Source organism: Pseudochaenichthys georgianus, chromosome 14 (genome assembly GCF_902827115.2).
Source record: "Pseudochaenichthys georgianus chromosome 14, fPseGeo1.2, whole genome shotgun sequence".
NCBI lineage: Eukaryota > Metazoa > Chordata > Actinopteri > Perciformes > Channichthyidae > Pseudochaenichthys > Pseudochaenichthys georgianus.
In genome coordinates this window covers 17,893,237-18,018,302 of record NC_047516.1, presented here as the reverse complement: position 1 = coordinate 18,018,302, position 125,066 = coordinate 17,893,237, and the positions used below count along the sequence as shown (strand labels likewise).

General features: G+C 42.3%; 2 protein-coding genes across 7 annotated transcripts; one reads left to right on the top strand and one right to left on the bottom strand.

Annotated features, from left to right (window-relative positions):
* Positions 1–26,857: 26,857 nt before the first annotated feature.
* On the bottom strand, positions 26,858–90,266 carry LOC117458215 (ryanodine receptor 1-like). Of its 2 annotated transcripts, XM_034098548.1 has the most exons (106): positions 90,086–90,266; positions 86,263–86,382; positions 86,080–86,178; positions 85,564–85,584; positions 85,145–85,219; positions 84,979–85,057; positions 84,786–84,898; positions 84,600–84,699; positions 84,416–84,512; positions 83,940–84,014; positions 83,698–83,854; positions 83,442–83,606; positions 83,180–83,301; positions 82,896–83,082; positions 82,298–82,433; positions 81,832–81,927; positions 81,335–81,453; positions 81,053–81,186; positions 80,708–80,949; positions 80,399–80,591; positions 80,087–80,303; positions 79,728–79,832; positions 79,537–79,640; positions 79,370–79,453; positions 79,085–79,244; positions 78,804–78,951; positions 78,489–78,688; positions 78,235–78,409; positions 77,927–78,135; positions 77,464–77,822; positions 77,215–77,344; positions 76,812–76,972; positions 75,471–75,633; positions 75,291–75,377; positions 74,942–75,168; positions 74,185–74,623; positions 73,058–73,615; positions 72,771–72,971; positions 72,223–72,334; positions 71,959–72,102; positions 71,403–71,676; positions 71,187–71,301; positions 70,897–71,029; positions 70,720–70,814; positions 70,508–70,643; positions 70,205–70,391; positions 69,976–70,087; positions 69,759–69,879; positions 69,464–69,633; positions 69,145–69,365; positions 68,966–69,056; positions 68,737–68,877; positions 68,015–68,178; positions 67,827–67,905; positions 67,588–67,677; positions 67,368–67,508; positions 67,206–67,283; positions 67,060–67,135; positions 66,839–66,962; positions 66,269–66,384; positions 66,099–66,166; positions 65,884–66,005; positions 65,695–65,744; positions 65,164–65,224; positions 64,940–65,066; positions 64,703–64,814; positions 64,540–64,621; positions 64,316–64,446; positions 63,903–64,223; positions 63,554–63,794; positions 63,317–63,404; positions 63,136–63,228; positions 62,652–62,666; positions 59,700–59,870; positions 59,482–59,541; positions 59,261–59,395; positions 58,518–58,630; positions 58,311–58,407; positions 58,112–58,221; positions 57,958–58,009; positions 57,507–57,581; positions 53,526–53,625; positions 53,365–53,444; positions 53,216–53,292; positions 53,031–53,104; positions 44,210–44,290; positions 44,003–44,091; positions 43,647–43,775; positions 43,472–43,576; positions 40,044–40,125; positions 38,626–39,947; positions 38,086–38,156; positions 37,634–37,793; positions 37,431–37,517; positions 37,090–37,359; positions 36,852–36,982; positions 36,700–36,742; positions 36,478–36,611; positions 34,374–34,434; positions 34,115–34,261; positions 33,904–34,038; positions 33,658–33,814; positions 33,435–33,499; positions 33,164–33,264; positions 33,038–33,089; positions 26,858–28,110 (listed from the first exon to the last, which is right to left on the bottom strand). In XM_034098548.1, the coding sequence occupies exons 1-106, from the start codon at positions 90,131–90,133 to the stop codon at positions 28,015–28,017; spliced, it is 15,198 nt and encodes a 5,065-aa protein (XP_033954439.1). In that variant the 5' UTR covers positions 90,134–90,266; the 3' UTR covers positions 26,858–28,014. The 2 variants fall into 2 exon arrangements, with proteins under 2 accessions (XP_033954439.1, XP_033954441.1); XM_034098550.1 differs by lacking the exon at positions 62,652–62,666.
* A 12,319-nt stretch (positions 90,267–102,585) lies between these two features.
* Positions 102,586–114,029, top strand: nfrkb (nuclear factor related to kappaB binding protein). Of its 5 annotated transcripts, none has more exons than XM_034099809.1 (26): positions 102,586–102,608; positions 103,029–103,179; positions 103,292–103,493; positions 103,589–103,716; positions 103,791–103,962; positions 104,079–104,183; positions 104,270–104,343; positions 104,421–104,502; positions 104,589–104,784; positions 104,882–104,993; positions 105,076–105,202; positions 106,104–106,181; positions 106,265–106,341; positions 106,443–106,489; positions 106,784–106,844; positions 106,931–107,105; positions 107,706–107,812; positions 107,893–108,016; positions 108,359–108,438; positions 108,590–108,783; positions 109,382–109,652; positions 109,739–109,921; positions 110,520–111,233; positions 112,247–112,353; positions 112,746–112,881; positions 113,319–114,029. In XM_034099809.1, the coding sequence occupies exons 2-26, from the start codon at positions 103,054–103,056 to the stop codon at positions 113,457–113,459; spliced, it is 3,819 nt and encodes a 1,272-aa protein (XP_033955700.1). In that variant the 5' UTR covers positions 102,586–102,608; positions 103,029–103,053; the 3' UTR covers positions 113,460–114,029. The 5 variants fall into 5 exon arrangements, with proteins under 5 accessions (XP_033955700.1, XP_033955701.1, XP_033955703.1 ...); XM_034099810.2 differs by having other exon boundaries at positions 102,594–102,616; XM_034099812.1 differs by having other exon boundaries at positions 102,594–102,661; positions 108,593–108,783.
* The last annotated feature ends 11,037 nt before the right edge of the window (positions 114,030–125,066 follow it).

Sequence of the window (125,066 nt, the reverse complement as noted above, 5' to 3'; positions counted from 1 at the left end):
TATTTATCTGACTAGGTTGCTATGTGTTCAGTGTTATTTATTAATATATTGGACAATACTCGTCGTTACTCCTAACGTAGTTAATGTATTTATTTAACTGTCCTGCCCTTAATTCAAATGTGTAACTATTTTTAGTGTAAAAAACTGAAGTATTACACCCCCGCTTTGAATGATGTATATTTATATATATATATATTATATTATATTATATTAATCAAGAAGTACTACCCGAAGCACTTATAATGCTATTAACAGACTGGCTTACCGAAAGGCAGTTGAGTAGTACTTGAAATGTTTTGGCTCTATTAACCCAGATATATATTTCAATTATCCTGTGTTCTTATTTTTTATTTTCCTAGTCTAACGCACTTATTGTGAGTCGCTTCGGATTAAAGGCGCCAGTCAAATGGAATGTACTAATGCAAGAAGTACTACAAAATACCTCCACCAGATGGCGGCACCTCACCAGTTCCACCTCACTTGAGGGGAAAGATGCTTCTGAGAGCAACCAGCTTAAACTATGCGTATTTATCTGGTCTTTTCTCCCTTATTTATTAGTAGTTATTCACATAAAATTATTCCCCGTACAGTCTATCGAGCTTTTTTGGTGCGATGTTTATTTCAACAGATAATGCGACCTTAGAATGCGCTTCGACACAGCTTTTCAGCTATGTGACATCCTCATGGAGCCGAAACCCAGGTCAACAGAATCCTTTATCGTCACGTTTAGCTTCTTAGATTAATAACCCCACAGAACAAGAGAACGAGATTCCGTTCGTTTCAAAATGGCTTTTTGAAATTTGCGTATCTCCTCTTGGTATTTAATTACATATAATACACTCCAGCGTCCTATGAGGCTGAAGAAGTATTATTCAGTTTCGCCCTGGATGGATATCTTTTCAGGAAATCCACTGGACTCGCACCGACTGAAATTGCCGACTTGATTTCCCTAAAATCAACGGGGCCTTGCACCTTAACCTTACATTTCTCGTCGCTTCACGTGTAGCATCCTCAAGGTTCTCCACCTTTGCTTTATCATCATAGAGTAGTCCAAAGTTACCTACTTTATTCTATATGTACTGCATAATTATACCACAATTATAGTCCGTCGTTACCTATCTATGTTAATGTATGCAGTACACTATCTAATCAGATCAGTAGAACGTCGTTACCTACCTATACTAATATATGCATTGCATTATTTAATCATCTAGTCTATGACACTGAGAAATATTCCTGACAACTCTAAAAAATTTGAATATATCCAAATCACAGATTTCGAGTGTAACGGGTATCCGTGCTTACCTGTGTTTTTGTATAGAGCTCTGTTTTTAGTTGTCAGAAGTATTTCGAGGTGCCCCCCTGGACTGCTTCGTCCGCTGGCTCCTGATGTGACTCTCTGTGAACTCCCACTCGCTAACGTCGGGTCACCACTTGTTGCGAGGTGGGGGTTTTTACAACCCAACTCCTCACCGCGTGTTGTTTTGACGAGTCCTGCTTGAAATCATAACAGGGAAGGAATTAGAAGACACCAGGATACCAGTTAAACAATAATCCGTTTTAATTAAACAAAGTAGTATAATGCAATACGATATAATATAATACATTACTTATACAATTCAAATAATCATATAAGCAATGTGTGGAGTACTCCCGCCCTTATTCACGCCCTGCGGACATCCTATTCGTCTTGTCAGAGCATGAAGAGAGAGCTAACAACCAGAAAAACATTTCCCTAATACAAAAGAAGGGGTGGCGTTTCATTGGGGAGATACCAAAATGCTATCTCACAGGGCAATCAGCGTCTGGCAGCTTTGAAAGCCACAGGTGTTGGGAAGGCACCCCATTAAAACTCAAGGAAAATGTCCCTCCCATTTGTAAAGCCTATCGATGGTTTAACCCAGAAAACATTATCAGGGATAATCTTTACACTCCAAACAGAAATCACCCTTAATTCTGCATCTTCCTTCTTCACAAATAGCTTAAAACACTCTTTTGCTAAACAGGTAAACAGTCAAAGAAAAAACTATTGTGCTCATCTATTTCTAACAAAAAAGGGAACATTGTTTCAGAAATCTATAAAAAACCTCTCTATATTGGAGAGGAAAAATGTACCTTTTGTTCCTTCAACTATTAACACACAGGAATGTATAAACTCACACATATACTTATCCAAGATACATAGATTTCCTTAAAACCTGGCCTGCCAGAGATCTCAAACAGAATTTCCTCTCCCCACACCCTGTGCTGCATACCTCGACCTCCCCCACTGCAATAAAACTTATTTTTTACAGCCCTTTGTCTCTCGCCATTTTAGTCCTCACATTTATGAAAGGATCAAAACAGAGAAATCACTATAAAACACAAACACAGGTATTGCTTGAACAGTATTCACTTAACTGCTACTATTTGATAATTACCAGGGAACTCAACAGACCTCTTTTAGTGTCTGGAAAGTGCAACAAGACTTTCTGCCCTTTTACATGTATCACAGTTCTTTGGTACAATATCTCACATCAATTTCCACAAACCACAACCTCACACACTGGTACTGAATGTGCATCAAAGTGTTCCTATCCAGCCAAATATACCAAAAGATTTATGTAAACGACAGAAGAAGCGATCGAAATGTGTATTTCAGTCGAAGGCCACGCCTCCACATCTGTCAACCAGTTGATCGGGGAACCAGTTAAACCGGAACACCGGCTTTACAAGATGTTGGTGAGTAATATGAGTGCAATGTGTAACGTTAATGTCAGCTAGCTAACATTAGCTAACAAGGTACACTAACGTGTTTTGTTTCAGTAACTAGTTTTCTCCTTAAGAACTTCGTAGTCTGTGTATGCTGTGGATAACATTAGTGTTCACAAGAACAAGGTACACTCCCTTGTTTTGTTTTAGTTGCTCTTCAGATTGAAGCGGCCAGTTTTATATCGACTATACTGTATGTGTGATCTCCTTTTACATCTCGTTGTGTCATTTGAGTTTATTTGCTGTGTGTAGATTCAAGAGTTTTGGTTATCTTGTCAATTTGTTTGGTTATCCAGGCACAGCTGTGTGTGACTCCCTCGGGTACACTGGTATGTGTTTTCCTAATGTAGAGAGCGTTGATTAATTAATAAACTACACACTGAGTCTAGACCAAATCCTTTTTTATTGTTGATCAAATGTTTTTCAAAAATGTATTCATACACATTTAGAAAAATACAATGTACAATCACAACCAGTACAACACAAATTACAAAAAATACAGAAAAAACAAACAATAACAACAATCAGACAAGAGGACAAAACTATGGAAAAATAACCCCTCCCACCCCCAGATCCGGACCATCCTTGTATTATTGCTCATTCAATCTATTATAGCATGCTAACAAACATGGTACTTTCTTTATTTGTACAGATCTGCATGGGAGATGATGGCGCGATGCAGAGCGCTGTCTGTGATTGTGCACGGGGGATGTACAAATGCAGCCACGCTGCAGCATTGGCAATATGTGCCATGTGGCAGATCAGCTCCACAGATGTTGAGTGCCAGTGGAGGAAGCCTGGCACTTCCAAAGTAGTCCAGCCGGTGTCTCAACTTTACCAACAGTGAGAGGAGACATACAACCCACTGGCCAGAGACATCGCCACTCAGGATGTAGACTGGTTCAGGTCTGCACAGTGTGGCATGGCATGGCTTCACCTGAGCCAGAGCCGCGGCCTCAACATCAGGCCATTGTCACCGTGCCGGAGCTGGTGAAGGGGCATGGGGGTCGGGGGCTTGAGGCAATTCTTGCCTCAATGCGACTGAGCAGAGACCAGCAAGCTGCCATCCAGACAGCCACCGGAGGACAGCGGACAAAGTGGCAGTTACACAGGCGGGGCAGGTTGGCAGCCAGCAAGTTTGGTGCTGTGCTGCGGTCGGGACTTTCATCCACTCCATGCGCGTCCCTCATGAAGAGGGTGCTCGGGGGGGTACAACTTGGACGGAGTCATGGCTGTCAACTGGGGGGTTGTAAACTAGGCCGAAGGGGTGAAGGCTTTTGTGCAGGCCTTTGTGCAGGCCTATCGCGTGACAGTGTTCGAGTCTGGTCTCTTTGTGAGTGAGTCGGTGTTTTGGGAGCATCCCCCGATGGACTTGTGCAGCCATCTGCCCTGCTGGAGGTGAAGTGTCCACCATCATTATACATGATGGTGTATACATGATGGTGTATATAGGATATATATATATATTTGTATACATATCTGTAAATTGTATAATTTTATTTGATTTAAAAGTCTTTTTGATCTCTCTGTCTATAAACACAAACTGAGTAAGATTGACAATAAAGTTGACTTTGAAAAATATATATATTCTTTATGAAAATAGTTGACTGTTGGAGAAATGAATCCAAATTAAACGTTGGACTGAACTACAACTACGCCTTTAAATCTCTACGGACTGTTTTTCAGTGGGATGGCAAGTTCCTATCTTTAAACATGTATTAGTTTTTTCTCAGAACAGATTTGATTTTCTGAAGTTAATTTAACTTTGGTGACCATGTAAGGTCATTATTAAAAAGGTACAATCAATTTGTTTAGGGTTGACTAAAATAATGATAAACATTTCATTTGGATAATTTACTGACAGAATAAGAAACTCAATAATGCTCTACTCACCTGTTCCTTTTTATAAAGTGAAACAGTTGAAACGATAGATTTTAGTAAACTTAAAAACAACCTTCTCCAAAAGCTATCAAGGAATATACCGAATACTTATTTTAGAACTTTATTACATATTATTTGTATATAGTTTGAATGATCCATAATTGGTAGAAGCTTGTGTTTACACTGACCTGTCACTCATATATTAATGTCTTTGTAACTTCTTTAAACCACGACCTCACTCATTTCTTTCATTCATCACGGTTCAGTAAACTAAGTGATACATGAACCAGTTTAATCATTATAATAACGTAGGATTGCAACTCTTTGAAACTGTAGGTGGCTCTTAAAAGAGCCGTTGTGTTTGGGTGTGCTGGTCTCAGGTCAGTCTAAGCCCTCTCTCCGCGGATGCGGCGGGCCAGCTGGATGTCCTTGGGCATGATGGTGACTCTCTTTGCTTGGTTCATCTTACTGGGGGGCAGCTACATGGATGTCGGTGCAGTCCACAGTCATTGTGCAGTTGAAGGCAGAATGAATTTATTATTGACTCCAAATGAAGCACAACTTCATGTCATACAATACATTGACTTTATTTGTAATTGTGTACAAAAAATAAAGCATTGATTAGCAAGCAGGACCTGCAGGAACAGAGCATGGTGATGGATGGAGCTGGGAAAAGAGAAGAATAAATATGACAGATCCACTTTATTATCGGATATTAAAAATTCAATTTCAAAACAAGTTGCCGCTCCTACAGTTTTCTAGTGTGTAAAGATGATTTCACATGACCTATGCAAAATATCACACTCAATACATGTGTGTCTCTGGGGGGTGCATTGTGCCTTTGATGTATATAAATAATATACCATAACCAAATACTATTACGTACAGTGGAAATCAGGTTGCCAGGGCAGGTCAGTGTGCATGTTCCTCAGGGTCTCAGCAGTTACAGGTGAGGGAAAGCAAATAAAAGAGAAAAAGGTCAGTAACAACACTTTAAAGTAACAACACTTTGAATAATTATCTCTTCTAATAATTTTCTCTCAGTAATCACACAATTACTGTCTTTCCAACAAACAGATTGACTCACCCTTACTGTCATCACAATGAAACACGTCCAGAAGAATGTCATGCAAAGCTCCCTGCCTGCCTTCGACTCTCCCTGACTGCTTCCTTAGCACCCGGTGGATGGCGCAGTAGGCTACTCTTCAAATGTTTCACGAAATACTTACCATCATGACTACTCAAGATTACTGTTTAAAATGTTGGTTTACTTCATGTAATAAAATAATAACTTCATGGTAAGGCTACTAAAAGTGACAAGGCTAAGTAATGTAATGCTAACTAACGTGCTCGCTACTCGTCGCTACTAGCTAGGTAGCTAACTTGACTATATATGTTCCATGCACAACATGTATATTACCTGATATGTCTGATCCAGCGACTCCTGGTCCTTTCATCAGACGGGAATCGATAGAACGAGCAAGTGGTATGATCACTTATGTGATTACAACCTGGTACAAAGCACACAGGCATCTTGTAAAAGTGAATTTATTTTTAGCAATCTCTTATTTATTGGAGGGAATAAATCAGTTATGAGATCTTCTTCTTCTTCGCTTTAATTACGAGTCGCAACCACTTGGAGCATTATCGCCTGTGACATCACTTACGCGAGCCAGAATGGGATTTGGGATTTGGTATTTGTAGTCTTTGTAGTCGCGTATTTTTCATAGTCTTATATTTCAAAAGTTTTACGACAAAATGTGACTTTTTTGACATGGAACTTATTGTTTAAGATTGACAAACATCATATGTGTAGTTCGTGGCACAATTCAAACGGGATCAAAAGATACGTTTTCTCTCTCCATTGAATTCAATGTACATTTTTCGCTTCCGGGGTCCCATGGGCCGGAAGTAGATGGGCGTGACTTCGCCTCTCTATAGCAGCCCGCGCATATGATTAATCAGACAACGTCCGTTAAAAAACATTATAACACATAGGCTATAATGAGAGACGTTCTGCAGTAAGGAGGGGCGTTTCACCGACGACAGGTGTTCTTAATTGTATGTAGCTGACGGAGAATTTTTACTTTACACGACAATGTTCAACAGTGACGTGCACAGGTACCTCTGGAGCATGCTCTGGAGAGAGCGAGAGTTTTTTTTGTTTTCTATTGTGACCGAATCAACATGATAAGCCCACAATTAGTATTGTAGCGTCTCACTGCGATAAAAACAATCTGACAGCTGGAAGCAAAGGCAATCCCTCCGAGTCCGGCCTCATATGCAGGGCCGCCTTAATGCACGGGCTGACCTGGGCTGAAGCCCAGGGGCCTACGGACATTAGGGGCCTATCATGAGCCAATAAAAAAAAAAAAAAAAAAAAAGTTTTTTATTTCGGATGTTTTTAAAAAACATTTAAATAAACAAAGTCTTGGCTTTCAGAATATGAAACTTTTTCCAAAATCACACGATAAATACATTTTTGAAGCTTGTAAATGGAAGATGACAGCTCTCACTCGCCACTTACTCCCCCTCCCTCCGGCTGAAATTATGAACGTAAGAGTATAGTAATCATAGATAACCGTTACAGTTTGTTTTCATCTGGTTTCAAATAAACAAAGTCTTGGCTTTCAGGATATTAAACTTGTTTCGGCAAATTCAGATGATAAATACATTACATTACATTACATTACATTGCATTTAGCTGACGCTTTTATCCAAAGCGACTTACAATAAGTACATTCGACCAGGAAGACACAACCTTGAGGAAAACAGAATCATATAAGAACATCAGGTTTCAAAGAGCCAATCGTTTCAAGTGCTGCTCAACTGGCTAAGCCAGTCCTTTATTAGTATATAAGTGCTCTGTTAGCAGTTCTTTGTTAGTCATTCTATCGCTTGAAGTGGAGTCGAAAGAGATGAGTTTTCAGTCTGCGCCGGAAGGTGTGTAAGCTTTCTGCGGTCCTGATTTCAATGGGGAGCTCATTCCACCATTTTGGAGCCAGGATAGCAAACCCACGTGTTTTTGCTGATGGGAACTTGGGTCCCCCTCGCAGCGAGGGTGCAGCGAGCCGTTTGGCTGATGCAGAATGTAGAGCACGTGCTGGGGTGTACGGTTTAACCATGTCCTGGATGTAGGAAGGGCCAGATCCATTCGCAGCAAATACAGCTTTGAAGCTTGTAACTAGGGATGCACGATATTGGGTTTATGATACCGATACCGATAACTTTCTGCTTCTCAAGACCGATACCGATAATTAAAAAAAAAATTACGCCACTAATTATTTTAACATATTTGTATTTTTTTTCCTTGGCCGTCCCGTAGTTTCAGAGCGCATCGAGTTTAAAATACCATCTACAAGCTGATGCTGACAGCCCCGCTCCTGCCGCCCGCTTGTGGCAGACCACACTTCCACGCCAACACACTCTCACTCCCTAAGCGTCCAATAGCGACGTTTGGTCAGTGTCCGTGGCGTCCAATTGTGACGCTCCTAGGCTCCTTCAGCGCCATAAAGGGACGCAAATAGCTTTCAACTGATTGCAATGTATTCCCATCTGCGTCGGGATTTGACGCTCATGGAAGCACGGCATTCGTTTATGTCGGCTGCCCTTCCCATTGGATAACGGAGGATTGTACACCCGGAAGTAAGTATTCCTCTTACTGTCGATTGATTTTACAGTGATATCTGCACCAGTCATCGACTAAAAAACACCAGATTATCCTTGTTAATTACACAACATTGATTGGTTTAAATTGTGTGCAATGCTTTTGTATTTTTCCCCTTCGATTCGGAGAAACAAATATTTTTTCTGAGTAAAGGATGGCAGAAGACACTACACTACCCAGAATCCCCAGCTATCGTTTGGACTACACCATGTGCTCTGTTTGACAAACCCCGTTTTTTTCACCATTCATTCCGATGGCTGGCGTCTATGTCACATGATCTTCAAATTTCTCCCTGCAGAAAAAGAAAAGATGGCCGAACTTCGTTTTATTCTCGGTGGAAAATGCCTATTTTAAAGTTAGTTTGTCCATTAAAATGCGTTTTGATGTCATTTGATGCGAGAAATATGAGTTGTTATTTCAGATTATGTGTGCAGTGGATGTACATGATCTTTAGTTTGCTAGTTATTACGAAGATTACTTCAGGAAATCGCGACGTTTTCATTGTTACCAAGGTGGTTGCTAGGGACGCTGCTATCGATATTATTTCTCTTATGTTGTGTAACTGTTTAATGGTGTTATATTTATTGCTACCCCCTTCCCCGTCAATGTATAGTGTTGGTCCACAGCGCAAACATATTAGTTTAACAAAATCCACATCTAAAGATAGCCTACGTTATTTTCCCCTGTGCAATTCCAGTCTCACATCTCACAGCACATCGTCATTAACAAATACCGGAAACAGACCGAAAACATTTAAAAAAAATAATAATAATACTTTATTCCGAGTGTGCTTGCTTTTCTCTTTGAAAATCATCACATAACGGCATTGTAATACACGGTTCGGCTGCATTACATATTACATATCTGCCGTAGTTCTGTATTTATAGAGCCCTGATGAGAAGACCTCTAGACAAACATGAGGAACTGAAAACGTGACGTGGATCATAAATATATCAGCCATTAAACAACATCTTACATTTCTTTTCACACAATACGTCTCCTTGCAGTATCAACACTAATTCGGCTCACTTTTATATTTGATCCAATTGGTAGATAAGCTGTATTTACACCATAAAGGTGCACAGCTGATATAAAGGGACACCTGGTGGTTAAAGCATGTTATTGAATTTAATTATTTTTATTATTAGATATTAATACGATCCCTATAAAGTATATTCATTACTCGTTATTCTCTACTAATAGTTAAAGACTGTATATAATGTCTATTTTGCACATCCTTTTCAAGATTTCAAGATTTTCTAAGGTTTATTGACATATCATATAGGCCTACACAACTGTGGTGTAGTTCTGCACTGAATGAAAAACTTGGGTTGCAGGTTCCTCAATAGTGCATTACAAGACATCTATCAATATTTGTGCATACCTCCAGCAATGTTAACTATGTTGAAGCACTTATTTTAACTGATATTATACATCATGTATTATACTCTTATAAGATGTATGTAGATATTTCATCTCCGGCCTTGTCAGGTATTGAACAATCAATAAATAAAGAACACAGAATTGTTGAATATAAAACACAGAATTTGTGTGATTATACTAAATGATTTTCAAATAAACACCACTGCATATTTACAAATGTTACACATGCTGATGTAACGCAAATGTTCCAACTTGGGATCAATAAAGTATATCTTATCTTAAGCTGATCGATGGCTACTGCCATATTTGCAAAATGTGCCTCTGAACCTTGACAAGTGCATGTTTCAGGCTTATTAATGAATGTAATGTAATGTTATCACAGGGGTCACAAACATAAGACCAGCTGTTAAATAAAGCTCTTCTGACCTTAGCTGGCATGTGGGTATATATATTAATACTGCCCATAATGGGCACAAGCAATTTTCAACCATTTATTAATTAAATTTTTTAAATGTGAGTGTTTCCTGTCCCCTAAACCTCCAGGGATGTACACAGTTTAATACTGGCAACTTCTTATTATGGGAAATACGAAAACGTCTTTTAAAACTACAACTCCCAGTAGAGACGTGCCATAGAGAACATGTTGCGAAACAGAATAGCCAGCATGTGTAGTTCTGGGGACGGGGTGGGGGAGGGGGGACGCCCGTTCAAATCCAGTTTTGGACAGTCTGCCATGGTTCCATCCCATTTCGAGCACACTCTCCAATCACAGAGCTTGAGGACTATCACGGGGTTTGTCAAACAGAGCACATGGTGTAGTCCAAACGATAGCTGGGGATTCTGGGTAGTGTAGTGTCTTCTGCTATCCTTTACTCAGAAAAAATATTTGTTTCTCCGAATCGAAGGGGAAAAATACAAAAGCATTGCACACAATTTAAGCCAATCAATGTTGTGTAATTAACAAGGATAATCTGGTGTTTTTTAGTCGATGAGTAGTGCAGATATCACTGTAAAATCAATCGACAGTAAGAGGAATACTTACATCCGGGTGTACAATCCTCCGTTATCCAATGGGAATGGACGCTCACATTACCTTTAAGGGCAGCCGACACAAACGAATGCCGTGCTTCCATGAGCGTCAAATCCCGACGCAGATGGGAATACATTGCAATCAGTTGAAAGCTATTTGCGTCCCTTTATGACGCTGAAGGAGCCTAGGAGCGTCACAATTGGACGCCACGGACACTGACCAAACGTCGCTATTGGACGCTTAGGGAGTGAGAGTGTGTTGTCCACGCTCACCGGCAAGCACCGACTGGCCATCTGGAGGACCGGGAGGGTGTGTGTATGTGTGGCCAGAGCGAGCGAGAGAGACCTTACGTGCATTGTTGTTGTTAGCATCTGGTGCTAGCTAGCTGCGCTAACGGATATAAGGAGGTGTTTAAATGAAAACAGAGGAGCGACATTTCGCCACAACTGCGCTGTTCAACACTTCATTCTGCTTTCCACTCTTTAACTGAACAACCGCGGATGTCTTGAAAGACTCTTTCGCTAAAGATTTTGAAGATATCCGCGTTCTTGTGACACGTAAATACTACGCTTCATATGTTTTGGTGCGGACTGCGTTCACACCAGCAATGAACCGCCCAGAGTTCGCAAGCAAGCGCTCCGAGACCACCTATTTTAGCGGACCAGAGTCCGGTTGTTTAGTTCACTTAAGAGGTCTCGGATTGTGTTCACACCGACCCAAATGAACCGCACCAAGTGGCTAAACGCACCAGAGTTCGATTCAACCGGACTATACAAGGCAGGTGTGAACGCACCCTTACATTCACACAATACATCTCAAATTATGATTCAACACTTTAAAAGAGGCAGGACCATAAGGAACCAATAGTAATGTTTGAATTTGTCCCATCACTCTCTGGCGGCCAATTTGAAGACCCTGTTTGCCGCCTTTCCCACAAGGATCAGCTCAGCCATTTCTCTCCAAATGCATTTATTGTCTGGAGAAAAATGTATTCACAATAATAGGTGAGTAAACCTTAATTTCTAATAGTTTAATGTACTTAATTTGCTAATTAGGTAATGGAAACTTGTTAAAATGCAAATGTTGCCTGGAGATCTCTACAATTTAACCAAGATACATTTGATGTTAAAGCCAACCCAACGATTTCTGTGCAAAGATGGGATAAGAAAAAGAAAGACACATTGCAGGTTACCTGCAAGTGTTGTGCATGCATACAATAAAAGTATGGGAGGAGTGGATCTTCGAGACTTGCTGATTGCTCTCTACAGAACAAAGGTCAGGTCAAGGAAGTGGTATCACAAGATCGTGTTGCACATGATGGATTTCACTCTAGTGAATGCGTGGCTCTTGTACCGCAGGGACTGCAAGGACTGCGGCATCCCCAAGAAAGAAGTGTACACCATGCTGAAATTCAAAGCTGAAGTTGCAAGTTGCCTTTGCAACAAGAGGAACGTCTTGAAAAAGAGGGGGAGACCATCTCATAAATGTTGACAGAGACCTGGCTGAGAAGATTGCACAGAGGTTCTTCCTCATCAGTGCCATCAACACCTGTGCATCAAGACCACACTGACCATTGGCCTGTGTGGGGGGGTGGAGAAAAAGGGCCTGTGCAAATACCCTGGCTGTGAGGGTGAACATGCAGTGATCAAACACACCCCAAAAAGTACCCCCAAATAATTATTTATTTAAAATGTCTTTAGATTATGTGTATTTGGTCTATATAACAAAAACACACTCTAAACATTTTTTTCCTAAATGGCATCAGATAAGTTGTCTGCCGTACCAGAGGGTTACGTTTCAAGGCTTTTATTGTCATGTGTGCATAGCTACAGTGTAGTTATGACAATGAAAATCTTAGGTCACAGGCTCCTTCCAACAGTGCAACACAATACAACAAATAAAATCGTACAATAAAATAAAATATAATATACTACTATTAGACTTTCACTTTTCATCTTGGTACATTTGATCCAAAACTATCAATCAATCAATCAATCAATCAATCAATCAATCAATCAATCAATCAATCAATCAATCAATCAATCAATCAATCAATCAATCAATCAATCAATGTTTATTGTCCTTAGACCCTCACATCGTACATGGAAAAACTTCCGGAGAAAACCCACAGTTTTGTCCTCTCACAGGACGGACAGACGTGCAATAGATGCCGTGTGTAAATTGAAAAGATAATACATTTGCAACAAAGGTAATCCAAATGTTTGGAAATGCATGTGTGTATAATAGGAAGATGAATCCACGAGGATATCCATCCAGGACCGATGATCCAGGACCACAGCAACAGGCACAGCCACGACTCAAGATCCAGGGCTTGCGATCCAGGACTCAGGACCACAGCAACAGGACCATCCATGACTCCGGATCCCGGCGTATATAGACACCAAAAAGAAAGACATTTGGGGAAGCTGGGTTAATCGGAACATGAGAGTACACAGGTACAGACAGAGAGAAGGAAGAAGTAAGGTTTCCCCTGACAAACTAAGCCTATATCAGCAAAACTAGGGGCTGAATCTAATCAGCCCTAACTATAAGCTTTATCAAAAAGGGAGGTCTTAAGTGCACTCTTAAAAAACGGATAAGTTGTCTGCTGCCCGAACACAAACTGGAACAGCGGAACTGACGGACCATAGCGTGAGCTGATGGGACCGTGACCTCGGCCTCATTGGCAGGGAACAGATGGTTGGTAGCTGTGCATACACTGGAACGGTGTGAGTCCTGTTGCGGAAGTGGGCAGCGTGTTGTGGGCGTACTCCACCCACATCAGGTGCTTGCTCCAGGATGCCTGGTTCTGGGAGACCAGGCAGCGCAAACAGGTCTCTAGCTCCTGGTTAATGCGCTCTGACTGGCCATTCGACTGGGGGTGATATCCTGAGGAAAGGCTCACGGTGGCTCCAAGGAGATGGCAGAACTCCTTCCAGAAACGGGAAATGAACTGTGGGCCCCGGTCTGACACAATGTCCCTGGGAAAACCATGAATGCGAAAGACATGACGTAGCATGACCTCTGCCGTTTCCTTGGCAGAGGGAAGCTTGGATAGTACAATCAAATGTGCCATTTTACTAAATCTGATATCGGTAGTCCGGTGACAAAGTCCATCGAGATGTGGGACCATGGCCGATGAGGAACAGGAAGTGGCTGCAGCAACCCCATCTGTGCTTCAGTGGAGGTCTTGTTCCTGGCACAGACAGTGCAGGCCGCAACATATTCTGCCACCTGCTTCCTCATAGCCTGCCACCAGAAACGTTGCTTGATCATGAAGGTTGTGCGTTTCACTCCAGGATGACAGGTGAGCATAGACGTGTGAGCCCAGTGTATTACCTGTGATCGAACAGAAACAGGGACAAACAACCTATTTCATGGACAACCCCTAGGTGCCGGGGTCTCACCATTTGCCTGCTTCACCACTGATTCTATTGGCCATGAAACTGCACCAACCACACGGTTAGGTGGAAGGATGCTCTCGGGCTCTTTGGCAACAGGTTCAGGATCGTACAAACGTGACAATACATCAGGTTTAACATTCTGTGTGCCTGGTCTGTATGACAATACAAAATGAAACCGATTAAAAAACAATGACGATCTAGCCTGGCGTGAGTTCAGTATTTTGGAGTTCTTAATGTATTCCAGGTTTTTATGGTCAGTCCAAACTAGAAATGGTTGCTCAGCCCCCTCCAACCAATGACGCCATTCCTCCAAAGCTGTTTTAACTGCTAAAAGCTCCTTATTCCCCACATCATAGTTCCTTTCTGCAGTTGTCAACTTACGTGAAAGGAACGCACATGGGTGTAGCTTGTTGTCCTGGACAGATCTTTGGATTTGGTTGGCCGAGATGATGTACCCCAGGAAGGAGACGGTCTTGACGTGAAACTCACACTTCTCAGCCTTGCAGTAGAGTTGATTCTCCATCAGGCTTTGCAGTACCTGGCGGACATGATGGGTGTGAGTCTCCTCATCGGGTGAGAAGATCAATATGTCATCGAGATAAACGAATACAAACTTGTTGAGATAATCCCTCAGCACATCGTTGAGAAATGACTGAAAAACTGCCGGAGCATTGCATAATCCAAATGGCATGACTAGGTACTCGTAGTGACCACTGGGAGTGTTAAAACCGGTCTTCCACTCATCCCCCTCTCGTATCCTAATGAGATGGTAAGCGTTTCTCAAGTCCAGTTTGGTGAATAGTTTTGCAACCTGCAAAAGTTCAAAGGCTGAAGACATGAGAGGGAGTGGGATCTATTTTTAACTGTTATTTCATTAAGGGGACTATAGTCAATGCATGGACGGAGGGTACCATCTTTCTTATCGACAAAGAAAAACCCAGCGGCCGCTGGGGAGGAGGATGGTCTGATGAGTCCAGTCTTTAGAGAGGAGTCAATATAGGACTTCATAGCCTCCCTTTCCGGTGCAGAGAGAGAGTAAAGTCTCCTTTTAGGGATCTGAGAACCAGGCAACAGGTTAATGGGACAGTCATACGGTCGGTGGGGAGGTAGGGACATGGCCCTAGTTTTGTTAAATGCTTCCTTTAAGTCCTGGTAACACAAGGGCACTTTAGTCAGGTCGGGATCATCTGAAATGGAGTCAGGCTTATGAGTGTGTTTGTCTTGTTCCTTTTCAGGTTCTGTGAAGAACCTAGGAAGGTCTGAACAGGTCAGCCTACAGCCTGGGCCCCAGTCCTTAACCTTCCCTGATCGCCAGTCAATCATCGGATTATGTTTGATCAGCCATGGATAACCCAAAATCAAGGGGTGTAGTGCAGAGTCAAATAAATGGAATTTCATTTCCTCTATGTGTGTATTGTCAATGGTTATTTGGACAGGTTCAGATACATGGGTTATTTTAAATAATAACTTTCCATCTAAAGCACTGGCAGTAACAGGGGAAGTCAACGGAACAGTCTTGATGCATAGTCTCTTTGCCAAACTCCAGTCCATCAGACTTTCGTCGGCACCTGAATCGACTAATGTCCCCACAGTAATGTCTTGGTCACGCACTTGAATATTTACCATGGTCAATGAACGTGGAGGGAAATCAGTTGCAGAGAATTGGCTCACCAGCGCCCTCTGTCGTGCCGATGAGCCCCTCCTTTTACTGGGCAAGAAGACACCACGTGACCCTGATGCCCACAGTAGTAACAGCTTCCTTGTTGGACTCGGCGCTGTCTTTCTTCTGGAGAGACCTTGGCTCTGCCCAGCTGCATGGGTTCCTCCGGTGCAGCCGAGGGCGTTGGTTCCTTGGGCGAGGCTGAGGAAGGTGGACTGGAGCTCCATGGGTGTCGAAAGGCAGGTGAGTGCCCCATGTGGCTCGGAGGTCGTGCACTGGTTCTGATTCTCTCCTTCTGCCTTTCATGAAGCCTGTTATCAATGCGAATTGACATGGCAATGATGGAATATGTGGGTAGTTCATGGGGTGCCAACTGGTCCTTTATAGAGTCTTGTAGACCATTCATGAAGGCACTGGTTCTGATTCTCTCCTTCTGCCTTTCATGAAGCCTGTTATCAATGCGAATTGACATGGCAATGATGGAATCTGTGGGTAGTTCATGGGGTGCCAACTGGTCCTTTATAGAGTCTTGTAGACCATTCATGAAGGCATCAATTAAAGCAGGGGTGTTCCACCCACTGTCTGCTGCTAGGGTACGAAAATATATTGCATAGTCTGTCACTCTCTGTTGTCCCTGTTTGATCTGCATAATGACTCGTGAGGCTTCTCTGGAAGGTGATGAGTGATCAAACACACGGCTTAGGGTCTGGGTAAACATGTTCAGTGACTGACATATGGGCGAGTTTCTTGACCACTCGGCTGTAGCCCAAGCAGCGGCTCTACCAGACATGTGGGACAACATGAAAGCTACCTTAGCTTGGTCCGAAACAAAGGCAGCAGGGTTATGAGCAAAATGTAGTTCACACTGTACCAGAAAGGGTCGACAGTTACCAGAGTCCCCGGAAAACCTCTCCGGAGGAGCCAGACGAAGCGTCGATCCAGGTGGGGTGGTGTGATCCGAAACAACAGCAACAGACGGTGGACCTGCCATTGCTGGAGTAGGTGCAGAGGAACCGCCTTTGAGGTGTGAGAGAACTTGCTGCATTTGAAGTGCCAGGTGATTTACTTGGTTGGTTACAGCTGATTGGAATTCAACCTGACGATCCGTGAGACCAATCATTCCTTGGTTGATGGAAGACAGCTGTTCAGCAGGGAGGGTTAGCTTAGCTTCCTGCGCTAACACATCGGCCTTGAAGGAACCGGAGTCGGCTGAGTACATTTTTTGGCCAGTTCGTTCTGTTAGGAACCTTACAGACACTTGGAGTCAAACGCACGACTCAAAAGAAAGTTTGTTCAAAAAAGTCTTTACTTTGGAAAAGTATAAAGTTCAAACAAAAAATCACTCCTAAGAGGCCAAACGTAGCAAAGCAAATTACAAACTAAATAAACTTGACTATGGTCACAAAATACAATAATCTCTTGGCGAGACAAGCTGGCTCTCTAAATGGCACAAGGCACAAGACGAACTGGCACAGGACAAAGGGGTGTATTTATTAGGGCTGTCAGTCGATTAAAATATTTAATCGCGATTAATCGCATGATTGTCCATAGTTAATCGCGATTAATCGCAAATTAATCGCACATTTTTTATCTGTTCTAAATGTACCTTAGAGGAATATTTTTCAAGTTTTTAATACTCTTATCAACATATGAGTGGACAAATATGCTTTATGCTAATGTTTATTATCATTTGAACAATGACAAATATTCTCATGAATATTAAACACAACAACCTCTGAACATTACAAATATTCGCCTCAATTCAACCTGGAACCTCTCATACAATACTGTGTGTGTGTGTGTGTGTGTGTGTGTGTGTGTGTGTGTGTGTGTGTGTGTGTGTGTGTGTGTGTGTGTGTGATCGTTGGAGCTATGTGCAACTCAAGGCATATGCTCGAACGGGAGCTGCCTGGACGCTGCAATCATGTTGCTGCAATCATGAGTGTGCTGACTTCTCGTACAATGTCCCGCTGTCTGGCTTCCTGCATCAAGTCAAGTGCTCGGTGCAGTTGTGTGGATAGAGCGCTCAGCTAGCTAGCACCAGATGCTAACAACAACAATAGCCGCGTTCACACTGCGGTACGGTAATGCACGTAAGGTCTCTCTCTCGCTCGCTCGGGCCATACACACACACACCCTCCCGGTCCTCCCGATGGTCAGTCGGTGCCTGCCGGTGAGCGTGGAAGTGTGGTCTGCCACAAGCGGGCGGCAGGAGCGGGGCTGTCATCAGCATCAGCTTGTAGATGGTATTTTAAACTCGATGCGCTCTGAAACTACGGGGCGGCCGAGGAAAAAAAATACACATGCGTTAATCGCGTTAAAATAATTAGTGGCGTTAATTTTTTTTTGCGTTAACGCGTTATTAACGCGTTAACTTGACAGCCCTAGTATTTATACATGAGGTAAGGGGGAACAGGTGGAAACAATCAGGGGCGGGGCAGGCGCTGACGATGGCGGGAAAACACACAAAGGGAGCAAGTAAGGGGACCTGAAATGAGAGACCAGAGGTAAGTACAAAATAAAACAGGAAGTGCAATGACAGGACTAGACAGGTGAACAAAAAGACTTGACTAAACATAAATCTAACCTGGGCTATGAACTAAACGTGAAACAATAACATGAACCTGATTAACATGACATGAACAATTTAGCAGACATGACGGCATGTTACACACACCTTTTAGCCTTGAGGGACAGCAGGATGGGTGCATCAGGAACACATGTGTTTACATGTTATTGCAATTGGGGAAAACCCTCAATTAAAACATAGTATTAAAGGAACAAAGTTTATATTAGCCAGATTTGAGGAAGTGCTAAGTCACTACTATTACAGTTCACTGTTGACTGAGCTCAATCATCAGCATTACACATGTTTACTGCTGCAGATGACACAGTAGATGTGTGGTATATTGTTGGCAAGCTATCAAGATTGCATTCACCTTGCTAAAGTCACTGTAAAGTTTTTTTAATAGGAATGAAATAGGCTCAAATGGAGAAATTTGATAAAAGCCTGTGTCCACAATCAGAATCTAGCTAAAATGAACATTTGTTGTAAATCTTTTTTTATCTATTCATGAGCTGAAGACTCACAACATTATGAAAAAAAAGTATCTCATGTTGCAAAAATCTCCCAAATCTCATTTATATTATATTGGATATTTTACACGCTGCAGAAGGAAATAGCCACGCATTGATCAGGGAAATAGTTGGAGTAATTCTGCCCCATTTCTATTTGTTCAATAGTGGCTAGGTATTACACATTGCTCCTTTTAAACTATCTTTATCGCTGTTGGTGTATGCTCCTACTTGTCCCATGCCAGAGAAATTTGTGTTGGATGGCAGGTCAGTAGCTTTGGCGTCAAGATTTGGGGCCGAGCATGCGCCTAGCTAACCCATAGCAGAGGAGCACCTCCCATCAGCAGATAAATCTCCCTTAGCCTACTGCTCGTCGTTACCCTGCTGAATTTGCACCTCCTTTGTAGTTTATTGAAAGGGGAGAATTCCTTCCTGTTGGGATTAAGTGGTTTAAAATAACACATTTGTTTGAGTAAACAGTTCAGTTTAATTTATCAGCAACTGTTAAAAGAGAACAAGCCGACACCCTGAACTCACCTTTCTCCTCTGGGGCACACAGTTCACAGGCCTTGGAGCGACAGGTGGAGTTGGTGGATCTTTGTCATTGATATGCTCAGACACAAGATCTTGGAGAGAAATGTGTGGTAGTGGTGGCAACGCATGTCGCTTACAAGGACTAATAGTTGACGAAAGAGGTACGAGAGGTAAAATAATAATAATACTGTTAAGGAAAAATATGGGTTTCAGTTCTTTAAACTAAGCTATGCTAAGCTAAGCTAACCGTATGATTTCATCTGACTTTTGGCAAAATGGGTTTGGGTTAGCTAAATCTAAGAATTGGACATAATATATTTCTACTTGAACAAGGAAAAATAATTATAAGTGAAGCAGAGAAACAGATTGACTATTGACATTTTACTCAATATTAAATAGTGCTCTTTTGGAGAAATAATGCTGTGATGAACAATTCTAACTATAACCACTTAACACCCAGAGTGTATTGATAGTATAACACATGGTCAGTGATCTTGGTGCAGTGGGAGCATGATCGCCCAATTATTAAATCATGTCCACAGATAAGAGGCGGTCAGATGGTTGGTGGATCAAGGGGTCTGCATGTGGGACACGACCAATCAAAAATATCAGCTATCATCACACATACATCTGGATATAATCTATAAACATACAGTAAATAACACATGGGCACATTTTATTAAAGTGAATAAAATAATATGAAGACTTATTTCAAAAAAGTTGTAATATTGTTTACTATTTCCAGCTTTATCCTGAGATTGTTTTTATATGTTTATCACAAACAAATAGGAAATGCATTACTTTTTCTCTTATTACATTTTTTAAAAGGAGAGAGGAAAATGATTAAGATTTACTTCTCAAAAACTGTATTGAAAGGCATTGCACACTTTTAACAATATAACATGTTGAAATGTGTCATTAACAAAAAGCTCTAATGTGTACAGAAACTGAGCACATCATCCTTAACAACTATTCATCACACCTTATTAGATTCCAGTTAAACTTCTACAACATTCTTCCTCTAACAAGACTTCCATTCATTCATGCTTGATGGTTATAGTAATAATACATTACATTTATAAAGCGCTTTTCCTGGTGCTCAAAGCGCTTACAAACAAAATAACAACAAAAGTAAAAAGTGCTTAACTAGGTGGAATAAGGGCGAGGCGTTAGTGGATTAGGAGTTGAAGGCAAGAGTGAAAAGTTGAGTTTTGAGGGATTGTTTGAATGATGTGAGAGTATTGGCAGATCTGACGTGGCTGGGGAGGGAGTTCCAGAGTGAGGGGGAGGCTGCAGCGAAGGCCCTGTCACCCCAGGTCCGGATTCATGTCCTGATGGGCTGCAGGAGATTAGCTTCAGCGTCGTTGGATGAGGTCACAGAGGTAGGGGGGGGGCTTTGAAAGTGAAAAGTAAGATTTTTCAAGTCAATGCACTGTTTGATGGGGAGCCAGTGGAGGTCATGGAGGATAGGGGTGATATGGTCGGAGCGTTGGGTGGAGGTGAGCAAGCGGGCAGCTGAGTTTTGGACATATTGACGTTTTTTTTTTTATGAATGCAGGTGATCCAAAAATTATGCTGTTGCAGTAATCCAGTCGGGATGTTATAAAGGCATGGATTAGAGTTTCAACAGCGGTCGATGAGAGGGAGGGTCTGATGCGGGCGATGTTCTTTAAATGAAAGAAAGCGTTTTTTGTGACCTGGTTGACGTGAGAGAGGAAGGGTGGGGGTCGAGGATGATGCCAAGGTTACGGATGTGAGTGTAGGGGTTGACAATGGAGCCGTCAATTTTAAGTGAAACATTTTGGGTTGAGCGGGTAAGTGAGTTTGGGCCGATGATTATAAGTTCCGATTTGTCACTGTTAAGTTTTAGAAAATTGTTTTGCATCCATATTTTAATGTCAGTGAGGCAAGTGCTGAGCTGGGAGTGTGTGGTTGGAGAAATATATTTTGTTGAGAGGGAGAGCTGTGTGTCATCAGCATAACAGTGGAACTGGAGTTGGTGTTGACGGAGGATTTATCCAATTGGGAGGATGTAGATCAGGGGTGCCCAACCTTTTTTGAACCGAGAGCTACTTTTAAAGTTGCCAGTCTGCCGAGATCTACCAGTCCAAATAGAGAGGCGTAGCCATTACTGACAGCCTACTACCAGGTAAATACAAGGCAAGGCAAGTTTATTTATATAGCACTTTTCGACGCAGGGTAATTCAAAGTGCTTTACAAAAAAGAAATGAAAGACATTAAGCATTAAAAAAGAAAAGCTAATAAAATAAACATTAAGGAAAAATACATGGATAAAAGTTACAGTGCAGTCTAAAATATGAATAGTTCAATTAAACATTACAAGAAAAAGTACATGGATAAAAGTTACAGTGCTAATAAAATAAACATTAAGGAAAAATACATGGATAAAAGTACACACTTCTACTTGTATACAACTGACCTTTGTACGATTAATACTTAATAAAATACTGCAGATCCTTTATCTTACCTCTTTCTAATCTACACACATACAAGTATTAATTGAAGTTACACAACAGTGTTGTTGATACAGAGTTGGAGTTTATTCACACGTCACTACAGTGGGTAATGTTTTCAAGAAACATTGAACAGTGCTGCCACATATGACACAGGAAAAAAAGAAAATACTCTGAACCCTTTCTTTGCCATTATATAAAAATAGTGTTGCTACAAAAGTATAAATTAGGCTTACTAATAAGACAACTCAGATCTGAAGCTACACAGGAATCTGCTGCAACAGTGCAATAAAAAAGACAAAATTAATAGAATCAAACCCTTTTTTTGTTGCATTTTAGTAGATTATAAAAAGAAATGCCTTTAAAATAGGATGCAAGCAACACTAGTTTCTTAACCTGAATTGATAATAGACTATAATCAATTTAAGTTTGCATTCTTATACTATTTTCTACAATAATTATAATGAATAAGTTCAAACAAACTAAAACTTACAGCTGATTAATAACGGTATCTAACTTGAGTTTTTATCATATCAAAAACCTGTTGAAATGCTACTGTGCCGGCCAATCACAAAGCTTTGATGCGTTCAAGTGCATTATTCTGGCACAGGAAGATTATGTTACAGGACATTAACGATAAAACAGAATATTGTTGTTCTATTTTTAGACACATCTCACGATCGACTGGGAATCTCCCAGTCGATCGACTGGTTGGGCACCCCTGATGTAGATGATGAACAGAAGGGGACCAAGTACAGAACCCTGAGGGACGCCATGATTGACGGGGGCTGTGGGGGATTTTGAGTTGTTAATGGAGATGAATTGATGTCTGTCAGAGAGATAGGATTTAAACCAGGAGAGGGCAGTACCAGTTATGCCAATGGAAGACTGGAGGCGATTGATGAGGATGGAATGGTTGATCGTGTCAAATGCGGCTGTTAGGTCAAGGAGAATGAGAATTGAGAGGGAAACAGAGTCAGCAGAGAGGAGAATGTCGTTGGTGACCTTGAGTAGGGCAGATTCTGTGCTGTGGCGAGTACGGAAACCAGATTGAAAAGGTTCATGAAGGTTATTGCAGTCCAGATGGGATTTGAGTTGGGAGGCAACAGTTTGCTCCAGAATCTTTGACAGGAATGGGAGGTTAGAAATGGGCCGGTAGTTATTTAGGGAATCAGGGTTGAGACCAGGTTTTTTGAGTATGGGAGGGACAGCAGCGAGTTTCAGAGCAGGGGGGACGAGTCCAGTGGACAGAGAGGAGTTAATGAGTGTGGTGATCAGATGAGTGAGTTGGGGGAGGCAGGCCTTGACAAGGGTGGAGGGCATGGGGTCCAGGATGGAAGTTGAGGTACAGTGGGGCAAAAAAGTATTTAGTCAGCCACCAATTGTGCAAGTTCTCCCACTTAAAAAGATGAGAGAGGCCTGTAATTTTCATCCTAGGTATACCTCAACTATGAGAGACAAAATGAGAAAAAAAATCCAGAAAATCACATGTCTGATTTTTAAAGAATTTATTTGCAAATGATGGTGGAAAATAAGTATTTGGTCAATAACAAAAGTTCATCACAATACTTTGTTATATACCCTTTGTTGGCAATGACAGAGGTCAAACGTTTTCTGTAAGTCTTCACAAGGTTTTCACACACTGTTGCTGGTATTTTGGTCCATTCCTCCATGCAGATCTCCTCTAGAGCAGTGATGTTTTGGGGCTGTCGCTGGGCAACACAGACTTTCAACTCCCTCCAAAGATTTTCTATGGGGTTGAGATCTGGAGACTGGCTAGGCCACTCCAGGACCTTGAAATGCTTCTTACGAAGCCACTCCTTCGTTGCCCGGGCGGTGTGTTTGGGATCATTGTCATGCTGAAAGACCCAGCTATGTTTCATCTTCAATGCCCTTGCTGATGGAAGGAGGTTGTCACTCAAAATCTCACGATACATGGTCCCATTCATTCTTTCCTTTACACGGATCAGTCGTCTTGGTCCCTTTGCAGAAAAACAGCCCCAAAGCATGATGTTTCCACCCCCATGTTTCACAGTAGGTATGGTGTTCTTTGGATGCAACTCAGCATTCTTTCTCCTCCAAACACATCTAGTTGAGTGTTAATTTCGTTGACTAAAACTATGACGAAATATGTTCATCAACGACCTTTTTTCCCATGACGAAAACGAGACGATGACGAGACGGCACCGACGGCAGTAAACAATAACTGTAACGAAATCATCATGCAATATCGTTGACGAAAAGTGACGAGACGAAAATGTAGTTTACTAAATAAAAACTATGCCAAAATCTCTCTTTACTTTCGTTGACGAAAAATGAGGAGACTAAATATTATCAAAGATAACGTTACATCTCTGATAGTCAGTTTTTTTCCCAGCAGTTCCACTTCCGGTGCTGCGGTAGGGCAGCAGCTGTGTGTGTCTGTGCTGCGTGCGGCGGTAGATTTGAATTACACTGGGCAGCGGCAAAATATTAACTGTCAGGAAGACTCGGGTCTAACTCATGGTCTAACTAACCTTATTTAACAGAAAATAAAATGGCAACAACAGGGCTTGGGAGCAGTGGTCGCACTCACGTTAACCGAATACCCCCCCGTCAGCGCGAGTGATTGATAAATTGTGCACTCGACGGGTAATAATGGATTATGACGGAAATGTTACGATCCTGTCCGTCAAAATCACTGACAACAAAAAAGTTTAAAGCTACCACTGCTTGGGAGAAAGAAACGATGTGATATTTGGGCCCATTTTCGCTACAACGAGGCGGAGAAAAAAAGCGAATGCATTGTTTTATCAGAAGGGAAGCAATGTGGCCATAACACAGGTAAAAACACCACAAACCTGACTAGATACTCTCTGCAAAGCTGCTTTCTTAATCATTCAACCTGTGTTTTTCATCAAATAAGGACAAGATATAATCCTATGTATTTATATATACTAAAATGACAAATTATTGGTTTTGGCTAGACTAGTTTGACTGAAATGTTCTATATAATCTGATGACTAAAAAAGACTCAACAGTTTTCATTGACAAAAAGTAGACTAAAATAATTAGTTTTCTTTGACTAAAATAAGACTAAAATGCTCAGACTTTTAGTCGACTAATTCTTGACTAAAATGTTTACTGTTTTAGTCGACTAAAATAAGACTAAAATGCTCAGACTTTTAGTCGACTAAAACTTGACTAAATAAAAACAGGATGAAGGTGACTAAATATGACTAAAACTAAAAAGGAAATTTAACACAGGACTAAGACTAAAACTAAATAAAAAAATAGCTGACGAAATTAACACTAGTCTAGTTGAGTTTTTACCAAAAAGTTCTATTTTGGTTTCATCTGACCATATGACATTCTGCCAATCCTCTTCTGGATCATCTAAATGCTCTCTTGCAAACTTCAGACGGGCTGCCCTGGACATGTACTGGCTTAAGCAGGGGGACACGTCTGGCACTGCAGGATTTGAGTCCCTGGCGGCGTAGTGTGTTACTGATGGTAGCCTTTGTTACTTTGGTCCCAGCTCTCTGCAGGTCATTGACTAGGTCCCCCCGTGTGGTTCTGGGATTTTTGCTCACCGTTCTTGTCATTTTGACCTTACGGGGTGAGATCTTGCGTGGAGCCCCAGATCGAGGGAGATTATCAGTGGTCTTGTATGTCTTCCATTTTCTAATAATTGCTCCCACAGTTGATTTCTTCACACCAACTGCTTACCTATTGCAGATTCAGTCTTCCCAGCCTGGTGCAGGTCTACCATTTTGTTTCTGGTGTCCTTTGACAGCTCTTTGGTCTTGGCCATAGTGGAGTTTGGAGTGTGACTGTTTGAGGTTGTGGACAGGTGCCATTAATACAGTTAACAAGTGGAACAGAGGAGGCTCTTAAAGAAGAAGTTACAGGTCTGTGAGAGCCAGAAATCTTGTTTGTTTGTAGGTGACCAAATACTTATTTTACCGAGGAATTTACCAATTAATTCATTAAAAATCCTACAATGTGATTTCCTGGATTATTTCCCCCCATTCTGTCTCTCATACTTGAGGTGTACCTAGGATGAAAATTACAGGCCTCTCTCATCTTTTTAAGTGGGAGAACTTGCACAATTGGTGGCTGACTAAATACTTTTTTGCCCCGCACTGTATTCATGCCGGTGACTTGGGCAACTATGTCCAGTGAGGTAATTTGTCTGAAGGCTGTAAAAGGGTGCCTGGAAGGAGGAGAGTAGGCAGGTTCCGGAAAAGGATGGGTGGTGGACGAGACGGAGGAGTTGGCTATGTTGCTGTGTATTATTTCAATTTTGCTTTGGAGGAATGAGAGGAAGGATTCACACTTTGAGGTGGTGAAGGAGTTGGAGATATTATCCATGGGGTTGAGGAGCTTGTTAATAGTTGAAAAAAGGGTCTTTGGGTTATTGCTGCCAGATTGTATTACAGAGGAGTAGTGGAAGGAGCGTGCACTGTTGAGGGCATCTTTGTACTGTTGTTGATGCAGTCTATAAATCACCCTACTGGTGGTAGTTTTTGCATATAAAATGTCCCACAGCTGTAATGATGATTGTTCAGTGAAGAGATCGACTCACCGTTCATCCCCAAGACATTCATGTTGACAGTCGCTGTATCCCTGGCTCAGAGAGAAATGTTGGAGGACTGAATGGGCTCAATGTGAGTTTTTATGCTCAGCCTTAATTCCAGTTTATAAAGGATGTTCCACATGGACACAGTTCAACAGCTCGGGATGAAAATGGGCTGTGATGATGAGATGTTACAAAAAAACTGCACCAGTGTGTTCAGAGTTACTGTGTTAAATTACTCAACAGCATTACATTTTCTTTTGATATTTTCTCTTATTTAGTCATTTTGAATCAGTATCAATACAGTAAAAGTATAAATTACTGTGAACGTTACGCTATATATGCACAATGTTAATTAAAGGTGCACAATTCCAGCCAATCAGCCACACGGGACAGGAAACAGGCCATGGATGTACAAAGAAAAACACATTTAGTCAGACATTCTTTTTTTTATTATGGTTGTTGAAATGTCAACATTCCAACTCCAGAGTCTCTCACTTTTACCACAAACAGGTTTTGGTACATACTTGATTTGAGGGAAGTTTAAAATAATTTGTTTTGTTCAAACTGTTGTTATGGTTGTCAATGTAGCCTTACATTAGATAACCTTCTGTGGATTTTCATTTGACAATCAACATAACATATATTTCCTTCTGATCACCACATATTATGTAATTTAGTTGACCTATTTTCACTGAAAAATAACTGAATCCATTTTGTAAATGCTGCAAATTAGGAGCCACATTTTAAGGATTCTGATACTGGAAAGTACTATCTACATACATAATACGCACATTATTATGCTGATGAGTAAAAGATCAAATAAGTGTCAGATTACAATGAAGCTTATTCTTATACAGAATGTATTAATCATTGTAGACTTATAGTTGTCTTGAGAAACAATAAATAAAATAATTTAAAATCAAATAAAAGCTACAGTATCTAAAGAAATCTCAACAGAGAAAAAAAAAATTAATATGTTTAAGTGAAAGTAACAGTAATGAAAGAAAAAACTATTAACTACATATAAAGACAGAAAGGCAAAGTGTTAAGCTGCTAGCAACTACATGCTTTTATAAATGTGGTAGTTTTGGCACTTTGTCAAATTATCACAAAACACAGTCTTATCTTTTCCTCCTCAACAGCAAACACATTCAACTAACACTTAGTAAAACATTTTCACGCATTTTGATAAATGATGAAATAACATGATGAATCTTAAAAAAAACTTGGTGTGAATGCGTTTCACATATAAAAAGTATCTTAGCCATCTCAAGGACGCTGAAGTCATCAACGTTTGGAGTTACAGTATGTTGATGAAACTTATTTAGCATTTTCATGACAAAATCCATTTGATGTGAGTTTTGTCAGGAATGATGTACAACAGTACATAAGACACAAAATGAACCCCCCCATTTACTAGTGAAATATGCTAAACGTATGCAAATAGCTAGTAGATTTGCATCACTCACCAGCCAAAATAAAAGTACTCTATTGATTGGCTGGTAACATTTTAAGCATCCACTTTGCCAGTGACAAAACACACATGTATTTAGCAGTTGTTATTCTCCCTGCATTTGTGTCAAGTACTTGTAGGCTAGGAAAGTTGATCCTCATATTGCTTTCTGAAACAGTCTCCAGCAGGATAGAAGTCCCAGCAACGCTCCTGGTACATCTTCCACACGTACGACTCCTAAAAGAGCGTGAGACAATAAACAAAAAGAAAGCAAACTGTGTTATCAGCACAGGCTCAGGATAATGAAGGCTACTATTTGACCAACTATCAGACTTGTTTTAAGCACCACCGAAGACGTTATTGTGTTTATAACAGGAATTATATGCACCTACTGAACAACAATAATGCAGAGAACAGGATGCTGGATGCTTTTAGCAGGTGCTAATCAAAATACTGTTGCTGTAAGCTCAAACGATGGTAATGCACAGACACCAACCGTTACTGTGCAAACAAACAGGTAAACAGTCTATGTACACACACACATCCTGCTAGAAGTATACGTGGAGTTTGCAGAACACATACTCAAGTATTATACTTAAATACTTTTAAACACATTTCTACTTTACTTGAGTGTTTCCATATATTGCTTCTTTATAATTCTACTCCGCTAAATCCGAGGCAAATACAGTACTTTTTACTCCACTTCATTCATTTTAACACTCACAGTTACTAGGTATTTGGTACATATAAAAACACATGATTTACAAATATGGTATAATACAGTACTGTGATACTACTCTCCAGAGTATTTCACATATCTAGAATACTTAAAGGCTCTTACCTCTATAAAAACAGGATAATATTATAACCATAATAATAAAATACTGTGAAAAGGTCAATTCTGCATAACGAGTATTATTACTGTAAGTATTTGAAGTACATTTAGGTGATATAAGACTTCTGTACTCTATATTATTACCAAATGGGCCATTGTGCAGAACAAATACTTTTGTACTTTAAATACATTTTGATTCTAATACTTTTGTACTTTTACTTAAAGAGCAACTTGCAGGTTAGACACACCAGTGAATAAATGTGTAGGAAAATTATGTATACACTAGATTTTCCAAAAAATATACAAAGATATACACTACAGTGACATCTGGCGTCGTTTTTGTAAGACATTTTTACTTCCGTATAAAAAAAGGGTTAGGGTTAGACTACGACACACCCCACACCCCACCTCTGTAAACTAGTTGATCGGGAAACCAGTTAATCCGGTTAAAACGGTTAGGGAAACTGTGGACTCGATGTCCTGACAGCTGCTCAAACCAACTACAAACTACTACCGCGGATTGGGCAGAGAACGAGTCCGAGAATGTTGCTCCCCCATGTGACGTAATATGACGCGTTTGGCGTATGACGTTACAAAAAAGCAGTTTTTAGTAACAGAGCTCAAAACGGCTCCTTTCTCTCTGAATTCCTGCCCTTATGTGTTAGGATTTGTCTGTGTTTGTATTTTTCGTGTCCTTTTCTATCTTTGGGTTTCCTATTTTATTTTGTAAAGTGTTCACCCCCGTTTCCTGCCTGTTTGCTTTCTGTCGGTTTCCCTCTCTGATTACCCAATTGTGTTCACCTGGTACCTATGTGTTTTCTCCTCCCTCCTCACCTGTCTCGTGTTTATGTGATTAGTCCTGGGTGTATTTAAGTTCTGGGTTTTCTGTCTCTCTTTGTCGGGTTGTCTTGTGATTTGGCTTGTCCTCGGTGAGTGTTCTGTCTGTGTATATATAGCCTTGAAATAAAGGAATTATTTTGACTTTAATCTGCATTTGGGTCCTACTTGCTTCACACACCGTAACATTACAACCCGACCTGAAATATGGGCCCAGCAGATCCTTTTGAGCAGGAGTTATTGGACTTTACTTTTTCTTTGGCTACCTGCTCTTATCAATGGATAGGAGCGGTCAGGGTTCAGCAGCGAGATGCTGCTCTGGCAGAAGCAGTCCACCTTACACTGAGGAATCAAAGTTTGGTGAAATTCTTACCTGCCAGGCTTTTGGATTACCTCACAATTTGTTTTCCCGATCCTGACAGACCCAGGTCTCCCAACTCCTGTTTTGATACCACACGCATTGGAGTGGTCCGTCTGGCGTCAGCCCCTGCTTCTCACCCAGTGTTTGCTACTGTCCAGGAGCCATTCGCTGGTACTCGTCTGGCCTTTGGAGGTCCACAGAGCCTCCAAACGGCTCCTAAAGGAAGGGGTCGCAAGGCCAGGTTGGCAGCACGAGCCCAAAGAGCCAGGGTTCCAGAACCAGTTCAGCCCCCAGCAGCCATGGATCCGTGTTCCGGTTCCCTGCCCTGCAGCCATGGTTCCGGCTCCAGTGCCGGTCCCAGCAGCCACGGTCCCTGCTCCGGAACCGGACTTTACAGCCATGTTTCCGGCTCCAGAACCGGACCTTTCAGCCAGGATTCTGGCTTCAATTCCAGACCCAGTCCCGGTCCCAGCAGCCTTGGTGCCAGACCCAGATGTGGCCCCAGCTGCCACAGTCCCATCTCCAGTTCCCCCTCAAGTTCCCTCTCGAGTTCCCTCCTTTAGTCCCTCCTCGAGTCCCCTCTCTAGTCCCCTCTCAAGTTCCCTTCTCTAGTCCCTCCTCTAGTCCCCTCTGGAGTCCCCTCTCCAGTTCCCTCCTTTAGTCCCTCCACTGGTCCCTCCTTTAGTCCCTCCACTGGTCCCTCCTCTAGTCCCTCCTCGAGTCCCCTCTCTAGTTCGCCTCTCGAGTCCCCTCTCAAGTTCCCTTCTCTAGTCCCTCCTCTAGTCTCTCCTCTAGTCCCCTCTGGAGTCCCCTCTCCAGTTCCCTCCTTTAGTCCCTCCTCAAGTCCCCTCTCTAGTTCCCCTCTCGAGTCTCCTCTCGAGTTTCGTTCTCTAGTTCCTCCTCTGGTCCCTTCTCTAGTCCCCTCTCTAGTCCCTTCCCTAGTCCCTCCTCAGGTCACTTTCCTAGTCCCTTCTCTAGTCCCATCTAAAGTCCCTACTGAAGTGCTGTTGGAGGTCCCGCAGACTACTCTTCTGCCGGGGGTCCTGCCAACCCCAGGTCCTGTGCCGTTGGAGGTCCCGCAGACTACTCTTCTGCCGGGGGTCCTGCCAACCCCGTGTCCTGTGCCGTTGGAGGTCCCGCCGACTGCTCTCCTGCCGGGGGTCCTGCCAACCCTGTGTCCTGTCCCGTTGGAGGTCCCGCCGCCTACTCTCCTGCCGGGGGTCCTGCCAACTCTTAGTCCTGTGCCGTTGGAGGCCCCGCCGACTACTCTCCTGTCGGGGGTCCTGCCAACCCTTTGTCCTGTCCCGTTGGGGGTCCCGCCGTCTACTCTCCTGCCGGGGGTCCTGCCAGCTCCTTGTCCTGTCTCGTTGGAGGTCCCGCCGACTACTCTCCTGCCGGGGGTCCTGCCAACTCTTAGTCCTGTGCCGTTGGAGGCCCCGCCGACTACTCTCCTGCCGGGGGTCCTGCCAACCCTTTGTCCTGTCCCGTTGGGGGTCCCGCCGTCTGCTCTCCTGCCGGGGGTCCTGCCAACCCTTTGTCCTGTCCCATTGGGGGTCCCGCCGTCTGCTCTCCTGCCGGGGGTCCTGCCAACCCTTTGTCCTGTCCCGTTGGGGGTCCCGCCGACTACTCTCCTGCCGGGGGTCCTGCCAACCCTTTGTCCTGTCCCGTTGGGGGTCCCGCCGTCTACTCTCCTGCCGGGGGTCCTGCCAGCTCCTTGTCCTGTCTCGTTGGAGGTCCCGCCGACTACTCTCCTGCCGGGGGTCCTGCCAACCCTTTGTCCTGTGCCGTTGGAGGCCCCACCGACTCCTCTCCTGCCGGGGGTCCTGCCAACTCTTAGTCCTGTGCCGTTGGAGGCCCCGCCGACTACTCTCCTGCCGGGGGTCCTGCCAACCCTTTGTCCTGTCCCGTTGGGGGTCCCGCCGTCTGCTCTCCTGCCGGGGGTCCTGCCAACCCTTTGTCCTGTGCTGTTGGAAGCCCCGCCGACTGCTCTCCTGCCGGGGGTCCTGCCAATCCCGTGTCCTGGTCCTCTTCTGTGGGGGATCCTGCCGAGGCCTGTCCCACCAGCTCCGACACCGGGTCCTGCCCGGCCTCCGGCACTGTCCCGTCAGCGCCTTCCTGCGGAGCTGTCTGGTCTTCGCCCTCTAGCCCGGCCCCCTGAGTGCAGTGGTCCTCGCCCTCGGGCCCGGCCCCCTGACTCTTCCTGCCGCTGCCTTCGCCCCTCCATGGTCCCCACCTTGGACTCTGTCTTGCCCCCGGGCCGTCCGCCCGAGACCCCTTCCTGGTCCTCTGCCTTGCCCCCGGGCCGTCCGCCCGAATCCCCCTTTTTGGACTCTGCCTTACCCCCGGGCCGTCCGCCCGAGACCCCTTCCTGGTCCTCTGCCTTGCCCCCGGGCCGTCCGGTCGAGACCCCTTCCTGGTCCTCTGCCGTGCCCCTGAGCGGTCAGTTCAGACCCGTCCTCCTGACCCCCTCCTCCCACCCTGGTGGCTTAGTGATGTCTCTCTTTGTCGGGTTGTCTTGTGATTTGGCTTGTCCTCGGTGAGTGTTCTGTCTGTGTGTATATATAGCCTTGATCCTTGAGCCTTTAATCTGCATTTGGGTCCTACTTGCTTCACACACCGTAACATTATGTCTTGTAAAAAATATCAAATCCTGCATTAACTTTTTTGAATTGTAATTTTCAGGCAAGGTTAAGCATACATCTATTAAAAAAAAAAAACCTGCAAGTTGCTCTTTAAGTAACATTTTAAAATCAGGACTTTTACTGAAATCAGGAATATTTTAAGACCGTAGTATTTATACTTTCACCTCTAAGTACATGATCTAAGTCCTTCCTCCAACACTGTTAGTTCTTAATAGTTATTTGATAATTAAATGTTTGTCTGTATAAAATGTAGCCTTGTACTACAGGCTGATATTTTTAGATGATGAACATGATATACCCTAGCAGTATCCTGTATATGATGCTACTTTTAGGCAACAATGGTGTGTGCACAACAGTAAAGGGACCAATAATTGAGGGAAGTCTTCTCTAGTCTCCAATACCCGCTGCCCCTGGTTATCAGTCAGTTTTAATCTGACTAATACATCAAAACACCAAAAATAAAAAGGCAATACAACTATTCAGACTAACCTGACCAGTGTGCTCCGTCTCATCTTTGTTGATAAGGTACATTAAGAAGAACCTGAAAAGAACCCACATGTTAATATTTTCCTCATTGATACATCATATCACTGAACGCAGAGGAGGTACACTCACATGTAATTGGCCAGGTTGTGTTCATCCAAAGTGTGGGTCTCAAAGCCATGCGGTGTTGTATCAAAGTAGTCGCTTCCAATGCCACATATGAAACACTTAGTCTGCACAAAAATCCGTCATGAGGGTTAGAGCCACTTGGTGAATACAAGGGTCAAATGAATCAGAATACCTTTATTAATCCCACAGAGGGGACATTTATGTTGTTACAGCAGAAAAAGAGCCAAAGACAGCTTAATGTTGATTGAATGAACAATGAATGAAAGGGTCATACCTCCATGTCTTCCTTGACCTGCTCTTGTTGGTCTCTGAGTTCTCCGAAGGCATCAATGATCAAACCTAAAGTAATCATACGGGGAGTCATTGCAAGATATGTCAGGTTCCCAACATAACTTTGAATCCTTTTCCTATATCCAGTTACAAGCAAGTCTGAAAAGGCTCTTTACATTTTCCCCTTTCCTCTTAACCAATCACATGAAATGTAAGAGTGTCTTTACCCTGAATAATGGCCAGTAGAATGACAATGACGAAGAAGAAGAAAGTGATATCAAAGACCACGCGATAAAGCTCGTATTCATCTCCAGCAGGATCTTCTATCTCGTCACCGATGCCTCCGCCAGCACGCACGCCCACGTACATGTGGAACAGGTAACACTGCAAAGTTGAGTAAATACACATCGCTTAAGAAGTGGAGTTGTCACAAATGTACCAAAGTGCATTTTTTTGCATCATAAGCGGCTTACGGTCATCATATCATCGCATTTCATGTCTGGTTCGCCTTCATCTTCGCTCTTGTTGTAGAACTTGCGGAAGAAATTGAAGGCGATCACAGTGTAAAGGTACACCACCACGGCCAGCAAGCCCACTGTCATCATGAGCTAGTGCAGACAAGAAGGGAACGGAGTAAGTACAATAATACTGAATGAGTAATTTCAAGCTTTTGTCTGCACTTGCCTGTTTGCCGTTGTGTGTGACGGAGGACAGGATGGTGCGCAGAGTCTTCACGCCCATTGCAATATCCAGCAAGTGGCAGGCGTAGAAGAAGTTGTTGTAATGCCCAAGCAGAGACATGATGGTGTACCAACAGAGATACAGGAAGGTCTGCAAAGAGATAAGAGGGAAGGTTTTTTCAGTTGTCAAAGGTCAGCTCGCATTTAAATTGTAAGTATACCACAGTATATAGTGCAATATACATGAGTAAAGATTTACTTACACCGTCTGTGAAAATAACGCCAAATTTCCAGATCTGGTACTTGAAGTCAACGGTGGTCGTCCTACAGAGATATATTATTGGATGCTTTTTTATTTAAAATTATTGAAATGTAAGAAAAAAAGTCAAATTAGCTAAAGGGACACTAAATTAACCCTAAAAACATAATAGTGCTACTTTTTAAAAACGTTCACACAACTGGTGCTAAATAATTCAAATTTCATTAATCCAGTTGTATGTTTACACACACACACACACACACACACACACACACACACACACACACACACACACACACACACACACACACACACACACACACACACACACACACACACACACACACACACACACACACACACACACCTTTGAATTAAAACACATCATCAGTCTCTGGCCTGTGCTGCTTGTTTGTGCAACATGAAGGCGTGTTTGTTATTAGACAAGGAAACTTTGAGAAAAATGCACGGTAACTGTAGTTGAAGACAGCGCTCCCACGCTTTCACCCAAGGTCATTTTCTTATCTTCTCTTAACCTTCGCCTGCCAGCTGCACCTACCAATTATATTCTACACAGATATCTCTTTATTAGGCTACACTTTTTTTCATAATGGGCCTCTCCTGCATTTTATTTTCCCAGAAAACAATCAGGAGAGGACCTGTCACATGGAGAGATACCGCAGGTCCTTCCTGCAGCGGTTATACTTTACAACCAGCACTGCCCCTAGTAGACCCTCCTACACACACCACAACACAGACTATAACACCCCTTGCTGCTAAATACAAACCAACTTTGTGCAATGTGCTATATGTGCAATATATGTATGCCATTAATAACTGTAATTTATACCTGGCTGCTAAACCCTTGTTACTGTTACAAGGTATGTATTTTGTAAATTGTGTAACTTGCTGCTGTTAAATACCGTCAAACTATGTGCAATATGTGCTTTATGTGCAATATATACTTTATATACATATGCCATCTTTAATAACTGTAATATATAGAGGGCTGCTAAATCCTAAGAACTGCTACAGGATTTGAATTGTAGATTTGATTTGTTTTTGATTAAATTATGTAACTTTTTTAGTTTGAGTTTTTAGCATATTGTTTATTATATTATAACTTAGTACTTTTTTAACGCATGTAAGATATGCAACACTAATTTGTCTGTGGCTCTTTCCTGCTGTAACGCTGCAAATTTCCCCTCTGTGGGACTAATAAAGGTATTTCTCTGAGCACCCTTTGGGAAGTTCCTTCACTAACGGGACGTCTTCCTTCAAGATTCATAGCACATTTCATGCTGATCGTTCTTCCTTCATTTGTATACTTACTTTCTGATCACCTTCTTTTTTGATTAACAGGAACACACATAGATAAAGCAAGATTGATATTAAAATGTCTAGCTTATGCCTTAAAGGGGCCCTATTGTGCTTTTCAGGGTTTTCTCTTTGTCATATGTTTTTGTGCATGTAAAGGGTCTCAAAGTCTAACATCCCAATTTATTTCTCTTATAAATTTTTTAACTATACAAAACAATATAGTCAAATATATTTTGGGTAAGACTAAATGAGGAAATTAAAAAGCAGGTAATTATGCAGCCTATGGTTTGAGAAAAAGCAGGAGTGGTGCGGGTGACACTAGTATACATACTAGTGTCACCCGCACCACTCCTGCTACATGTATACATACATGTATTATTGTATTAATACATGTATCATGTATTATTGTATTAATACATGTATTGACATATGACTCGTTGAGAAGAAGAAAGTAAACAGCATGGTAAATAAAGTAAAGGAAAATCTTGAAGTCAGGGCCAGCAGGCATTATATTAGGAGTTATAAATAGTAGTTAAATTATTTTTGATGTTGTAAGTAAGTTGTTATGTATTGTACTCTGTTTGATCTACAGCAAACTTAACCTAAAGTCGATTTAGTTTTAAGTCAAACCTGTGGAATATTTGGGCAGTATATCGAAAGGCTTCTGGTCCAGTTGAAGATGAATTCAAACAACATGTTCCTTTTGTACATAGAGAACGATATGTATGTGATGAATATGGCAGACGAAGTGTTATTAAAAGAGGTCCTGAATTATTGAAACTATTTACCATGCGAACACAGAGTTGTCGGGTTCCTCCTGTTTCTTCTCATGTTGTTGACTCACATCCAGGGAGGCTAAATCGACACCCAAGAGCTCAGCTATTCTCTCTCTGCCATAAATGTCTCCGTACTTATCCAGAACCTGGACACAGACATTAGATTACACATCATGTAACAGTTGTTCGTTCAACACAGCCATTTAAAAACCATGGAAATCAAACACAACTCACCTTTCTTTTGACAAATTTATCCCAGTAGTTGTTTGGGAAAGAGCTGTGAAAAAAGGGACATTCATTTTTGTTGTTATTTTAAAAAGATGAATTGTGTGTGTACTAAATCTTGACAGTTTTTAGAGACAAATTATTTATATTCATCTACATACGGTGTGTTCAAGACCAGTCTGTCCCATTGGCCCTTAATGTCATCATCCTCAGGCTGCTCGGTGATGAAGAGGCCGTCAAACTCCAGTTTTCTAGCAAGTTCTTTCTCCCTTTTAAATATCACCAGTGGAATCTGGCAAAACAATCACAGCATGCACGTTTTTGGAGTCAAATTTGTGGTCAAAAGTCACATTTTACACACCGAATTAACTGTTTTTGTTTACTGTGCACCAATCATACCTTGAGGCAATTGTAGCCAATGATACAGATGAATGAGATGACTGTGTGCAGGGCAGCAATAAAGGTTAAAGTAGGCTGCATATAGCCAGTACTCTCCTCTAAATAGAAATATATTGGTACATCTTCCTCATCCTCTTCTTCCTCATTCATTCCCGATCCCTCAGCCTCTTCTCCTGAACTTTCAAAGAACCCAGAGCCCTCGAAGAACCCGCTTCCCTCCGACGCTCCAGATCCCTCCATCTCCTCACCGTCACGCGGGCTGTCAGACACCTGAAGAGAGTATTATTTAGTAATCAAGTCCAACATAATCATTTACAGTAAAGACAATATTATCTTTTTACCTTGTAGAACAGCAGAATGAAGTTCAGGGCAAATGCGAGGAACAGAGCCAAAAACCGCAGGTTGTAGAAGTTTCTGGAGAGGTAGTTCTACAAGAGACAGAGAGATTCAAATTATTTCAGTTGATTAGTGAGAAGGTAATTTCAGAGATTTTGAAATTATGCTAGCAAATAATTCTGCGAAAAAATACTAGCAAATGTGTCACCATAAATTTAATTCTTTGGTTTTCCAGCTCAGTCCAGATTTGAAAGCCTCCTTCCCTCTTCGGCCTCTTTTCTTTTTTCTTGGCAGATTTCTTTGGTGCTTCTGGCCGTGCTTCCTCCTTGCTCTGGGATTCTCTCTCTGCTTTCTCTGCTGCTTCAGCACTGACAACCAAAACACAGTGGAGTTATTATTTTATTTCTGGTTTTCGTCAACATACAAATCAAGGCTGTCACTGTGGCAGGTGTGTGACTCTGAATTTGCCATGAGTCTCAACGACCCCCACAAAGAAGCCCCTATTTTCTGTAATTTAACAAGTGTAATGAAAATAAACTTTACATGCCAAATACATTTTATATCCTAGCAAACAATCTAGCCTGTTATCTCGAACTATTGACGTGAGATTATATCTTCAGAGCAAACTAACGTAAATGAGAAACAACTCAAAACTCTTACTCAGCCTTTTCGGGTTCTGCTACAGGAACCGGTTCAGGGGGTTTCTGGCTGGCTTCAGCCTCTTGTGGTGCCTGTAAAAAACAAAACATTACATAGCCACTAACAATTTAGCCTTTCTATTTCACAGATAGAGTTATCTTTTAAACTTGACTTGAACCTTTTTTTTTATGAACATCCATAACATTAATCTGGCTGCAACTTACACATTATTTATCTAATATATCATATTCCAATCACTTGTATATAGACTCTTATTGCACTATTTTTTATTTGTTTGTATTACTTGCACTACTTTTTCTGTTTTTTTCAGTGTTATTGTGTTGCACTGTTGGTGGAGCCTGTGACTTAAGATTTTCATCGACATAACTACACTGTAGCTATGTACGCATGACAAATAAAAGCCTTGAACCTTGTGTCTTAATGTTAGGAAGATGTGTGTCAATAAGAGTAGAATACACTTGAAGCTGGATTGATGACTACCCAGTGAATGAGTTAATATTTACATATTTGTATTCAACTTAGTTGTCTTCTAAATCTTACCACTTTTCTCTTTGTTATGGGAGTTCCTTCAGGGGTTGGAGGTTCAACAGGTGATTCTACCCCCATGTCTCCAAGTCCACCTGGAACATCCACACCTGGTATCCTCCCACCCTCTTTGTCCTGGTTATCCTCCTCTTCCTCCTCTCCACTCCCCGCGTCCCCAGTGTCCGTAACGCCCCCAGTGTCTTGTTCCTCCCCTGTCCTCAGCTCCCCTGGTCCGTCTCCATGCACATCGTCCTGCGTGGGATCTGGCATGCTCGCCAGAATCTCCGTCACAGTGATATTTTTAGCTCCCTCGACTAAGCCACCTCCAAACAGTGTTTGCCAGATGATCATAAAGAAGCCTTTGCACACACTGTAAATGAAGTGTAGTATACTCATGAGGATGGTCCAGAAAAAGATGGACAGAGCAACCACAATCTCCTTGAAGGACATCTTTCTCACTCTGCGATATTGTCTGCGAAGGTTACGGAAGGTGAAGATGCTGAAGAAGCTTAGCATGCTGTTTATAAAATCTGCAAAGGCAGAGCTCGACTCAGGCTGCCCTTCATCACCGTTACTCTCCTCATCCCCTCCTCCATTTTCTCCCCCTCCTGGTCCTCCCTCAACTGCGACTTCGTCCATTTCGTCATCTTCTTCCCCCTTTCCCTCCTCTTCCTGCTCTGAAATCTGTGAAGCTATATTCATCTCAAAGATGGTGTCCTCGCAGAAGTTGACAAACATTTCCATCTTCTCTGATTCACCGCCCTCATTGACGACGTTAAAGATGAACTGTTGCTTGGACTCTCGGACCTGGGGCATCTCCCACTGTTTGCGGTTAACTTCAGTAATTTCAAAGTATATGCGCTCAATCTTTCTGCTGGCGCCCATTATTTCAATGCGGCCCAAGAAGGGGCGGAAGTAGTTCAGCACACTTTCCGCTTGTTCTAGGAAGTTCTGCAGCCTGATGTCATGGGGAACGTGCTCAGACAGGTTTGTGAGGAGCACCGCGATGTTGAATCCGATGTCCTTGGCAGGCTCCTGAAAGCGATTAGCAAACTCCTCATAGTGGATCATGTCATTTTCATCTGCTTCGGAGCAGGACAAAAGAAATTGGATCTCAGAAGAAGAGTACTGTTTCTGACTGTCCATGGCCTTGTGGAAGTCCTTCTTGGAAATCAGCCCTCGAGGGTCTGTGACATAATCCTTGAAAGCATCCGAAGCCACTATGTCTTTCAGTTTGAGGAACATGTCAAAGAACTTCAGGATCATCTCCACGTTGCTTGAGGACTCTACCAACATGTCTACCATCTGGCGGGCAATTGTACCATTCACCACGTTTCCTGAATAACACAGAGTGATAGTTCAAATATTGATTTGCAAAGGAAAAGACAAGGAGAGATGAAAACTGCTAAACATGAGTAAAAAAACAATTTTACCCTCCAACAGTGAAAGCAACATAACCACCATGTCTTTCTGGAGGTCAAGAAGCTCCTTCAGCAGACCAATCTGGCTTGAGTCCTGTGACCATAAAGAAATGCAAAAGGTCTTACAGTAATGACAGCAAACATTATATCATTTCAATGTACATGGACTTATAGAAATGTAATAGTCATTGGTAGGGAGAACACATTCAAAAGGTTCAGCAGCAGTCACACAGAATGTTTTGATTATATACTGTCGTAACTCAAATTCATGTGATGTTGTGAGATGTACATTCATGATACTGTGTTTTGCTTAAAGTCACATTCACAACAAATAAGGTGCTGCAAAAAGTAGTTCATCCACCATACCCTCATGCTGGGATAAAAAGTGTCAATGTGGTTTAGGAAAACTTAAATGTCAGACGGAAATATTCATGAAGGTAGATTTATTAGCTAAATCTTTTGTGACACAGACAGACATCATGGCATGTAAGAACCTTTCAGGAAAGTACGGTGGCCACCAGGTGCAAACGCGCTACAATGGCCCAAAACAATTCCAATATATGAGCAATGCACTGCAGCTGAAGAAACGATGCAAATAAGAACACAAATGTGCGAAATCACATGCTAATGAAGCGGGGACACTACAAAGTGAAACAAACAGCTGGGACCGGAGCCCTTGTTGACTGTTTTTGTATATTTCTATGTCATTTTTGGAAGTGCAGCACGTTTTCTCCTAATGGAAGTGTTCAAGGCCGTTGTCGTGCATTTGCACCTGCTGGCTACCGTAGAAGGTTACATCTGCAAAAATGTTGTCTAAAAAGGTCTGCAGGTTTGTATTGTAAATAAACATTATACCACCTGTTAATTCATTGTTTCTTTATCCAGAGAAATGCAAACTCAAAGTCTCAGGATATAATGTCCAATAGTATTCTCAACCTAAATATACCATGGATTGCTATGAACACACTTTCAGTTTAAATCCATGACATCCATGTATATAAACATATATATATATATATATGTTTAAATATGTATATGCAGTATAATATACTGTATATACTAATGTTATGTTATGGTTAAAATAGTGTCAAACCAAAGCCACAAGAAGCCACAAATCAACACAAGGCAAATAAAAAGCATATCGCTTCAGGTTAATCATTAGTAAAAGGGAACGGCAGCAGTACAGTAAACCGTGTTAAATGTGTGCACACAAAGTGGATTTCACATCAAAATGTATATTTCAACACCAAATAATCCCATATTAAAGTGTGTACTCCAGTGGAGGTTAAAAGTCAGTCCCTCTCACAGGAAGTTTGTAATCACCTGCTTCTTTCTAAAGATATTTGATTCAGCAAAAGTAATGTGTGTTGTTACTTACAATAATGATGGTTTTAAACTTCTCTCTGCTGTACATATAATGAATGCTTAACAAGGCAAAGCAATGTGTAGGAAGGAAAATATTACTCGGCGGAGAATTTATATTTAGTATGCTCTCCTTGTTGCCTAATGTGGATGGATGGATGAGTAGGTGTTACATATTTTATTTAAGTACCTACAAATAGTACCTACAGGGCTCCATGAACACCTTGCTGAACATTATCCCTTACAACCTCTGAAATGTCCAAATTGACCAATAATAATTGTGTATTAAATTAAGTCGTGCAATAAAATGCTAATAACATTAAAACAAAACAATCAAAAATAAATAAGTGTAACTAAAAAATACATTAAATTAAAAAAATAAATAAATACAGTTGAATACAAAAACATTGTTGCATTGATGACATTGATCAATGTCATAATAAAATGCACAAGTTAAAGTATTAAAAATGGTCTGTATTTGATATTTAAAAGCAGGTGGGTACAAAACAACCTGATAAGGGAAACCAACATTGAAAAGATTATAGACTAGTAAACACAATATCACATCAATAATAGATAAATAAAATAGATACATACTTTACCCTGCATTGACCATGTGGAAGACAGTTTAAATAATAGATAAATATTCAGTTGTTAGACAATTAAAACATTTCAAATGCTGTTGTGCACGACACATTTTCTTTAGTTTGACAATTAAACAACATTTGGACACTAATAGATCTACACACTAAAACATGCATTTATATCATCATACACATTTATCTTTTACAACCTGTTCTATGATTATTTAACTTTTTTAAACATTTAAAATGTTGCATATTTACTTGTTTATCATAGTATTTAAATATGATGACTGCAAGGTAGAACAGCTGATACTATCAGGTCAAGGAGGACAGCGCATGGGAAAGTAATTCTGTGTGAGTCGTGTGTTAGGAGAATGCTGATCTGAAAACTGATGAACAACGTCTTGAATGTACGATTAAAGGGTTATACATGCAGGATATTGTGCTAATATTAAAGGCCTTAGCCTCATTCGATGACAGCACTGTATAAAGTGGAAAAGTCTTGGGATTTCCCTTCAAGTATTTGGACCTTTTATTTGTAGAAATTGAGTAACATTATATAATATGAAATCAGTTTGATTCCTCACTTTTGGTCATGTTGGTTTGTCTAATATTTTAAAGATTAAGTGCATTGTATAATGTAAAAGTAAAAGAGTGGTTTGGAAAAAAATATATAATGTCTAATCCATTCAATGCATATATTCCTCTTATTTTTTCACTACAGACATTTTGACTTGTCATGGACGGAAAAGCACATTCAAAATGACTATGGACTATACAAGGGTCCCGGTAAGCCATGACAGTTTGACCGAGAGCCAGCATGCAAACACCAGGACCCTGAAACCAAAGCAGCCATCCGTCATTTTAAGATGTACACTTGTGATGTTCCTGCTGTGACAGATCAAAATGTCTTTTGTTAAAAAAAGTCATCCATTAAAATTAATTTCAACATATATAGGGATAAAAAAAAAAAAAAAAAACCTTTGAAACCAGCTTATACAGGCACAACTAAATGGTTGAAATAATCATTTAATCATTGTCATTTTGTATGCAGTGTATACAGGAACCTATTGAACGAAGGTTTACAAACATTTTACTATAGGTCCTGTAACCACTTAGTGTTTTTCATGCATATATAACGAGTCATATGGTTTAAAATGCTATACGCATATCGCCTCCAGAGAGACATTGCTGAAGTAATGTCTCTCTGGAGACTTCACTAGCATGATGCACAATAAGTTGACCCTGTCTTTTAAGACTCATGATAACATCACAGAGCTAGATTTAAAAATGGGCATCACTGCAACACTTGGAGCTACTGTAGTCCTAAGGAGCATAATCTTTTTCGGTGATTTCTGTCATTTTTACAGAAAACTAAGTGTCATGAGATCAAAGTTGTCAATTTTGATCAAATCCATGTAAATTGAGGCCGGGGAAGGAAGTACAGCAACTAATTCTCACTTGTAAAGTATAATATATTGAATATATGTGTACCTGTGCCAGCTTCATCATCATGTGGGCAAAGACATGAAGGAACCCGACAATAGCGTCCCACAGCCTGCTGTGGGCGAGCGACTGCTGGTTGCCGGTGCACGGGCCCTGGACAGAGAAACCATGTGTTACATGCATAAAAGCAGAGAGCAAATGTCAGATTTCTTTCAGATTTTACCTGAATATATTCAGTCAGGCTGTTGAAAATCTGTTTCGCCACCATAATAGCTTTGGAGAAATTCTTTTTGCCGGGATCATCAATGATGTCCTTGCCAGAGTAATACCAGTAGAAATCACTGATAGACTCCTGGATTATAACAAAATTAGAGGTAAGTCATTTTTTAGCATATCATACAAAGACTTTGAAACATTATTTCTTATAGGGACAAAGGTCTATCCATTTTTTGTAGTACTTAAAGTCTCTAGATCAGCCACACATTAATCAACACATACTAGTTTTAGTGACAACCTTTAAAACTTCGGATTTTACTCTTTACTTATTGCACTAACTTGAAGCTAAATGAAAAGTTGCACCTGGAGTCGGAGGAGGTAATCTACGGTACAGATGATGATGTTGATGGTGGTTGTGCTTCCTGTCTGTGTTCGCAGGTAGTTCTGGAAATCTGCAGCAAAGGACACAACATTTTGAAAGGCAGTAAGGCTTGACAATGTTGGCTGTAATGAAATGTTCAACTTGGTTTGAGTCTCATATTCCTCATTTGAAACATGACTCATCCTCACCGTTGTTGTGGCCCTCACAAAGCAACTGCAGGAACCGGAAAAGGTCACAGGTGAACTCATCGTCCGACATCACTTTCTCATCTAAAAGAAAATGAAAAGAATAAATGGTTAAATTACATCCTAAGATCACATTGAGATAAGACAACATACAAGGGTAACAGGTCTTACTGGTGGTTACTTAAACAGTTTGCCTGAGTAAAAGCAGTGTAAGGGTTAGTAAACTGAAGTGATTACTCAACTTACCATCAACTCTCAATGGAGTTTAGTATAGGACACAGCAGTGACCACCTTATACCACATTGTAATCCCCACCCCCAATAAATCAAAGAATGAGTTGTAATGAGATGTTGTAATAATAACATACAGGAGACATCAGCATCACATGCATACTGTAGAAACAAAGTGCAGTACAAATAATTAAGACAAAAACGAATGACACACACAATGCATTTAAAGCGATATCAAAGATTGGATGTCTTTATGTGATGTTGTATAAAGTTCTTTGAGTTTAGTGAAGGTTTATTTGAAGGCAATGTGGTTGTTTTGAAAGAAGCATAAATAGATATAACACCTTCAGTTCTCCGTCAGAAGGTGTCTCAAGGTAAGATGAAAGTGAAAAATGTCTAAATATAGCGTACACATTTATTTATAGTAGATCATACAATCTCACATCAACACATCTAAACTATCCCTTGAACAACATGTATAAACATACAGACATTAATATTGGTTGCTGTACAGAGAGACAGACAGTTTTTCATAAAACATTGCAGTGGTCAGGGGTAAATTGGTCTAGTTTGACTTGTAGGCAGCAAAATCAACCTGTACATTTATTGTTATACTGCATGTAAACATTTTTTAAATTGGGTTGATACTGACAAATCTAATCTAAATCAGTATCATCGTTTATATAAAATCACTGTACCATTTAGAAATATATCGTGAAGCTGTATTAGAGTTGAAAAGCCTCATCTTTTGTCAATAGCTTCCAATTTTTTTTTTTTTTAGCATTTCTTCCCAAAAATATTCCATATAATGTGATCATATGAGAGTTCCAACATTGTGTAACTCAAAAATATCCAACCTAAAAGGTATAGCGCCCAACCCTTATTGGCCTGTTGCCTTTTTTAAATCCCAGTCCACCACTAATGAACACACACGCACACACATACACACAACCATGCAACACACACCAGCTTAGCTCCAATACAGCAGGGTTAATTGTCAGAGAGGTTAGGGCATTGTCCATCAAAATGTTGAATGGAATCCAGCCCATTATGTCCAGGAATGGGACTGCTGAACCTCAGTCAGTTGTACAGTGTGAGTCTGAGAGTTCAGATAATGACTATTAGTCTTTTTCTATTAGCGGATAAAACCAGATTCAATTCTTTGTCTTTCAAAATGGACAAAAAATGTGAGTAGGGGCATGAGCTTTGAAAAGGAAAGATGGACAGACACATCCAATCCTCTCTTGTTGGACTCTCAGCGTTAGAAAAAGGGAGCAGGAGGGACAGAGGAGGGAGAGAAAGCGAAATAAGAGATGGACAGAAATGATGATTTCCCCCGATTTGGGTTCATGTCTGAGGGACATGAAAGGAGGGACAAGGGAGAGGTGGCAGTGATCGAGGGGAAGGGAGAGAGGATCAGTGTGTTGACAGTAGAGGACTAAGAGATGAGGAGGGCGAGATTAACAATGTTCCATGGCATGTTCATTCAGGGGAGTTCTCATTCATAACACTCCGTTTGATGTCTCACTATGGGATGCGCCTCATCGCGGAGCAAACAGAAGCATCAATCTCATTACGCCAATCCTGATTGGCTGGTGATCTTGACGTCAGCGTCAGGGGAAATCACCCCCTATAAGTAGCTTGCGCCACAACGCATGCGTCATTCAAACACCTCTTCTCGCTTCAGAGCACATCTCACAGTAGCCGGGCAAGCTTCACTGTCCACAGACTGAACCCAAATACCCATTTCGGTCGACGGGCGCTCGCCGGCTACTCCTTCTGCTTCGCAGGAAGACGGTAGTACTAACGCTGTTAGTATTTAAAATCGACCTCGCCCTTCTCTTACCCGAGAAAGTAAGGTAGGTCCGATTTTTTCAAGCTAGCAGCACACCTGTTGCTAGCTCGCTCCCTCTCTACCGACACCATGGTAGCGAGGAAGTTTTTTCTTTTCTCTTCTCCACGGAGGAAGAAAGGATTTAAGGAGCATACTGCCACACCAGTCAGTATTCTCCGGGAATAAAAGACCCACACTGTTCTTTTCTCCGGATTAAGGACAAGGTGGTTTTATCTTTTCTCCCGTCCCACCTGTCGAGAGCGGGCCCTCTCCACGCCACGAGGCGACCAAGATGGACGCCCCTCTCCCTCACACCAGAGGAGTCAGGGACTCGGTGGCTCGACTCGGTGGCTCGACTCTGCGGCTGCGGGTTGAAGATCTCGGGCACAGACACACACCAGGTCTGTTCGCCCTGCCTCGGGCTGGAACACGCCCGAGGTGCTATCGACAACCCCGGCTCATGCGGACATTGCGTCCGCTTCACTGTTAAGAGCCTCCGCCGACGTTTAGCTCGACAAGCTAGCATGTCGGAACAGGACCCCCCCCATGTCCACGGACCCGCCGACCGGCAGTCAGGACACGGGGGCGTCCGTCACAGAGAGTGAGCCCCTCTCCGTGTCGGTCTGGGGCTCACTATCTGCTATGGCTATAGAACCGGAATCCCGCGCCCTGGCAGGCCGGGACCCGGTGACGGCAAGACACGCGGGAACGGTTTCCCGCGGGAACCAAGCTGGGGCTCCCGGTTAGACCTCACCATGGTCTCACCCGCGGAGGATGTCCTCGGTCTTGACTACGAGGAGGACGAAGAGGAGGATGCCTTGGCATTCCTCCTGTCCGAATCGGATGAACAGGAAGAGGACACCTTCATGTCACCGGCTCAGGCTGCAAAGCCTGAGGCAAGTGCTGCTCTCCTGGGCGATAGCACACCAGCTTCGCCCGGTCTGAGCATGGACCTGCAGGCCGTGTGTAAACGCGCTGCGGCCAGACTCAACGTCCCGTGGCCCGAAATGGCCAAGGAGACCTCCAGGTCCCGCTACGAGGGAAAACATCTTCCCCAAGAAGCGGGGAAAAAGAGACAACTCCTTCCAGTCTTCCCGGAGATGTTGGATGAGGTGTCGGTCTCGTGGAGAGACCGGCCCTTCAGCAACAAGGTCCCAATCCAGGGTGCCTCCTCCCTAGACTGTGACGGAATGGAGAAGCTCGGCCTGCTCTGCATGCCGCCCATGGAACCGCTGGTAGCAGCTCACCTTCTACCAAAGGTGGGCCCGTCACCAAGCAGGAACCCCACGCTGCCAGCAAAGTCGGACCGTTTTCAGTTAGCAATGACTGAAAAGTCCTACAAAGCGGCAGCGTTGTCCGCCAGGGCCCTGAATGTGTCCTCGCTGTTAACCGCCTACCAAGCGGAGCTCTGCGAGGACCTGTCGGGTAACCCGGGGGCAGCCACTCTGGACGAGATGGCAGCGGTCACGGACATTTGTCTCCGTGTCCAACGCTGCACCGTCCAGGCCACAGGCAAGGCAATTGGGATCATGGTGGTGCAGGAAAGAGCGAGATGGCTCAACCTCACCACTCTCCCAGACCGGGAAAAGGAGGATGTGCTGGATATGCCCATCGTTCCCGAGGGAATCTTCGGCTCTGCTCTCGCCTCCATGCAAAGGAGGTGTGAGACGAAGAAGAGGGAGGACGAGGCACTCCACCTCTGCCTCCCTCGTAGGGTCCAACCGCTGCTCTCGCAGCAGCAGTCCACTGCCCAAGCTGCCTCGAACTCTGCTCGGTTTAAAACACCGAAGACGCAGAGGTCGCAGCTCACCCCGAGTCCCCAGCACAGGCTGGAGACAAGGGCAGGCTGGCCTAGAAATTCTCCGGTTCCGGCTGCAGCTCAGGCTCAGCCAACCCAGAATTTCGGCCAGCAGTCGACGAAGAAGAAGCGAGCGGCGAGACAGCCCCTCCTTCTCCCCTCCGTGAATGTGTTCCCGCCGCCTCGAGAGATGCCTAAACACCATCCTCAAGTCTGCACAAACACATGTCACACATTGGTTGATCATTCTGTCATAAAACATTTGCCGCTGATGCATCCAGGCTTCAGGCCGAGGGCGCAGCTCAAAAAAATGAAAAGAAAATCAATAAAGCCAATAAACAGCCCGCCAATTGTTCCCCTTCTGAGAGCAGCTACGGCATCTCTCAAAAGGTGGATTACTGACGGGTCTGTGAAGGCACCACCGCCAAGCGCATGCGCAATGCCGGTTGGGGCTTTAAGGGCACCACCGGCACGCGCATGTGCAGTGCCGGCTGGGGCTGTGAAGGCACCACCGCCACGCGCATGGGCAGTGTCGGTGGGTATTGTCGATAAGGGGCACCACTGTGTTCAGACACTAGAGGGCCCCATAACACAACAAATAGAGACTCAGAGAGGAGGAGATGTGACATCCTCACTGACTCTAAGTAGCACGCAGTGGGAGATGCTCACATCATCCGCTTGGGTTTTCAAGACAGTAACACAGGGCTACAGACTCCAGTTCGCTGTCACCCCTCCTCGCTTCTCGGGCATTCTGCACTCGCAGGCCCGAGGAGAGTCAGCCCTCATTTTGGAGAAAGAGATTCTCTCGCTCCTAGAAAAGAGGGCTATATCTATTGTACCCGCCGAGCAGAGTCAGGGCGGCTTCTATTCCAAGTACTTCCTCGTTCCCAAACGGGGAGGGAACGGAATTCGGCCAATACTTGATTTAAGGGCTCTGAACAAATATCTAAAAAGATATAAGTTCAGAATGCTCACACATCTCTGCTGCGGCTCGTGCGAAAAGATGACTGGTTTACATCAGTCGACCTGAAAGATGCGTATTTTCTAGGGCTGTCAGTCGATTAAAATATTTAATCGCGATTAATCGCATGATTGTCCATAGTTAATCGCGATTAATCGCAAATTAATCGCACATTTTTGATCTGTTCTAAATGTACCTTAGAGGAATATTTTTCAAGTTTTTAATACTCTTATCAATATATGAGTGGACAAATATGCTTTATGCTAATGTTTATTATCATTTGAACAATGACAAATATTCTCATGAATATTAAACACAACAACCTCTGAACATTACAAATATTCGCCTCAATTCAACCTGGAACCTCTCTCATACAATACAAATGGTGTGTGTGTGTGTGTGCGTGCGTGCGTGCGTGTGTGTGTGTGTGTGTATGTGTGTGTGTGTGTTGGATCGTTGGAGCTATGTGCAACTCAAGGCATATGCTCGAACGGGAGCTGCCTGGACGCTGCAATCATGAATGTGCTGACTTTTCGTACAATGTCCCACTGTCTGGCTTCCTGCATGAAGTCAAGTGCTCGGCGCAGTTGTGTGGATAGAGCGCTCCTCTGTTTTCATTTAAACAGCTCCTTATATCCGTTAGCGCAGCTAGCTAGCACCAGATGCTAACAACAACAATGCACGTAAGGTCTCTCTCTCGCTCGCTCGGGCCACACATACACACACCCTCCCGGTCCTCCCGATGGCCAGTCGGTGCCTGCCGGTGAGCGTGGAAGTGTGGTCTGCCACAAGCGGGCGCCAGGAGCGAGGCTGTCAGCAGATGGTATTTTAAACTCGATGCGCTCTGAAACTACGGGGCGGCCAAGGAAAAAAAATCCACATGCGTTAATCGCGTTAAAATAATTAGTGGCGTTATTTTTTTGCGTTAACGCGTTAACTTGACAGCCCTAGTATTTTCACATCCCAGTATATTACCCACACAGGAAATATCTGAGGTTCGCATTTCAGGGGATCTGTTATGAATACAGAGTACTCCCCTTTGGTCTGTCTCTCAGTCCAAGGGTGTTTGTACGGTGTATGGAAGCCGCGATAGCCCCGTTGAGACAACAGGGCATTCGCCTGGCGACCTACCTGGACGACTGGCTGCTTCTCGCACAGTCGGAGCAGGAGGCTGTTACGCAGACAAATGTCCTCGTAAAGCACCTACTCAACCTGGGTTTCGTAATAAATACAGAGAAGAGCATGTTGTGCCCCGCGCAGACTATACTCTTCCTGGGTTTACGCCTGAACTCGGTGCCCTTTACAGCTCGCTTGTCAGTGGAAAGAGTGAAAGCTTTCAGAGCTTGTCTCGTTCTTTTCCAGCTGCGCAAACATGTTCTCTTCAGATCATGCCTGCGGTTGCTGGGGCTCATGGCGTCAGCCATCCTGGTTGTACGACTGGGACGCTTACACATGAGGGAGTTTCAGCGCTGGGTGGCCGCCCTAAAACTAAACCCGCCATGGCGCGCGGAGAGTGATGGTTACTGTGAGATGCGTAATGGCACTGCGCCACTGGCTGCACCCGACTTTTCTAGTACGAGGTGTGCCCATGGGTGCTGTCCTTTCACGGAAAGTGGTCACCACGGACGCATGTCTGACAGGTTGGGGAGGTATTTATGAAGGTCGCCCGGTGAGGGGTCTCTGGAGCAGAGACCTCCAGCGGGCGCACATAAATTACCTGGAGCTTTTAGCGGTGTTTCTCACCCTAAGACGCTTTCTGCCTTTCCTCACGGGACATCACGTCCTCGTGAGGACAGACAATAGGACCACAATATCGTATATTAACCGCCAAGGGGGTTTGCGTTCTCTCCAGTTACACACACTGGCGCGCAAACTTATCCTATGGAGCGGTAGACGTCTCCTCTCTCTGAGAGCGACGCACGTACCGGGAGTGATGAACCTCGGGGCAGATCTACTGTCCAGAGGTGCACCACTTTACGCAGACTGGACTCTACATCCAAGGATTGTGAGCCAGCTGTGGGTGCGTTACGGCAGAGCCGTGGTGGATCTGTTCGCATCTAAAGACAACGCTCAGTGTCAGCTGTTCTTTTCGATGCGTGATCTAAATGCACCGTTAGGCGTGGATGCACTCGCGCACGATTGGCCCCCGGGCCTTCTGTACGCGTTTCCACCCCTGGCTCTGATACCTCCAACTCTGGCCAGAGTGAGAGAGCAACGCCACACACTTATTCTGATAGCTCCACACTGGCCAGCTATGTACTGGCTAGCGGAGATATATCAGCTGCTGTGCGGGTAGCCTTGGCAGCTCCCACTACGCAGGGACATACTGTCCCTGGGGCGATCTTTCATCCACACCCAGAGCACTTGGCTCTATGGGCCTGGCCCGTGAGCGGTACCATAATCGGGGGTGCTTTGTCATAATGACCAAGCCCCCTGTGTCCTGGGCTATCCCTTACAAGCCTATTACTAAGCAACGGCTCTCCCACTGTTTTGTGGAAGCAATTGCTGCCCGTACAAGTCAGAGCTCGCAGGCACCCTCGGGTTCGCGAGTTTTCTCTTGACTCAGGGTCTGGCTGCATCCTGGGCTCTGTCCAGGATGTCTCCCATTCAAGACATTGGTAATTGCAAGCGGCGAGCTGGTCCTCGCCGCTCACTTGTGTCCGCCTTTTAACAGTCTGGGCGTTCTACTCCCAGTTTGACTCAAGCAGTGCTGGGCACCTGGTTGAGTCGGAGTCCTACCTGTTAAAATTCTGATCGGTTGGCGATTTTCGAGATAAGCTCGTCTGGCAATACGGGAGCTACAATATCCCATAGTGAGACAGCGAACGGAGTGTTATGAATGAGAACTATAGGTTACTTACGTAAGCCCAGTTCTCAGAGTAACATGAAGTGAGATGTCTCACCAGACGGCCCTCCTTGCTATGGTGAAGCGAGAAGAGGTGCTTATTTTGAATGACGCATGCGTTGTGGCGCAGGCTATTTATAGGGGGTGATTTCCCCTGACGCTGACGTCAAGATCACCAGCCAATCAGGATTGGCGTAATGAGATTGATGCTTCTGTTTGCTCCGCGATGAGGCACATCCCATAGTGAGACATCTCACTTCATGTTACTCTCACAACTGGGGTTACGTAAGTAACCTATAGATTTCAAAACCTCCAGAATTAGAGCACAAAAGGTCGGAAAAACAATCAACAAATTATACAACTAGACATAGAACAAGTTCAATCCTTAAATCTCTCTAACCGTTATTTAAGTGTTAATATTTCATGTTAGAGGAAGATGAATTAATACTTTCTCAGAATGTTGATTTATTAATTCATGTCTTATGTTGATTAATGTATTATTTTGTTAATGAGGCACATAACGACAACATCACTTGCTTTTGGTTCTTGTTTTTTCTTCAGAAATTGTTCAGCAAAGTGTTACCGTATAATGTATAAATAAATGAATAACAATAGAGTCAATTCTGTGTATATGAAACAGGGTTTGCCTTCCGTATTTGAAAAGTTGTGATAAATATAATAACGTTATCATTTAGTTCTTAAATATTTTTAGGTTGTAAAATAGTTTTTATAGACTTTTCAGATCTACTTTGATTGTGTTTACCCTGTTGATGTGGTCTGCAGTGTACACATTTGAGTTGTAATTTATACAAAATGTTCCAATTTATTACAATTGTATTTTAGAAACATTTTATTTGTTCAAATCGATTTTATAACCCAACAGCAATCAATAAAGCATAAGCTCTTACAATCAAAAGCAAAACATCTGGTATCTGTGGCTCTCACAGGACTGATTATATATAAAAAAAATTATATATTTAATATATATATAATATATAATATTATATATAATATAATATTATAATTTATAATAGTTTAGAGCAGCCCAAATGATACAAAATGAAGCTTACTCTGGCTACCTTTTTACCCACTGTATATTCAAACTGTGGTGTAATGTCTGCTGGATCTAAGTGATGGATGAGTGTGAAAAACGTACTAGAGCCCTCCTCTGAGACCATGCCCAGCCCCTCTGCTTTGTTCTGCCTCTCAAAGGCGTTGAGATCCAGGACGCTGCAAAATGCATAAACATAAAATTAGATAGCACTCCCAACTCTTCAAATTAATGCACATAAAATACTATTCCTAGTTGAAAATGGTGTCATTTAAAAAAATAAACCTGACCTGCATGTCTGCATCAATGCCTGGATACTCAAAAAGAATCCAACATCCTTCTTGTCCCTCAAGTACTCCAACATTTTCTGAAAAAGAAAAAGATTATTAAAGAAAAATTCTAATTTAAAGAAAGACTTAACTGTTTTCAGAATACATACCCGTTGAACCTCACAGTTTCCACCATTAAGGATGGAGTTGCCTAACTTAAGGGTGGTGGTCACCATAGGGCCGGTCTCACCTACATGTACAAAACGTAAACTTAGCATAAACGTATTCACAGTGCAGGAAACTTCCAGACAAACAGTGTAAACAAGCCTACCTTTGCAAGCACTGATCATTTGCAGAACCATTTCTGCAGCGCCACGATTGTGAAGTCGTGACTGCTGGTACAGAAGCCTTTGTTTCTCCATTTCTTTTTCCTGTGGTGGATGCAAACACTATGAGCATTTGGTACGGTTTCACTTCACACAGAGAATTTGAATGGATAGAATAGACTCTTCAAGGTCAGATATTTGAGTAAATATGTAATAGTAGTTATAAATACACTAGGTTTGACACCAGCTTTTCTTAAACCCATGTCCAGGTTTGGACATGCAGTCCGTCCTAAGGGAATTAAACTGGCGATTTAGTCAATCGGGTTGCACCCCTTTTTACTCCACCTAACACTTATAAGTCTAATTCCGAACATACTAAGAGCTGGTGCGAGAGGCTCAAGGTGTTTAAATATTTATTAAAAAAAGTGTCCATTCTATCAATTCATATTCCCGATTTCAATTCACATTCATTCTCCTCTCTCTCAAGTCCCTAACTTTTCATCTAATCATTGTTTTATCAACTTACCGTCTTTCCACTTCAGATACCAGCTATACATAAAGTGATTTTAAAAGAAAATGCATCTATTAATTTGTAAGTTCTGTCGATTAACTATTAATAAATACATGTACATCTCATGCTTTTATTTTTGGTTTATCAAAAATATTTGGACAATTATTGCAGTTTCTTTTCTCTTCTATGTGCAACACTATTGTCTTTTTATATTTTTGTTTTACTGTCAGTACTGTTTTACTGTAAAAAGTCTGTCTCTTGCATACATTCTATCACCTCACTTTATTAGTCATGGAGTTGTTACTCTACTTCTTCACGTTTGCTAGCTAGAGCAAGCGTTAGACTACAGGAAACAACCTGATTGGCTTAGCATTTCAGCCATATAGTTTACCAAAGTGTATTAACTTTAGTGCAGAAGCTCTGCACTAAAGACACTTTGAGCAAGAGCTGTAATCCCTCTGTATCAGAGATATTTCTTTGGCATTTCATAGCAGAGGGTCTTTCTTAAGGAAATTGTTTAAAATATTAACGTAAAACACAAAAAACGTGTTTTGTTCTTCTGTTTTTTTATTTGAAGTTTGTTTTCTTTGAATTTCCTCTTGTTTTTCTTGTGTGAACTGCCTTTGTCTTTTCCCCCAGATAGGCCCCGCTCTAAAGTGTTTTACTCGATCCTCATCAGTCAGCAGTCACCTGTCCTTCAATTTCATCCCCCTTTCATTGTGTTAGGTTTCTGTAATGAAAGCTTTAGCGCAAGTTCAATAAGGAAGACCTAACAATGAGTCACCTACACATCACTCTATTGCTCTCTACCCCCTCATTAAATGTGAGGGCGTCACCCCTCAGCAGCCAATTGCTGCACATGTTAAATTCCTTAAATGCCTGCTCTTTCTTCCTGTCAGTTGTCATTTCAGGTGACCACCCGCAACCCTCCTCCACCCCTCTCGCCTCCCGTCTCCTCCAGGACAAAGCTAAAACCTTCCTCCTTCAGACCGGTCCCACCTACTCATCACCACCACCAGTGTCTAGACCCCGGGGATTTCATCGGAGCGGTTCTTTCCCTCCTGAATGATTATCCTGCAAACCGGGGTCTAATCTCCAAACACCATTCCATTCTCCTGTTGTATTATCATGGCAATCATTTCATTCATATGACGTGTAACAATAAATATGTATTCCTTACATCACGTCTCTCCGGTTTGTACTCCCATTGTCTTTTGTCAGTTCGTGTTTATTGCTACCTGTAATACTGGTAGGTCTACCATTTCACCAGAGATAAGACAAGGCGAACACAGAAAATGATACTGTGTCTCAATTTGGATTTTTCTCTTAATACCCTGCCAGGCCTACACTGTGAACACTTTTGTGAAATATGACCTTGTAGTGCTGTCTCAAATCGCACATGGCCGAAGTCCTTCCTCCAACCATGAGTCATGATTGCAGCTGTTAGTTAGCTTTCGTAGTAGCAAATCATTACAGACCGCTTAATGCATCCAAAAATGGAATGGTGGCTTCTTTAAGTGCCAGTATTAAGGCGTGTTTATTAAAAAAGTGGTGTTCACCAGACCAACTGCAACAAGGCTGGTCCCATCTGGATACACATAGCACACTGACATACTAGTACATTTAAAACAGCAAATGGTGGTACAGTGGAACGCAAATTGAAACGCAGCATTAATGAAGGAATAAGGGTGATAACGTGAGACAGGTGACAGCAGGGCAGAGAAGAATCAAGTGGAATTCATTGGGGCGGGGAAAACCATCACACAGATGTGGAAAAGAAAAAGGCAGGAACTAAAACAAGAAATGATACGTGAGGAGAAGGACTTTCAAAATAAAACAGGAAACAAACTACAAAAATAAACCCCAAGACCATGACAGCCCTGGCTCTGAATGGCCTTCGATCTTTACATCTGCTTATGCATTGCTCTTTATTTATTGTATTGAGCCGACTGTGTATGAAAGGTCATTTAAAAAAGAAAATGGCAATCAAACAAATATCTCTGAATTCAGAGGACAAATGAATATTCCTCTTTTCAGCAACATCACAATCAACTTGTAACATCCCACATTATGAACCTAAACCACCCCCCTCCCAAGTCCACCCCCCACCCAACCACCCACGTATGCCTGTCCGTGCTCTACCCACTATGTGTAATGCAGTTGGACCTCGAAATATAATACCTATTGAGTATCTGATGACATCTGGTGATAAACTATGCACTGTATGATGTGTGTGACTTTTAAGACTAGGAGTGTGAATATTTACCTTTCAACGTTGCGTGTTCTACACTGGCTTTCACTGTAGTCTGTCAGTATGCTATGTGAGTGGGGGAAGGGAACATTGATCAGTAGCATTCAGTTAGTGAATGAAAAGTGTTATGAAGGTGAGAGGGGTTACATGGAGCAATGGGGAAAGAGACAGAGAGAAAGACAAAGACAAGGCAGCTATATAAACTGGGAGGAATGACATCACTAGTGAGTTTGCGTTAGATCACATTCAAAATCACTCTCAGTAAAGATATGAATTTGAAAGGCCTCTATTTTAGCATGTCTAACTCCCCAGTTTGATATCAGCCCTCACACTTTTTTTAAATATACAAATATTTTTTTAGTGTTTTAAAGAAACAATATGCGTTGACAAAGCATGAAAATAGCTTATGGTCAAACAAACAGAAATCTGTTTTAATATTTCAGCTGCATTAGAGAGTGAAGTCAGCACCGGGTGTCTCAGAAGGTGTCTGCGACTCCTAAACTTGTCACAAGGAATGTAGCAGCTGGCGTTTCCTTCAAAGTTGAAAAGCCCTGCCAGTCCACTGAAATTCTATGAGCTGTAAAGTATAAAACTCGAGGAAGGGACAGTGTGTTAGGCCATGGGGGAACAGAAACATTTGAGCTTCTTTTTCTTACACATTGCTTCATTTTTAACAACGTTTTCCAAAGTGGTTTACATGTCTATCAAGTTGATAACTGATTTCGAAGTGAATTATTATTAGTGTGATGATTATTAGTGTGATTATCATTAGTTAACAGTTCATTTTGTTGATGTTAAAACATTAATTTAATCGTATTAGACCAATCCAGATTTGAGGCAAACCGGACCAATGGGTCTTCTGAAACCTTTAATCTTAAATGTACACATTTCCAGTGAGTGTTATGATTGTACGGTGTTGTCCCGAAAGTAGCCTGATTTCAAGAGATTAGGCTACAAATGGTATTTGATGCAGTAATAACAAATCTGGATTGGAGCTTCAAGTTTTGAGCTGAATAAAATCACAATGAATGAAGCAGAACTTACTAACAGAAGAGACGACGAGCAGACAGAACAGACAACATCAATAAAAGAGAGACAGACAGAGAGAGTTTGTGGAGTAATGTTCTGATGATGAGGTCACTCAATGCGTTGAGAGCTACCGCTCCTCTGTGTTCCTGGTCCCTTGCCCCCCTCGCCGCCCATTACCAGTTCTGTTTGTCGCACCTCAAATGGCAGCTCATCCTCCGCATTTTCCACCACTTCCTCTCCTCCTTCTTCTTCCTCACCAATATGGCAACTCTACATAGATGGAGACAAGAAAAACAATCTTAGAGCATAGTCAAATAGAGCTGCAACCAACAATGACTTTCATTATTGATTAATCTGTTAATTATTGTTTAGAATTCGGTCCATAAAATATCAGAAATAGAAAAAAAATGTCATTCTAGTTTCTCAAAGATCAAGGGCAGTATTTGTAAATGAAGTTAATGTCTTGTTTTGTTAGAGAACAAAGACAAAGGAAATCTCTTGAGAGGCTGAAAACAGTTATTTGTTCATGAATAATCTTATGGTTAATCGATTATCAAAATAGTCTGACATTGATTCACTCTTGAACAACTAAGTGATAAGTCAACTAATCGTTTTAGTTCTATGGTCAAAACCCTTTGTCACTCACCTTTGCCATAATATCTGCATATGCCATATACAGATGATCTGTATCAAGTTTACTGAAATGAAGACAAGAGAAGAGAGTTGGTCAACAACCTACCACCCTGTGTTTAAACCACATTCCAGCATTTCAGTTCAGTAAAAGCGATGATCTATCCAACCTCTTTTCTGTAAGAGCAGTACGACTGAAATGCAGAATAAGCTGGTGGAGGGGATCTGGCTTCGTTTCTCTTTCTTCCTCTTCATCTCCTTCTTCTTGCTTCATCGCTTTCTGGGATGCACAAGGAGAGGAAGAGCAAATAATGTCAGAGAAAAAAAAAAACACTATTCAAGATCAAACAGATGTTAGATAACACTCACAGATAAGTCATTTATCATCCTGTCTTCAAACGAGTAACCCTCCGAGTGAAGCCAGTTGCGTTTGTATCCCTCCAGGAACATGTTTGAAGCTCGGTGCCTGCAATGCAAAAAAACAAAACCATAAACAACTTGTATTTGCACTTTGAAACATCTGAAACAGTTTTTTTTTTTAACACCCTACTTGTGACCTTGATATGCTTCACTAACCTGGGAATGTTGTATAGAGGTGTCATCCTAAAGCAAGCGACCACCGCCCTGCGCCTCTGCTTAGACAACAGTTTGTGCCACACCATCTTCTTGGATTTAAACGGGTGCTCCGTCTGTCACAGAGGAGGGAGTCATTGGCAGAGTGGCCAAACAATTCCTATGGTTACTTTTAATGTACTGCAGGAAAAGTGTGAAGTCATTTTTGACCGATTTCCCTCTCAACACCAATTACTACAGTTTTCACATGTCATCATTTAAGATATGATTCCAGTGAAAAGTTATCATAATCAGAAATACTTTAATAATCCTATAGGGACATTTTCATGACAGCATAAAATGAAATGGAAGAAAAACAAAATATATATATAAACAAAATAAGTAATAATGTGCAATAAAAGATCAAATAACATGTATAAACACAATACATAAATAAAAATGTGCAATAAATATCAGATAAACTAAAAAGAATGAAATAATAATAATACATGGGATTTTTATAGCACTTTTCCTAATGCTCAAAGACGCTTTGTACGTACAATCTGAACAGAAACAGTACAAAGAAAACAAAAAACATAAACAATAGAAATAAATAAGAAGTCAAGTGCCATCATTTTGACAACAACCCTTTGCCATGTCTGACACTCCAAAGGGATGAGTTGAACAGCCTGCCATTCATCTACTCCAAATGATGGAGAGACTGTATGCATCTTCAGTAAAGACATGTATGGTTGAGAATAACTCACCACTTCAAGGTGGTAGAGGACGGCAGAAACCTCCTGCACTCTTTTGACAACTTTCATCGGAGCGTCAGCATCTTCAGCCTTCCCTGCCATCACCTTGTAGAGAGCCATCTGCCAGCGCATCGACGGGTTGTCCACCTTTCCCAAACAAAGGGATACAGAGCTTCCTGATATGTATTCTGCTTATGTATCACAAATGAGATTCCAACATTAAAGAGCTATACCTTGCCCTGAAGATGAAGGTTGTTCTGCAGGAACTCTCTAACTTCTTCATCAGTGTCTCTCTGAAAAGTAAAACGTTTATCAACCATTGTGCTCCTAAACAATGGGAGGTAAAACTGTTGAAAGTGGAATGGTTACTTTGCTAAGGCTACAACAGGGTTACAAGTCAGACAACAGAAGCTTACACTAATCAAGTTCATTTAAAGTAATATAAAACTACCAAGGAGTATCGGATCTTGGCCAAGTTGATAAGCTCCTGATCGGCGGGAGAGCACATGTTGAGGCCTATGGGGAGCATCTTTTTCAAGGCAGCCACAATAAGTGAAGTCTGCACTGAGTAACGGTCTCCACGTCTCTTCTTCTTGGTGCGCTCCGTATCTGAGCCTCCACCCTGAGAAAAGGGACGATAACCAGAAAGCATTCACAGCATCTGATAAAATGCCAGAGGTATGAAACGACAGTTACCACTGCTTTGAATCGAAAGACATTACACCATTGATTCATTGCCAGGCATTAAAGGGATATAAGCCCTCGCCAGTTTAACCTAGAAACGACTGCAACACCACAAGAGAAAATATGCTGCTGATTCCATGTACAGTATATGCTACTGTACATCACATACAGTATGATGTAAGACAATGACATTATTTTAAATCTATGACAAAGCTAGGTGATTGTTTTAACACAATGAACATCCTCCTACCTTTTAGTAATGACTATGCCGTTCTGCAAGCTCTTCAAGAGGAAAGTATGCAAACAGTAGATCTCCCCGCGTCGAAATACCCAGCTAAATTCACTTGGCTTTTAAAACATGTTACTGTCAACAGAAAACGTTGTATTTTTAATTCCCCAAATATTTAAGTAGTTGTTTCTCTGAGCTCAGACTGGTAAGTAGAGGGTTTTGTGAAAATGTGTGGGCAACGTGGGAAAATAGCTGGCTTTGGGAAAGGGAAAGGGTCTTATAAGAAACAAAATCAGTGAAATTACATTGAAACAACATGCAACAGAAAACAGATTTCATTCAAGTGACAATCCATTCAGCATTCCATGAACATGATAAATATCTAAAACAAACTCCTGGGTTTTTCTTTAGTTGTGAAATTAAATGTTGTAACAACAGCAGCCAAAGATTAAAATATTAGATGATGTTACAGTACACAATTCTTGAAATTAGAGTTAGACCTATTAGTGTTCAGGCTGTTAATAACACACACCTGCTTGCATCCTGAGCTCCTACTCTGTTTCTGTGACAGTCCTTCTGTTACCTGCTCTTTCTGGAGTCCTCCAAGATGTGCGAATGAATGTGAGAGCATACAATGTATAAATGCATTTTGTCAAATATGAATGTTTAATCTATTAAATGCATGTTCCGTGAATAAGTCACATGGCATTTCTATTCGAGCCATAGAATTGTAGGGGTCAAAACTCAGGTATTAGGAATTGATTTCCCCCAATTCTCAATATTTCTAACAAAAAGGCAATATTTTAAATACACTATGAACCGTGTTTATATCAGACCAGTTCAAATGTATTATTACTTGGTATTTCTCATCAGCAACCACACAGAAAAGTATAGATTGTAAAGTTAAAGGAGAAATTAAGAAGTAAAACTGACTTGGGGACTTAGCAACTGCATCAATGAGATATTGATACTCATATATTGCTGCTAGAAAGAACTAAAGCAGCTAATTATCCACAAAATCCCATGTTGGCTATTATGGTGTTGTTTATAGCGACTCGAGTATGTATTCCCTTAGCTAGCCGTGTATGAACAATGGCTAGAATTTAGTCCTTTGATTAATTGAAATCAAAATTCAGACTCATACATTAAGGCGAAAATGTAAAAGTGTACAGAAGAGCCCGGTTACAGGCTTTCTATCGGAAATATCTTAATTGGAGGTGTTTGTTGGGTTCTCGTCGTAAGACATGTCTTATCAAGTCATTCCCTGAGGCCCTATGCCCCCCTATCCAAGTTAAAACAAACACTATCAGTGCCAGATGTGCATCATCCACTGCTCCTGCTTTAATTCAGTGCCAGACACAAGTGTGTTATGGAAGACTAGTTTAGAGGAAACAGGGTGCAAAGCATTTTGGGGAATAATATAGAAAATAAGAGTGAATTAATGTATTGGTTAGGTTCATGGTGATTTGGAGCACATTCTAAAGAGGGAACCCAACAAATAGTTTCATGGAAAATCTGCTTCAGTGAAATTAAGCATCAAGTCATGTGTTAGTGTGGATACTAGGGAGTGTAAAAGGAAACTAAGCCATGATGTACCATGGCATTTCCAGGGAGGAGAGAAGAAAGAGCACAGAGAAGATTAACATCATCCCCTAGTGGCAAAAAGCTGCATTACAGAAGCTACAGGTCAACTATCCTTCAACGAAAAAGAAACAAAAGACATACTCGAAGATTCCACCTCAACTACGATCAGAAAAGAGCAAACTCAGTGACAGGATGATGGCACTGTGCTTTCACTGCCGCATCGGGCTCGGTGTAAAGCCCAGTGCCATGAGCCCAAATCTACAGCTGAGTACTTTCATCAAGCGCCTCTCGACTCCCCCCCTCACACACTGGCAAGACTGGGGATGGCCCACAGATGGGGCCTGCCCATTTGATCCGTTATGAGAATAATGTGTGATTCGTCCTATTGCACAATCATACATTTTTCTATAAAATACATCTTGTATATGATATATCAAGCAGACATAAATCAGTTGTGTGTGACATGGAGTGATCCATTCTAGGACTGTGTGTTGGCACACTGGGGTATAGCAAAACTAATGACAGTGTAAGTGGATCCAAACTCCATCTGTTGCTCCTTTGAAGAGACTTCTAGCAAGGATTTTCATATTCTATTAATATGTATACCTTTGTATTTATAGCAATGACAAATTCTCAACTGTTACACTCTGAATAGACTGCAAGGTATTCATGACTAAGCAGATACCACTGCGTGTACAGAGAAAGCATTTGAATTAGTTGTCTCAGATCATGTTTCCCTGTAGGGAATGTGGAGATCTCTGTGTGTGTCTGAGTGTACTTTTTGTGTGTGTGGATGCGCTATATGTGGATCAGATGTGCCAGTGTGCTGGAGAGGTTGATGAAAAGCTCCCCCAAAGTGAGGTGCCATGCGGTCAGCACAGCGGTCGTGCAGGAACAAAGTCTAACCTCTGAGTCCCCGCCCTGGAAACCCAGCCGCAACCCAAAAGAAGAGGACGAAGGACAGCCAAAGAGAGAATATTGTTAACACAACTGCTATTGTTCTAAAACAATAACAACTTAAAATCAACCTCCATAAGTTGTAGGAGGCTTTTCTTTGTTAACCAAGTTCAATAAAAAGGATATTAAAGAATATAACAAAAAAAAACAGCAGGGTTATTAACCACCTGGTTAAGATTTCTGTGCCTTTCTTTTTACGATTTATTTCTTTGATTATAGTCTGTGATACAATATTATTTGTTACAGCCATACTATGGGTTATAATAGTTTAATTAATGGCCATTACACCTGGCTGAAAATGGTTGTAACAAAATCTTAAAATTATGATAACAAGGGTAAAAAAAAACTACAGTTGTAAGGCAATATACCTGATTTAAGATCTGACACTATAGCAGCTTCCCAGCAGCGCTGGTTCTGCCTTTCTTTAACTCACCATGCTCATTTTGCTCTTGCTGTCAGCAGTGAGGAATGACATGTTATTGATCTCATTCATCACCACGAAGTTCTGTTCCTCTCGTTTGAAGTTCTACAATGGAGAGAGAAATGGAAATAATACAGTAACGGATGCAAGTTGCAGCATGTGGCTTAATTTAAAGGCAAGGGGACATACTCACATGAGACTTGGACCAGAAAATAAAGACCTCTCCAACCATTCGGAAGAGCTCCTCTGCATCTGGGTCTGGGCATGTCAGCCATCTTGCCCTGCAGAACAAATAACTTTAAGGCTCCCCAGAGTCGCAACAAGTGTGGCTTATGAACAATGATTGAACGGATATGTGCATTGTGTTTCTGTCACTAGCAGGCAGGATTCACCGTTCAAAATGTGTGATATGTTGCTGATTGTAATGTACCTGTTGTTGTCCACGTAGCGAATAAGCAGAGGGTAGAGCGCATACAAGTCTCTGCAGAGGACAGCAAACTCATCACGTATAGTGCCGTCTTCCTCATCTCCCTCTGATTTCCCCTCCATGCGCAAATGGTCTTCCTCAGCCACCACCTTTGAAGTGCGTTTTTTCAGCTTCTCCATTGTAGGGATGAAGTGGGACTTGAGCATTTCTGGCTTTGCTCTGCTGACAATGGGCTGTGAAAACACTAAAAGAGAAAGAAAATGGCGTTATCTAACTTGCCCCAAAACTCACTCAGGCGTACACTGTGATGTATACAGTGTTTTTACCTAATAGAGGATAACAAGAAACTCACCAGCCAACCTCTTCATCCAAGAGGCTTCATCAATACCCAAGTTGTTGACAACAATTTTCATGATGCTGCCAAGCAGCTGATTGAGATGTTCGGATGTGACATCTGTGCAGATCTGGCACTCCATCTCAGGGAAGTTCTCCAGTCCTCTCTCCCACCAGCGAGGCAGGTAGTTACACAGCATGGGCAGAGTGATTTCAATCACATGAGGCATCTCCGTGTACCGGGCCCCTGACTCTGCCAGTTCCCCGATCTCCTTGAGTAGAGCGTCCAGCTCAGGAATGTCTGGACATAGCTCATGGACCTCATTGGGAAGGCCCAAGACTTTGGTATTCACAAACAGGAAGATACATTAATTCACTTCAGAAACAAGACGTTGTCAGTAAATGATGCTGAGGGAAGGGCAAAGCACTCACTGGCTCTCTCCCTCGGTGTCTTTGTGGTGTAAACAGAGAAAGCATTGAATTCATTTAGATTGGGCTCGAGGTAGGCCACTGGCATCGCTGCTGCAAGGTGAGCCAAACACTCCCCTAGAGCTGGCCTCTGCCTGTAAATGCAAACACGACTGTTCAACAAAATGCTCCTGAGGACTCCTTCTAAATAACGTTACAGATTTCAATGTATGAAGATATGGAATTACCTCTCAACATGTGGATTCTTGACAGTCCCAAGAGAGTAGATACTACACATGATTCGATAGCATGACATCTGAAGATCATCCACTGTATGATAGAAACAGAGACATGTAAAGCAGTCAGGATACATACAACAGAGCAGAAATGTGCTTATGTGAAAGCACTCACGCATGACATCATCTCCAAACTGGTGCTGAGCGACGTGATCGAACAGGGAGGTGAGCACCGGCAGCAGGGCGATGGTTGTGTAGTTGATGTTCTGGGACACACCTTTCACTTGCTATAAAAGAGAATATATGAACATGGTCTTAGGATAGTTAAGGTATAATGAGTAGAAAATACTTTGCAGAAGTTGGGGGTAGGAATATATGCAAGACCATTTCAAACATGTTGCTCTCCTATTACCTGATTGCCTTTGGATACTTTGCCCAGTTTGAGATTCTCTACCATCTTCTCTATGTCATCAGCAGCACTCTCAAAGAATGACCGCAGCCCCGCTTTCACAATCTCCGGCCCGGACTTCATTACTGTCCTAATAAACGCAAATAACAAAGATTATAATGAAGAACAAAAACACTTTTATCCTAATGGCTTTATGTATTTTGTGAGGAAATAAAAAAATACTAAACCTTGCATCCAATGACCGAGCCAGAATGTGAAGACAGTTAACAATAGCCGAAGCGTCCGTTCCTGCACATGCAAATACACTTGTGCTGTTAACAAAACATTCAGATCATCACATACTGTCACGCCACTTGCTTTCACCTGAGTGATGGAAAAATACATTTCATTTTTATTTGTCCCGCTCATGGTATGCAAAAACAAATGTACAATAATTGCCAACAAAACATGACTCTACCAAAACACCATTGAACGAAAAGGAGCAGGGAGAAGAATACAATCTTATGTGATCTGCCCCTTTCCAAAAAAAACTAAATAAATACAAATAGATGGTCTGCCCTTCATAATATTTTTTTTTCACAGCCAAACATAACAGTATCTTAGGATACTAAGAGAAACACAAAATAAATACTTATTTCCCACTTGACGGTTAACGGAAAGAAACAAAACAACAAAGATTACATTTCAGCCACACATGAGAAACACAGAAAAGATTGAAAAGATTCAGAAAGATTGATGTTGAGAGACAAACATCTTACCAAAGAGAGAAACTCTGTGCCTCACCAGAGCGGACATTTTACAGAAGATACTATAAAGGGAAGGGAAGAAAAGGGAAATACAAGAAAAAAGAGATTTTGATGAAAGAGGGAAAGTTATATGAAATGAAAAAAGGACAAATCCTGTTTAGGTGACATCTGCAGTATATTCATATAAAAAAGAGAGATCACCTCGCAATCATCTCCTTCTCCTTGTTGGAAGAATGTCCACCACTACCCAGAACTTTAGCAGGCGTCGACAAGAAGTAGAGGCAGTGGTTTTTGAAATATTGGTTGATAAGAGGCATCAAGATCTGAAAATAGGGAGTTTTCACACTTAGTACAGAGATGAGGACAAGTTGGTCCTTAAAAACTGTGGCAACACGAGCTTTGCACAATACTCTCACCTTGGCAAAGAATTTGATTTCCTGCTCATGAGGAGACTTTTCCACTCGTCCACTGCTTACCACAGCCTCTGTGAAACACATTTGCAAAATACGATACAATATTATTAGTGTAACTATTGTGATACTATCAGATGTGACAGGGTATGCTCTTCATTCATGCTCCACAGTACCAAGATGAGCGATGAACTCCTGGGCAATTTCCATCCATTTCAGCAGCTTCTGCAGGAAACCGTAAGCGAATCTCTTCTCGATGGATGAGATGTCAGACTCCATATCTTTCAGGCCCCTGAAGTGAAACACAGTTTAACACTTTGTGCTTGAATTTAATGAAAGATTTCCCACATACAGTCAAAAATGTAGGATCATAAACAGAAGGATATACCGAAAACTTAGAATATCTTTTAATGATTTGTTGTTCTGTAAGTGTTTTTAAAATATAGTAAATAAAGCACTTTATAGAAAATATACTTTGGCAATTGTATGCCTTGAAACAGCTTCAAATGTGCACGGCTTCATGCATCCAGTCTTTCTGTGTTGTATCATCCACTTTTGACTTTCACTTTCATCTGTATTAATACTCTAATTAAATGTGTGTCATTTAAAGGGCCAGGTACTCTGGGGGTATTACCCGCTGTGGCCACACAATTAACATATTAAACAGAAAATATGTAAGCAGAGTTAATCAATTAGAATAGACACACAAATACAGTTCCCTGATAATTGTTCTTCTGCATTATTACCTTGTGCAAGCATAACCATTGAGCTGCAGGAACTTGAGCAGCTCATACGCCTTCTCTCTGTCCCGTGCCTTTTCTTTGGCCGTGAGAGTGTCATAGGGCACCAGCAGAGGATGTGTCCCACCGCCTACAACAAACAGAGGCACAATCTAAAGTCATCCAGAAAGCCAAATCTCTCAGTTTCTATACGTCTAGGTCCCCTTCTCCAGAAAAATATATCTTACCTTTGGACTGTATTTCCAACTTTTTCTTACGCCCCCAGGTGTTGTGGTAGTTTTCTGCCAGTTGCTCTGCCATAGACTGTGAACAAATATAAACTATGAATAAGGATTAGAAACTAAGATAACAGCACAGAAGGTTCAATATTTACCTGTAGGTCTCTTGAAAGAGCCATGTGTGTGACATCAATGGGCTGTGGACTGTAGCCCTGGCTTGGGTCATAGGTTGCCTATATCAAAAATACCTAGCATTACATACTGTACAATAAACAACAATGGCTGAGATATTAAGTATTTATACAACTGCTTCATACCTGAGCTGTCTGTGAGATCTTTCGAGATACTGTCTTCTTCTTATCCGACTCTTCGTCCTCTCTAGCTTTATCTAGGTTCCACTCCCACGCAAGCATGGCTTTGACCGACTCTTTGATTGGCCAACGGTAGATCTCTTTGTCCTGCCAGAAGAAAAAGTCAGTGTGATCATGACCAGGGACGCTTTATATGCGTTAACGCCGAACACGACTGTAAACCTACCTTTTCTGAGAAGGTTTTGTAGGGTCTGAGCATGGGATGAGTTTTTGCATTGTCATCCAGCACCTCACCGTATGACCAGTTATTCTGGATCTAAAACATAGAAACAAGTTTAAAATTGTGTTACAGCTGACATTTATGCTTACAAATATAATGCATTCTTAGCTGTTGAAACTAAACACAAGTGTTGATCCTGAAATAGCTGAAGAATAATAGGAAGTTATTAAACAATCCTGTTCTACCTTCTCAAAGGCCCATCTATCATGTGTATATTCAGCATATTTGTTGATAAAGGGATCCAGTCTTTCAGGGATGATGGTGCTGTGATTGGAGAGAGAATCAGTGAATTTAGCTTTTATCATTTTGAGACATATTATTATTATTTGAGATGTCGATGTCTTGGGAGTTATAAAAACACAAATCCTCTCACTTTGTGGTCTCTACTGGTTTAGGATCAAAGTTTCCCTCTGCATCTACTGATGCCTTTTTCTCCGTTTTGGAGGAGTAGCTGGCGTCCACATAGTCGGGAGGAATGGCTCCAGCAATGGCGCAAATGCACGGCATTGAAATCTTGAAAATCTCAGCATCAAATTTCTGAAATCAAAATGTAAATGAATGAATTAAAATATGCTCATAAGTTGACCCCCCACGCACACCACAACACAGACTATACACCCCTTGCTGCTAAATACCAACAAACTATGTGCAATATGTAAATGCTGTTAATAACTGTGTAATATATACCTGGCTGCTAAATCCTTAGAACTGTTACAAGGTGTGTATTTTGTAAATTGTGTAACTTGCTGCTGTTAAATACCAACCACATACGTGCAATATGTGCTAGATGTGCAATATATATAGATGCCGTTAATAACTGTGTAATATATACCTGGTTTCTAAATCCTAAGAAATGTAACAGGATGTGTATATATTTTAAATTATGTAACTTTTTATTTTTTATTATATATTTTTTATTATATCATAACTTAGTACTTTTTTTTAATGCATGTCACATATTTAACATATGTAACATAAAGCTGTCTGTGGCTCTTTTCCCTGCTGTAACTACGCAAATGTCCCCTCCGTGGGACTAATAAAGGTATTCTGATCAACTGAAAAAGAAACCCTCATATACAGTAGCTGTTGCTTCACCTTGTGTGCTAGCGATTCAAAGATGCCCCAGAACAGTTTGCGGGTCAGATGCAGCTCCTCTTCTGATGCCAGTCCAAAGTTGGCCCAACCATTAGGGAGGCAATAATACTTCCAACAACGCTCATAGTGGTTGGTCAAAAGCTGCAGGATGTAAAAAAAAGGGAAAGTAAACATTAATACAAGAAGAGTCGTGTTTTAATTGTTTTATCATGTTTTAAAGTGCTTATACCTTCAGTGGCATTTTGGCGTACTCATTGAGAATGGGCACATCAAACACCAGCCGTCTCAGCAGGTGCTGAAGCATGGATGGACGTAGATGTCTGATGAAAAGAAAAACACAGAAAACATTCAATATAACCTTGGATATGTTTGATTACAAAACAACATTTGCCAGGAGGTTGAACTCACTTGCACAGAGCCATGAGGCACTCTTCAATGATGTCTCTTTGCGCCTTTGTGAAGGCTCGACCACGAGACAGCCGGTAGATCGTGTGCAACATGGAGTCAATCATTATGGCTCTGTGGTCACTGCCAGCGAAGAGCGGAGCACACTTAGTGATGAGTGGCAACACAGCAGAACACAGGTAGCGGTTCAAAGCCAGGGCCATCTCTGTGGTGCAGAAAGCAGCCTGATGGACAGAGATTGGTGAATTAAGTCAGACAGTAATATGAATATTCTTCTTCCCAAAGCCCATATACGTATGTTTGTAAATGTTTTGATGCTCACCGTGTCCAGAGAGGCAGCAGCCCTCATGTCAGGCAGAAAGCCCACCTCCAGCACATGGAGCAGGAAATCCTGGTTGTCAATACCGTACACTCTGTCCAGGAACAGAACCATGGGAGCCTTGTGATCCGGCACGAAGCTGGCTGACATCTTTGGTTCAATGATGCTGTTGTCTAAGCACGACAAAAAAAAACATTTAACATAAATCATTGTGAATGTAAAAAGTCGGATAGAAGTGATCAGATGGTAAAGAAGCCATTGAACTTTATAAATGTCAAATGTTTTCCCAAGTGTTTACCTTTTCCAAACGAAGGAATCTGAACAGAAAGGCTGATGACTCCCACCAGATCCTCAATAGGGACCAGAGACCTCAGAATGGCCCTGATCCTCAGAGCCTCACCCTTACCAGCCTGGATCAACTGCAGAGACACAAATAAACATTTTGATCGAGTTGCCCTATTCCTGCATCTTCCTTCCTTTCTTCCACCTTTTTGAAAACCCCAGTGTTCTCTTACATGCATCTCTGGAGCACAGCGTCCCAGCAGATCAATAAGGGCAGAGTAGAAGGACATGATGGCATTTCCTAGGTGCACCTTGTTCTCCTCATGCTGCTCCTCTCCTCCAAACCTAGCAGAAAAAAAAACATTGTGGCTCTTTATCAAACACCGGGGGGAGGTAATGCACACTTTGGCACCTCATTAAATACGATCAGAAGGCTGTTAAGACAAAGCTAATAACTCTTACATGGGAAAGCGTCTATCCTTCTTAACACTAGGGCCATCCCTTGCAGGGTCTTCAGATATTTTGATGGCCTCCTCTATCGCAGCCAGCAGACCATTACCACCCTCGCCTCTGAGAGCTGGACCGAAGCACTCAGGCCTGCGAATGAGGAGACGTACCACCACGTTGGCATTCTCTTCTACGCTCTCTCCTGTAGATGGAAGAACAACGTACTAACTGTTATAAAGGCAAAAAATATGTATTCATTTGAAATCAGCGCATTAGAAATTGGTATATTGCATCATTTAGCAATTATTAAAATCTGACCGTTGACAAACACAGCAAAACGAAGAAAGTCGAGGTATTTCTCTCCACCACAAGGGTTCCAGCCAATGTCAGGGTAGCCTTTAGACAGCAGCATTGGACAACTCTGAAGTCCACATCCTGCTAAATATTTCACCACCTGGAAATATAACAGTGTATTTAAGCATTGACGAAGTTTGAACAATGCTTGTTTGGTACATATTGACGGTTTTTACCATTTCTAGGTCTTGCTCTTGGAGAGCCAATGCTAGCTCGTTGTTGTCGATACAAGAGGCTGCAGCCACGTCCAAGGGGGTGGAGCCTCGCATTCCTAAAGAATAGCAGAAAATGTCCAGCTTAATGACAGCTCACACTTCAAGAGCATCAATAATAATGCTGATAAAGACAATCACCAAGGCCGATGCCACTGTTCTGTAGAAGGTAGCTGAGGTGGTCGAACATAGAGCGCTGATTTTGACGACTGATGCGACAGAAGTAGCAGAGAAAGCGGCAGCAGTTCGTCACCACTCGAGGGAATCTGATCTCCTGTTGGAGGAAGAATGTTATACATGTAAGGTTAAGTAGCGTAACATCTATCTATCTCATTGTATTACTCCGTCTTTCACTTTGTGGGAATACTAAGCAAAGTCTTTCTGTGTATTGAGGATATTTAATACTAAGTTAAGCAGAGGACAAAACATACCTTGGAGTCCCCGCCGCCAAGGACATTAACCATGACCTCCATGACAGTTTCATGCATGCCCAGAGCTCGCATCAAGTTGGGGTGTTGATAGAAAACTTTGTTACTCATGATGTTTCTAAGGAAGAAAAAAATTAAGTTCAGTTTCTGTCACGTGTAGTTATCTAGGAATTCACTTTAAGGCAAGATATTCAGAAATCATTTAAATGTTATAATGACCCGATGCTTTGAATCATTAGCCTCTCCTCTTCAGGACCCATCTGGACAATAAGCAGTGAGCGGATCTGGCCCAAGCACTCTAGCAGGTCCATGGTATCGTGGATTGACACGCCGTTGATGGTGTAGGCTTTGGGAAGGGCACGCATGAGCTCACCCAGCCCATCATACTGTCTGTGGAGCAGGCTAAACATCATGCGCACGAGCTCTGGGTTCTGGATGAAAGACTCCTGGGCCCAATGGATCATTGTATGAGAAATCAGCTCCTGCAATGTGCCTGGGATACAAAGAACATAGAGTTAAGCAATCATACTGAAGACACCATATTAAAGTGACTGTGGAAACGTTTTTACGGGGTGGTAAAATTAGCTGCTCCATTAAGTAAGGCAAGGCAAGGCACGTTTATTTATATAGCACCTTTCAACACAAGGCAATTCAAAGTGCTTTAGAAAGAAAGTGTCACTTTACAAAAGGAATATTTCTATTATCTCCAGACAAACAGTGAAACAATGCAGTCTTATTCCAGATGTATGTGACATGTAGAAGAAGAGAGACTCACTTGGTTTTTTATCTTCCTGCGGCTCAGGCTCCACCTCCACTTTCTTCTCACGGACTTTTTTCACCTTTGCCAACAAACGGACCAGTCGGCCACGGACCGAATTATCCACCTCTTCCTCCTCTTCTTGTTCTTCAATATGAACACCTGCGAGGGAAGTTTTAAATCAGATAGTGTAACTTCTATTCAAATTCTCCATCTGCAGTGTTTACCTAAGATGCAGATGTTGGTAGTAGACTTGATTATACTGTATAGATAAACACTGACCACAGTGAGCCAGCAGGAAATTGTGGAAAATCAGCAGAGCATCGCGGACTTCATCAGGAACGGGGCACTGATCGTCCTCAGAACAGTTCTTAAAGTTCATGAGCATATTGACCTAGACACACAGCAAAAAAAACAATTCCATTGTTATGGTACTTTTCTCAAAAGTTTTGCTCTTTGGAGAATTTCTCGGGTAAGTTCTCTTCCAGCGAGGACATTTTTAAACCAGCTGCACTGAAAAGTTATCAGTTTGACATAATTTCATCTGCATTTGCCAGGTTTTCTAACATAATTAAATGAAATACATCAATGACCAGAGAATGTAAGTCAGAAAACAAAGGTAGATTCCAAGTTAATTACTAACTGTGTTATAAGGATGGAGATTTTCCTCAACTGAACAAATCGTAATAAAATAAAATAAAAATGTTAACAAATGTACTATGCTTTCTCGGTATGCCTTTGTGTGTGTGTGTGTGTGTGTGTGTGTGTGTGTGTGTGTGTGTGTGTGTGTGTGTGTGTGTGTGTGTGTGTGTGTGTGTGTGTGTGTGTACCTGCTCCTGTGGCGGGGAGCGGAACTCCCGGGTCTTGCGGGCGGTCTCGGCTGCGCTCATGGTGAAGGCCAGCATCAGCTCGTTGTAGCGGTGCCTCTGGTTGGACTGTATCTGGCTGACAAACTGGTCTGAAAACGCAGTGATGGCCTCCACTCTGTGACGCAGCTCGCAGTCACAGAAATACTGCAGCAGAGTACACATCTGAAGGAAATAAATGAAAAAGGGTGAATCAGTTGCACAGTATCACTGGGAGGAACTGATTTTTTGTATCTTTTAAAAAGTCATACCTGCAGCTTGACAGACTCTGGTAGCTTCATCTGAAAGAGTCCCTGCTCCAGCTGTTCTTCTTTGTTCTCCTCTTTGATTTCTTTCTCTGTTTCCTCAGCGCCTTTCTCACCATTTACTGGCGCAGTCTCCACTTGCATTTCTCCGTGTGGCACGACAGCTTTCTCTAATTCTTCCTCCATTTCTTCCTCCTCCTCCTCTTCACCCAAGCCATCATCTTCATATTCCTCTTCTTCTTCCTCTTCACCCATGGCTTCATGCTCCCCTTGCTTTACCGCTCCTACTTCTGGGGGTGCTTTTTGTTCCTTTTCTTCCTTCGAATTGGCAATCTGCTCAGCAGGCTCCTCTGCTTTCTTACCACTGAACACTACGGGCTCAAGCATCTTCAGGATGTGCGTGACATCTTCATCGTCAAACACACCCATGATGAGGAGGGTACTGATGAGCTTCAGGATTGGAACAAAATGGAACTCAACACTACCGCCCACAGGATCTCTCATGGCTTGAACTCCATCTTGCACGGCCTCAGTCAGCATTTGTAAGGCTTTGGTCTTTAGCATCTGGAAATATAAGCACACTTGTCAATACTGCTTTTACTGGTTTACATCAAAGAATGCTTGTTATCATCCACAATCGTTAGGCAATTATCAAGGTAACCAGTAAGTGAGGCAATTTTTTCAGTCGGACAACATTGCAGGAGAAAGAGGCTATAAAAAGATTACATTATGAAAAAAATGTAGTACTGTAGATAAAAATGCAAGTACTGCATCAACAGTTTCTTTAGGGGCCCTGTTGTGCTCATTTTCAGGTCATATTTGTATTTTGGGCCACTACTGTGACATGTTTGGCTCTGCTGTGATGTCCCGCCCCTTAGCCAACCACATACAATGTGTTGGAGCGATAGTTAATACAGTAGAAGCACAAGTGTTATGTGTCACTATGTTATGGAAATAAACAAAGGAATCCAATGGAGGCTTTTCAGGCTGTGTGGGAGAGAAACTCCCTCTGGACCGAACTTTAAGATGTTAGCCTTTGTAGACTTACATTGTCATAAATCTATATTACCCACTACAGGAAAGGGGAAACCCCCAAAAGGGCCCCTTTAAGTGCTGAATGTGTTCAAACTCACCTGTAAGGGGATGCTTGGGCTCAGTGTGTAGATGTTTTGATCTGTTCCAACAAACCCGACAGAAGAAAAATGCAGTTTTGGGCGCAGACATGTCGTGAGTCCGACCCCAGGTAAAGCGTCAGATTTGTCCGAGTACAGTGTGATACTGCGTGTTTGGTCTGTCATGGGAACGATGAACTCCTTGTTGGTTCCCAGCCGGTTCCTCTTGGCAGACTCCAGGTGCATGCTGATGAGCAGGTCGTAGAAGCCGCTCCTCATCGGTCCGGGCAGGTAGGTGTTCTCGATGGCGTAGAAGAGCTGGGACTCGTCCACATGGCTGCACAGAGCGTGAGCCACACGGTTGTTTCCCAAAGCACACACCAAGCCGTACAGCTTCAGAGTGTGATAGTGGAACTTCAGCAGGTCCATACGTTCAGAAAGCTCCAGGATATCGATGCACCTAGAGGAATTTAAGAGGTTCATTTTGCTGACATTTTCTTTTACCACTCCTTACAATAAATGCATAGTCATCGTTTAACATGTGTGTGAGTGGTTACTGTATGTTTCTTTGATGTATTTTAAATGTTATGTACTCTGTTTTGTGTGTGTTATCTGTAATACTGTATGTTTGATAAATGTGTTTAACATTTTAAATGTTACGCTCTATTGCTGCTGTCTTGGCAAGGGCTCCCTTTGAAAAAATATATATTTTAGCTGGGTCAATTAGTCAAAAAAAGGTTAACCCAAAGATTTTTTTAAAGAGGGAGACGATTCTGACCTGTTCTCCTCTGGGATGTGTAGGGCCATCATGGTGAGGGGCTCCTGACACTGCACCACCCAGCCCAGTCTCTCACTAACACGCCCTGTCTCTGGAGCCAGGAAGTTATTGGGCATGCGGCTCCAGATGACGGGGGTCAACATCTGGACGTCCAGTCGAGGAGGGCACTGGGGGACGGGGTTCTTGCGTTCACTACGGAACATGGCGGCTGAGATCGGCATGATGTTCTAGCAAGATAAGAAAAGGGAGACAAATGATGTATTAGAGAAGAAGACAGATACATAATGTAACTGTAGCCTTGATTTTGCAGATTGGCGCTGACTGAGTGGAGTGATTCCTTGTGACTGACCTTGAGCTTGCCTAGTTCGAACTGAATCATATTCTGACTGGATGGAAGAACAAAGACAGCCGGGAACAGTTTTGTGTGTGGCTCCACCTGCAAGAAAGGAACATAACATGGTTGCATTACATTATTAAGTTAAGACTTTATAAAGGCTCTGTTTTAATACTTTGTTGAAGCTTTTCTGACCTGGTAAAAAGTGTTGATCTCTTTTCCATTGGCAGTGAAAGTCATGAGTCCTGTGTCCAAATCAATCAGACAGCCAATCATAAAATCCTCTTGACTGACTCGGGTTTGCTGGGAGCTGCTGAACTCCCCTCCCCACACCATGTAGCAGTTACTGCGTTTTATACTGAGGAAGACACAAAATGAAATCATGCATTTTGTCATTTTAAAGGTGCATAGTATATTCTCTGCTCACGCACTCCAAAGGCGCATCATTTCCCCTCTACTTCTTGGTCCAAACAAATGATATTAAAGTTATCAAGACTGAAGGGAGGGTAATATTCGAGCAAACTGCTATGAGACTATGCTTTCTTATAATCTACACGCAGTGCGTTAGCCGTCTGTTAAAAAACATCACATTTTATTGGTAAAGTTAGTTCAGTTTTTTCTGTTTTAAACTGAAATTCTGTCCACCTTTAAAGGTCCCATGTCATGGCCATTTCTACTGATCATAATTCCATTGTTGAGGTCTACTAGAATAGATTTACATTGCGCAATTTTTAAAACTCACATTGGTTTCTCATACAGCATCTAGTATGTGTATTCACTCTGTCCTAAACGGCTTATTGGAGCTCCTGCCCCCCCCCCCCTCCCTGTGAGCCCACTGCGCTCTGATTGGTCAGCTCGCCCAGAGTCCACCACCGTTACAGTGGAACATCAGTGATTATGTGTTACAATGGCGTTAGCAACCAGTAATGACAAACAGATGAGAATGCTGCGTGGGGTCTGGGTGCCGTGTTGGCGGGACGTTGTGAGGCTCGCTGCTGCGAGGAGCGGACAGTGTGAGCTGGCTTACTGATGTGGTTTCCTAGTTGCTGCGTGGGGTCGGCGAGACAGCGAGACACAGCGAAACCCAGCCCGAAACCAGCCAGAGCACGCACACACACACGCTGGCCTGGCTGTGAGTCTGTGCTCACACACACAGACTCACAGCCTCGCCCCGTCCCGCCGTCTCGGGCTGAGAAATCCGCGGAGCTGCAGCTGAGAAAAGATGGACCAATCCGTGGACTTGACGTAACGGCTCCGCGGATTGGTCCATTTGGGTATGGTTACGTCACCATAACGTTTTTTTAAAAACAGCAGTAAAAAATGGAAAATGAAAAATCTCCAACGAGGCGTTCTAGGGCAGCACAGACAGGTATTTTCTGTGTTAGAGTTTTACTCGCTACAGGGTGTACTTTGAGGGTTTGTGACTACATGCAGAAAAAGCTACATAACACACAAGGGGACGGGTAATAACCGGAAAAGCATGACATGGGACCTTTAAATACAAATAAAAACACTGCCTAGAAAAAGGTTTCATACCTGTCATGAATGTTTCCTTTATCGTCGCCCACAGTGACCGTCACATTTCTCACATGGCTGATGTCAAAATGTTGGTCGTACTGGTGATAGTCTGGCGTGATCCAGCCCACCCACACTCCACTGGGCTCCTGCCCCGCAAACACTCGCACAGAATAATAGTACTAGTAAAAGGGAAGAAAGAGGTGGGTGGGAAATACACACAAGTACAGTTTCAGGTCAAGATGGCGTAATAACAGTACAGACAGAAGTTTATTAGACAAAATACTGCAATGAAGGCAAAATTGTTTATTTCTTCTGCTTATTATTCTACCTATAGATAACAGTACAAGCAGAACGAGCAGAACGTGAATGGATTTTATATTTGTGAATATAATAATCATTTAAATGTAAGCTCTAGACATACTGTAGTGGTGTTGAGGATGATGTCGACGTCATCCCTGTCATCTGGCACCACATCTTCCATTAAGCGAGGCATTGCAGGAACAATAGGTGGAGGATTGATCAATGCAGCCTTCTTAGCCTTGAATAGGAATCTGTAAATAACAGCAGCAATCACTCACTATATGTACAAAATAAATGTAAACTAAGTATACCAGCCTTCTCCCCCATACATGTACCCTTCTCAAGTCACTCTACATTGATTTGTACAAACCCTTTCTTCTTGCTTTTCTCCGTTGAGGAATCCTTCTCATTTTCTCCATTTTTGACGGCAGGGGTCTCTTTCGGCACGGACGATTCTTTCTTCTCCTCTTCCTGCTCTTTGCGAGAAGCTGACTTCTTGAGTATTTCAAAGTCAGAGTCTGGGTCCACCTCTAACACATCGTCCTCAGGTATGGTAAGTGCACGTGTAAGAAGTGTGGTTCCCGCTGGGACTTTAAAAGTCTCATGGAAATCAACTGGCATGCTGAGTCTGAAGAAAAGCAGATCTGTGTTTGCGTTCTGCGACCCGTGTGTCTTGTGGGTCACTTTGATACAAGGGGCAGATTCCACAGTCCCATCCACACGCGACACCTAGAACATACATGAAAGGGAGGTAGGCTGTGATCTAGTAACTTGTTCATCATGAAAACAAACAATTAATGTATTCAAACATTACAAGAAGTAAGGCACAGTACCTCTATGTGAGGATGATCAGTAGGTGCATTGATGTACTGGGGAAGGCTTTTGCTGAACCACATAGTAATGTCTCTTTTCATGTTGATAGCAAAGGGTTCGAATCCCTCCTGCAGCCCACAGATCGTAAAAAAACGAAGACTGCTGACGTTCTGACCCAAGTTGAGCCGGCCGACCTGGGACAGGCCCAGACTGCACACAGGTATGAAGCCTAGGGATGATTGAAACATAAATGATCATTAGCATCAGAAATACACAGGTGCTAATATCCATAGTCGCTACCTGAGATGATCTGTTCTGTGTTACTCACCCTCTCCTATCTCTATATCCTTAAAGGCCATCTCGGAGCCTGAGTCACTGATCAACATTTCTCCGTTGAGTGTGAACATGATGTTCATCTCTGTGAGGTCGATCATACAGCCCACCACGTCACCAGATAGCCACTGACGACCAAATGGCTCGTTTCCCACATGCCAACGTTGGGCCTGAATTTGAAATATGTAAGTTTAGTATAACAGGGGCTTTTGAATGTTTTACAATTATGTAACTAGGTGTTGTTCCCACCTTGAAGCCATTGAAGACATACGCAAACTCATCTGCACCGAGTTCAGTGTCTGCGCGAACATTAGGCCTGGCCCAGCCCACTCGCATCTCCCCGACTGTCACCGCCTCAAACTCAAAGTACCACTTCCCCTGAGTGACAGCATAAGACTTCTCTGCTCTGAACACTCTGACCTTATCACCAGTGGCTGGTCCATGCCCGCCTGCATTAACACGAACAAAGGAACAAACACTTAGAAGAGCTTGTAGTAATGATAATGATACTTGTAGGACTGCAAAAATAGGACCGATACATTTTAGACAGCAGGGCAAACTTACTGCTCTCCTGATCAGGTGGCTCTATGTTGTAGCCATATCCGATGAGAGTGCGAACAGCTGCAGAAACTGTGTCTCTGTTGGTCTTTTTAGTCTTTTCATCCAATAGGTTGTAAGGAACCAGGCGGGGATTACGCTTGTTCACTATATCCTGTACAAAAAAACAAGATCAAACATGTAACAAGGGCAGGTAAGATTTGTGCAAATTAACTTTCTACAATATGTAACTAGCATATTATCTACAAATACTTATAGGGACGTGTTTATAAACAGAATGGCTGTACCTGAACAATACTGTATGTCCAACCCTGGTGAACCCGGTCTCTCGCCCACACATTGTGTCCATTTTCTGCCAGTCTCTCCACCAGAGTGTTCTGATTAGGCGTTAGCTTGACATAGGTGAGGTCCAGAGGCGCTGGCTTGTATCCACTGCTCTGCATGTAACTAACAAACAATACTTTGTGATCAGAATGTGTCCTAGAGAGCCTTTACAGGGCCATTGACAGTACATAATAGAAGGGAACCAATGCTAGAAGTGCATCACAATAAACTAATGCCTTGCAGCTCACGTTTTGGGGAGCTTGTTCCTTTTCAGATTCTCTTCGGCTTTCTCATCTCCCATTCCTACATGACAGCCCAGTGCCAGCAGAGTCCTATGACATGAATCACACTGAGAGTTAGAAATACAAAGAAACCAAAGCAGATGCTGTTAAATAAGCCAATGTCAGTGACTTACTTGAGTGTCTCTCCTGACATTGCTAAATTGTAGTTCTTCTCTGGTTCAGGCAGACTCTGGAAATCTACCAGGCAGGGGTGCAGCTTCTTGTTGTCATCGCGAAACTTGACATTGGTTTTAAAAAGGAGAGTGAAACAATGTTTTTAGGGGGAACTTTTAGTATACTGGGAAGGAAAAGAGAAGGAACTCACTGGTCCATAGGTCCACCCCTGTTCAATGCGAGTAACAGCCCATAACTCGTGGCTGTTTTCTGCAAGCTTCTCTCGAATGCGCTCCAAGTGGGGAGGAAGTACAATCTGAAAGAATAATACAATCAGTCCAGTGCAAATGATATTAACTATAACTAATGGTGTTGATGTATCGTGATTTTAAGGGTGTCCATCTGGCCGGGGACAACAGCTGGAAATTAGCAATGTTGGCTAAAGCTGCCCCATTTACTGTTTTTTGTGACAGTTGATCAACGGGGACTGTCCACAACACTATAAACAAATAAACTAAACTAAACAGTGCAAATGATGATGAGAACTAAATAGTATGGTATATATTGTACCTGTATAGTGTCCACAGGGCCAGGAGTAAAGGCTGTATGTGAGAGAGAGTGAGTCGGACCCAACAGATTACGGACGCCATCAAAATCGTGCTTGTACTCCTTGATGGGCTCAATGCGCAGACGGTCCCTCGGCAGGACTGCTTCATAGCACGGAGCGTAGCCTGGAGGTGGGAGGAACTTGAAATCCCCATGACGCCCTCCGAGAAGAAATCGCAACCTTGAAATTAGAGCGGGAAAATTGAAATTAGTCTCATAAAGTAACATCTATAATGCACTTATTAAAAGGGAAAAAAGCTTAATACAATTCCCTACCTAACGCCTGCAGAGAAGCTCACAACGGGGAAGAACAGGCCGTCCAGGTTGAAGTTCTCAAACATGCCCTGTACAGGATGCCCATTGATGCGGAAGGAGATACTGGGCACGCTCAGATCCAAACAGCAGCTGACCACGTCTTCTGCGGCCAGGAGGTGCTCATTGGGCGTGGCGACGTGACGCGGAACACGTCCTGTGGACACAGAGGGTAATTAGCACATATTTATTAACAACATGTTTTTGTTCTTGGAAATAAACTGTTCACTTTCTGCAAAACACTACTTTTAATTTATGCCATGTTTACTTTACCTGACCAGAGGTTTATCCCGTCGAAACCGTAGGAGTACAGGTCATCTCCGACACCGTTGCCCCCCCAGCCTTCGCCCCCACCAGGGTAAGGACTGTAGCCCTCCGTTAGAGCCCAGCCCACCCGCAGGTGGTATGGCTGAGCTGTAAGGAACGGCTCCACATGGTCCACCATCACCTCAAAATACCACTTCTTGTACTGAGTGGATCCTTCACAAGTCCCAAGGAAAATGTTGGGTCTCATGCTGAAGGAGGGGGAACAAAACAATCAGTGTAAAGGTTTAGATGATTGGCTGTAGCGTGGAATGAAGAGCATGATCTGAAGTGTGCTTGAGCTAATGAACCCACCTCGTCACATAGTTGATAATGTTGGTTTGTAGCAGGAAGTCACGACCAGGAAGCAGATTCTCTGTGATGAGGTTCTGATTCGACCTCACAGCGACCCCGTTACACACACACAGAGAGCAGAGCACATCCAAGACCTGGCAGAAAATGGAGATTGTTTTCAATAAACGAAAATCATTCTGGTGCTGCTTCGTAGCTTCATATTTGATATATTACAGTGTCTTATCTGAACTGCAATAGATCAGGTTTTCTTTTTTTTTGCAAACAGTGTTCAATGTTCCTGACCTTGTGGTTGCGTCCATGCTTATCCAGCAGAGAGATGATTGATTTGATGTGATTTTCCTGGATAATATTCAGCACCTCTGGACTCTCAATCAGAACGCAATACAACACCTCGAGGATTCCTGTCATAAAATGGGACAAATATGTAAACAAACCCTCGTAGTCATGTTTATTTGATATAGTAAAAAAGCTATATACAATTATGTACGTCTTCAAACAGGACACATCAAGCTTAGAACAAAGAAATGACAACTGTATTCATAAAGAATTGCAAGTTTCAAATAGCTCGTTTTTGTTGCAAGAATAATATTTTAACTTCTGATTACATTTCAAGGTGTTCCTATTATATTGACACCATCTGTATGTTGTTTGCAAATTCAAATGACCGGGCAATACACATGGTTTTCATTTATTTTATTCTTTATCTAATCATTGAAATACGGTTAAGGAATGTACAAATTAGAGAAAAAAAACGTTCACGTTTAAATGTTTCTTAATACCTGAAGATGCCTCCAAACGATCCAGTTTACTGACCAGCCAGTCGAGGTTATCACAGAACAGGGCACAGTTGGCACGATTTCCTCTGATCAAAGAAGCTAGACAAAAGAAGAGGAGCAAAAAAAGATTGTTAATACATCTCATTAACACAAATAAGTGTAAACTTCTTCCGACCCCTTTTCGGACGTGTAATTAGCTAAAGTTTTGTTGTTTATTGATATCAGACAATGATACTACAGATGATTCAATTATTAATTAAATATTTCGTTTTGTTATTGCATTCATTTGTATAGTACTGTATCATGTCTGTATCATATTTTGTTTCATTTGTATTTTCTTTGGTTTTACACGCTATACAAAATAAATAAATAAATAAACTAAACAGCTAAGGAAGCTGGTCAGATATTGGGAAAGACAATACTCTGGAATCGCAATGAGAGCATCGAACTAATCACCAGATGGGCTTACCTAGTAATTCATACAGTAAATTCACAATCTCCTTCCACGACTCTGCGGCTTCTTCCCCAGCGTACTCTGAGAAGTGGGCTGCTGTGTTGTAGACGTTGAGACGATCAACACACTCCAGGACCAGGGTAATCATTCCCTGTTTAAAACATAAAGAAAAACACGAAGAGAACTCAAATACAAATATTAAACGATCTTGCACTATGTACATTCCCTAAGATATTGAAGTGACTGTTATTGATTGTTGTGTTTTATCTTAATGTGTGCATATGTGCAAATGTGTCTGTTGATTGTATATATAGAGGATATACATATGTATACATATTTGTATACATATTTGTATTATTGTATTTTGAATTCGGGATTGTTGGAAACATTATTTCGATCTCTCTGTCTGTACAAACACACAGAAAAATTGACATTAAAGTTGACTTTGACTAAATATAAATAAATCAACCAAACTTAATTTACACCCAAACTTGTCACTTTTATACACAACCCAAATACAAATATATAAATAAATAACCAAACTTAATTTGCACCCAAACATGCCACTTTGATACTATTTAATTCATATGTATTCCTCAGTATATGGACTAACCTCCTCCTGGAAGAGGTTCTGTCTGTTCTTGAGGGAACGCAGCTTGAACTGTTTGTCCTCATGCTCCAGCTCCTCCTCGGGGGGGCGAAAGTAGAAAATGAGGTCCTGCAGGGAGAGCACCACCGTGTCCATAGGCAGAGATCCGGAGCTGGAAGACTTGTTTTTCCCACTCAGAGCATCTAGACCTCTGGAGATACGGAAAGAGAACATTGGAATACCACAATGAATATGCTGTAACTCGGAAAAATTGCTTTAAAGCAAGATTTAAATAAACTGAGTGCTACTTGATGAACTGGTTGAAGAGGCCTGTAGTGCTGAAAATCATTCTGGCAGCTTGGTACTCTTCTGTCTGAGATCGAGCCACTGTGAGAGCATCATCCATGTGACCTTCTTTATGGAGTATGGCCTGAGAATTGAACACAGTTGCTCTTAAAACACAAGGTTGACAGGAGGAATATATCCTCAATTAGCTGAGTGCATCGCTGGTTGCCTTTTGTGTCATTTCTGTTGGAGAGAGAATGATCTTGTCATATAATTCTGCTTTACCTTTCTCTTTAGAGGACCCAGGCGAGCAGATTTGGCATCGACAGCAGCATATGTGAGCCAGAGGCCAGTTGAGGCATGCTGCACGAAGCACATGGACTCTCCATACTTTATCTCAGGCGTGCCCATGCCTTCCACATCTCGCTTCTTGATCGCTTCGATTTTTTCCTGTAGTTAAAATAAAAAATATGTTTGATTCATCAAGGCAGGAAAGACAGTTTTGAGATTTCTGAGGCCAGTGACTTTGCATGACAATCACCTTTGAAATTCTGAAGCAGAAGGCTGACAACTTAGAATTAGCTTTTTCCGGGTCCACCAACAGCAGTCCTTTCTCTTCATCCAGACAAAGATATCTTCCTGTTGTTATGTGACGTATCCGGAAAAACTGGCCCCATTTAATGTGACCTCCGCTCCAACTACCAACAGAAATAAATACATTTAATGTTAATATAAGTGAATGATTGTAATACACATTAAAATGCACTGTATTAAGATACTCACGCGATACGAAGTGGCTCAAGTCTCCATAAGGAACGAGCATGGCTGCATACAGCCCCTCCTTCATAATAAGCAACTCTGAAATTGATGACATACAACCGGTATTAGTTCATTTAAGGTTTAAAAACTCCTCCAGACACCTGAAACTGTCTTCAGAGTGTTAGCACATTAAAATAAACACAACAGATAATGCAGTTTGCAAGCACAAACCAATATGGGAACTCCTTGCTGTTGAGAAACATTCTAAATAAATGTTGACAAAAAAATCTGGCTTTTTTAATAACGGAAAACATTGCCATATGGCTGTTCGACATCCAAACTAGGGTCGTAGAGACAGTCAAGACAGTTCGTAGGACTTTTAACACCAAATACACAACACCAGAAGGACTTTTTCATAATGTAGAGAAAGTACTGAAAAAAACAAACAAATTTGGGGCAGCAAATGATCACATTTTGGAGTAATGAAGTACACTTGTCACCTGCGCTGGTCGTCCCCTTGGTCGGCCCCTGGGATTGCCAAACACTCGTCCATGTGCCCATGGAACAGCCTGAGCACATACCCTCCAGTCAGAAAACCTAGAGGAAAGGAGTCATACAGGTTAGAAAGAGTGGACAGTTTTCTGGACAAAATTATCATTTTCTTTTAGCAACAAAAGTACAGACCTTCAGATAGCTCACATCCAGACATCACAGGAGTCATGGTCCACAGCGTTTGCATGAAAGAGGCATCTACCATCAAGTCACCACTGGCGTAGGACAGATGCTGAAAAAAGGGCAGGAGTTCATATCGGTAGGATTTATTGAGAGCATGCTGTTAGTTACAGTGCAGGTAAATAAAATCATGGTTACCAGGTATCGCTCTGAAGAAACACTGACAAGAATGAGGTCATCTCCCACCCTGACCTTCTCTCCTTCAGACCTCTGCTTGGAGGCTGGATGGATGGTCCACCAGCAGGCCTCCCCTGTGACAGACAACAAGATTTAGAACACAGAAATATAAAAACACTGTTTGTGGGAGGCAACGGACGGTAAATATAGAAACCTGTGGAGTCTTCCTGCAGGCCAACATCAAAAGCCAACTTGTCTGTCAGTGAGCGGGAAGTAGTCAAACAGCACAGGTACTGCAAGATAAACAGAGAGAGAAACACTTAAGAGGAGGACTCAAAACGAGCAGCAGTAGTTACAGACTCGATTCTAAATGTGCTTACCATGCTGGAGTGAGTGTGCTTCAGGAGGATGGCATGTCCGTACAGCAGGGTGCGGTGACCCCCACCTTGTGAAGACTGGGAAAAGAAGGAAATAGATTCAGAGACAGAAAGAGGTTATTGTATTAAAAGTTAGCCCGTTGACACAACTTTGCCTTGTTAATATCAAAATGGCCATAGGGTTTACAGAGTCAGTAACAAGGAATACAAAAATACAGCCATATCTTACAATTGTAAAAACCAAGCAAAGTACAACTTACTGGAAATATACTAAATCATCTGAGAACAGCTGAGGCAAATGGGTGAAACAACAGCTACATTGCATGATAACACTGTGTATATAACTTTAACACTAATGGGGTTGTGAAAGGTAGCTGTAACACATTTATGACATGAACGTTCAGTGACAAAGGAGAACTTACCCATTTGTCCAAATCCACAGCCTAACGTTGGCAGGTGGGAGAGTGAAGGAGCATGTGTTGGCAAATCAAAAAAGAAAGAAGGTAAGTTTACGATTTTGAATGAACAATACATTTCATTTGTCTATTATATCATGGGTACATCAAACAGAAAAAGGGACATTTCTGAGCGCCGTAAGGGCTGTGTAATATTCATTGCAGGTATATACTGCAAAAAAAACTGCTTAAAAAATGATTTTTACAAATGTTTTACTGTGCTCTGCCAGACATAAAAAACAAATCAATATTCTTAATAAAATGAAAAAAAACAATTTTCTTTATTTTAACATCAAGTGCAACACCCCTCATGTTTGAGCACAGTTAGAACGTTTGGGGAAAAGGTGAGTGGATCAATGATACATAAATATTAATTAGATTATACCGTTGATCATTAAATCAATCCATTGAACTTTATCGTTGTAACCAAACAGTTATAATTCAGCCCAAGTTGCCAATAGACTGTATACATAATGATCTTGCCTCATCCACTGAAGAGTTGGACAGCATCTCCTGTAACGCTCGCACAGACAGGGACTGCTCCAATATGAAGCAGCAGATAGCAAGGTCTGGAGGCACATTCTGAAACAGAGGAAAGCAGATTAGATTAAGAAAATCAGGCATTAAGAAATAACATTACATACATAATGAACAGGGCTTCACTACCTGAGCGTTTGAGGTGGTCTCCAGGAAACACAGACGATTACTGAAGCCTTCACAAGACAGGCACAGCTTGATCTGCTCCTTCAGAATAGACGCAGTGCACTGAAGCACCACCTGATCATCCTACAACAACAGAGCAAGTCCACAGTTAAGGAAGAGTTTTTTACAAGGGGATGTTTTTCAGGAAAACATTGGGATTGAGCAAGAGATATGAAATGGGACCCAACAAAGGTCCCAGTCAGAGCTGTCTGAGGTAAACCTATCATTTTGGATTTTAGATAACTGGCACGCAAAAAAAACATTTAAGTGAAAAAAACATTGAATCACTAACTGTGAAACTTATTGTAAGAATATTTGCTATACAAACTCTGATTGTGTATATTATGATTTTAAAAAGGAGAACGGCATATTGCAACACAACTTTAGTTTTAAAGAATTACTCACCAATTTATCACATTATCAAGAATTTGACACAAGAGCATTACAAATATAGATATATATTAGAGCAAGACAAATATAGATATATATTAGAGCGAGACAAATAGATATATATTAGAGCGAGACAAATAGATATATACTGTATTAAAGCGAGACATTGCCTTTTGTTTTGTTGTTTTTTAACAGAGACAAAGAGAGTTAACATATATGAAACATGGGAGTTGTTATGTTATATGGCTTTTTCAGTCGTTAACATTACCCACAATGCAAGTGCCATTACACATTTATCAGGCTTTGTGCAGCTCTCTCTGGAGCCACTGACTAAATGCTCAACAACTTATTTTTCACATAATCGCCGTTAAAGACTCCAGAACTTTTTAACGGACTTGGAGTTCCCCTTTAATGCATTCTGCCAATCTTAAAATACATTATAGCTCTTACATTTCATGGGTTATCATATTAAACTTGCCATTCATGACTCTGATTGGTCGAATCGTTGTGACGCAAATTGTACTATATTTGTGAGGGCTGACATTACAAGTGAAACACATTTAGAGGTGTCAACGTACCAAGGAAGCAGTTAACAAAGGAACACAGACAGTGTATATGTCTGACTGTATCTTACAAGTGTCTGGTTTTGGTCACCAAAACCTTACTGACGACAACATAAAAAAAAAACTTGGGAACATAAAATACACTGCATAAAATATACTGCAGAAACAGCTGTTTTTCCTGACACACATTTCCCCACTGTTCACTTGTTTTGTCTTACTGATGGAGTCCTCTGTTCCTGTCAGCAAGCTCTAATGTCCCCGCCTCTCTTGCTCCAAAACACCAGCCACTCCCCCTTTGATCTCTATTTCAGGCCGCTGCACCTGCTGTCCACACAACCCCTTCTGGAAAGCAACAGATATTTAGGATTTTATGGCAGGGGGAAAAAAAGGCCCACATTGGAACGTTTGGATGCTTCAATTAGCCAGCTAGCTCAGGGAAGGAATATTTAAAATTCATTAGTTTGCAGAGTTGTTATGGACTGCTCAAATATCTGACAATTAACTGTCTATCGCACACATTATTGTGAAGTCAATAGTTTGTTAATAATTTACAACAGGCATTATTCTGATTTAATAAATGCATCTGAAAATGTTGCTACTTTGAAGACTAATTCTGCAAAAATATTAGAAACCTATAACACTTCTACCAAAGCCTATTACCGAAGTAAATATCATGTTTCTGACACGTTTGGTTCCTAAGTTACTGTGCGGACAGGAATGTGTGTACAGGCAGAAAGACTGACATACTCCCAGGCAGACAGACTGACTGACTGACAGATGGACTGAGAGACAGATGCAACATGACAGCATGGGGCTGGCAACTGTGTGTTCACATACAATTCTAATGTGTTTTATCTAAACGTTTTGGTTTGCCAGAAGTTGTTGTTTGTCAATTAAAAAACGACCAGAGAAATCTACCAACATGTCAGCATAGCATGTGATAACAACCCTGTCTAGCTCTACTTTAGTAGAAACGTTCCTGCATGGACTGACGTCAGCAGGTGCTGCAGTGGGCCGGGCTTTGAACCTGTTAATCCTCACACGGTAAATATAGAACTCTGGGTTGAGGGTGAACAGCTACAGACTGACAGTAACCTAATGACACATTGTTAACATATTTTACTTTAGTGCTGTGTTACAAGCCATGAGACCATGCCAACTGCAAACATGATTTTCAGTTACATTACTTCTGTTTGAATATGTAATAGTCATTTATTTAAAAGTGTCCAATTAAAAATATTATATAAAGTCACTGCAAACACAGACTGTCGTCACACTTCAAGATACACAACTTATGATCAAGTGGCTACAAGGATCTGAGTTTTAAGTGATGGCTGTAATGCAGATAGATAATGAGTTCCTGGCTTACACTAACCGACGGGCTAGAGTTACCAGGCTGTAGAGAAACTCAAGTGACACTATATGGGACATCGACAATAGCTGAGTATCAACGCTGACTTTACAAATAGAGCGTGTTACATTTGGAAGACTGCTTGCAAGGCCACAATGCCCTTCTGTAGACTTTGGCGCAGAGATCTAAACTGGAAATCTCATAGCTGAGCGGTGAGTAATGCAGCAAAAATAAAAACATTTAACCGTAGTGCAAAATCAATTAAGCGAAACATGTACAACTTTGAGGTAACATTTCTAAATGAATAAATCCCTAAGCAAGATATTACTACCATATATGTTAACTGCCTTAGAAAAAGAGCTAGCTATATGTATAGTTTTACAGAACTGTCTTTCAAACAGCAGAGATAAGGAAACTGCGACCATCTGTGCCTCACATTTTAGAACAACAAAGTCAAATCGAACTCGAAACACGATGTTTGGGCAAATTAATCCTTACGAAACCATAAATTAAACAACTTAGGTTTGATACAGCAAATCCATCGTATGGCAATTTGTCTTTAAAAAAGTGATGGAAATGTAGGCCTACTATAACTTATAAAGACTTGTCCAGATAACAATGAGTATTGATATAAATACAAAAAATATCCTATTTGTATTCTCTCTAACAGCGGGGACAAAAAGGAACATGTTTGTAATTTAGAATAACATATATCCATTTGCCGGAAAAAAACGATAAGTATATCTATATCTCTATATATATATATATATATATATAGAGAGAGAGAGATTTAGATATAGTTATATATTATTTGGATGTAGATCTTGAAACTACAAGCCAAGTTGACACATCCACAATCCCATAAAACATTAGGCATGGTACATCTGAGCCCAGCAGTTCAACTATTAAGAGTTATTGGTTTCAGCACTTGTCATCAGATGAGTTTGGAATCCTACAATTGTTCTTTAGGATTTGTTCAAATTCACCTACAGTATCTAGTCCTAACTGCCTCTTCGTTACACAACCTGCTCAAATACAGTTGAACTGAACTCTGTCTTTCATTTTAACCACTCAACCAGTTTCTTTAAAAAAAAGAAATAATTATTGTCTTTTAAAGAAAATGTGGTGTTGTCTGTGTCTAACTGTCATAACACTTTAATTTGACTGCATCGAAATGCTTATACATTTTTTACACAGTGTCTTTGTATCAACTGTCACCTGTCACCAGAGGTCTTTTTCTTTGAGACAAAACAGTAATATATCAAGAACCCAATGGGATAAAAATAGATGACAATGCTGACAAAACCAGCCACCTGTCCATGGCAATCTGTGCCATCAGTCTATGTAAGGAAAGTCAACCAACACAGTAAATGCCTTGGCTCTATACAGTGAAGTGACAATTCACTACACAAAAGACTCATCATTTTACATTGTGAATAGGTTTAGTAATACTTTTTGACACAAAGCATATAGCATCACTTACTGTACGCAGGAACTGAATCTCTTCCTCTCCATCTGCACCTTCTGCCATTCTCCCAAGGCATTAAAAGCAAAACCTTGATGAAAAATGTTGTGTCTCAGCTTTTAACACCTGGTGCCTGTTTCCCCACTACTTAAAGCAAGACAATGTTGCCGAAGGTTTCTGAAGGGCAGTGTGGGTCTTGTTTCTCTCTGTGGCTGTGGCATGGGGCAGGGGGATTGACTGTTCATTCCTGTTCATCACAGCATCATAAAGAGGTGGAGCAAGCTGCTGCTGACAAAGCTGAATCAGCATTTCAAATGTTTCTGTCATGACCATTGTTTTTGCACTATGTTGTGTCATCTAAATCAGTGGTTCTCAAACTTTTTTCAATAATGTACCCCCTTTGAAAAAAATATTCCACCAAGTACCCCCTGATCAGCGCAAAAACAATTTGTTAGGGACAAAAAGCCTATATAAAGAGGTACAACACAGCGCTGCACCATCGGTGTCTGATTTATTAAAACAACAACAGTAACTATAGGTTACTTACATAACGCCAGTACTCAGAGTAACATGAAGTGAGATGTCTCACTATGGGATGCGCCTCAACGCGTATGCAAACAGAAGTATCAATCTCATTACGTCAATCCTGATTGGCTGGTGATCTTGACGTCAACGTCAGGGAATCCACCCACCCTTTAAGTAGCTTGCGCTACGAAACAGCGTCATTCAAAATAAGCACCTCTTCTCGCTTCGCCTTAGCAAGAAGGGCCGTCTGGTGAGACATCTCACTTCATGTTACTCTGAGGCCTGGGGTTACGTAAGTAACCTATAGTTCTCATTCATAACACTCCGTTCGATGTCTCACTATGGGATATTGAGACTCCCGTATTGCTAGACATGCTTATCTCGAAAATCACCAAAAACAACCAGAACTTAACAGGTAGAACTCTGTCTCAACACGGGACCCAGCACTGCGCGGGCCACACTTGGAGCAGAGACATCTAGCCTGTAAAAGCGGATAAAAGTGAGCGGCGAGGACCAGCTCGCTGCTGCACAAATGTCTTGGATGGAAACACCCTTGAACAAAGCCAGGATGTAGCCAGTCCACAAGTAGAATGAGCACGCAGGCCCGTTGGTGCTTGCAAACTCTGACTCGTATAAGCCAGAGCAATCGCTTCCACAATCCAGTGGGAGAGCCGTTGCCTGGTAACGGGCTTGCCCTTCTGAGGGTTAGCCCAGGATACAAAGAGTTGGTCATTACAACGAAACTCTTTTGACCTGTCCATATACTGTAGATGCATAAAGCACGAACTGGACACAGCAAATTCGGCCGCTGTTCCTCAGAGGAACACAGCAGCGGAGGAAATGCTACAATGTCAATGGGGGTACATGAGCCAACCACCTTAGGTATAAAGGCAGGGTTGGGCTTTAGCAACACTCTCGTTTGCCCCGGGGCAAACTGAGTGCATGAAGGATGTACAGAGAGCGCATGAATGTCACTGACTCGCTTGGCAGATGCCAGGGCCAGTAACAGCACTGTCTTGAGTGACAGGTGTTTCATGTCAGCTTCTTCCAGGGGTTCAAATGGAGGTCGAGTGAGCCCATCTAAAACCACTGCCAAGTCCCATAAGGGCACCAGTGACCTGGAAACAGGTCGGAGCCTGCGAGCCCCTTTCATAAAACGGCAGACCAAAGGATGTTGGCTAGCCGTCTTTCCCTCAAAGCCCACATGGCATGCAGCAATAGCAGCCAGGTACACTTTGATCGTAGAGAAAGCTCTGTGTTTATCAATTAAGTCCTGTAGAAATGATAAAATCACCCCGACAGGACATTGAAAAGAGATGTGTACTTTTTGAAGGCACCACTTCTCAAACACCCTCCACTTACAGTCATAGAGAGACCTGGTGGAGGAAGCTCTCGCACTCTGAATAGTGTTTATCACCTTCTGAGGGAGCCCCACTGTATTCAGATTGTACCACTTACGGGCCAGGCCCATAGTGCCAAGCGCTCTGGGTGTGGGTGAAAGATCGCCCCCCGCCTGAGACAGTATGTCCCTGCGTAGTGGGAGCTGCCACGGCTGCCCGCACAGCAGCTGATATATCCGCCAGCCAGTATATTGCAGGCCAGTGCGGAGCTATCAGGATAAGTGTGTGGCATTGTTCTCTCACTCTGGCCAGAGTTGGGGTTATCAGAGCCAGGGGTGGGAACGCGTACAGAAGGCCCGGAGGCCAAACGTGCGCGAGCGCGTCCACGCCTAATGGTGCGTTCAAATCGCGCATTGAAAAGAACAGCTGACATTGAGCATTTTCTTTTGATGCGAACAGATCTACGCGGCTCGGCCGTAACGCACCCACAGCTGACTCACAATCCTTGGATGTAGAGTCCAGTCTGCATATAGTGGTGCACCTCTGGACAGCAGATCCGCCCCGAGGTTCATCACTCCTGGTACGTGCGTCGCTCTCAGAGAGAGGAGACGTCCGCAGCTCCATAAGATCAGTTTGCGTGCCAGCATGTGTAACTGGAGAGAACGCAAACCCCCTTGGCGGTTAATATACGATATTGTGGTCGTATTGTCTGTCCTCACGAGGACATGATGTCCTCTGAGAAAAGGCAGAAAGCGTTTTAGGTTGAGGAGCACCGCTAAAAGCTTACAGTCTGGGCTGGAGACAACATGCTCTTTTCTGTGTTTATTACAAAACCCAGGTCGAGCAGGTGTTTTACGATGACATTCGTCTGCGTAATAGCCTCTTGCTCCGACTGTGCGAGAAGGAGCCAATCGTCCAGATAAGTTGCCAGGCGAATACCCTGTTGTCTTAACGGGGCTATCGCGGCTTCCGTACACCGTACAAACACTCGCGGGCTGAGAGACAGACCGAAGGGAAGTACTCTGTACTCGTAACAGACACACTGAAAGGCGAACCTCAGATATTTCCTGTGTGGATAATATACTGGGATGTGGAAATACGCATCTTTCAGGTCGACTGATGTGAACCAGTCGTTTTGGCGCACGAGACGCAACAGAGATGTGTGAGTGAGCATTCTGAATTTGTATCTTTTGAGATATTTGTTCAGAGCTCTCAAATCTAGTATAGGCCGAATTCCGTTCCCTCCCCGTTTGGGAACGAGGAAATACTTGGAATAAAAGCTGCTCTGACTCTGTTCGGCGGGTATTATCGATATAGTCTTCTTTTCTAGTGGCGAGAAAATCTCTTGCTCTAGAATATGGGCCGACTCTCCCCGGGCCTGTGAATACAGAATGTCCGAGAAGTGAGGGGGGGTGACAACGAATTGGAGCCTGTAGCCCCGTGTTACTGTCTTGAAAACCCAAGCAGAATCTGTGAGCATCCTCCACTTTTCGCTTCTCAAAGCGAGCGGAGATGTCACAGCTCTGTCGTCTGCCCTCAGTGTCTCTATTTGTTGTGTTATGGGGCCCTCTAGTGTCTGAACACGGTGGTACCCCAGGTTGACAACCCTGGCCGACACTGCGCATGCGCGTGGCGGTGGTGCCTTCACAATCCCGTCTATTGTCCGCCTTTTGAGAGAGGCCGTAGCCGCTCTCAAAAGAGGGGCAGACGACAGACTGTTTATTGTTTTATTGTTTTTCTTTTCATTTTTATTGACTGCGCCCTTGGCTTCAAGCCTGGAAACGACAGTGGAAAATGATTTATTTTGAAACAACAATGATGACATGTGTTTGTGTGACTTAAACAGGCAGCGGAACTTGCTGTCTTTGATGTTAAGTCCATTTCCCTGATGGCGCGAACTTGAGGATGATGTTCTGGCATCACTCGAGGCGGCGGGAAGATAGGGGCATGGCGGCACCCCGAAAACACATTAGCATCCAACACTGGAACGTGCTCTGGAGCTGGGGAACAGGGAACTTCCAGCTCCTTCATCGAGGAGAGGAGAGGAGGCTGTCAGGCCGCCCGCTTCTTCTTCCTCGTCTGGTGACTGAAAATCTGGGTCGGCTGCGCCTGAGCGGCAGCTGCTGGAACCGGAGATTTTCTTGGCAGCTCCCTCTTGCCTCGTGCCTGGGCTGGGGACCCGGGACGGGCTGCGGTCTCTGCTGCTTCGGTATTTTGAACCGGGCAGGACGTGAGACAGCTTGGGTGAAGGCCTGACGCGGGACCATTGGAGGTGGCGGCTGGACCCTTCGGGGGAGACAGAGCTGGAGAGCCTCGCCTCCCTTCCTTTTTGACTCGCACCTCAGCTGCATTGAAGCTAGAGCGGAGCCAAATATGCCCTCGGGAACAATAGGCATGTCCAGAACATCCTCTTTTTCCCGGTCTGGAAGGTTGGTCAGGTTGAGCCACCTGGCTCTCTCCTGTACCACCATCATTCCCAGTGCTTTGCCCATGGCTTGGACTGCGCAGCGCTGCACACAGGGCAATGTCCGTGATCGCTGCGATCTCGTCCCACACGGCAGGCTCAGGTCTGCTCGACATGTCCTCGCAAAGCTCCACCTGGTAGGTGGTCAGCAGCGAGGAGACGTTGAGAGCCCTGGCGGACAAAGCTTCGGATTTATAGGCCTGTTCGGTCATAGCTGACTGGAACCGGTCTGCCTTTGCCGGTAGCATGGGGTTCCTGCTTGGTGTCGAAGCCAGCCTCGGTTGGAGGTGGGCTGCCATCAGCGGTTCCATGGGCGGCCTGCGGAGCAGGCCGAGCCTCTCTATACCGTCACAGTCCAGGGAGGAGGCACCCTGGATTTGGGCCTTGTTGCTGAAGGGACGGTCTCTCCACGAGACCGCCACCTCGTCCAGCATCTCCGGAAAGACTGGAAGGAGCTGCCTCTTCGTCCTCGCTGCTTGGGGCAAGTTCTTCCCCTCGTAGCGAGATCTGGAGGTCTCCTTGGCCAATTCAGGCCATGGGATGTCCAGCCTGGACGCAGCGCGTTGACACACGGCCTGCAAGTCCATGCTTAGGACGGGCGAAGCTGGTGTGCTCTCGCCCGGGGGAGCGGACATCGCTCCCGGCTTTGCAGCCTGAGCCGATGAAACGAAGATGTCATCCCCATCCGAGTCAGACGGGAGGAACTCAGGAGTATCCTCTTCGTCCTCCATGTAGTCCAACTCCAGGACATCCTCCGCGGGTGGAACCATGGTGAGGTCCAATTGGGATCCCCAGCTTGACACAGCGCGGGGCTCCGCTCTCGCGGCTCTTGCCGCCACCGGGTCCCAGTCTGAAACGGCGTGGGGCTCCGGTTCAGCGGCTGTCGCTGTTGTTGAGCCCCAGTCTGACACAGCGCGGGGCTCAATCTCTGCGGCGGACGCCACCATGTCTTGATTGCTGGACGGCGAATCAGCGGACATGAGGGAGTCCTGTCCCGACAAGCTAGCTTGGCGTGCTAACCGTCGGCGGAGGCTCTTCATGGTGAAGCGGGTACAATGCCCGCACGAGCCGGGGTTATCAATAGCCTCCCGGGCGTGTTCCAGCCCGAGGCAGGACGAGCAGACTTGGTGTGAGTCTGTGCCTGAAATCTTAAACCCGCAGCAGCATAGCCGAGCCTCCGAGTCCCTGATTCCTCTGGTGTGAAGGAGAGAAGGGTCCATCTTCGATCGCCAGGGTGTCGGCGTGGAGTGGACACGCTAGTAACAGGTACGTTACTGAGAAAAAAATCCAACCTTGCCATTAGTCCGAAAGGAAAAAAGGCGACGGTGTAGATTTTATTCTTTAAAGAATATTAACTGGTGTGTTAATACCTTCTTTTTTTTTATCTCTGTCTCCTCTGGTGTGAGAAAGATAAGAGAACGTCCTCTTTACCGTGGTGTCGGTGTGGAGGGAAGAACAAACTAGCAACAGGTATGTTACTAGCTTGAAGAAAAAATCAAACCTTACCGTTATTTCGACAGAAAGAACGGCGAGGCAGATTACAATATTAACTGGTGTGTTAATATTGCTCAGTCTTCTTGCAAAGCAAAAAAGTAACCGGCAAGCGCCCGTCGACCGAATGTTAGCTTTGGGTTCAGCCTGTGGATCGTTAAGCTAGCCCGGTTACTGATAAATCGAGATGTGCTCTGAAGCGAGAAGAGGTGTTTGAATGACGCTGCGTCATAGCGCAAGCTACTTAAAGGGTGGGTGGATTACCTGACGTTGACGTCAAGATCACCAGCCAATCAGGATTGGCGTAATGAGATTGATGCTTCTGTTTGCATATCACTTTGCATCCCATAGTGAGACATTGAACGGAGTGTTATGAATGAGAACTGAGAAACACTTAAATGCTACATTTCAAATGTTTACAATCCATCACTAAATTCATGGCAAACCAATTTTAACATTAGTTGCATTGAACTGATCTTTTTAATAAGTTGTATTTACAATGTAGTGAGAACCATGGGCTTGTGCTTCACTGAGAACCTTTGTCATTCTGACAGGGAGGCAACCTGCAGCTATTACACTTTGCGTTTTGAGATATGCGTAACTCTGTTCATATAAAACCCACACTGCTTAAACTTGCGGGGCGTGGGGAATGAAGAGAAAAATATATATGAGCATTTTATGAGCATGGGATTTTGACCCCTCGTATGCAACACGCCGTTGCCAAGCAACGCTTATTGTTTAGGTCATTTGATAAGCAGGCAGTCATATCATTAGCTAGAACTAGCTATATCTGATAGATTTGGACATAGCATAGACTGTATATATAAATGGATGTAGTGTCCGTGACGTCACCCATAGGATTCTGCAGAGTTGCCGTGAAGCCCTTAGTAGGCGGAGTCGGCCACTAACGGCTCGACTGTGACGTCAGAGTCTAATCCCGCCTGCTCCAAATAAGGGCAAAGAGGCGGAGCCGAGGCGGGACCTGCTGCCTCCGAACTGGAAGTAAACAGAGCTAGCTCAGGCTAAGAAGCTAAGCTAACATGAAATACATGCATACCAAGTTACTGCTAACAGTGTAGTTCCCCTATATACACGTTACATTCATAATCAAATGAGACAATCTGCAAGAGAATTAGCTATATTGTGTTATTCTTAATGCTTGTCATTCACACGTTGAGAAAAGACGGACTCCACCGCCCGGATCCCACCTCACGGAGCCGCAGTGGGCTAGCTCCGGGACACCGGCTGGAGCTAGCCCCCTGCGGCTCCGTTAGCTCCGGCGGCCACCACTGGGATAATTGGGTCCCCTATTAGCAGCAATCAGGCATCCATTTAGGTAGCTCTTTCCTTGAGCGTCAGCTTCAGCGTCAGACAGCCGAAGACTGACAAAGACATTGGAGTCCTGCGCGAGTCACGAGGTTGGCAAAGAGGAGGCAAATCCTACTCTGATTGAGCTAAGTATTGCTGGTGTCTTATTTTTATTTTCTTTAGCTTTCTAGCCCCTCATGCTATAATCATGTGTATTTTCTCCATTCCTGTTCATGTGTCTTCTCGCAATTATCACTGGCCCCGTGTATCTCCTAATCGCTATAACCGGCTTGCTCTCGTCTATCCCACGTGCTCCACTGACATCCAACATCTAGTTTCAGGCGGCCTGTGGAACTGCCAGTCAGCTGTTCCTAAGGCTGACTTCATCTCTGGCTACGCCTCCCTGCAGACCCTGGATTTCCTTGCTCTCACTGAGACCTGGATTACTCCATTCAACATATCCACCCCAGCAGCTCTCTCCGCAGCGTATTCCTTCTCCCATACACCCAGACCCACTGGCAGAGGAGGTGGCACTGGTCTCCTGCTCTCTCCCAAATGGAGCTTTTCCCTCTTCAAGCTACCTAACTTCACTCCTTCCACCTTTGAATTCCATGCCGTCACAGTAACCCATCCTATACAATTAACCATTGTTGTTCTCTACCGTCCACCAGGCGCCTTGGGGGACTTCTTGGAGGAATTGGATAATCTCCTATCACACATCCCTGAATCTGGCTCTCCCGCTGTACTTCTCGGAGACTTCAACCTCCAGACGGGGAAGATAGACGAACTAACATCTCTGTTAACCGCCTTTGCTTTCTCACTGTCTCCGTCCCCACCAACTCATAAAGCTGGCAATGTCCTTGATCTCATATTCTCAAGGAACTGCGCTACTTCTAACCTCTCTGTAAACCCGCTCCACACATCCGATCACTTCTTCATTTCATTCTTTCTACCCCTTTCCAAACATATCAAACTAATCTCTTCCCATCCTGCACCTGTCCGCCGTAACCTCCATTCCCTCTCCCCCTCTACCTTTGCCTCATCGGTGCTCTCAGCCCTCCCTTCCTCTGACTCATTCCAACTCCTGCCTCCAAACTCTGCTGCAGAAACTCTCCTCTCTACTCTGTCATCCTCTCTGGACTCTCTCTGTCCTCTCACATCTCGGCAGGCTCGTCAGTCCCCTCCTGCTCCCTGGCTAAATGACGCACTGCGTGCTAATAGAACCGTCCTTAGGGCAGCAGAGCGGAAACGGTGGAAATCCAAACACCGCGACGACCTCCTAACCTATCAGGCTCTCCTCTCCTCTTTCTCTGCTTCGATCTCTCAGGCAAAAAGCACTTTCTTTCAAGATAAGATCCAATCTTCCTATTCCAATCCTAAAAAACTATTTTCCATCTTCTCCACCCTCTTGGACCCTCCCAAAGCCCCTCCCCCCTCCTCACTTCTGTCAAGCGACTTTGTTAACCACTTTGAAAAAAAGGTTGATGATATTCGCTCTTCTTTTTCTGACTCACCTTTACTCACCGATGGGTCACCAGACCCTCCTTCCACCCGCACACTAACCTCCTTTTCCCCTCTCTCGCCAAGTGAGGTTCTTACCCTCATTACCTCTGCCCGCCCTACCACCTGTCCTCTGGACCCTATCCCTTCAAACCTCCTTCAGACTATCGCTCCTGATATTCTACCGTTTCTCACCCATTTCATCAACACTTCTCTAACTTCTGGTCACTTTCCAAACAGTCTCAAGGAGGCAAGAGTAAACCCTCTCCTAAAGAAACCCACTCTCAACCCGTCTGATGTTATAAACTACAGGCCTGTTTCTCTCCTCCCGTTCCTGTCTAAAACACTTGAACGCGCTGTCTTTAAACAACTCTCCTGTTATCTCCATCAGAACAACCTTCTGGATCCGCACCAGTCTGGTTTCAAGGCAGGTCACTCCACAGAAACTGCCCTCATTGCTGTCACTGAGGAACTGCACACTGCTAAAGCAGCCTCCCTCTCCTTTGTCATCATCCTGATGGACCTGTCTGCTTCATTCGACACGGTGAACCATCAGATCCTCCTTCGCACTCTCCAAGAACTTGGAGTTTCAGGCTCTGCACTTTCCCTCCTCACCTCATACCTCAAAGACCGTACCTACAGGGTAACTTGGAGAGGGTCCGAGTCCGACCCTTGTCAATTAACTACAGGGGTCCCTCAGGGCTCTGTTCTTGGTCCCCTCCTCTTCTCCCTGTACACAAACTCCCTCGGATCTGTCATTAGCCCGCATGGTTTTTCATACCACTGCTACGCTGACGACACCCAATTAATCCTGTCCTTTCCCCGCTCAGAGACCCAGGTCTTCGCACGCATCTCTGCTTGTCTAGCTGACATCTCTCAGTGGATGTCCGCTCATCACCTCAAGCTCAACCTTGACAAAACTGAACTGCTTTTCCTTCCGGGAAAAGATTGTCCCACTCTTGACCTGACTATCAACATCGGCAACTCTGTTGTTTCCCCGACCCAGAATGCAAGGAATCTGGGTGTGATCCTAGATAACAACCTGTCCTTCACTGCAAACATCGCTGCTACAACCCGTTGCTGCAGTTACACGCTTTACAACATCAGGAAGATACGTCCCCAGCTGACCCAGAAAGCGACGCAGCTTCTGGTCCAGGCTTTCGTCACCTCACGCCTAGACTACTGCAACTCCCTCCTGGCTGGTCTACCTGCATGTGCCATCCGACCTCTGCAGCTCATCCAGAATGCAGCGGCTCGTCTGGTCTTCAACCTTCCTAAATTTCCCCACACCACGCCGCTCCTCCGCTCCCTTCATTGGCTTCCGGTAACTGCTAGAATTCACTTCAAGACACTGGTACTTGCGTACCATGCTGCAAATGGATCTGGCCCTTCCTACATCCAGGACATGGTTAAACTGTACACCCCAGCGCGTGCTCTACGCTCTGCATCAGCCAAACGACTCGCTGCACCCTCGCTGCGAGGGGGACCCAAGTTCCCATCAGCAAAAACACGTGGGTTTGCTATCCTGGCTCCAAAATGGTGGAATGAGCTCCCCATTGACATCAGGACGGCAGAAAACGTACACACCTTCCGGCGCAGACTGAAAACTCATCTCTTTTGACTCCACCTCGAGCGATAGAATTACTAACAAAGAACTGCTAACAGAGTACTTATATACTAATAAAGGACTGGCTTATCTATAGCCAGTTGAGTAGCACTTGAAATACTTGGCTCTATGAAACCTGATGTACTTATATGATTCTGTTTTCTTCAAGGTTGTGTCTTCCTGGTCGAATGTACTTATTGTAAGTCGCTTTGGATAAAAGCGTCAGCTAAATACAATGTAATGTAATGTAATATTAACATTTGCTCCCGTTTAGCATTATGGGCGTCATAGCCATAGACTATAAAAGTCTTCCCCAAGGCTGAATTATAAACTAAAATGTATATGTATGCATAAAGGGTTACGTCCTTAGCTGGCTAATAAGTAACAAGCTAAGCTACCAAGCACACAAACACCTGCGAACGGGGTTAACATGTATAATATTATCATTTTAGACTTCTTGGAAGTGCTGTTAGTACATTCAAGTGCACAACACGACATTTTAATTGTCTGGTATTTGTAACAATATTCCCTAAAAGGCACAATCACCACGAACACGGCTAAAGCTAAAGGGTCAAGTACAGTACTATGACTAACTAACGTTGTAGCCTCTATGGTTGTAGCCTAGCAGAGTGGACAAGTTGCTGTTAGCTGACAGTGAGGCATGTACGTGTCCATCAAAGTGACCACGCCCTAATTTATGCAAAAACTTTAAGACCTAATATAAATAAAAGGGTCGTGTTAGAAAACAATTCACTCACAGATTCATAATCATGAAGGTGGAATCTAACTATATCGATAATAATATTTATTGCATCTATGGGTACAAAACATGTTTTTTTCTGCTGTAAAGTTGGGCATTTTAACATGGGGGTCTATGGAAATTGCTCCTTTCTGCAGCCAGTCCCTAGCGGCCCATGTATGAACTGCAGTGTGTGGTACTTCCGTATTGGCGTCCCGGCTGTTCCCCAGAGTTTGCCGCTTGGGACATAGACGCGAGTGAAGTCTAACCTGACGCGAGAGAGAGATCAGATCAGCTGCTGCTGACGGAGAACACGCAGCTCTGCATGATCACAGCTCCGCCGCTGTGACGGATCGTTGAGCCGAGCAAAATACACTGAGTTAGACCTAACACACTTAGCTAGCTTATCTACTCTGGAACTAGCTAAACTAGTTATACATATATTTATTCTTTACTGTCGGGTCACTCATTACAGGTTCAGCGAGCTGCACGAGACTGACAGGCTGTCAGGAGAGGGAGAGGAAAAGAGAGCACCCCATTTATTTTTCCCATTTTATTATCCAGAATTACTGTAAACTTTTGAAGAAAGTAGTTGATCTACTATTAGTAGTTTGTTTAAATGCAATAATTATGTTTTGTTTTTTTCATTAACATAAAATACATTTCACGTACCCCGTGCAGTACTCCAACGTACCCCTAGGGGTCCGCGTACCCCCATTTGAGAACCACTGATCTAAATGATTGCATTAAAAAAAGTTATTAACCTGAAGTTAGAACTTTCATTATGATAATAACAACAATTGAAGTAAATATGTGTTGTTTATGTTTGTTAAAAAGACAGTGTGAACATTTAACCTTAGTTTTCTCATGCTGTATCCATTATTACTAAGTATTGCAGTTGTTTATGCAATATGCATACAATAATATACATTGCATTGACAAATAAATTAAAAGGATAATATTATGTTAGCGTATAGTTTATATGTACTGCCCTAAAAATTAAGCCGCTACAAGCCTTTTCATCATAAAATGAATGTGTATAATCCTATTTAAAAATATAACATGTTAAGGCTATGCTAATTAGCTAAGAGTAGTTAGCTTAACGCTAGCTCTTATTAACGTCACATTCTTGTTTACTTTACATCCCTGGGAATTACATCTCACCTGTAGGGTCAGCTGCCTAAAACGGCTATATCCTGCACTTTCTGTTGAGAATATAGATAACAGGAAAATAAGATAAAACATTCAGAAACGTATAGCGACAAAAACAACAGAATATACATCTTAATTGAACGATTAAATGTAGCCTAACGTTAGCCAGGTGACTGTTTTGTCGCATTTAGCTAAAATGTAAGATTGAACATTTGACATTATTATGGTGCTTTTCTGCGGAACACAAATGTATGAATAATACAAACCACGCTGTTATAGAAAAACATATAATAAATATGTCTATGTATGTATTTTTACAGTTTATAACTTGAATTACCTAGTAACGTTATTCCTGTAGAGGGCAGCAGAGTGATGGACGGCCGGTTGTCAAACATTCTCAGTAGAAGAAGAAAACGGTACGTCGGTAAAACAGTTCCCCCTTTATTTCCAAAACACAGAGCAGTTTCAGGTAAAAGCTAGCAGCATTTTTTACTATAGGTATCAACTTAGTCAAAAATATGCACATTTTCAAATTCACACATTAATAGTATGTTTGCTTTGGAACAGGAATCAAGATGTTATAACTGTCTCTACTGCTAGTCCAGCTGGTAGCCTAGCTTGCTAAGTAGCGCTGCGTTAGAGTGGCTAATGTTTTGACATTGGTGAATGCTTTCTAATGTTCAAACCGTTTGTCGCACTGAACTATCAGATTCTACCTTGAATGTATTTACAACAACATTTTTCAAGTTGAATGAATCGTATCAAACGGATCGTTCAGAGTCCGTCCACAGATGTTGAGATATTTAAAAGTCATATGTCTTTTTCCTGTGTGAAAGACTTTAAGCTTGGTGCAGAGGGAGAATGGATGCCCTCACTCACATGCTTACAGACCCCCTTGATCCAAAAGAAGAAGACAATGGACAAATCACAGAGGAGTGCATGCTGGGGAACTGTATATTAAACCTACCAGAGGACCTACTCGAGGACGTGAGTTATCTGTCGCTCAGTGATTAAATGTTGCTCTTTCCTGCTTTAAATGACTGTTCACAGGTGTAAGACATGCATTCAATATTGTTGTTTACTTTTTTGTTTTTATTAGCCTGACATTTTCTTCTCCGTGCTGAGTGAAAGCACCTGGAGTGAAGTACTGTCAGATTCCCAGAGACAGCACCTTCGTCAGTTTTTGCCAAAGTTTCCAGACAACAATGTTGCAGAACAGGATGAAACCATCGGTGACCTATTCAACAACACAAACTTTCATTTTGGAAATCCCCTCCATCTTGCACAAAAACAGTTCAGAGGTGCTTACCTAGATTCACCCACCAACAAATAACAATATCATGCTGAATACATTTGTGATGCACTTGTTCTGAACATGACTCTTATCTTATCCCAGATGGTTACTTCAATCCTGAAGTGGTCAAGTACAGACAATTGTGTGCCAAGTCCCAGAAGAAGCAACAGTTGCACTCCCTTCAGCAGTATTACCACAAATTGTTGAAGCACATCCTCGTCTCCAGAAAGGTATTTTTATAAAAGTTTGAAATACAAGGCACATGGCGTCTCGCAATCAGTCTAATTGTGTTTTCTTGTTTTAGGAGTTGCTAGAGTTTGCAGTTCAAAATGGTCTGGACTTTCCACCAAAAAGAAAGTTGCAGACCAAGACTCATGCTGAAATGCGAGAACCAAGGGTGAGAAGAAGATTGAGCCGCATATTAAAGGAGGTCAAAACTGAGTGCGGAGACAGCAACGCTTCATCTGATGATGACGGTCAGTCTGTTCTTTCATTTGTATCACTGCAAATAACAATAGCGTTATATTCCTAAAGCCTTTTCTGATAAAACTGAGATGAACACTAATAAGAGTATCATTGCATATGCTTGTAGATATATCATTATGGACTCCAGCACCCCATTCGCCTTCCTCTCCGACGCCCACTGTCTCACTCAGAGTCCTCCCCAGCCTCTCCACCCAAGACATGAAGATTACTGGTCAGTGGTTTCTGCAATATCAAGATGATGTTCCTAACAACACAACAGCAAATAAAATGATTACAAATATTGAAATGTTTCCACAGAAAAAATAGAACTAGGGGAGAGAGATCTAAAGGCCATGCTGCAAAACCATCGGGATAAGAGGAAGCGACAGCCAGTAAGTGGTGTCGGTAGAAAAAAAACAGAGATACAATGTGTCCTATTTTCTACTTCATCATTTGGTTGTTTACTCAGGATCATCCAGACTTGATGACCTCTGACCTCCACCTTGGGGACATACTTTCAAGAACAAATATCGGTCGGAAGGGGACACTGCGTGAGTAAAACTATAATAAAAAGAAAGTCTTGCTTTATTTGCTGTCATGACAAACTCTTTATTATTTTTTGTTTTTTTCCTTGCAGCACTTTTTGATCTGTCACTGCCTAAGAAGAAGATTAAAGATGAGAGAAGAAAGAAGAAAATGAGGACAATAAAAGTGGAATCTGAGGATCCTTGTGAAATTCTCTCACCTTCAGAAAACTCATCAGCTCCACCAGTGAGCATCATCAACTCCCTGCCGGACACGCCGTCCACTCCCCTGGCCAACATCAAAGAGGAGTAAGTCTAGTCCTCTGCTGGCATTAAGAATATTATGAATTGTATATGTCTATAATTGTACTGTCATCAAAGACTAATATAAAAAACTTCTTTACAGAATTGTGGAGGAGTGTCAGAGCAGTCCGGCTCCAGTTGAGGAAATAGCTATCAGTTTCTTCAGCTTGTTGGAGAGCATTTTAGCGACAGAAAGCCTTACCAGCACTTCATTGGTATGCACTCCGCACCACAGAGTCTCACAAACATATTATACAATTGACTTCACTTTATAACACATACATTGTGATCTCTCAGTTGGAGGAAAAAGTTCAAATGTGGCAGTCCTCTCCAGCCAGCTCCCTCAACGTCTGGTTCTCCTCTGTCCCGTGCTGGTCTGACTTGGTGCTTCAAGCCCTGCAGTTTCTTGCAGGAGAGACTAAAGGTAAGGAAGATTTTTGTTTTTGCCGCTGCTTTTAATTGAACTCAATTAGGGATATTGCCAAACTACAAGAAACATGCAGGTCCGCTGCAACTCTTACTACTTTTAAATCCAGGCTGAAGACTTTAGTTTTTGCTGCTGCTTTTAATTTAAAGGGGACCTATCATGCAAAATGCACTTTTGTACGTCTTTTATACATGAATATGTGTCCCTGGTGTGTCAGGGAACTCACCAAGTGTCAGAAAACACAACCCTCTCTCTTTTCCTCCATACCCAAATCTCTAAAAACGGGGCTGCAACGGATCTGATACAGACTGACGTCAGAAACAAGGAGCTCCGCCTATATGGGCAACTCTCCACCTATCAGGGGAATGAGAGGTTGCCGTGGCATGGTAACAGCATGGTAACATGACGCTCGTGCCTCGCCCCCCTCCTTTGCAGGGGGGCGTGGTCAGCTGCAGCTCATTTGCCACAGAATCAGCCCTTGCAAAAACAGGGCTGGAATAGAGCAAATAGAGTGAAATGCGGCATGGCTAAAATGCATGATCTGTTTGGTATTTTGAAAAAAAAACTTCACAGACATGTTTTATATAGGTATGGCCCTACAATATATTATTCAAATATAGCATGATAGGTCCACTTTAACTATTCACATCTTACACTGCACTGTAACTTTTATTCATGTACCTGTCTTATTCAAGTTTTATCTTTTGCTTTTTAATGTTTATAATGTGTTTCTGCTGTACTATTTCTTAATGTTTTTCATTTTTATAAAGCACTTTGAATGGCCTTGTGTTGAAAGGTGATATATAAATAAACTTGCCTAAGTGGTGATCACTCACACTGACATAGTGATGCCTTTTCTCAACTCCATGTTACTTACATTTGCTATGTTTGTTATCAGATGGCATGATGGCACTCCCCAGTGGCTTTTTTCCATTTGTGGAATTTGCTGATGAATCTCAGCAGTGGAGGTGGATCGGTAAGGAGGGTCAGCTTTTGAAATCCCATATCGATGAATTTCTGATTTTATACTTGAGGGTTAAAGTGGGTCATTTGTTTCAGGCCCCACGCACGATACAGAGAAGGATCTCAGCGCACTCTGTCAGCTGTGGCTGGACTCCAAAGATTTAGTCATCAAGGTAGTACCATTGTTATATCAAATCTGTTCAGCAATGACTGTTTGTACTGTGCTATACTACGATGTTAATGTTCACCACTATTTTCCTTGTGTTTTAAACAGACCGAAAATGAAGAAATGCTAGAGATGACTTCTCCTACTGCAAGAGTGTAAGATTCAGCGACTTAAAAGCATTGCAAACACAATATACTTGCTGAACAAATGATGAATTAATTGATTGACCATAGCTTTTTTATGGGTTCCTGGTAGTACTTAGCTTTTTAAAATTCATTTAAGTATGTGTATTTTATCAGCCAAATAGTTTATTGCACAATCAAAACGTAACCATAGCTCTATTTTAAATATATATTAGAGGTATCTATAGCATGACATTAACATACCAAAGTAGTTAGAGTTACAATATGTTCTTTGAAGTTAACAGTGTAATGTCTCTTCCCAAACAGCTCAACTGACTATGTGGTACGGCCCAGCACTGGGGATGAGAGACAAGTATTTCAAATCCAGGTTTGTGGAATCTTATGTCTTATTAAAGCATGTTCCCACTTTTTCCTGCACAGTCTTTCTAACCCAACATATTTTCTTTTTTTTAGGAGCAGCAGCGATACAACCAGCCGCACAAGGCCTTCACCTTTAGGATGCACGGCTTTGAATCTGTGGTGGGGCCGGTTAAAGGCGTGTTCGATAAGGAGATGTCCCTCAACAAAGCCAGGGAGCACACGCTGCTGCGCTCAGACCGACCACCATATGTCACCATTCTTTCTCTGGGTAGGCCCTCTCTTTTACTCTAAAACCATTGTAAGGCTGTGGGGAATCAGTATTTATTTAAAGGTCCCCTACTATGCAAAATCCACTTTTTCATGTCTTTTATACATCAACATGTGTCCCCTCTGTGTAAAGAGATTGTGGAAGTCTCAGTAACAAAGACCCCCTCTCTTTTTGTCCTGATCCATTTCTATAAAAACCTGTCTGAAAATGAGCTGATCACATTTTGGCCACTTTATGATGTCATAACAATTTTGTTTGGCTTGTATAACCATTAGCCAATCGCCAACCAAGGTACCACCCCCCCCACTTTATCACCTGAATCTCCTCCTAGAGCACCATTGTGTTATTTTTAACCAAATATCTCTCAGAGGGGCGTGGGGTATTTTCATCTAAAGTAACAGACACAGAATCAGCACTTTTGAAACAGGGCTGAAACAGAGGGGATTATGGGATGCTGCAATAATCTGTTTGGTATTTGGAGCCAAAGACTTCAGAGATATGTGTTGTATATAACTGAGGCCTATAATATATTGATGTAAAACAGTATAATAGGGGAGCTTTTAAGTGTGTGCCACAATTCTGACCTTATTTCTTCCGTAGTGCGAGATGCAGCGGCCAGGTTACCCAACGGAGAAGGAACAAGGGCAGAGATCTGTGAACTGTTGAAAGACTCACAATTTCTTGCTCCAGATGTAACCAGTGCACAGGTAAGATATTATTTGTCTTTTAGTCATTCAACTTTACAGTGGCCTGAAGCCTTTAAGTAATTGTCTTCTTTGCTATCTAGGTGAACACGGTGGTCAGTGGGGCTCTGGATAGACTTCACTATGAGAAAGACCCCTGTGTGAAGTATGACATTGGTCGTAAGCTCTGGATTTACCTGCACCGCAGTCGCAGCCAAGAGGAGTTTGGTAAGATAGCATGTGCTGGATTTGTAGCTCTCAGCTGTCCACCTTTAAAGTGTAAAGATCTCTTAAGTCTGTGGTCTTTTTCATTTGTCTTATTTTGACAACAAGATTCATTTTATTTCCCATAACTCCATTAGATCTGCCTGACACAGAATTCAAAAAGTTAGTTTTTTTTGTACCATGGATTTGTAGAAGATGTTGAACTTTGATAACTTTCATTCCTTTAACTTTCTATTGCCCTGGTCCTGTGTTCACCATACTCTGATTGAATTGAGAGGAAGAAACAAGTTTTCTTGTAGCAAATGCTTTCAGTTATTTAAATGTGTTTTCATATCTTTCCTCCAGAGAGGATCCACCAGGCTCAAGCTGCTGCTGCAAAAGCAAGAAAAGCCCTACAGCAGAAACCTAAGCCTCCGTCAAAGCCTGTGAGTCCATCGTCTTCATTTAACTGCAACAAAAAACGACATCTACCTGTAAACTATTAGCTGTATGGAAAACACTGTGGAAGTTTGAAGTTGCTTATCAGTGTGTAAAAGTTGTCAAGTGTTGGTTATGAATCTCCTGGTTATCTTTTAGAAGTCTGGTAAAGAAGGAGGCGGTAAAACCCCGGGGTGTCTGGAGGCAGGACAGGATATGGGCTCCATTCCTATGTCCCCAACCCCTACAACACCCACCCTAAACACACCAGGAACCCCTAAATCCCCCTTACCCTGCGCTGCCAGCATACCAACAAAGACCGGGGGCCTGGACACAATCAAGACCAGCACAGGGTCAGTGTGCCACAAGTCAAAAGTTAAAGTTTGTGTGTACAGACGGAGAGATCGAAATACCGTTTCCCACAATCCCGAATACAAAAACGATATAATATATACATATATACACATCAAAAGACACACTTATTACGTCTTTATGTTCTTATTAATATTATAATATTTAATATTCCATTCCTCATACTTATGTATATATAATATCCTGCTTTATATTTTGTTGCTTTTGTAATTCAACATGTATATTTTCAACTTTTTTTAATGCTATTTTATTTCTATTGAGATGTTTACATTTTGGAAGGTTTATTTCTAGTCTTTTATTTTTTATTGTACAATGCTATGTCTTTTTATGCTGCTGCAACGCAAACATTTCCCAAATTGGGATCAATAAATGACTTCTTATCATATTTATCTTATTATACAATACATACAACCTATTTTCTTCAGCATAATTAGAATCAGAAACAGGTATGTTACTAGGTAGGTTGACACGTACGAGGAATTTGACTTGATGTCGTGGTGCATACATAAAAGTAAAACAATAATAAAAAAAAAAAAGTGTACTAACTCATAATTTCCTTGCCTCTTCTCGCTATCCCAGAGTTCTCCTTGTGTCCCCCCCCTCGCTGCCCCAGCTGGGAACGATCTTACCCAGCAGTCAGGCCTGTCCACAGGTTTCACATACGGTCACGTCTCAACACACGGCTCGGATAGTGAGCCACCTGGCGGCAGGCTCCCTCCCTCAGGTGCGGGTGGTGTCCGCTCATTCTGGTCTGGGTCCCTCGGCAGGAGGTCAACAGGCTACCATGTTGCATCATACCCCCCACCAGATAAGGATGCCAATGTCAATGACAGCCAAGGGCATCTCCCAGGTAGACAGATAAAGAGCAGAGTTTATTGTTTTGTATCTTGCAAATGCATAATTAATTATGGCTGTGTCTTTTATGCTTGTCAACAGACAGTGGTTTCTCTTCCTCTGAGGACTCAGTCTGTCAGTAGTCCGGTCCACGTGCCCACCAGCCTCTCAGTGTCTGCTGTAGCTTTGGCCAAACCTCAAGCCCGGTCCCCTGGAAGCCCGGCACACAATTACACCTCTTCCCCCGCTCTGCTGCATGGAGTCTCCGGCCAGAATATAAAACAGGTTTGTTTAAACTATGATGTTTATCCAGTAAGTTAACCTGAACAGTCTTTAGCTGCAATAATGGTTAGTTAAAGCAAAGGTTTAATATGTGTAAATGGGCTAATCCTTCAAACTGCAATAAGGTATTTACAAGTAGATAAACTCATTAAAATGTTTTAAACTCTTAGTCCTAATTGTGGAAATCAGTCTTTCAATTTAGTTTTGGTTCATTCTTTTCGCGCATGGAGAATTTGTTTCTTCCCCTTCTGATTGCAAACGTTATATAGTTACACCTTTTGGTGCTGGCTGAGACTGAAACAAATTCCATATTCTTAAATAAGTAACACTTTTTTTCTGACTTTTTCTTCAGAGCTTCCATATTGTAAGAAATGAGATTTCACTTATGTTTTAATGAGTAACCAGGTCTAGGTGCTATTTAAATGCTGTTAAAGCAAACATATGGCCACTAAATAGGAGTGTTTAATTCAAGGTATACAATACAGGTATATTCAGGCAGTATGAGAAAGATAATGTGATTTCAACCATTAGAGCATGTAGACATGGAAACTGAAAATACAAGTATGAACCTGAACAATATCTTTGAATGTTCCCTTTGAAGGTGTCTATCACAGGCCAGTTGGGAATGAAACATGCTGGAGGAGCAGGAATCCCAATAACAGCTACCAACCTGCGCATCCAGGGTAAAGATGTCCTCCGTCTCCCCCCCTCCTCCATCACTACAGACTCTAAGGGCCAGACGGTGCTGCGGATCACCCCAGACATGATGGCCACTCTCGCCAAATCCCCAGTTGCGACTGTCAAACTCACCCCTGACTTCCTGGGCTCAGCCTCAGGCAGTAAAAGCATATCAGCTACTCTGCACATGACGGCCCCCCACTCCTTGGCTTCCTCTGCCTCCGGTTCCACTTCGGATATTCAGACCACTAAAGCAGGCTCTGTTACCTCCACCTTGTTGAAGGCCACCGGCGACATTCGTCTGATGCCCACTCTGGCTGTCACTATGGCGGACCAAAAAACAAGAACCTTCTCCACTGTTTCCTCCCCCGACAAGAGCGGGGCCACCATTCGGATAATGCCGGGCCTTGGTGTGATTCCACAGAAACAGGGTCACACCATCACTATGACAACCACCACTGGCACTAAGACCCTCACAGCGTCTACATGTGCTAACGTAGTGACCATGGCTGCCAGTGTTGTGGCTGGGGCCAAGGGGCTCACTGTGGCTCCTGGGGTCTCATGCTCCACTCTGACGCTAGGAACAGCCACTGCCACCGTGAGGCAGGTCCCCGCTACAGTGGTTACCACACAAACAGTAAGAGAGTTTGTCTCATTCTGCTCATGTTTTAAGGAAAATGCTAGTTTTCTTTGTGTATTTTGCGCCATCATGATCGCACCAGGTATTTCATGTAATTGAATAACATTAGATGGCCCCTAGGTGTCACTGTTTCACTTGAATTGATCCGGTCCAAAGCCCCTACAGCAGGGGTGTCAAACTATATTTCATTACAGGCCACATTAGCATTATGGTAGAACCCAAAGGGCCGGCTGTAATGTTAAGACTAAATAAATATACATATATTAATTTAATAATGTATTGTATTACATTATTGGCTCTGCATTGGATTATTATTAGTTCTGGTAATAACTTCATAAATAACTACGTCTGAAAGCAGAAGTCTTGGGCAAGTAATTGAAGGCAAATATTCAACAATTACACCAATTGTATTGTATATTATTTTATTTTCAAGCTCTTGCGAGCCACATAAAATGAGTTTGACACCCCTGCCCTACAGCAAGGGTATGCATGTAACCACAATCAGCAATGATTTATAAAGCCAACCTCGGACAAACATCTCACGTTTGCCCATGCCAAACAACGCGGATATGTCTGAGTGAAATATGAGATAACAGATGGACACGGCTAAGCACAAATATGCTATTCCTTCTTCCTCCTCACATGCATCCCAGTTTCCCAACAAGAAACAGCAAGGAAATGTGTTCAGAATTTGAGATGCTGCTGGATGAGCACAACTGCATCTCTAAATAGTTGATTTCTTGATTTCAAAGAAAAAGACAGAGGCTCTCTTAGGACAAAACAATGAATGCAAATCCTTTTTTTTGGATAGCTATGTTATAGTGAAATCCTAAAAACATAGACAATGCTTTGTTTCATTAGAGTTGGCCTGCTTGAGGTTGTGATTTATTGATTTGAATAGTTTTCTCAGAGACAATGGGAATTCATTCATGTGAAACCCACAAAGTCTAGTTAATAATTTTTAAGTCACATGACTGGGGAATAATCTTTTTTTTTTGACAACCCTTTAGGGGAAGTTGCCAACACGGATAACTGTACCCATCTCTGTGCTGAGCCAACCACTGAAGAGCAAGAGTGTTGTGACCACACCGATGGTGAAAGGAAGTCTAAACGCAAGGTAAGTCTCATTATCTGCACTGTCATTAATTAATTTTGTTTTAACCTTTTCTAGACAAAATTATTGGTAATTATCTATTTTAATAAATCGCTAAAAGATTAAATGAAATCTAAAAAGTAAAATCATTGATAAATAAGGTATTTTGCGAATTTCCACTATATATTTTTATTTTCATGTACTCTTAAATCCAATCCTTTGACGTTTAACCTTCATTTGGAATGTTCAGCTTTCTTTCTAATGTATGTATATTTTGTATTGTAGTTTTGAAGCCTCTTTGTTATATTTATTTATCAATAAAACAATCATTTTGTCTCACTTGATCCTCCTTTTCATCTGTAAATTTGGCCGGTGGATTGAAATGTTTTCGCCCCTCCCCCCTCTCCTTTTTGCAGTCTCAGCAGTCTGGGCAGGAACATCATCCTCACCACCATGCCTGCAGGCACCAAGCTGATCGCAGGGAACAAACCGGTCAGCTTTGTCACCGCGCAGCAGTTCCAGCAGCTTCAGCAGCAGGGACAGGCCACACAGGTGACATTACAGCGCACAGTTGTCAATAAGTCAAATAATTTAAAGGTCACCTATTATGCAAAATCCACTTTTTCATGTCTTTTATTCCCCCCCTTATCACCTGAATCTCCTCCTAGAGCACCATTGTGTTCTTTTTAACCAAATATCTCTCAGAGGGGAGGGGCTCCTTATTTTCATCTAAAGTAACAGACACAGAATCAGCACTTTTGAAACAGGGCTGAAACAGAGGGGATTATGGGATGCCACAATGATCTGTTTGGTATTTGGAGCCAAACACTTCAGAGACATGTTTTATATTTATCTGAGACCTATAATATATTGATGAAAAACAGAATAATAGGGGACCTTTTTAAAGACTTGATCAAACCACATTGAGGCTGCTTTATGGTCCACTAAAGTAAGCCTAGAGCCTGATCGTTTTTCTTTCTTTGTTTTAGGTTCGCATCCAGACGGTCCAAGCACAGCAGCTCCAGCAGCGCATGGTAACAGGCTCCCCGAAATCTGTTTCCACAGTTGTAGTCACGACAGCACCTTCACCCAAATGTGCCCCCAACCCCCCTCCTGCACCTAAACAGTGATGGTTGGTTGTTCAACACGATTTTACTTGTTTGTTCTCTCGCAAGTGTATTTGTAACATTGTATATTAACATTGTATATTATCATTACAATTGGGATAATACTCACAAAAACTATGCTTTTTTCTTTTAAGGATTTGACTTGTGTTCAGTCTAACCTTTCTCTGTTGAAGTGCGTTAAACTCTTCACAGTCACTATGAACAGTATGTTAAAAATCGCCTCCTGATTTATTTTGTCCACATTGTTTCAACAAAAATGTAAACAATGGAAAACGTGTGACTACTGTATGCTGCTCCAACCATGCAGGCTTCAGTCTTTCCTTTCCAGCAGCTTACTGTACACATGCACACAAGACCAGTTGCTCTGTTAACATTTTACAACCTAAATACAACGTGACTCACATCACAACTCATTCATATTAAAGTACACATTGTAAATTCTAATTGACTGTCAATAGGATTTTCTCTGTCATTTTGTTTGATGTAAAGCAATATTATCAAATGTGAAGTGGAAATCTGTCTGATTTATTTGGATGTTGTGATTTTTGTTTTAATACACTATTTGTTCTCCTATCAGGTGTGCATTCTTTTGATAGCAGGCCATACATTTCTGTAACTTTGACTTTTCTGTTTTTAAAGGAACAACAGATCATATCATATATACAGAATTTGTGTTCTATCTTTAGATTTCTCCCAAAAAAAGAAACTGAAATTACTTTGTGCAAAACAACAGACGCAGCCTCATAGACCGTCAACATTTAAAATTAAATCTAGTATAGTTAAAAGAGTCATAACCATTCATTCACTCTTCATCCGGCTCTTCAAGCAAAGCTTTCTGGGAGCTCATTTTGGAGGATGTATTTCACATCACTAGCACTTTGAATATACTGTATCTCATTAATAATCCCATGCAGGTTAACAACTGATGTGTGACTCTGTCCTCTGCATGTTGACCACTAGGTGTCACTCTTGGTCCAGTCTTACAGGCTCACTGACATGCTACACCTATAATATAATCAGCCAACACTATATAAATGTAAACCCCGACATAAAATACCAGCTGTTGTAGACATGGACATAAAGAGTAGCTGACATCCTCGTGGATTCATCTTCTTATTACTGACACATGCATTTCCTAACATTCGGTCTGTATGCTGTCAAATGTATTATCTCTTCGATTTACACACGGCATCTATTGCACGTCTGTCCGTCCTGGGAGAGGGATCCCTCCTCTGTTGCTCTCCCTGAGGTTTCTACCATGTTCCCTTTAAACTGTGGGTTTTCTCTGGAAGTTTCTCCTTGTACGATGTGAGGGTCTAAGGACAGAGGGTGTCGTTTTTCTCATACTGATATTCTGAAAAATCTGTGCTGTTGTATTTGCTGTAAAGTGTCTCTACTGTAGGCAGGGCCGGCCCTCGGCATAGGCAGTATAGGCGAATGCTAAGGGCGCATCAACCCATAGGGGGCGCCGAAAAAAAGAAAAAAAAAAGTTAGAAATGAAAAACATATTTTTTTTACAATTTCATAACAACACAATTTCCCGATTTTGGATCAACAAAGTACATATTATTATCTTATACTAACGGAACTACGCATATATTGCGTACAGCGCCCATAAACTATGGCACATCCCCCCCCCCAAATCAAGTTGAACTGCCCCAGTCCCAGTAAAAACCAGAGGTTTATGTGAAATTGTTGAAATAATGGTTTTAGTGTGCAATTATAGGTTTTAATTTTGTATTTGTGTTAATTTAAAATAAATCAAACTCCCAAAAAACGTACACAGCTTCTGTGTGCTTTTATTAACATTGTAAGCGGCCGCGGGGGTGAGAGCTTTAGAGAGCTCTCTCCTGAAAGACTGAGAGGCTCTGATAACCTCAGCTCAGTGAGGTAAAGGCACACCTCTATATGATCATTATAGTTATAAAAAAATAAGAGAATAGATGAAAAACAGGTATAAAATACTGACAGTACAAAAAAGTTGTTATTAATAAACAAGAATACAGTTTGAAAGGGGAGTGATTTGTAAAATATCCATAAAGAAATAGAAAATCTGTTTCCAGTTCTGTTTCATATGGGTGTTGAGAGATGTATCCATATATCTCCTAATGTTGCTCTCAAAGTGCACCAGATTGATGCTTTTAACTTCAATATTTAAAAAAATTGCCTAGGGCGGCAAATTGGTCAGGGCCGGCCCTGACTGTAGGCTATTTTTATTATATGTACAGCACTTTGGCTCGACCAAAAATCGTTTATAAATGTACTATATAAATAAAACTTGATTTGATTTGAAGAGAAATAATAATCATAACCTCAATGTTGACATTTGTTGAAATCTTATTAATGTAGCAGTAAACCTACTATATTTATCCAATCCTTTTGACACGTATTTAGTGTCACAAAGGTACTATTGAAGACGAGGTTTAACCACAACAAACTTGATTATGTTGGCAGTGCAGCCGTACGGCGCAATGTAATGGTCTGACGAGGAGTTAAGAGCTGTCTCCACAAAATGTCATGGTCCCCAATACAATAAAACTGTCTTTTTTTTAGCAACAATATACCATATGTTATGTTGGTGACCAATTCCTTTTGATTATAGGAAATGGTCAGACATTTTTTCCACCAGTGCATGCTCCAAAAATGTCCAGCGTTACTGTTCCTCTCATACCAAAATGTCATTGTATTTGACTTTCCTGTGCTGAAGTTTCCAAAGTTCCCACCTCCTGTCTTTGTCTTTTACTGAGACAGGTTGTCATTGTGTGTATGTGCATGTGTGTAAACCTTATTTTTTCTTAGATTTGCCCCTTCTCTTGGAGATATGTGGGATTAAATAGAAAGCATGTCGCATGCAAACGGTGTGTGTTTTATGGATGATGAATGGACATTAGCAATCCTGACACGGATCCTATCAGATATGCTTAGTTACTGGACCATTGGGTTAGTGTGGAAACAGAGGCATGTAAATAATGTCTGCACCCACACACGATGAAAGAGATGATGGCAATGTAATACAATACCTATACATCTGCACTGAAACCGCTAGATCACATTAGAGGTACACGTGCATCATGGGTGTTAGTAATCAGTTTATCTTTAAATTGGGTTTGTTGTTGAAGGGTTTTTGTCTGCACATTACGTTTCTATCAGTTAAACTCAGTTGAGAGAAATGATTTTCACGGGATGATGGGAAACCCCCATGAGAATGGAAAGGACAAATACTTCCTGTGAAAAAGGTAAAAAAATGCAAGACAAACACAATTGGATAACCACCAAGCTGGTTCAGTGGGAGAGTAGCAGCCCTCTGAGAAATCTTGAAGAAGACGACGACGACTTATACTTTATTAATATCCAAGGGGAAACTCAGTGAACATAGTTGAAGTAGAAACATGCCAGTGAAAGTGTGCTTCCTTTTGAAAAATGGATAATTGGTGTGTCAGTTTGAATTGTCTTCAATCACGGAAACCCAAATGACGTCTGATTTGAATGTGCAGTTATTTGATTTCCATCCTCAAGTCTCCAGAACCGTGACTGCAGCGTGATTGTAAGGTAATTTTGACACTGAGTTTGAATTCAGGAGGTTAAATAAGGGATCATCTGATGCAGGACTTGCTTGGCATCACACACAAGGTTTCTGGTTGAATTAGAGATGAAGGCGTGGTAAAGAGTGATGATAGTTTGAGACCGTTTTCCCAGGGGGTAAAAAGCCTTGAATGTGTCTGGCATGCATGGGGTCGTTGAGGATTAAAGGAAAGCTTGAAGGCAGGGGGATCGAGGGTCTTTGGGTTCTGGTTTCCAAACGAGCTGACTCAGCAGTACGATCATCTGCACTACACCACATCACATCGCCAATAGCTGAATCTCTGATGTTGATCCAGTAAGTTGCTAACAGACCCTCTCTTTATCTCAACCTTCTGCTTCCTGGGAGGAGATAATTCACTATAATATAAAAAACCATTTGAGGTGGTTTGCGTGACTGAAGCTACAAGGGTGCAGTAGAGGGGCTTCCCAGGCTGGAGCGATTTGATCATTGGAGGAAGATTTGATTCCACCATTCACTGCTTTTAATTCTCATTTTATATACAGATAGGCTCAGCTATAATTAACTTGAGTATAAGACTGACAGTTAATAAGAATGTGTGTTGATTTTGCTGACCACAAAAGCTGCTTCTGACCCATTTTCTACACACAGAAAATGCTCAATACAAAAGTGTTGAATAGTTTGTAAGTGAACCGCTGCGCTTTCAAGGAGCAGATGCAGCCTGAATGCTTTCCTCAGATACAGCCTGACAGTTGAAGTTGTGCAGATATTATTGACACATTCAGCGTATTTTCCCAGGCAGTTCAGGAGCTTTAGAGTTTCATGTCTGCTTCTATGCGCTTTAATAAGGCTATAGTTTGAATAAACCACATCACAATTTTAAGTAAGTAAGTAACATTTATTTATAAAGCGCTTTTAAAAAAGTGCTTGACAAAACATTAAAACATCATAGGAATCACAAAAGAACAAATGACCACACAAGCCACGTGTTAAGAAGTGCTAAAAACACAATACACAGTAAAAACACAATAAAAACACAAGATAAAAATAAAAGAACACAGGTTACCCAAACGCCTGCTCAAACATGAATGTCTGTAAATTACTTTTAAAAGAGTCAACAGTCACAATTGTACTAGTCTTTCCCCTAATGTTTTAAATCTATTTTTACTTGTACCGTTATAGGACTGGCAATAAAAAATAAGCAAAGACAGTCTTTTCTTATCAATTGGTTTGAGCTCATTCATCTTTTAATTTATCTACACCTCTTTTACCCCGGGCAAAGGTCACGCCAGTTGCAGTGCAACAGACAACATTTGTCGGTAAAGTGATGTTATGATGATTTCACGCTCCCCACGTGCTATCTTTGTGTGCGCTATAAGTTATGTGTGTGCTTAGCTGGAAGTGTGTCAGAGGTCCAGGAGCTCTGTCCCTGACCTGTAATTACTGCCATTCCCTCCTATGCTTTTCACGAAAGGTTGAAATCACTTGTCATCTTTACTTGGATTTTCAACTCTCACATAAACCCTTTTGCTCGGTTGTCCTTTGATCTTTTTTATTTATTTATCTGTTCTTCATTATGAACACATTTCTCTACCTGTTTAGGTCCCATCTGGATCCCATGGCTTCTTGTGGTTACCCACTCCCTCCACAGATGTCTTCTCTCTGTCCTAACCGCCAATAATGTTGATTCCCCTGTTGGTCCTACCTCCCTCCTCCACATCCTCATTTTCTCTCAATTACTTTACTTAAGGGAACTGCCTAGCTTTTTATGTTCTGTTTCAAATATAGATCTTTGACTGCTGTTATTGGCACACGCCCGACCACAGACCCCTCTTCTCTCCGGTGTAATCTCCAACCATCCTACCAACCATGAGGTGTTATAGTCACTTCTTCATCCCCCCCTGCATATATACTGTAATGTGTCTCCTGCCTATCCACACACTTACAGCCAAGTGCTAGTATTTTCATTCAGTTCCTTGATTGCTTTTAGAAGTACTACCACATTTCACAGCAGCACAGAACCACTTTCCAGGGTGGACACACACACACACACACACACACACACACACACACACACACACACACACACACACACACACACACACACACACACACACACACACACACACCACACACACACACACACACACACACACACACACACACACACACACACACACACACACACACACACACACACACACACGTACACGTACACGTACACATACACATACACATATACATACACATACACACACACACAGGGCCTTCATTTTACATCTCTTTCCAAATTGTCAAAATATCAGGATTCATTGAGATCTCAGTAATACATTTACTGGGATTAATGAGTACTATTGCTCAAATGTGTATTAGCATGGAACAATGGCAAAAATGAATGGGTATAATGGGTACCCTTGATTTAAATAATTGTGACTTGGCTGAACAAAAAAGGTCTTATCTTTACAATTCTAAACTACACCTAGGACACCTTCAAAGATTCAGATTTGATAAGTGGTTTCTATACGAGTCTAGGTCTCAGATACAATCAAACCAAAACACACAAACACTATTGATTGATAAGGTCACTGTATTACCAGGGATAAACACAATTGTATAGTGCAGATATTCATTTTTAAGGATAGGTATACATTATTATTTGAATGGCCAAAATCATAACATTGGTATTGTGTAATTTCTCTGAACATGGCAAATTACATTGATTGCCCCCACCATTATTAGGAGGGCCCAGCTGAAGGTTGTTGTAGGATGATGCCACCCCCCAGAGAACACAATGATTACAATTTAGTGTGTGAAAGCAATGAATGTCATTTATGCAAAGATGTGCTCCTGTTTTTAGCCACTCTCGGCTGATGGTGTGCCGGAGTCTTAAATAATAGCTACCCCACATTGGAACAGTGGCAAATGAAAGGTCATTGTGACAATCAATTCTCTCCATTTTCCCGGTTCTGCTTCAGTGCGTCAGACTAATCAGCCTGCTGCCTGGATGAAGGCAACGTCAGGACCTTATAATCAGAGAGGAATGAGGAGACAGTGATATTTGGGCCACATTCAATGTCTGTACCTCTAAGGATTACAGTGAGCATTACTGATCCCTAAACTGACTCGTATTGCCATTATATTTGTCATGATTTATATGCAATCATCGTCACAATCCTGATTGTTCTTTCTTTTGGTCTCTTCTCTCTGGTCTCAATTATCCTTGAATGTTTTGTTTTCCCTCTGGGTATACAGCAACGTGTGTCTTAAGTGGGTTCACACTAATTGCATTTGGTCGGGGCGTGTACCTAAACACAAACAGACCCAAACACACAAACTGACAAAGAGAGGTATCTCTGGTCAAATCAGAAGCTCTTACTTTAAGGGACCCACAGGGCTAGTAAACCCTCTGTGTAGCCACACCGGCACACAGTGAGCCAGCATGCTGTGGACTGATGTGTGAGCACACAGTCACATCTGTATTTATCAGATTTTCTCTGACCCAACCCATGCCTCTGTTCTCTCCAATGAGCTCATTTTTACGGCCTGCACTTGGCTATGTGTGGTTTTCACTGGCCTATTAATAGGCATTTTCATTCAGTTTGCATTAGCACAGTTTCCGCAGCGCTCACGAGCATCAGGTTTCTAATTATGGCCTTGGAGTGGAAATTGTCTGCAAAAAAAGTTTCAAATGTAAAAATATTATCTTACAGCTATCCAGAAAGTCAATTGCCCAATACCCGTAATGACATAATACACATGCATCAGTCTGGTTTTATATATTTGTAATTGTTAGAAAATCACATAAAAATACCAAAAGCAACAGAGTCTGTTTCTCGATACTTCCAGACTTCCCTACGCTGTGTGTGGCTCTCAATCTCAAACCCATTGGTTTCTATGAGTACGTTAATAATTAAAAAGCAGTAACATATAATACGTTTCCTTTTTTTCCTTTTTAAGGCTTGTTAAGTTAGTATTATTGACTCAAAATTAACTGAAATGGTTATGTATATGGTAGGGACTGTTTTACCCACTGCACCTTGAGGCTTATCAGTGTGTGTACATATTTGAGCTTCATGTCGCAGATGAATCAACTACATCAGAATTTGGCTAAACAGACAATAAAATACAATTGTTGTGGTTCAATTTAGATTTTGGTTGACTGTAAACAATCGTAACCATTGATGATGAACAACTTCATGAAGGCCCCCCCTGTTATTCATGGTGACAGCATTTCTATCCACTTCTTAGCTAACTTTTATATCAAAAGTTCCACAACCAACAATCTCTCTCTGGAAACCACCCTGTCACTGACCCTTTTAAATATTATTGTTTTGCTTTAATTTGTCTGAATTAGCAAATCCCTCGATGTTCAACATTGGTGTCAAATTATACATCTGGACCACGTTTTGATGAAGGCAGTCATTCAAGATGGATCGTATTTTGTACATTAAGCCAGATGTCATGAACCCACACATGAGAGAGGAAGACTCCTTCACATTAGGTACAGTAGTAGATGATATTGGGTTACTGCTGAGTGTGGGGCAGATTATCATGGGGAATCTATTGTCCATGCTGCCCCAAAGGATTCCTCCCTCGCTCCTTTCTTCCCTACAACAACAAGAGATTTCTCAAGAACGTGCAGCTAGATGTAGACTACTGCAATGTCCTTGGGTCCTTGTTCTGACTTTCAGGGAATTACTTAGACAGGATCCTCCTGTTGTTTGTAAAGCCTGGAAGCCGCGGCATTTTCAGAGGCAGATACTCTTCCTACCGGCAGGGAAAGTCAAATAATATCCGGAGGGTTGTTTTGACCTTATCTTCCTTCCAGAGGTCTCTTCTTCCAGCTGTTGAGACTTATTTGTGTCTACTGGAACACTGCTAACATATGTCCCATGTCTGCAAGTGATTGATGTCAGCCGTGTCAGTGAATTCAGCAATATCACTGACATGAACATATGAACATGAACATATGCATCTGCAGAATGACAACCAGATATGTGTACATGATAGCTTTATGAGCTGTCACCTCCGCTGTTTAAGCCTTATTTTTGGCATATCTCCAAAATGAAATGCCAGATTCACTAGAATGTGAATAAAATACTTCTGTATGTGCATTACAATTGCGTAAAAAGACTATGAGACAGACAAAGTGTTTTTAGTTTTTCTTCGATCCAAAAGAAAAGCCAAGACTCTCACATTTTGTATTATTCTAAACGATTTTTTATCCTTTAATAAAGTTGTAACCTTACCCAAACCTTAAATAAATGTGTTCAAATTACTTAATCAAAATCTGCCTCAAAATTTTACTTGCTGCAACGTAATTATAAGCTAACCCTTCACAACCTTTCACACACTACTGTTATGATAAATAATATTGGTAATCTGATCCACACGATGTGATGTCAGGCTTTTCTTAGATAGAAAATCGCCTAAACAAACAAACAAACAAACAAACAAACAAACAAACTGACTGACTGACATGGTGAACTTGAAAATAAATATCATTACTAATAAGACTACTGCCTTTGTAAATTGTAAACAGAATTTACAAAGGCATGTTTGTCCTTGATTTCTCAGTCCTTTTGGAATAATAAAAGTATCGTTCAAAGGTCTACCTTCCAACGTGAACTGTTTCTTAGCCTTTTCTTTACCTATAAGAGAAAAAAAGATGGATGAGGGTGCTTTAAACTTCCCCGCACCTGGAAACGAACAAACTCTGCCAAGATGTTTCCTGGATTTCATCTGTTACATGCTAACTGCCACACCAGGGGGTGAAACCAGATGCTTTAAGCAGGACAATTTGAACCTTTTGTTCCACTGTTCCCACTGAGACAATGTAAATTACGTCCATAAATAAAGCCAATAAACTTTAATAATAATATAAACTTAACAAAATGTTCCCAATTAATGCATGGCATGTAACCTTTTTTGAGTAAATGTCTTTATTTTGAAAAATCGTTTGGTGTTTCCTCTAATTACAGTGAAATGTTTTGCCTAACAAGATCTTGCTTCTTGTCACTTTAGGATTTTACATGTGTTGCCATTTAAAAAGTGAACTTATGTGACCCAAATGATCTGGCTTGGGACTCTTCCCAGATGTAGGTTTTGTGATACAGCTTGCATGCTGCTGACGCTGATGTTTAACAGTCATGCAGAGAGGGGTGGTTAACCCTCATTTGACCTTATTGATTATCCCTTTATCAGCTTACTGTTGCTTTGTAGTAAAACATGAAACAGAGATGCGCTGTCAAATGGTCACATCTCAGCAAGACATGCAGCACATTGAAGAGGGGAAACGATGTGAATTCCTGACCAGCACTTTAAATCATTAGATCTTTTTATCGTGCCAAACTCTTTATAAGGGAAGGTCAGTTAATCCGGGATAGAAACATTTATACCCTTGGTTTTTCCATTCCCTCTGCTTCACAATGGTTATAGTTTCCTAAAGTCAACATTTCCAATCTTTAAAAAAGAAAAGACCTGTGAAATCTTTGGAGGAAAATACATCTCCAAGCCACATTTTAGGAAGGGACCATGACGCTATTGTTCCCTGAGATTTATGGACAATACTGAAATATTTCCTTATCATAGTGACTGCCTGGGTGACCTCTCACAGGGCTCAACAGGCATAAACTAATCAATACTAAACCTCTAATACTATAATAAGCAAATGGATGTTTTAAAGAAACAACCCACATTTCCATTTACGAACGATCCTGTGGATTCATTCATACTGTGTGTGCATGGAACACTATGTGTGTTTAAAGAGAAGGTTTTCTGAGTGGACATGACCTTTGAAATACTCAAGAGAGTACATTTAATATGCAGCAAGAGCTTTAAACAGAAGGCGAGATTTGATGAGGTCTGCTACTGTGTTTTAGGGGGGAAAAAAGACAGCCGGTAAAAAAATTAAGCAATTTACAGACTGTGTTAAGAGCTCTTTAAAACACATTTTTATAATTGATATTGTTATATTGCCTTCTTCTTTTACTTTCTATGTCAATTTACTTTTATGATGCTGCTACTTTGTATTTTCACCATGTATTTGAATGTAACAATTGGTGCTTGTCTGTTTATTTAATATGATAGCCTGCATATTGTCTGCATTTTATCTGCACTGCACCTTTGCTGTAAAAGAAATTCCTCAATGTGGAACAAATAGAGGCTTTCTGATTCAACACTTTCTTGCAGTTATCTAGATGGAAAAACACAAAATATTTTCTTGTAGAGACAATACGATAAACATGTTTCCATTGTCATGACCGGAAGAACGAGATCGCGGATACAAGCGGCCGAGATGGGTTTCCTCCGCCGGGTGGCTGGTGTCTCCCTTAGAGATAAGGTGAGAAGTTCGGTCATCAAGGAGGGACTCGGAGTTGAGCCGCTCCTCCTTCGCGTCGAAAGGAGCCAGTTGAGGTGGTTCGGGCACCTAGTTAGGATGCCACCTGGGCGCCTCCCTAGGGAGGTGTTCCAGGCACGTCCAGCTGGGAAGAGACCAAGGGGTAGACCTAGGACCAGGTGGAGGGATTATATCTCTTCGCTGGCCTGGGAGCGCCTTGGGATCCCCCAGTCAGAGCTGGTTGATGTCGCCAGGGAAAAGAAAGTTTGGGGCTCTCTGCTGGAACTGCTACCCCGCGACCCGACCACGGATAAGCGGGAGAAGATGGATGGATGGATGGATGGATGGATGTTTCCTTTGCAATTTAGTAATCTGTAAGCAAAGCAGCTCATATTCATTTAAACTTGGTTGATAAATTGTTACTTTGGTACATAAAGTACCAAAGTAACAAACAATTGCGTATTAAACTCATTGTAATCTCTGAGCTAAAGGCAATCATTGAATATTGTGATAATATCAAATATGGAAATTAGGCCACATGGCAGAACACACACTCTAGTAGTGTGTATGTGGGAGTTCTTCCAAGGTGAGCAGTGTTCGTAGAGGATACCCTGTTGGTGTCACCCAAAGGAGGAGGATGGTGTTGAAGGAGGGGAGAAACAGCTGGAGTCGCTGAGAGTGCCATTTTGATCCTGATGTGTTTTCTGGAAACCCCTGGCAACCCTAAAGT

What these genes read in the sequence shown, in the direction of transcription:
- nfrkb (XM_034099809.1), top strand. Translation starts at nt 103,054, where the DNA reads ATGGATGCCCTCACTCACATGCTTACAGACCCCCTTGATCCAAAAGAA. An exon ending in CCAAGACATGAAGATTACTG is followed by an intron (nt 104,184 to 104,269) that starts GTCAGTGGTTTC and finishes ATGTTTCCACAG; the next exon opens with AAAAAATAGAACTAGGGGAG. An exon ending in CAGTGGTTACCACACAAACA is followed by an intron (nt 111,234 to 112,246) that starts GTAAGAGAGTTT and finishes ACAACCCTTTAG; the next exon opens with GGGAAGTTGCCAACACGGAT.
- LOC117458215 (XM_034098548.1), bottom strand. Translation starts at nt 90,133, where the DNA reads ATGGCAGAAGGTGCAGATGGAGAGGAAGAGATTCAGTTCCTGCGTACA. An exon ending in TGATGATGAAGCTGGCACAG is followed by an intron (nt 40,126 to 43,471) that starts GTACACATATAT and finishes TTATGGTCACAG; the next exon opens with GACTCAAGCCAGATTGGTCT. An exon ending in GCAGAACCCGAAAAGGCTGA is followed by an intron (nt 37,794 to 38,085) that starts GTAAGAGTTTTG and finishes TTTGGTTGTCAG; the next exon opens with TGCTGAAGCAGCAGAGAAAG.